This window comes from Molothrus ater, chromosome 6 (assembly GCF_012460135.2).
Source record: "Molothrus ater isolate BHLD 08-10-18 breed brown headed cowbird chromosome 6, BPBGC_Mater_1.1, whole genome shotgun sequence".
Lineage (NCBI taxonomy): Eukaryota > Metazoa > Chordata > Aves > Passeriformes > Icteridae > Molothrus > Molothrus ater.
Genome location: NC_050483.2, coordinates 27,202,251 through 27,329,151, shown reverse-complemented (window position 1 = coordinate 27,329,151; position 126,901 = coordinate 27,202,251). Strand labels below are relative to the sequence as shown.

Here is a 126,901-nt window from a genome sequence, read left to right as displayed (position 1 = left end):
GAACAAGTCTGATAGAATAAAAGCATCTACAAAGAATACTGCAGTTGCTGCTGCAACAGTCCAGCTTGCAGAAAGCAGAAGAGCTTACCAAATTATTATCTTAGGGAGGATTCTCCCTGCATGGCTCCTGCAAGCATCAGCATCTCACTATAAAATGCAAGCAGTGGGAATTCAGCCTTCAGGAACCCTGTGCAACCAACGGCCACAAAATAAAGCCTTATGATTGATTACCTAGGTTATGACACTTCAGAAATGGTATAGCAAGCATAACTGACCTGCAATCTTTTTCACTCCCCTTTGGTGCTGCAACAGCTTCTTATTCTTTCCAAGCCATTGGCTAGTTCTTCTCCAAGTTCTTTTTATTAAAACCTTTTATCTCCCCACACAGTAACAATTTCTCCTAGCAATCATGACCATCCACTCTCATCACTCTTCTAGACAGAGGCATTGGCCAAATCCACTTTGGGAGAAGGGGAAGGATATCACAAGCAGTCTGAGTTGTACTTGCATTTGTTATGGGAGAGGTGCTTATTGCTTAAGATCACTCTCATAATCAGACAAGCAATAGTTTCTCTTACTGTATTTATACAATTGGAATAGCTCACTAGCAAACACTTTTCCCAGCTAAATGCATGCCAACCTCCTGAAATGAATTCAAACTTCTGGAGCATGGAGGTTACACAACAAGGGTCAGTATGCAAAGCCTAGTTCCAGAGATATGCAGCTGTTTCCCTCATTCACGCTCCCTCCTTCTGATTATTGAACATGAGAATCCCAGTTGTATTCTAGATACAAATGCAAGCATGTTATATTCCAAAGCTGGGAGCTTTTCCAAACTGAAGTGCTGGGCACATCCAAGTTTAGCCTACTTGTTAGCATAGCACCCAGCATGCTGGAATCATAGGCATTCATTTCAAAGTCAGTGTATATTTAATTTTTTCTCCCCCATCCCAAGACATACTCTAACCCACCAGCAAAGCTCTGTTTCCCATCGAATTCTTACAAAAATACCCTAAAACATGTGCTTAAAGGCTTGTGGAAGCTCTATAACATTTTCAAAAATCATATCAAGAAAAGTAGACCCTGGTTCAGCAAAACACCAAGACATTTGTGTACACATAATCATTGATACTATTCATTTGCTAGAGGTGAGCAATTCTACTAAATACCTTGTGGAAACAAGCTTGGGAAGAGAAGTCACATAGGTATCAGACAGGACTGGAAAATAATTAGAAAGCAATGGCTGCTGAGATTCAGATATTACAAATAAATGATCTAGATTCAGAGGATTGCATGACTAATGCCAAGTCACTAAGTCTAAGAGCCCATAACAATTGGACACCTTGAAAAAGCAGAGTGGAGTATTTTAGAGTGCTGCAATATAGCTGTGTAAGCCTCAACTGACATAGCCTAAATTCCATATATGGGTCCCTGTGTCTAGTGTTTCCTATTAGGTAACTCTGGGAGTTATTGGATTCAGGGGCCTAGGCTTAGTCTGCTTAAGGCTGAACTTTTGGGCTACATATGTTAAAAGCAAACAGAAAAATCCCTGCCAGCCAGGTTCTGTTTCCATTTTTAATATACAATTCTAACCTAAAGGCTTGGTTCTGCCAAAGTCATCTTCAACAGGAGGAAGGGTTGTCCAACATTGTCATTATCAAATCCAGTTTATTCTGCCAGTAAGATTTATTCTGCATTTTTAGTCGTGTAAACTAAAGCAGAACCTCATCTATGCCTATATAGAGCATTTAAAACATGTATGTTTCCATTCAGATCTTCTGTGCAAATGTTCATATACTGTTCGCAAAGGCAGCCCAGAGGAGAAAGGGGTACTATCTAACGTCAGCGCCAAGAGTTGTGACTTGAAAAGAATCAGCATTTCTTTAAACCTGTAAGTGCAGGATTGGGCCTAGATACCATATTTCATTATGAAAGAATGGTCTTAAGAGAAACAAAAAGATAGTTTAAAGAAAACCTGCTAAGAGCAATGTGCATGCAACTCTGTCCTGCTACACAGCCATTGCCTAATTTATCCGTTAACTCCCCAAACACACAATACGATACTGCGGGCGTGTCCGAATTAAGACTCGATGTGTGTTACGTGCGGTGAGTACCTCTGGGCGTGAGGCGTTTGAGGTCACGGAAAACCCTGCACGGCATATTCCTGCCTCTTTGCCCTTCTCCTGCTCGTCCCGCTCCGCCCGCGCAGCGCTCCCCGCCCCGCGCACCTGAGCCCGGCAGGCCGGCCCCGGGGCGCCCCCGCGTGGCGCTGCCCGGGGCGCCGGCAGAGAAGTTCCAGCATTCGAACCATTTCAGCGTTTCCAGCACGGAGAGTGCAGGAAGTGCCTTACATTTAGCAGTCATAAGGTCCAGTGACTCTATGCCTCCATGGCCTCGAAGTTCTGATAACTCAATTAATTTGGTGCCAGGTGTTTAGCTTTACAAATTTTTTGTAGAAAACACCGGCAAAGTGCCTGAGTCATGAAAACCTAGCATCAGAAAGCTGCTGGGATGCAGCAACCAAACACTCCCACGGATTGCACCGGTATTTCTGCAGTATTTGTTCCTCATCCGGAAGTCACTTGCAGCAGGCAGTGGAGGGAAAGACCAGCGCACTTCTGCTCTGTGCATTTTCGCTGCTGAAGTACAAGGGCAGCAGGACAGTGGGAGAAAGGATTCAGTTTCCAGTTGCTGGGATGAATTATAATGTAATCCAGACAAAGGAGTGGAATTAAGGCTGCTAAGAAAAGCTTTGTTCTGGCACCTATTTTTTTTTTTTTTTGGGGGGGGGGCATGGTATGGGGGCCTAGACTTTGACACCATAATACATAATACTACTTATATTTTCTAATATGTGGTATATATAGTATCATATCTGTATATAGCTGTGATGGAGTATTGTGTACCATTCTGCTTTTCCACAGAACCCTAAATACATGTCCTAGCACTAGAACAAAGAGGTTACACCTCAAGACTTACATTTGGATCATTCTTTTTACACGCACACACATACACACACACACAGAATCCCTCTCCAGCATTTGGGCATGCACATACAAGCACAGACTATCAATTGACCTTTGAAATCATGCTGGAAGCCTTGGGACAATCTCAAAACTACATCTGAGAACAACTTTTAAAAAATCACTGCTACATCCACAGCGTTATTAGTTATTTTCACTTTGCTTTACTGGTACAGAGATGCTCCTTGAAAGCCACTTTTTTGAAGTGTTTTATCTGCTTTTTCTCTGTTCACTTGAAATCATAGTTCTGTTTGTTACACTTATATTATTCATACAGCAGCCAAGTTTGATTTTACAGGGATGATGATGATGCTTCAGGTGAAAAACTAAACAAAAGGATCAGAGGAACACCACCACATAAGGTAGTTTTCTCATGCCAAAATTTTTAGTCAGGAACAATCAGGTAAGAGAAGGATGAAAAACATACAAGACATAAATAAAGTCTGCTACTTTTTCACCGTATGATGATCTTCAAATAAAGACTAACAACCTGTATTTGGGGTCACCTAGAATTTATAGCGCATGTCCCAAATAACATAGAGCCTATAGAGCCAAAGAAGCCTACAGAACATGTATTTAAGTCTTAAATCACAAGGAAGCCAGTTACAGTATTTAAACTGACTTTTCACAAATATGAGTGTGTAATTCGGTTTCTAATACTCTAAAAAAGCCAATAATATCATCCAGTGGAAACCCTTTACAAAACCAAACTTATGATTTCAAGATCAGATATTTCTTATTTTAAGAAATTTTAAGTTCATACATTATAGCACTGTTTTCAGTCGTCAAAGTAGTTTCAAGCTTATTATGGAAAGATTATTTCCTTAAACTAGAAAAAATAACACATAAACACTTAATGCTTTTTTTTCCTTTTTTCCTCCAGACTACAAAAAAAAACCCCACACAAACTTTCTCCAAGAATAAAGATAAACAAAACATTTACCTCAACCAATTGTCTGCAGGGGAAAAAAACTTTAGCTCTCCCACTTAGCCCAACTTCAGCTGAAGTGGACACAGCTTGAAGGACAGCCCTATGGAAAGGATACTGCAGTGAAACAATTTGTCACCGGCCCTGGCATTAAGTCACCTGGTACTACTCTCTAGCATTTTGGAAGCTGGTCAGTATACCTCTGCTGTCACACTAATACAGAACAAATCCTTTTTTTCCACTCAACCCTCCCAACCCTTCTCACCTCAGCCAGCCAGTGGTTGGTGACAGGGTAGGATGACATCTACCTGCCATCCAGGCTGACAAATCCCAGTGACAGTAACCAAACCACTGGGCACAGTAGGCCACTATCTCTGTGCCCAGGAAAAGGGATGTGCACCCTTTCCTTTTTTTTCCAAAAGGAAAGCAGGTGATATAACAGGTTGAAACAAAATGCAGTGATAAAGTCAAACAAAAGAAGACTTGTAATTTGTCCAGTAACATTAGGAGTATTAAAGGACATTGTCAAGTTACTACACCCAAAAATAAGATAGTGCCTGATTCACCCCTCAGATTAGTTTAGGTAGTCACAAGTCTGAGCCAGAATACTTATAAATGACCAAAAATTGTAACATGCATATTATTTTGATACTTTAAGCCAGTAGGTTTGCTTTGGCTCAGCAAAATGAACTGCAGTGGTGTGTTTTGTGCCTCTCAGGAGATCTGGTGTTCTTAGATAAGAAAACTCTAAATGCTACTCCAGGATTTAGCACCTAATCCACATTTCATAAAAATAATTCTAGAGAATGGAATAGGCTTTGCATCAGATCTGTCAGGGTCTGTCTTCCTCCTCCATGGCCAGTCTTGCCTACTTGCTACCTACACATGACACACAGCAAAACTGGGGCTGTCTGCAGCTGAGGAGAGGAGCGAGCTGGGCCAACAAACTCCACAAGCCAAGTGTCCCATTTCCTGTAACCTTCAGAGATGCAAAGCTGCACGGAACTCGGCACAAGAGAAGAACAGCTGGGATTTACTGTCATTTACTGTCTCAGACACTTGCATTTACTGTCTCAAACACTGTTCTGTGCAGGTGTAGAAGTGCCACCTATGCAGCCAGAGGTTTACTCTGACCTACCCTTCCACTGGTGCCATCAGCCTGAAGTTGTCACACAAACACAACATAAATACCAGGCACATCTCTGAACTCGGAAAATAGAAGCAAAACCAGCTGGTTCCAGAAAGCCAGCACAGCTTGTTAGTAATGTTTTAAGAAATACTAAAGAGTGACTTTAAACTGGAACTTTTATGAGTTCATTCTTCCTTATGGGTAGGATGAATTTAAGACATTAAGACTAGCACAGTTTAGATAAAAGAGTATCTGTATTCCAATTGCTTATATCCTTAGATTGTACCTACTATAGCACCACTAACAGAATGTATTCATGGCACACACTCAGGGAGCAATCAGAAAGCTGTGCATTTCTTCTATGCCACACCTTGCATACTGCAGCTTACTACAGGCCAGCAGCACAACAGACCACCAGACTCTGCAGCATTAGCTAAGCCTGAATAAATTAGTTTTAACTGCAACTACCAAGCTCTTATCCTCTTCAGGGACAGCCACATTCTTCGTCTATGTGCTGCATACAAAAATTCTAATACCATCTTTTCCGTCCCTGCAGCATTGCTTGCCACTACCAGCAACAGGCAGAAAGAAATCAGGGCCACTTAGGAACCCCTTTCCAGTGATATTTTTCTTTTAATCAAACTATTTTGCAATAATTCAGAAAGCCTGTAACCATTTCCTTTCAGTCACATTACATTTCTAGTGTATTCCAAGTTATTTCATCACTAGAATTGGGAACCTAGGAGTAATGGATTTTTCACTAAGCTCCCCCATAAATCAAGCTCCCCTCAGTCCACCTACTGAAAGGGCATTGTAAGGTGGCAGAGGGTTTCAGTTACTATTTTCAATTAACCTGCAGAGAAGCTTTGGAACTGAACTTTATTCTTCCCACATAACTGAACTCAGAAGGAGTAATCTTTCCCATTTTTTTTTGTTTTCAAGATTTTCAGAAGATGAGGGGAAGAGGCAGAGGAAAATGAAAATCTGACTCATAAGACATTAAATGGCAGATAAAATGGTGACAAATTGACATACTTTAAAAAGTCCTAACACTGCATGTACACCTTCAGCCTCTGAATTGCTTATTGCCAGTCAAGAACAAGATCTTGGGATATAAGCAGGAATTATTTGAGAGCAGCTCACTATTGAACCACAAGTCAAAGATGACACACTCTGGGCATCGTGCCACAACACAGGAATCTATAATGTGCTTAATTTCTCAATACTTTGTACAGTTTGTTAGAGATAGAAATGGCACAAAGAAGGATAACCAGAATGCTCAAAAGACAGAATAATTTCTGTACCGTTTGTACAACCAAAAGTAAGAACAACTGTCCAGCTATTTCCCAGTATAAGCTTTTTTATCCACCTGTTACGGTCTATTCCCACATCAAGTATATCCAACCATTACAACAAGAATCATTGCTTTAGTGATTGAATAGAATTCAATCCAACAAAATTATGCTATGTAGATCAAAAAGAATTCCAAAACAAAATACAGGTGACCATCCAACTATTTTCACTTATTTCTTTAATCTCTCTTTTTTTTTTTTTTTTTGAGAGAGAGACAAACATGTCAAAATAGTGTTTAAAATTTCTTCTGAAATGAACCTCCCTCATTTCACAGGGCTGATGACTGCATGAATGTATGCAACTGTCTGTAAGAAAGGTTACTAAAGATCTGCATTCCTCCAAAAGAAATTTTTAGTGGATACTCTCCTCAAGTTAGAAGTACTTCTCTACTGGACACACAGTATACATGCAGAACTAGCAACACTGTACAGAGGCATTAATCTGCTCTTCTAGTTTTATCCAGAACACATGGGAGCAATTTTATTTCACTGATTTATCAATGTACAAGGTTCACCCTTTATGTTACTTCTTAGAAATTCCCTTAGACTTTGAACTTACACACAACTCCGTGATAGTATGTATTTTCCTCTTCTTCCACACTTCTGAAACAATTTGTTTCAGAAGTGCTCTTTGCAGCTGTTCTGAAACATCATTCTGAACAAAGATAAAATATGTTTATAATTGTTGAGTACTCAAAGTGAGGATGCTCTAGCAGCTGATGTAATCACATCTGGCCTTAGAAAGCAGCCGTTTTCTATAAAGAAAATAAGTAAACACTATTAGTCAACTTACAGAGTTTTTACCCAGGTAGAGAAAAAGAAAAATAAAAAAGTCACAACAAACCAAAAACTACATACCACACACAATTAAATCTTGTGGGCAATTAACACAGATCAAACCCTGTGGCCTGGTAGTCTTTAAAGCCCATGGAAGCTCTTAACCATTACATATAGAGTTCTGTCATCCTTCCTGATTTCCCACAAGGTTATAGTACAGAATTTATATGATCCTACAGCCAGTTATTTACCTATTCTTTTTCTTGGGACCTTCAGAGTTTTCCTGCTCCCAGTTAGAAAGTACTTTGCTCAGGGAAACAATAGCTCTCTACCAAGTCCATAAACTATCCTCTATAACCTACCTCCTCTTTCAATTTCCATCCAATCAAGCTCAGAACTAAAGTTTTGTTAGTTGGTCTTGGTTTTACCAAGACATAGACTTTGAGAAATTGGGTGTTTTGGAACTGCAAACTGATATACTACATCTTGTAAGTGAAATAATTATTGCTTCAGTTCTACAAAGCACATAAGCAGTTTCAGTTGTCTTCAGACTTTCAAAGATCATCTTACAAAACAGTGCTATGACTACCCTATCTGCAGTGTTGTTTTAATTTAGTCATTTATCTTTCTTCCCAGAAATGGTCTATTGTTTTCATTTAGTGCTGTGTGTCTTGTCTAAAATGTTTTCATTTCATTACTTTCCACAAGTACACAAAAATGACAGAGTATAAACTGTGCAGAAAGGTAATTGTATTAGTTTGTACTAATGGGAGTTCCTGCAGTGCTACTCCCATGGGCAGACTTCTGCACTAGGCACATGCTTTGAAATCTACAGGCTGCTATCTATACTGGTAGTCACATGCAACAACAGCTCACTATTCCTGGCTTCTATTCAGTGCCCAGAAGAGCAGCAGTTTGAAAACCAGGGCCTAGGAGGGCTCCATGAAGCAGAGCATCTATGGAGCCAACAATGAAACATTCCAGTGGAATGAGGCATTCCAGCAGACTGGAAGGCAATGTCACCATCCATCATAAATATCAGGATACACATACAACTAGAATGACCAAAGGCACAGCAGTCTAAGAATAAAATTTAAGACTGAGCCACAATGATACATCTGGAAGCATCCAGAACATATAAATAGTAATATAAATTACTGTATTGCATTACATTATATATTACCATATAATGTATATTACTCTATGTTATTATAGTAATATAGGCATATAAATAGTAAGCAAGACATGAGTAGACAATATACATTATTATTATGAGACCAGGTATCTGCAGATTATCTTCAACTTTCCTTCAAGCCCTTCCCCAATCACCAAAGAAATCAAAGAACCCATACATACCCTCTACAGAATGCAGATACATGGAGACTGCTTTCCCATGGTAACCTTCCCTCCTCCCACCCTTATTCCTTTCAGGAAATGCTCCTGAAAGTCCTCAAAAGAAACCTGCTCACCTTACTTTACATATCAGTAACAGGAAGCCTCCCACACCAGTCTGCATCCACTGAGATGAGCTTCTTCCTCCTCCTGCCATGTTCTCCCTGAGAGAGAATTCAGAAGAGAATGAGAGACAAATTCTTACCTCATAAAACTTTCATTCCCTTTAAAGAAAACCAAAAAACCAAAAAAAGAAAACCAACCACAAAAATAAACCCACCCCAAAAAACACTTGAAACAAGAAATTCCAGCACACATCTTCAAAGATGAGGTGTGTGGGGAGGGAGACTAAGGAAGTCACTCCTGCATCATTCAAACAGTACTTTCACAAAGGGAATATCTACAGCACAATATATACAAGACAGTTCAGGAAGCCCATGCTCCAAAAAGTGTTCATTACTGCCCATTTCTGAGAACCACCCTCATGAGATTATAATGCCTCCTTGCACACAGGTCTCTCCAATTACTTGCTTTCCTCTGTACATGAGCAGAACACAAACTTTGAGAAATGAGGTGTTAGTAGCCCTGTAACACTGGGTCTTTAGTTGGCAGGAAGTTCAATGATACAGTTGTTTTCTGAAAGCAAAACACTGACTTCCAGATTGAAGTTTCTAGAGAATGGTTATTTCCTGCAATATCATCAGCCTGTACATTTGTTCAAAGCCTCATGTATTTAATAGAGAAGTCTGCTAAAGATGATTCCTATGGTCTGTGTCACTAATTTTTCTTCCAGTGGGAAATCAGCTGTCAGAGCCCTGACATCTGCTATTGATGTGTAAAAGCAAAACAGTTCACCTCTCTCTGTATAAAAGTACAACCTTAATAGCCAAAGCAGGCAAGGGAGAATACGAAGCAGCACACAAGATTTTGACCCCAAAAGAGAATACTTCCTTGGAGATGCTGACTAGTTCTTTTCCTGGCAAGTTTTAAATACAAGACTAGAAATCAATCTTGTAACTGCAAGCACTTTGTGTATTAGAGGCCCATAAGCTGAACAAATGAGTTTGGAGGAAAAATGAAAAAGCTGCCAGCTGCCACTGCTCTAAAGACAGCATTATTTGCACCAGGAACATGACCTTCTAATGGAGATCTCAAGTTTTCCCCCAAAAAGGGGCAGGACAGAATTATTCAACAAAGGTTTCCTCACCATCAGGATATTCTACTCTACAATGGCTCTGCAAGTTCCAATTCAGCATTCTGGCAATGTAAGCCTTGTTAGCATTCCTACCTGCTTGACCACTTTTCCATCTGCAGGCATGATTTTTTACCAAAAAAAAAAAATTAACAAAGGAGCCAGTTTTTGTTTTGAACTGACATGTAAGACTTGTAGCATCATAGGAAACATGGCAGAGCACTGACATCTCTGTGTTCAACATCACTTTAAAATCTCATGCCTTCAACTTAGCATTCTCCCCACCCATACACTGTGGTATGTGGCACCACCATATGTGATAATGAAGTTCTAGTTTTGTAGACAGAGCTATGTTGATCTATGTGTATACACACACAACTTTCATAAGCCTACACCACCATCAGGACAGGTGAATATCATTACACATTTAATAGTCCTTTAGACTGGGCCCACAAATAATAATGACAGAAGTAAAAAAAAAAAAAAAAAACAAAAAAAAAAAAAAAAAAACAAAAAAAAAAAAAAAAAACCAAAACCACAAGAGACATTTCAGAGTGTTAATTAATGGCTCATGCTGCACATAAAATAATTTTTAAGAGATTTAGTTAAAATATCAAAAATGTTCAAAAGGATTACCCATGCATCCAGCACTGCCATTCAAAAGACAGGATGCTATTTTGAAAGAAAAGAGGGCAGACCATGGCAAACAGAAGGTCTCAGAGGGGTTTTACCAGAGACCATGTCTTGGTATGTGCCAGCCCACCTGAAGAGACCCATAACACCACAGCTCCATTTCTACCAATACACAGAACCATGTACATTGTTGGCACCCACTCATGCCTGCATGTTCTGTAGTCCATCTTCTGATTATAATCAGAAGTCAAAGTCCACCCACCAGTGCCATAAATAATTTTTAAATGCAGCTTACTTCTGATAAGTTCTACATACAAATTATTATTTTGGATCCACAGGAAAAAGATTAATTAATTTCTCATCAGACTATCCAGTAAATTATGTCTAAGCATTTCTATTAAGGAAAGCATTTAAAAGAAGGCAAGGTCTGACCAGCATATGTCTTATTCTCAAAGATACTTGACTGGAAGAGACTTCAGATGTAGTGTCAGAGCAAAATTTGAATGTGTATCACTTATAAAATAGATATAATTTGTATAATATATAAAATATATAACTAAAAGACATACATATATATAAATACTGATGCATATCTCATGGGCATGTCTTTTATGACCTCTGACCTGCAGGGTAGACAAAGCTGATACCAGGAGAAAGAAGCTTCCCCTTCTTACTTGGAGGGAAAGTCTGGCTAAAACATGGAACAGCAGTGTCCCTGGACTTTAGGGTTATGAATACACTTTTGCAAAGGGATTCATTGGTGCATTTCTGCTTCTAAAATCGATTCAATACTTGGTACAGAAGACTTTACAGAGCCAAGACACAGTGGTTTTGTACAAGTGCACTGCTGCCCTCTTCTGGGTCAGATCCGATTCGCTCCCGTCCTTAAAACACCCAGCAGATCCTCAAGGGGATCCGCACCTCCAAGACCATCAGGACCGCTTTGGGAACTCGAGATTTAAACTAGACAGAGTAAAAAACTGAAACACAAACACATACAGAATAAATGCAGGAAGTTACTGATCTTTATACCAACTGAATTGTGATCATTCATCACCTTAATTCCGTAAATACTACAGGAGTTTGTTCCTTTGTTTAGATGGAAGAATTTTTTCCTAATATCCACCAAAAGGGTTGTCAAGCATTAGGATAAGCTGCAAAAGCAGTGGAGTCATCATTCCTGGAGATATTTAAAATATATGTAGATATGGCACTTGGGGATGTGGTGTAGTGGCAGACCTGGCAGTGTTCAGTTAGTGGTGGGACTTGATCATCCAAAAGGTCTTTTCCAATCTAACTGATTTTATGACCTAATGCCAGAGAATCCAAAAGATATTTACTGCATTAACAGCAGAGCCTGTGGGACAACAGGGTATTCTGAAAATTAAGATAAAACAGCAAACAGCAACTTTCACAGAAGCTTTGACACTATTATTGCAGAACTGCTGCAGCTCATAATGTAGAGTAAGCACAAAGTTACACAGACTCTTAAATTGCTTTGATTTCAGTAATATTAGAGCAAACACAAATTTTACTATTAGGCAAAATCCTATTTTTGATTATCCTGCATAAACCCCGGGTAATCCATGGGCCCAGGTACCCTTCCCACTTAGCAAAGTTTAATGAGCTGTCTTACAGAAGCTGAGCTTTAACAGGCAGAACACAAGTTTAGCCCCTAGAAAGCATGAGACAAAATACACAGCTTAAGCCTCAGCAAAAGAGCTTAGACAAGCTAATTTTAATTTTGAGATGCAACTGCTAAGAATGAACACAGGCTCAGACCCTGCAGTTCATCTGAAAGGCAACTCATTAAACTGTAATAATCCTAAACCTACATTCAAACCTCAAAGTCTAATGTTATTGATAAAATTCAGTCTTTACCAAATGTTTGAACATAATTTACAAATACATTTCAATCAACTCAATAAGCATAATCTGAACATATGTATTTAATCAACTACAGGGGTATAAACCCAGTCCCTCAGATCAAGGAAGTAGAAAATCAGCCAAGGTGGACACAGTGGCAGAGTGCATTCCTCAGGACAGGATGGCCTGGGCCAGTTGATGAGCCAGCCTGAGACGAGCAGCATTAAATTGTTACCAGAAAGAGCACAGCAATTCCACAAACCCAGAGTGGAAACAACAGATCACAAAGCAGCTCTCAAACTGCTCACACTTCTGGCCATAAGCTTCATGGAAGTTGGCATTGCTGCACAGCTGTAGGACATCCTCGAGCTCCAGCCTGAGTGTAGCCTGCAAAACAGACTCTGCACTAGGAAGCCCTCAGCTGAGTAGTGGTATATCCAGCTCTTAGGAACACACTTCAAGGAAAGATCTGTTCTCCATCTTTTGAACAGTTCTTTTCGACAGAAAGGGGTCCAAAAAAGGAAGCAAGGATCATCAAAGCTAAAGGTTGCCACCTATCATATCCTAGTGGAATGGTATTCCTGAGGCAGTCTTCAATCTATAGAAAATTTTTCAAAAGGGACATATTTTTCACATTTCAAATACGGAATACAGCGGCAGAGAGCAAGGTAACAAACTATTTTCTGTATCTACAGAAGGAAGAAGGAATAGCAGTGATGTTTTTAATCATCAGGAAACCTTTCAGTGAGATATAATAGATATATTATATAGATATATATAGATATATAGAGATATAATAATATAAATATAATATAATATAAATATAATATAAAATAAATATAATATAAAATAAATATAATATAAAATAAACATAATATAAAATAAATATAATATAAAATAAATATAATATAAAATAAATATAATATAAAATAAATATAATATAAAATAAACCAAACTAAAAGCCTTTAGGAAGAGGTTAGACAAACTATTGCTAAGGAACAATGTGTGGGTGAATGTGTGCATTTTACTTGTATATTTTATTTCAATGCATATATGGAAAACCAGTGATCTCTGAAATATCTTTCAGTCTATTAACTTTCATAGTAAGTACTGCAATACAAATGAGAAAACAAATCATTTAATACACTTCTTCCTCAATGGTAACTATTTCAGTCATAGGAATCCCTCAGCTTATAAATAGCATTTATTGGTCACAGAACCTTGAATATTGCTCACTGGGCACCAGAAATTAAACAGATGAAACAAAGCTAATGAACAAAGCAGAGTAAAACAGTACTTGCAAAACATTAGACATTCTGGACTATTACCCACAAGCCAGGAAATACCATGAAGAAACCACTCCTAGAAACCTGTGGATGGATGTACCAGCATCAAATTTGGATTTGATCAAGTACCAACACCATATAAACCATCACTTTGTATCCAGTCAACAGCAGTGATAATTTTAGCAACAGTTCACTTTTTGTACACACTTTTCTCCCATTACTGTATTAAAATTCAAAATTATCTTGTGAAAGCTAAAGATCACTATCACGAAACCACTATTAGAAACAGACCTAACCAACAAAACATGCCTTAGAATTAGACCGTGTTGGTGCTCTGACTTATAAAGACAAAGAAATAAAGCTCACAAACTGTCTATGCAAGCCACAGGTGATTTCTTCAGCTGTTTCTATCCTTAAGTAAATACTTTCCAAGACTAACTCAATGCATTTTGAACTTAAAACACAGATCATGTGAGTGAGAAACAAAAAATACTATCTCCCAAATATTACTCTCCTGCCAAGTAAGATAGCAAATTTGTGCAAAGTCTAAAAACTAAAAGTAGCAAAACCCCATTGCCTATTTTCCCAGTACTGGCATTTTTATTTCAGTTATTAAAGCAACCAAAAAACCCTCACATCTTTTTGAAAGCAAAAAGGCTAAACTATTATTTTTCCACAATTATTTTAAGTATAGGTTTTGTTTGTTTGTTTTAACCTTAAACATTCGTTAAGTAACAAACTCTTTTACAACTCTGGTTACGACTTTCTTTAAAGTCCTATATGCTAAAGAAGCAGGAAGGGGAATGCTATACAAAAACGGCTTAAGGACACCTTTAACAAACGATTAGGAAGAGATGGGGTTTATTGCTCCGACTGCCAGGGGACGGTGGTCACACCACACCCTGCTGTGCTCGGAGCAGCCGAGGAGCTGTTACCGATCGCTGCAGCCCGAGCTCTTCCGCCTCAACACTGCCCACCGGCAGAAGGCTCAAAATAAGAAAAAAACATTAAGCACCAAGGGGCCTCAGCCCAGAAAGTCACTTTCAAGACATTATCACTTCTGAATTCTTGATAAATTCAGCCTCTACCTGCCCACAGCCAAACGATGGCTTTGAGGGAGCCAGCAACATAAGAGGAGATACCCTTTCGGTGTCCCCTCAAAGCACGCCACCTCCCAGCAAACCCCAGGCTTCCTCTGCCCTACGTTGCTTCCCTACCGTGCTAAGCGACCCCATCCGCCCCGCGTTCGTCCCTACCGAGCTAAGAGCCCCTTCCAGCCCACACCCTCCATCCCTGAGCGCCGCACCCCGCGCCATCCGCCCGCCCTCAGCCCGGCCCCGCCCCCGCGCGGCGCACGCGCCGGCCAGCCCTCCTGCGGTTGGATGGGGGAGCTGTCCGTCAAGCGGCGGGTGCGGTTGAGCGCCAATGAGGGGCATCTCTGGGGCGTGGGCGGGGCGCTGGCGGCAGCGCGGACGCGGCGGGGCTGGCGTGGGCCCGGTGCGGTGAGGGACGGGCGGGCCGGCCGGCCCAGGGGGGCGGTGGGGGACACTCGGTCATCATTGACCTTCTGCCTCTGGGGTTTCGGCTTCAGCGCTGCGGGGTGAGCCGCGGAGCTGGTCCGGGACTAGTGGGGAAGTCGACAGGCGTAGGAGACCGTCTGTGCTGCGGGCTATCAGCCGGCCTGGTCGTTACAGGTTGAAACTGTTCGAAAAGAGGCCGCATTAAGAGACTTGTCTTGAGTGCTGAGCCGTTCCAGGCAAGTAGGGGTGAGATATGTGTGCATGTTTGCTTTAAGAGGAGAAATGCGGAGGAACTACCGTCGAGGCAAGGAGAGGCGTGGGTGGAACAGTCACAAGCGCAGCCACCAGCCCCACCGGCACAGAAGACCCGGTCACAACAACCGCGCCCAAAGGCAAGTACAGGCAGCTTGTGCTTAGATGGGCTAAACCGATAGGTCTTATGCCTAATTGAATGTGCAGAATGGTGACTGTCTAGACCCGAGAGGGTTGCCACCTGAAGATCTAGTAGCCAGTACTTCTGGTATATCTGTCATCCCTACTGGGAGTGGAATTGTGCTGATTTCTGGAAGTTTATTGTGTGTTCACAACTGTACACTGATTTTTTAAACTGAGATGCAGTTCCATGAGCCAGTCCTTTCAGCTATGCATTATCCATAAACCTTTCATCAATATGCAAAGATAGTTCAGGGAAGAAAAATATAATTACTTAATTCTACCTGCCTGTTTATTCTAAGCTTGAGTGTGGTGTAAAATCTGTCATTAAAGGATCTTTCTGAATGTTTGAAAGCATGGTAAGTAATGTGGTAATATCATATCTAACAGATGAGGGAAAGGAAACAAGGTCTCAGGAATTATCCCTGCCTTGAAAACTGATCCTTTCAGAAAACATGCTTTATATTTTATAACTTACAGTTGCCTATGTTTGAGCTGCTTTATGGTTGCTTTTCCATTCCCCTGTTCTTTCCGTTAGTGCCTCTTGCAGGACTAAAAGAGGCTAATGCTTTGCTTTAATATACTAAGCTTTTTTTTAAAGAAAAACCTGTTTTTAGGAAAAGAGACACACTTATGAGTTGCCACACTAGTTGTACTCGTGTAAGAAAATTTAGAAATGCAAATGGACACTGCTTCAGTGAGCAGAATTAAAAGAGTTTTCTTACAGAGCTTTAAAGTTAAGTGCTTGGGTGCGATCTGGGGTGGTTTTCCCCTGGTATACCTGTTGTGTCCTTTAACTGTTTTCGGAGTTGTATAATCAAACTGCAGTAGAGCTGGTATTAGAAATAGGTTCTTTGTCGTTTTCTTTTCAATAAATTATGGCTCTTGCAAAACAGCTTCACCTACTGCTTTTAAGATGACATGTAATAAGACCTGTCTTAAAAAGTGAGAATTTTGCAGGTGATTCAGAAAACATCCTAGTGGAAAATTGCTCATGAGTACTGAATATGCTCATGTATATTAGTTCAAAAAGAGGAAAGCTGCAGTTACCCCATGTAATGTTTATTAGAAAAGCAGAGGCTTTTCTTGGAATTTTCATTTAACTTTTGTTTATTTTGCATGTTTCTAAACCTCATCAGTGAAACTCTTGTTATGGAGAGAATGGCAAAACATTTCCGACCTGACATCAGTGTTTTACCTACACTGTCTCTCGTTTTGTGCTGTGAAGACTTGCATGCTTTCAGGAGTGGGCTGTTTGTTTAATGTACAATCGCCCAGTTAATCTTTTGCTAAAAATAGTTAGAGGCACTTGCAGAACCAACAGCAACCTCTAATGTATTAGCAAGTAATTCAAGGCTGTTGTCACTAATGTTCTTGAAAAATTTTTAAGCTGAATATTTTTCACTGTTTTATTTTCATAGTTTAATATATGGTGATATGCAGAATATGCTATCAGAGCACTGCATAGTGGTACTCCATTGATGTCAGTAACAATCTGTTTTCTAGTCTCTTTATGGGAAAGATGTGTGGGGCAATTGTGAGCCTATCTTGAAAGCAATGCTATTTTTTTAGTCTGGAACAAGAAGAGCCACAGACCCCTGTGAATGCAGGTCCCAGCAGCAATGAGGCTCCTTCTTCATCCAGGTCAACGCAGAACTCTGTAGCACCAGGTAAGAGATGGTGTTTGTAGGTCAGAAGTCAGTTCCTATATGCTGATTGTATGAAAAAAGTAGTAGTAGCTGCATTAATAATCTGGTGTGACAGAAACCATACAAACAGTAAAGTTTGTGGAGAAAAGTAACATCAAGTGATACAAAAAGATGTAGTAAGTAAGGATCTGGAGAACAGAGCCAAATCACTTTCAGGCCCACAAGTACTTCTCATTTTTGAAAACTTGCATGCTTAGTCAAGCTGATATAAACTGAAAAAATGCAATTCTTTTTCCTTCCAGAAGTGCTGCTTTAGGAAGAAAATGAACCACTAAGCAAGCAAATGAAATAAGAGAGTATATAAAAAATTACAGCTTGTGTTCAATTACTCAGTCTTTTGAAAGGCACAACAATCCACCACTTTGTGGGATGTCTCTTGTGTGGTGTGTCTCTTTATGCCTTCAGTGTAGTTTGTAGTCTGTAATAAATAGACTCTGGCTAAATACTTGTTCATTTACAGCAAATGATGAAGTAGCAGTGCTGTTGAGAAAGATGTCCTGTTTACATTCTGGTTTCCTGACTCATTAAACAATGCTAGCAAAAACTAAGCCAGTGTGAACTTACATTTCTGTACATCAGGAGAGTCCTGGAACAACACTTGAGTTTAAAAAGATGGTTTTTGTATATCACTGTTTTGTGTTGTGAACATGCTAGGAGATGTATCCTGCAAGACATTTATTCCTGTGTAGTTACTGTGTAACTACTAAATGTAGTGTGCTTTTATAAACTTTACTGATTCATTGACTAACTTCTTATTTTCACTGACCTGAAAAAGTCTTGGTCAGTTGTGGCTAAGCTGAAACCTAAAAGATGCAGATAAGGAGCTGAATGGTAAGCAGCTGCGAAAAGAGGATACTTAAAATGAAATTTCTGGTAGTAAATAAAGTTTTAAATAAAAACTCTTGAAATGAAATGTTAACAGTTGCCTCTGAATAAATTTCTTTGTCTCGAGACAATCTGTCAAAGTATTTTAAATGTCATAGTATTTTACTTGTCTGCCTCTGCATTCACACAGAGAGTGAAGCACTAAAATTGAGTGTTTCTCGTCCCAATTTATCTTTGGAAGGAGGCAAATGTACTCTTGATTTTATCTAAATCTCTCCTGTGTGCTGAAGAAAAAGTGTCTTGTTCTGGGAAGTGAATCACTTTATTTGAGTTTATTTGATACCTCATTGTCTTTTTTTTTTTTGCTGTCTTTCCAAGTCTTTTAACTAAGAATGTCCCCTCATGATTTATTTATGAAGAAAGACCATTTTTGTTCTGCAACAAAACCTTTCTTTTGTGCTGAATTTCCTCTTGGTCAGTGGTGACGTTCCTTCTGTAGCTGTGTAAGAGCAGTGCATTTGAACACTACAAATAACCTCGTTTTTTCTCCTGTAATTTGCTCGTCTATTCCCACTCTGTGTATCATGCTTGGGACGTGCTGGGAGCTAGAGCTTTGGGTCTCACAACTCTCACATTCACATGAAGACATGGAATATCAAAGAGCAATAAACAAACTTAGTTATCCATCTGATTTTGCCACTTTTTCTCCCCCATGTCTCCCTCACTGAAGAACTGCCAGGATTTTATTATGACCCAGAAAAGAACCGCTATTTTCGCCTACTGCCTGGACATAATAATCACAATCCACTCACCAAGGACAGCATTCAGCACAAGGCAATGGAGTGCAAAAGACTGAGACTCTTAGAAGAGGAAGAAAAACAGCATCAGGTATGTTTTGAAAAAGATTGCAATTAGGCTTTATTGTACTCTGGCTCAGGACAGATTATAAATGAAGTCTTTAAGTTCAGACAATTCAAATTCTTTTTCTGTCAAGAATGAAGTCCTTGAAGCCTTTTGTATGGCTCTTCCACATAGGAATGAAGTCAAGTCATTACAAACAAAAAAATCTATAAAGACAAAGGAACTGTGCTTGGAATTGCAGTTGTCCAACAGTTACACTTGAGTCAGGATATTGGATGCCAGGTTTCAAGTTCCTGCCTTGAATTGGCAAAGCAGGGTCTTGATTTAAAGTTTTTTGCATTTTTAATAAATTTATTTATCATATTCCTGGACCTTGAAGAAACAATACTAATCATAGTTGGTGGAAAGCTTTTTCTTGAAGAACTTTTTTGGACAGTTAAAATCAAGGCAGATCTTCTGTTTATGTCTGGAAAGCCTGTGTGCTTTTCTATATAAAGTGTTACAGTGAAATTAATGCTGATGCTGCATGTTTGTAATGTGGGTAAAATATCTAACAAGGATGCTTTTTCATTACCTGAAAAACATGTCTTATAACTTTACAAATAACAGCTCAGCTTATATGCTATCTTTTGGAAGAAGTGAACAGTGTTCTTTTTCTTAAGCAATGAAGTTCTCCAACTAGGTCTTCAGTGTAAAGAACATTTTGACTCTCAAACACTTGCTTTGTCTGACCATTAGCAAAAAGATTTCTTACTCTGCAATTCTGCTAAATACTCTATCCCTTGGTCTCCTCAGAAGGTGTTTGCATTAAATTCTAAAAGGTTTGTAAATCATGGAATGGAATCACAGAATGACTTGGGTTGGAAGGACCTTAAAGATCATCTAGTGCCAGTGGGGGGAATGGAAATGGAATGGAAAAGCAGTTTAGTACAACAGTAAGACTGCATTTTTAATATCAGTCTCATTGTGATAAAAGATTTTGCCGTATAAGAAGAATTTGAGGTGTTGTCATGAAACCAGAAGGTGATTTTACACCTCCAGGTGGTACTGCTGATTATGTAGAGTGAAGACAGTGGCTGTTGGGGTTTCACATTTTTTCTCCAGGTTCTGTATTTACAGAAGCACTCCACATCTCACAGGAGTATATTCTTGTCTACTTAGCGTAGTAGATCAGGGAGATGGTGCTGGAATGTGTTTTATATGTTCTGAAATTAATGTGTGTAGGCTAGAAGAAAAAGTTCCTTAAACATCCCAAACATCAAAGACCCACAACCGTATTTGAATCTTAAACAAATAAATAACTGAGTACAGTTCCATGTTACTCTCTTCCAGAAAACAACGAGGGCTGGACTGAACTCATCTGTGCTGTTACAGAAAAGGCAGCTGGGTTCGCTCAGCCCCACAAGTTATTGCAGGTACAGTGATTTGATTTGTCTTCTGTTTGCAGTGCCAAGTTCTGCTGTTAGTGCAACTGTTTCCGTCAGGTTTTCTTGCATTTCTTACTGTTTCATTGGGATGAGGAGGAATTTAGTACTTAAAGTCAGGAAAAAGGTTATATTCTGTAATAATCAGATTACTAAAATGATGAGAATTCAAATGAGGAATTTGACTTCAAAAGAAGTTCATTTTATGTATGTACATTGGATATGCTGTTTTGTCACATTGTACTTTATGAGTATAGCACAGCTTTTTTAGGATAAGTCCTTTCAACAGCCATGACCATTCCCTTGCCCCCCATCAGAACAGCAGAAGGCAAGTTAAGTTAGTGACTTGCTGTTCTAAACTAAAGATGTGCTGGGGTTCAAAATAGTGGGATGAAATTCCATGCATGTGGAAGATGCACGTGTTCATAGGTTATACACGTTAAATTTCAGCATGCTAGTTATTCAGGCATTTTCTCTTCAGTGATTGAGAAGCATTCTATATCCTGGCCAGAATTCTTTTCATATGCATTAAATTTAGGCTTACCTGAATTCTTCTCTCTTCAACCCCCTCACCCTCCTACCTGCTTTTGCAGGCTAGTCCATGAACTAAAAGTGAACTGCATGCAGAGGAGGAAGATAGAAATTCACAGTCCAGATTCCTCAGTTGCTGGAACCAACAATTTTAAAATCATTGTGGTATGTATGAGAAATGATGGGTCTTTAAGATAAATAGAGCCTGTCTTCAGTGAAAATTCAGGCTCTTGTGATCAAATCACACAGGTTTTAAAGATATGTTATTCCATAAAGATATGTAGCTTTTAAAGATATGTTATTCCTTCTCTGTCAGTTCTTAAAATCTATGCTCAGTAACTTTAACAGGTAGGGAGAGGCTGTTCCTTTCCTACAAAGGAAAATTATAAAAAAGGTTGGATATGAAAGCATTTTTTGTTGGTTGTTTTTTGTTTTTTTTAATCTGATCAACATGTTATTTTGGAAGTAAGTAGGAGTTGAGTGGATCATTATTGTGGGGCTGGGAGGAGGAGTGGAGAGGATCAAGAGGAAGAAGAAAAAAATGAAAGAGGAGAATTTTGGGAGTGGCAAGGCCTGTGATTCTCTGAACCACAAACATCAGTAGGTAAACATCAGTAATCACTTTACATTTCATGATCTTTCATAGACTATATAGGAAGCTCTCCAGGACCAGCTCCTGGCCTTGTAAACAAAGCACTGCATAGATAGCTGAAGCCAGAAGGGACTCAGAAACAGTGTAAGTGTATAGAATTATTAACATTGGAAAGATCATTTATTGTAAGCCAAGGACTGAATCCTTTTCTTATCCCCATTTTTTCTCTGCATGCATTTAAAAGGAGTTGGCCATTGATTTTAGAGGTGGATGGAAAGCAGATGGTGTTAAAGGGATCAGAATTAATGTGTTGTTTCATTTTAGACTTAATGCAACTCCTCAGGCTGTTTTTCCTGTAAGTTTCCAGTGAGTGTGACTGGTAAGCTTTTATTTTACAGGCAGATGTTGCTTGTGAACGAATATTCACTGTGAACGATGTAGAGCATGGAGGATGTAAATATGGTATCATCAATCTCAGCGGTTTGGGGAAGGAGTCTCTCACTGTGGAGATGTATGACAACCTCTACTTCACAAACCGCAAAGTACTGCTTTCTGTTCCTCCTTCCTCTGGTGGTTGCTTTCTCAGAACACTGTTCTTGGGAGGCTCAGGTGGAAGTGCCATGAGGGTTGGGGAAGGGCCTAGGAGAAGAGAAGGGAAGAATCTAGAGATGTGAAACTTGGGTAAATACAGAACCACAGTAAACCTGAAAGCGCTCAGTACCAGTAATAGTTGTCAGCAATGTTACACTACAACTGGAATGGAGGACTACATAGAAGTACCAGCTTCCAAGGATAGTGATTACTTTAGACTTCAACTGTAGCTAGCAAAACTGAAGTTTGGCTATCAAAACTACCAAGATTTGCATGCTTCTTTCCTAAAAATAATTTTGGGAAACTGTGTTTATCCTTAAAGTTTTCCCTTAAACTGTGTTTATCCTCCTTTAAATATGAGGCATATTTAAAACAGGTTTTCATGATCTCTTCATGTTCGGGTTCTTTCAGGGATGGTCTCTTGAATAAGATGTACTTGGTGCCTTAGTCTGCGTTTGGTCAGACTTCTTAATGCTGTTCTGTTGTGATGAGTATGAAGCTGAAATGCTTGTGCCCCATTACTGAGTTATTTAGTGGGCTGAGGAGTTGTACCCAGTGCCTAATTTTATGTCATTTTTGCATGGAAATAATCTTTCCTTAATTGAATTACAGATCACAAAAATAGTATGTCTTCTTCTCTCTGAAGGTGAACTCTGTGTGCTGGGCATCACTGACTCATCCAGATTCTCATGTTTTATATCCTTTAAAAAAAAATCAGAATTGTCATTCAGGTTTTACAAGTCTGCATCATGCTTCACAGGAAAATTAATTTAAGGAATACCTCTTCTGTAGTTCCCCCAGAAGATAAGTTTTCTGGAAAACAGCAGAAGTAAAGAAAATCGAACTCCAACACTGGAATTCGATTGGAATTTCTGAGGAATGTATGGTTCTGTTACAGATAAATGTAGAATTGTTCCCATGTTAATGGTAAATGAAAGACCATGTTTTCTGCCATGGAGAATTCCCACTTCATTAACAGTGTATATAAATGCCATATCCAAAATGATCTGATGTTTGGAAATTGGCTGAGGCAAAAGAACAGGAGCAGAGGGTAAAGGCAACAACCTTTTTCTGAAGTGAACCTTTTTGAAAGTGGGATGGTTCATTTGTGTTTTAAACCATCCCTGTATTGGTAGGGGTGAGAGGAGAATGGGAGCAATTCAGTAGCATCACCTGCAACTTTCAGAGCATGTTCTGCAGGTCTGACTTGAAAAGTCAGATAGATACAGTAGAGGAAGCAGTAATGAACAGTGCAGAGCCCAGAAGAGTAGGGGAAAAAAACTGAATTCTGACATAGGAGATGGCAGACAACAGGTTATAAAGTGCCAAAAGAAATTACACTGAAAAGTATGGAATGGGCTGTGTGAAAAGCCAGGCAACTCCAGACCAGCTCATCAGGGGCAGGAGCTCACCAGGGGTGCACACAGCTGGGGATGTGTTCAGGATCACTTGGTTTGGTGGGTTTGTGTTTTCCTCTAGTTGAGTTACAGATTAACCCAACTGAACTTGAAATGCAGCTTTCAAATTCTATTTGTACCTGGTCTAGTCTTCATAAAATATTTAAGTGTAATCTGAAGTGAATTTTCCTTGCCTTCCATTTTTCCAATTTACCTCCATAAAAAATAGATCTATATTAATGCAGTGCCATCAACATGAAAAAGTGAGAATGATCTATATAGGCCATGCTTATTTTTTATTTTTCCTATCACTAGTAAGACACAACAGTATTGTCTTATCTTTCTGGTAGTGAAAATACACAAGCAAGAATTTGAGTTCTTTCTAGCTCATTCCTATGAAAGAAGTGCAGTGTCACAGCTTAGTTGTAAACTGTAAAGCACATCAAAGGTCTCGAGGAAAAGTGTTGTGAGCTGTAGCTGTATCAGGGCATCTTGCTTTTACCATTTATAAATATTAGGCAGCCTGTTCTATTCTACAGAGAAATCAGTTTTCCTTAACTCACTTCAGCAAGCTGTGTCTCATGGGAATTGCAGAAACACCAGGCTGTGCCAGTCTGCTTCCAGCATCATTGTTCAGCAGCACTAACCCAGGTAGGGTGTTTCTGTTGGATTTTTGTCTCCAAGTTTTGGTAGCGATTATATGAAAAGAGCACAAATGAAAGGTTATTTTAGCATTCTTTTTCAGTAGTTGGTGAGACTGTTGTATTCCTGTAAGACTAAAACAGCTTAAAAAGTGAAATGATGATGAAAGAATTTGAGACTTAATTAACAAGCAGTATTCAGAGTCCTAGTTTATTTTTAGCTGCTGCAGTACTTGACTTTGGCAGGAGAACAACTCACTTGTAAAGTGAACACTTGAGATTTTTCATGAGAAGCTTGGCCTGTAATTAATATGCAGAGACTGCACACAGCAAATACTCACATTTCCTTATAGAATGTCCAGAGTCACTGCAGAATCCCTTCTCATAGCAGCTGCTCAGGAATGCTCAGTGCATAAATCAGAGGTGTAAAAGCTGGTAAATATCTCGACCCAGAGCTCCTTGTACAAGCTCCAGCTCCAGTTGTATGGAAACTTGACTGACTGGGAGAGTACCACGTCCTAAGTCTGGCTGTAGCTGATCTATTCTGTTGAATGCTCTTGGGGTCAGGACTTAATTAATTGGACCTTCTTGATAGATGTTAAAACCATGCTTCTTCAAGTCACAGAGTGCAGTGCTCTAATCTGCCTTCCATTCAAACATGATCAGTTAAATTTATACAGAGGAAATCTGTGATAGATAAGAGTAATGGACTAATTTTAAAAATTTAATGTCTTACTATATATGCAGCCATTAAAAAAATTGCATAGAGTCAGCATGAACTTGAATGAAGAGTCATGGAGGGTGGATGGCTACTAGGCCAGCACACCCAGTTGCTCTGTGAAAGATTTTAAGCCCTTCACCATAATTAGCTGCTGTAAGTTCCACCAAAGTCTTCTTGTCTAGTATATCCTATTGACTGTTCAGGTATTTCCAGATTTGATTTCCTTCTCTCTCCTAAAGAGGTGGTTTGTGGGAGCCTTGCTGAGTAGATGCCAGGAGAAAAGTAGAACTTAGCCTGTCTAAAACTATGTTATCCATCCATTCTTGTCCATGTCACCTGTGCTACATGACAGATGTATGTATGATGTGCCATGAAGTGAAAACTAAGGATGTAGTCTGCTAATTGGCATAAATTCTGTGCAGGGGCTGTATGAGTAAGAGTCAAATCTAGGGGTTTATTACTTAATCATTTATTTTAAAATAAGCAGGCATAGTACAGGTTAGGCTTTGGCTAATCTATAGTTTATAAAGTAAATGTTTTGTATTTCTAGCCCACTCATCTTTTAAAAATGGCTTACTCAGTGCTATAAGGCGAGTGTTACTTTTCTCTTTCCTGCCATGGTGAGCCCTCTGACTACTGAATAAATTTCACAGTCTCTCAATATCATCTATTAACACAGACTGTAGGAGTCCCACTTACATAGACTGTAGGAGTCCCAAAGTCATGAACTTTGATTTCTGTTTCCTGTCTCTTGAGTACCAAAAGGACGCTAATTGGGTAACACTTCCTCTGCTTCAGAGTGAAATGTGGCAATCTAAGAACCTTTCTGAGTTACCATCCTGTCCTAACATTTCATGAACACTTCATGTGTTGCTCCTGTGTTCTAGGAGATCGACCTGGAATGCTGTGCAGTTTCAAGATATCCACTGCCTGGTCCTGCGCTTGGTGCCTGAATCCCCAAGCAGACAACTGCTTTAGCACAGGTGATCTATCTGCAAGGCTAGCAACCCCCTCTGTCTCAGTGGGAAAGACTTCTTCCATTCATCTCCCAGCTGCTACACAAATTACAGCTAAACTAATATCATCTGTCTTCCTTAGGCCTGACACGACGAGTTCTTGTGACCAATGTAGTGACAGGGCATCGTCAGACATTTGGAACCAGTAGTGATGTTCTGGCACAGCAGTTTGCCACACAGGTAGGGAGAACCAGACACCATTTTTTCAAAGCACTTCCTCACTGGTGGGCTCTTTATTCTGTTTGGGGCAGGATTCCTCATGCTGTACATAAGGTTGTGATGAAAGCTGCTGTTAGGTGGCTGTTCCACAGCAGAGCTGATGGGGTCTGATGCTCACACACAATTGAATAGCAACAAAAATATTATCTGATTTCAAACTGGCAACAGGGGCAATTTTTGTTAAGATTACAGAGGTTAAAAGACAAGGAAGTACAAAGAGCACAGTAATAACATGTAAAATTGTTTTGATTTTGGTCAATAACCTCATTCTAGTAACACTCGCTGTATTGCCTTCATCAAGAAGGAGAAAGTCGCTATAAAATATTAATGGACTTGTTCACAAAAAATTAGGATCATAAAAGATGAGGAATATGAGAATTCCAGTTTCTGTTTTGCTGTTATGTTAGATTGAGTTCCTGCTTACCTAGGGAAACTTTTACAGCTAAAGTAAATAGCTGAGGTTTGAATGGAGCTTAATGAATTTGCTGAAAAATGCTGCAGTGTGTAATTAAAATTCTGCTTCTTAATTCATCTGTTAAAATAATTTGACAACTAGACTGTAGAGCTCAAAAGCATGACAGAGGCTCTGTCTGTGTAACTTGTAAGACCCTTGCAGATGTTACACAGTATGCTCCTTTCTCTGGGATTCTCCCAGACCCCAGTGCTGTACAATGGCTGCCGTTCGGGTGAGATTTTCAGCATTGACGTGCGCCAACGTAATCGCAAGGGGCAGAGCTGGAAAGCAATTCGTCTCTTCCATGGCTCAGCAGTTACATCTGTTCACCTTATGGAGGCTGAACATTATCTGATGGCAGCAGATATGTCTGGAAAGGTATGCTTTTGTTGTGTTTAGGATATTCTGTTCCTTTCAGTATCTGGGAATTTACAGGTACTTATCCCACTCCCAAGGACAGATGTCTGCTCTTAGTATGTAGTATGGAACTGGGTGGTAGTTCCATTTATGGGTCTTCTTCCAGAGCCCGTTATTTGTCACAGAATGGTTTGGGTTGGATGGAAGCTTAAAGATCATCTGGTTCCAGCCCCCTGTCATAGGCAGTGACACCTTCCGTTAGACCTTCATCCAACCTGGCCTTGAACACTTCCAGGGATGGGGCATCCACAACTTCTCTGGGCAACTTGTTTTAGTCACTCACCACCTTCACATTAAAGAGCTTCCTAATATTTAATCTGAACAGACCCTTCTCAGTTAAAGCCATTCCCCCTTGTCCTATCACTACATACCCTTATAAGTTGACCCTCTCTGGCTCTCTTGTAGCCTCCTTCAGGAGGAGGCTGCTTTTGTAGGCTGAATTCTCTCAGCCTGTCTCCACAGGAGAGGTCCTCTAGCCCTCCAGTCATCTTCATGGCCCTCCTCTGGGCATGCTCCAACACATCCAACCTTTGGGTGCTCTCTGCTTTAATATATCCTCTCTCAAACAATTTCTTCAACTTGCAGATAAAACTGTGGGACCTGAGAACAGCAAAGTGTGTGAAACAGTACAAAGGTCACCACAATGAATATGCTCTTCTCCCTTTGCATGTAAATGAGGAAGAAGGACTTCTTACAGCAGGTAGGTTGACTTTTTCCCCCCTCTATTTGTATAGTGTATGGTAGTGATTTTCTTAAGCCTGAGGGGTGTTTCTTAGGTACAGCTGTTAGAAGCTGTAAAGCTGTTAATTCTTTAAAATCAGAAAAAAAATAGCCTTAAACATACTGTAATAGACTATAAAAATTATGTTATGGATGCATACCTACTGTAATCAATCCTGTGAGGTGCTCAACAGCTTAATCTGCTGTGTATTGCAAAAGTCCTATTATCCTTTCCACAATATGTCTCAAAAGTAGAGCAGAAAACACTTGATTTCAAAATTCAAGGAAACAATATGTAAACAGGAGACTTGGTGATAACTTTATATAGAGACTGCATATCTTTAGTTGGTGCTTAAGTGGAGAATGTGGTGATGAACTGAAGCATTGGCATGTGAGCCTGACTCCTTGTAAACTGTTTATACCACTCAGATTCATTTTGAATACTCCCAGTTACACTCAGATTTTTGTCTCATTATATTTTGGGTGGGGGCAGAAAAAGTAGCAATAGATGAAAAAAAACCTTTATAGTGTAGCCAAGCTTCATAAAGTCACTGTAAAGACAGTGACCTCCTTTCCTTGGATATACCAGTCAGTGGTGGAATAATAAGAATTTTTAATGTGACTGAATTTTTCTCCCTTTTTTTGGCTTAGGAGCTTGATAAAGGGAAAAACTGATTTACTGTACCTTTAATTACCTAATAGGAAATGTACATTTTTCCCACTCCTGTAGTATTCAGTGTAAATTTTTTGTTTTGTAAAGTATGGATAAGCACTTTGCCTCATGTGGGCATAAAAATATTCAGAGTGTTTTCTCCATAGACCTTCTGCTTCTGTGGTGATAATCTTGCAGAACTGTGTAAAGTCTTTTGTGTAATGTTGGATTTTGCTTTCGTCCCAGTTGGTCAGGATTGCTACACCCGAATCTGGAGTCTCCAAGATACTCATCTGCTTAGAACCATCCCTTCTCCCCACCCATCATCCAAAGATGCCATTCCTAGTGTGGTGTTTTCTTCAAGACTTGGGGGTAGCCGAGGAGTTCCTGGCTTACTCATGGCTGTCAAACAGGATCTCTACCACTTCTCCTATAACTGACATGTTCTCCTCAGACCTGGTCTACAAAGCTGCCAATCTATATGTGACTTCAGAATCTTTACACCAGTCACCAAGCTGTTGAGTCATTATATGCTGCTGTTGCATCTGCTTTGCTCATCTAATTGTGAACATCCTTCAGGAGTTCAGCAAATCTTGCTGTATACATACATCTCAGACCTCTTGTAAATAAAAGCTAAACACTGATTAACTGTAGGCAAGATTCAGTCTCTCTGAAATCTAGCTGTAAGCCTGCCAAGCAGGTAACTTTAAGAGCCTCTGTTGTGCTAGCTAAATGTGCTGTTTGGTCACCTAACCTTTAGCTGTGGTCACATCTGCCTCAAGAAGCAGGCTGGCCCAGCAGAGTGAAGCAGCTGGTGTTGAGAAGCTGAACACTGTAAGTGTTCTGGGGCAGTTTGGAGTAGCTTTGGTTGGGGTTCCTGCAACTGCCACTGCTCTACTTTGGAAGCAGTTGGTTGGAAGTAACCATGCTCCATGGCTGGAAACAGTTCAAGGAACAGCTGTTTTCCTGACCCCTGCTGTCAATCCTTTTTGCTGGGTCATACTAAACTTTGTGCCTTTCAGACGATGGTAGCATCACTGCCCTGCCATGATTCCTGTAGAAAGCAGCAGGCATGGAGTAAAGCCCCTTTTCTGGTCCAGTAGCAAAGCTGAATGCCCTTGTTAATTTATCAGGGTTTCCTAACCAAGTCCACACCCCTGATGTGCAGTTTGGTCAGCGGTCTGGAAGGGCGGGCTTGCTCATGCAGCTGTAGCAGGACAGAAGCCCAGTTGTACAGACCACATCTTTGTGATTTGGAATCACCTGTACAAAGTCAGTATACAGAGGTACAACTGGGCCCTCAGCTGCAAAGTTGTAGTACCAGGTCACAGTAACTGCATACCATATCTGTATTTGAGAACTAATTTCTCTTGTTCTCTCACAACCTTCAGGCCTAAGCAATGTGCTTGCTGTTCCAAGAGACTGTGTTCTCAGGAATTCTTCTTGCTCACCAACACATCAGTGTTGTGTGGTGACCTCCTAACCTTTCTTTGTATTTCATTTACCCATAAATCTATACAGAAGACAATAGAGCAGGAAAACTCCTCTTGGGAGCAGTGTCAAAACTTTACAGTGTGAATATATTCTGTCAGAAATAGCTGCTGCAAGGGTAATCAAGATGAATCCCAGCAAATACTCAAAACAGTGTCTTCCCTCTTTGAGTATACATTCAAAACCCCCAAATTTTTCTTCTATCCTGTTAACAGCCAACTTGTGTTTTCCCATGGGCAGACTGAGCTGTTAATTCCTTATAACCCTGGTTCCCCTCATACCTCTGGCTTTAGTGTTCCTCTGCAGAACCTTCTTTCTCACACAAAACAGAGTGGATGCTGCTCACAGCATAAGTTCTATGCCGCCCCTTCTTTCCACAGACAGCGTTTATGAGACCAGGGGGTCTCCTGCTCTCCTAAATGGTAAGCCTTGCAGGCTGTTTCCATTCCCTCTACTACACTTCAAAAACCAAGGGACCTAGTTCCTGGTTGCTTTGCTTATCAATTTGAGAAAATACTCCACAATTTGTCTTGATTGGTTATGTTAATTTTTGACATTTTCTGTTGCATACACAATGATAAATGCACACAGCAAAACTTTGAAAAACATTTGCATTGCCTTAGTTAATTATGCATGCTACAACTAAGCATCTGTTCAGAAAACAGAAGTGTAGTTAACCCCATCCCACTGCAAAGTCCTAATATTACATCTGATAATCAATTCAGTTGCAACATACTATATATTGATCTTCTTGCTAGTAAATGTGTGGTTCAAACATTTTCCTACAAGTAGTAGGTTTCAAACAGTAACCTACAAAGATCATGAACTCCCTTAAAGCAGAATTAATTCCAAAATTTAAATTAGAATTTAGACTCTTTCAGTGCTCTTAACTCCAGTAATTCTGGTTCTGCAAGAACAGGACCATGCAACAATTATGTCCAGTTACCGTGGCAAGCACAACTAAGAATGGTGGTTGAAAGGCATCTTACATAACTGCAGATAGTTTCATCTCTATGTTCCTTTGAGGGAAAATTCACACAACAAAAAAAAAAAAATTCCTTTCTGTGTTTCCAGGAACCAAGTGCACACACATCCCTTGCAAACCCATTCACCCAACTAGTGCTTTTGCAGCCAACACTTCTAATTAAGCCTGCAAAAGCACTAAAAAAGGAGAGGGCAAGCAGGGCAAGAAGAGAGGCAATTTGGCTTCAGTGACAAACAGCAAGCAGTTTACAGGCAGCAGCTAAAGTATATTAAATCATCTCTTTCATCACACAGCAACAGTGGGGCCCTAAGGCAGTTTAAAAGGAACAGCAACACTCTTCCTGTCTGCTACAGTATCAAAACATTGTATTTCTCTGCCTCTGTGTCTCAGCAAGGACTGAAGTAGTGGGAAACTTCAGAAAGGCCAGCGCTGTGCTCCAAGCCCAGTTGCAGCATCCCTCACCCAGCAGACACCATTTCCTTGGTGCCACTGGTTCCCTGAAGCATGGCACAGCCTACCCAGCTCTCTCACTGGCGAAACTGCCAGTGCCTCCCATCAACACCACTCTGTCAGAAGCCACAGTCTCACCCTCGCTCTATTCCATGTCCCCTGCTGCTATCAGTCATCTCTCAACCCTGATTAATAAAGCTCTTTACACATAAACCCCTTTAGGACCTGAAGACAGGTAGAAAAACTTCAATTTTAACTTGAAATTTCTAAAGCAAGGAGGAGATTTGCTTCTGGGTCTTCTGTGGTGATGTTGGTCACATCTTTCTGTTGGTCCCAACTTACTGCAGTACGTGCATGCATGGTCATTTGTCCTCTATTATCCTGATGAATATCTAAACTAAGAGGTTAAAAAAATTCTATTTACTAGTCACCAATTCACACTAGCATTTTTGCATTTTTAAGTTCAAGGGGGACCTATTCTAACAGGACTAGAAAACAATGCATTTGTTATGAGAAAGGGAGCATTCAAACCCAACTATGTGCATAGTCTCAAAGTATCCCCTTACTGAAGCTGCTTTCAGAAAAGTTACAATCTAGCAGTGGAGAATTCAGCTTTGGTCCCCAAACCTTCAGTCACTAGTGGCTGCTTGCACACACTGTATGTCCTACATATACTGTGAGCTGAATCCAGCAGTCAACACCAACCCAAAGTACTTTCTAGACAGGGGTTTTGGGGTGAGGGCCTGGGGGCTGAGAGATGCTTGACCCAACTGTTAAAAGCACTTTACAAATCAGTGTAATACTTCAAAAATGGAAGCCAAGGCACAAAATTGATAAACCTATTGAAAATATAATGAAGATCACCTGCCTTTTCTTGTCGAAACAACTTCTTTCCTATCTGTTGGTATCATGGTATCTGTGAAGCACTTTGATGCCTTCCTGACAAGTCATCATCTGCATATCACCATCAGACATATGCACCTGCTTCTCTCCAGTGCTGCTGAAAAATTGCCTTTTAAGCAGAAACAGAAATATTTACCCAGCTTTTCAGAACATTAGAAATCAGTATGTTTCAAAATCTCTGGCATTCTTGAAATTAGAACTATTAGAACTTCTGTAATGCCACAATTAAAACATCTCCTACATAAGGACTTCCACATATATATATATCACTGGTATCTTTTTTTCACTTGAGTTATATCCAACAAAAAGAAAGTTAAAAACCTGAATGCATTTTAATTTTGGCTTGAGATAACTAACTAGCTGCCATTCTACTTTAGCTTTGTATTTGTCACATCATACTGTTGATTTTGAAAGTCCTCATAGCAAATTTTCATTTATTTTGGCATTGGCATGATTTCATTTTTGATGTACCTGCACTACAAACAAATACATTTTATGACATAATATATGTACTGTTACTGACAGAATATATATGTCAACATTGCTTTGCCATGAAAGAGTGCCCAACTAAAGTATGGGAGGGGGATGAAACCTGGATGACAGAAAGCAGACAGTTCTATCACTAGTCCAAATCACTCTGTGTTCTCAAATTACTGGCAGGCAGACATATTTGTTGGTGCCAAATTATATTACAGCCATCAGCAATAATTAAATGCAAGGACAATGCTACAATACATGGCATTACAGTGACTGACAATGGCAGTGACAAATGAAACATGAAAATGATGAGAGGCTGCCAAAATTGAATTATATTAGTATTTAAATGTAATTGGGCTGGTTATGCTGAAAGCAAAAATATGGACCACAAAGTCTGTAGAACCAGGTGGGGAAGCCAGAGTCCTGCAATGTTAAAGCCCAGGCTCCCAAAGCAACAGGGGCATTTGTGAATGTCTCAGCACAGTCATAACAGACACCTGGCATAAATGCAAGGCAGATCTAACTTAAGGATGGTGTTTATTTCCACAAATGAACTCTTGTTAACATCAAAAGCTAGCAAGGGTTGTCTTGTCTTCCAGAACACAACCAGAGGTCTTATTCCCAAGGGAAACAGACAGGAATGTACAGGATACCTTGGCCAATTTTAGCCTGTGCAACTTCACCTGCAAGGCACTGGGCAGAACGAATGAACAGGAAAACCAGTGCAGGTGGTGGAAGTGGGGGAGGGCAGGGAATGAAGGACAAAGCAGTTTTCTTGTGCAAGTAATTCCAGCTTAGAGCCTGTTTCTGCCCTGACAACAGCTACATGTTGTAGCCATGCTGTTCCACCATCTGCCCCGTGGCTGCAAGTCTCAGGTGCAACATGCACCTGGGTCACATTTAAGCCAAGAGTGGCCTACAGGGAGTCTAAGTAAAAGTGTTGACATCTATATGAAGCTTGCATATAACTGTTTCACAGAATGACAGGGAAACCCACACCAGCTACCTGAAGATGAATCTTCATGCTGAATTGCCATTTGTACCCATAATGGAAATAAATCCATCAGAATAGAGCAATCAACAAGTCTAGACTTGTTTTGTGGTGCTTTGGATAAGGAATTCAGTTTTTCACTGGCACACATCTTTGCATATTGGCTAGTTCATATGATTGTTATTTTACTCAATGTTTTCCATAGCATTTCCTAATTGGAAGAGGTGCAGATGCTGCTCGATCTGACATAATAATCAATAATCAATCTGACATAATTTTTCTGACAACAGATTTACATCAGTCAACATCAATCTAACTCAGAACAGGCTTTTATCATGTCACATCTCGGACCAATTGAGACCAATTAATTATCCTACCAAGTAAGCATGGCAATTTTAACTGCTAAAATATTAACATTACAGTGAACTTCAGTTGACCTAAGGGACACATTATCATCTTGACTGACTACAACTTCATGGTAATTTCTTTTCAGTGTAACACACAAAGTGATGATCTTCTAGAAATTTCCTGAAAAACAGTCTCTTTCTATCTTTGCCCTTGTCAATACAGAAGACTTTTTCACATGGGAGTTGCATTACTGTCTCATGGTGCTATTATGGAACTCAGAATTTGTGCTCTTGCATAGCTCCAGCTATATTGCTGTGAACTTTTGATGGGTTTTCCAAAAACTCACTCTTGGTTGGTGCTACCCATAACACAAAGCATCTCTCCCAATAGTTCAGGAATAGAACTCACAGGTTTCTATTGGGTCCAACCCCAAACACAACATCTTCTCATGATGCTTTAGGGATATTTTTTTTTCCCCCAGGATTTCTATTTCCTTCATATTTCCTGTAGAGCCTTCTGTCCACAGACATCTCTTAGGGCTCTTCTGTTTATTGAATCCTAACATGTTAAAACTGAATAGCATTGGCTCTGCTAACATCTATTCCCTTTCAATAGCTAAGCTATTTAATAACCATATTCTATACTGTGTACTCACAGCACCAAACAGTACCAGAAAAAATAAGTGCTATTCTGTACAGGAAACAGCAGGGACCTTAACCTTAGATTTTTTTTTTTCATTTTGAAAAACAAAGATCCCAAATACACCTCTCAGCATTCTCCAGAAAGAGTTACACCAAACCTGCTGCAGTTCAAGCACCACATAAGACTTTGTTTTGTAGAAAAACATCATAGAAGATTCAAGTCCTTAATCTATCAAGAAGAATGGGCTCTGATACTGACAGGTTGCTAAGTTACTAAGACCACATATATATTAAAAATGTTTATACAACATTTTCCTTTTGATTGAGTAGTAGTTCTTGCTTTGACAAGGAAAAAAAAATCAGACAAGTTGTTGAAACAGATGCCAAAGATTTTATACAAGGAATGTCATGGCTGCTTTCTCTTTGTGCATAAACATGGTAGTAAAGCTACATGCATAAACAGCACACAGGGCACAGCCTACAAACCAAGAACACATTGTTCACCCATTAAAAAAATAAAGAATACTTTGAAGCACAGAATTATGCTAGATGTACAGAATGTCTTTTAAGAGAGGATTTCTACCTACTCATGCCCTTACTTGGACAACAGGAAGTTTATGGCAGACTTTTGCTTACAAAAACATAAGACAGTCCGCAGTAAACTTGGCCAGTACCGAAGGTGTCCTGGAACATCTTCTAAGTCTACTTCCTTGTGTAGGCTGGATGTAGTTGTGAAGGGACAAACACTTTGTGAGCATGGTCTTTCAGAGACAAAGTGAGAACCGTTGTTGCAAGGAAAGTCAGTACACTTGTTCAGAAGATAAAGTTCTTTATAGCAGTTAATTTAATAATACAGTCTTAAAACAGGGTGTTGGGCATCTCATCACACAAGAGCACATTTAATAAGCTGGGGAAAAAATACCACAGTTGCAGGACACTGCATTAAACTCCAGCCATTCCAAGGAGGCAACTCTCATGTGGTAAAAGAATTTTTTTCTGTGTAAGCCAAGAAGGGAGAATTTTAGGCAGTTTAATCCACAATGGTCTCATACTTCTTATAAGTGGAACCACAAATCCACAGTACATGACAGTATAAGTTAGGTTAAGTGGTGCTTTTCATAATAAAATCAGTGAATTCATTGCAGTCCTTTCATAAAAAGATGAAGTCCAGTGAGTGCCAGTTGGTAGGAGCAAAGAAGAAAGGTTCCCATTTTCCAGGCTGATTTGTATGTTCATATTATTAGAAGAAAGTAAGTCAAATCTGTGCAGTTTGTATGCAACCATATCTGAGAACATAGAGGCTTCAGAAACTATAGGATCACTTAAAAAGTGGGGAAAAAGGAAAGTCATCACAATCCAAACAACTCAAACTTTGTATCTCAGAATTGCCTACAAAACTTGCTCTTTTCTTCTGCTCCAGACAAAACTTTTAACTGCAATGAACTTGCAGAGAAATTTGAAGAAAACCTGAGTACATGAAAACATTGTCAGGGAGAGAAAAACCCTGCTACCTTTTGATCTGGTATTGAAGTTGAAATGGCAAGATCAGAATGCTTTGCCTCCTGCCATAAGATTTGCTTTACCTTTCAGAACTCTACCGGTCTCTGCCAGGGAGTCTGCGTTAACTTGATACCTCTTGCACTGCAAGACCATTGCTTGTATCACAGTTCAAACAAACTTGTTAATAAATCTGGGTTTAATCTTCCATGGCCAGAAGGGCAACACCTCTAGATGCAGAGCTGGTTGAACTACCAGGTGTATTTCATATAGCAACACTGGAGATTCCTGGCAGCACAGAGTCCAAACCTTCCTCACAGGACATTACAATCAGCAAGACATTCCAAAAGAAGAATTAGAAGGCCATAATTCTGATCCATTACAGTAAGGAACACCACCATCCTTAATTTGAACTAGGAATACTCAAAGCTTCATTTTCAACCATATTCTTAATATACTAAATTTTACATCATTGATATATATATATATAGTTGGTTTTTTTTTAATTGGAATAAAATACACTGGATTTTGGGTTGCTCATTTACAAGGGAGCTCCCTCCCTTTCTCAGTTAATTTGAAATTAAAACCTAGAGGCTGAATGTAAGCTCATTCCCAGTGTTCCAAGATGGATATAACACAAGAGGAAGCCAGAAACTGGAAACATGCACTCTGGCTGCAACAGGTTAGAAGGTGAAAGGGAGACCAGATATTTTCATTTGTAACCCTGAGAACATAAGGAATTGCAAAGATCTGGAGAGCAGCCTGGGGTTAAAGGTCACCAGGCTTTTTATTGCAGTTAAAGCAAACTCGGACAGGGTGATCCCATCCGCGAGAGGGAACCGCTCTGCGGTCATGTGAGCACTCATCACAGAATCCCTGGCCACAGGCCCGACAGTGGTGCTTGGAGAGTTTGATACTGAATTCCTTCCGGCAATTGTGGCAGTGCAGGATTTCATGATCTGGTACCCAGTATGCAGGTCGGGCAGCATCTTTTACCAGACCTAGGGAGGAAGTGAGGTGAGGGATGAGAAAGAGGGAGAACAAAATAATCCATGAACATGAGCATATCAAGAATGTACTCCAGTGGAGGCACTCACACACTGCAAGTCATATCACTGCCATTAATGGCGATGTGACCTACTGACAGAATCCTTCAATGCAATGAGCAGCCATTTAGAGTATTCTACCATTCTCCCACATTCTGTCTCTCTTCCAAGAGTAAACTGTGTCTCTTTTAATACTACCATCTTGCCTTACTCAGACTCTTCCAGAGGTTAAGACACTTGCTTTTCCCTACCTTCAGTTTTAGCTGTGGCCAAAAAAACCACCAAGTCACCAAACCAAATATTCAGAAATGCATGTAGTGTCTGAACTGAGAAAGGGATTTATTCTGCCTGTCAGAGAGCAAACACCCACAAAGGTGAAGGCTGGACATGCTGTAGGCAAAGCAGCTGAACAATGATCCGTGCAATGAGTAGGAAGTCAGGTGCAATAACAGAAGATTAAAATGTGAAATGTTTGCTGACATACCTATACTGCCACCCAGCACAAGAAAGAGCAGTAGAGGTTCCCTGCACTAAGCTCACCATGAAAGATCAGACTACTAATTACTTCCTCATCCTTACCAACCTGGACGGCTTCAAATTCTCAGCCCTCCCCTCAGAAGTAAGTACCAAGAAGTACCAGCAGTATCCATGATCACACTTAAAAGGCACTCAGCATCTCTGAAAGAAAACCAAACCTGATAAAATGCTTCCTAATTGGCCAATCTTTAGGGAACTTCAAATGGCAGGTCACTGCAGTGAATCCATCAGGGGAGCATGAATTACTCACAGCTTGGTGCACAGTTTTGCATAATAGGGTGAAAAGAGAAAGTGTGATCTGCAGAAACAACATGCTGAAAACCAAGAGGAAACATCAAGCAGAAGAGGTCCAGAGGGCTGTGAACTCTCAACCAACAGTGGTATCATAGCAGAGGTGGCAGCCTGTCACACAAACTCTTGAAGTTTAATAACAAATTTTGCCCTTTGAAAACAAAAACACCTTTAGACAAAAAAAACCCATCAGAACAGAAGAGAACTCACCTAAGGGAATGTCCATGGCTGTCACCACCGCTCCAAGCGTGTTTTGCACAGCTTCCCCCACCTTCCTGGCAATAAGTGTACCCCCTTCCTCATCTGAAGGCAGTTCAGCCACATCTGCATGACACAAGAGTGAAGGGCTCAACACCTAAGTCCACGACTCTTTTGGCCAAGTTTCAGTTAATTTACATTAACAAAACCAGCAGCAAACCCAAAAGGCAGGTTGTAATCTCTCCTCAGCCTTTATGTTCCCCATCCACAATCTTGGATTGCAGAGTGTTCATTTTCGCAATAATGGACAAAATATACAGTCTGCTGTAACATAAGCACCCCTGCTCTAATGTTAGCACCAGACCATTAGCAGTTGCTAGGAAAACAAAGTAAAGATACTAAAAGTAAAGATAAAGTACTATCTTACTAAAAGTAGAGATACTAAAATTTCTAAAGAATTACAAAATAACTTTGTCAGCAGTTCAGGTGTCTGGTAGGGTCATCTTTCTTCCAAAAGGCATTGACCTCTTCAGCTTCCTTACCAAAAACTGTTTGGGAACCCAGTGTGAACAACACTGTCTACACCCACTGAAAATGGTTGTGATCCAGAAATTAGGGACAAAGACTTCAGGCCAGTGCTCAGGGATAGTTCTGTCACAATCAACTCAAGATTACCTAACTGGAGGCCCCTGTTGTCATAGCAGTTGTCACACACACGCACTGGTGCTGGTCCCCAGCCTCGCTCAGGCACTGGACGGGTCTTGGAAGAACAGCCATCACAGAAGCCCTCTCCACAGGCCCGGCAGTGATGCTTTGTGTCGTTATCTTTGAAAGGTGTGTTGCACTTCTTACAACTCTAATGAGAACAACACAGAAGGAAGAACTGTTAGTTTGATCTTTCTGAGTAAAAAAAAAAAGAGAGCAGAGGCCCAGAATGGCACGTTTCAGACTGAAATTGTGAAAAATACAGTTAGACACAAGACTTGGGTGCTATCAGCCCCATAACTTTACCCCAGAAAAGTGATTTAGAATAGTAGGTGTATATTGTTCAAACCAATATATTGCTATGATCCCTTTGTTCACAATCACAAATAAACACAGCCATATCCTGCAGGGCTCAATGATGGATATTTGACCTTTGTGTGGGGTAAGAATTCAGAAGGCAGTCTTCATTGAAGAAGAATCTGCTTCCAGCAAGACACGGGGAATCCTTTCCCAGTTGAACTGTTTGGGTCAACTTTTTGCATCTGGTATGAAACCAGAGTTTAATCTATAAAAATAGTACTATCAACTGCAGTGGCCAGATTTAAGATGTTGATTATTTGCTTTGAAGAACAAGTTCATGCAAGCCACGATTTTCTGTAATATTGCTGGGATAGTAGCTCACAAAGAGCAGGGAGAAACCATCTCTTTTTCAGGGTTGGGCCAAGTCTCTGTTCATAATTTCTCTGGCTAAGTCAAGAATGGGAAGAGGAGAGAACACTTCAGTTTTATCAAAGTTGTAGGAGTAGGGATTGCTGCAGTAAAACAAAGAAGCATTTAGAATCTGCAACATACTTTATTACTTAAAGAGTAAGGAAAAGGGGTTTTAGCTAGGCAAAGCCTTTCTCTCCAGCAGCTGCTATTTACCAGAATCTGGGAGTTGGGTCTCCAGTAAGCTGGGGCAATCTGGTCTGTCAACCAGGAGGTCACAGCTTTTGTGGGTCCCAGGCTAAGTTCAGATACTGATTGAGCCATGAAATTCATGCCATCCAACAAACGCTGGGCTGCATTGTTGTTGTCTTTCAGAAATCCATCAGTCTGGAATGAAACAGATATTGATTTGAGAATAAAAACAGGGAAACCTTTTTTATTAGATTCAGATGGCTCCTCAACCCATTAGTCCTGATAAACTGGAGGGCAAGCAGGAGTAAAAGATTCAGCAGCCCTGCTTTGAAAGACAGAAGTAGGTTGGCAACTTAGCCATTTCAAGATAGCCAAAAGATGTTTGAAAGCCCTTGCAAAGTCTCTTTTGAACAGCAGGGACCAGCTTAATGAAAGGCAATCTATTTTCTCCATCAACATCCAGAAGAACCAAGTTAGCATGTGCATGGCTGCACACATACACAAAGACTATCCAGCAAACAGACTTACCCCTGGCCAGACATGCTCAATTTCTGTCCTCACTACAGTGTTCACAGGGTCTTGGTTGCCAAACCAGTACTGCCGGCTGCGATACACCACCCCGCAGTTGGGGCACTCGATCACGTACCTGCACAGGAGGAGGACAGGTCACCTCTCTGGCAAGTCCCATGTACCAGGCAGCACAGAGAGCACAGAGAGCTCCCAGCTGCAGTACTCACCCTGACCAGGCATACTTGGCAAGGCCCAGCCATGGGGAATCCGTGGAAGCAGAGGTTTTTGGCACCACGCTGACCTCCATCCCTCGTTCGTAACAGGCCTACAACATAAAGGCTCAATTAAAACTACATCATTGGGAATCCAAATCTATGTCTGGCGCTGTTTAGCCACATAAAGCATATAATTAGCATACAGAGGTCCACAGAAAAGGAACACTAATCAGAACTCATTTAAAAAAAAAGGAAAAACCCACTATCAATAATAACATAAGGGAAGTATTTCTACATCAACAATGACCCTGATAGTAGCCAAAAATTTTCCTGTATCCTGCACAGATCCTTCAGCAAAATTGGCTAATACCAAGCACTGGGCATAAGCAAATAAGACTAACTGTCAAATATATAAAAGGTCAACATCACCCAGGTTAAGAGCAGCCAACTTCAAAATTTAGCTAGAAAATTACACATAGCACACCGAGCTGATGAACTCTCCAAGCAAACATACAAGTCAGATAAGGATAAATTTTTCTTGTCAAGGCTATGACCACCTCTGACATTAAAAATAAAAAAAGGAAGAAAACAGGCACATGCCTGTGAAATTTCTCATTTACTTGGTCATCCTTTCTTTTTTCATTCTTCAGACCTTGTCCTTGTATCTCACCTTGCAAGTGTAGACTCTGTTATCATACTGGTGAGAATATCTGCATCGACTTTTGGATTCATGAGGGACTCCTTCCTTTGCATGGTTCATGCTCTTCTTACAGCCACACCTGAGATGTAAGAGCAACCCATAGTTGTTGTTCTTAGACAGGATAGATGTCACCAAGATTTCATTTTTACTGCTATCTTGCATTTTTATAGATGTTGTGCCCTCAAAGCATCTTCAGAACTGTACATATAGCAATTACATAATTTATTATTGAAAGGCAGGCTCTTCAGAAGGAGGTGTAGCAACTGTTTCCCATACAAAGCAGCACCACACAACAATTCACTGCAGAAAATGCTCGGCATCAGAAAAGAAGCATAACCACCCACAATATCATGCTGCTATACAGCTCCCAGACTCAGAGCACTGACTGCCATCTACTGCCCTTCCGGGCTCAATCTTGGGGCTCTTTCCAGAGAGCTATAATCCAAGATCTAATCAAATACAGAGCTCCACTTAGACCTAGTCACTGAATACAGCCCTACTCCAGGACGTATGCTTTAGGATTGTTCATACTGTTTGGGCAATAAAAATGTCAGGAAAAAAAAACATCATAAGAAATTTCAGGGGATTTATTTAGACACTCCTTTCTTCCTGCCCAGCTTGCATTTGGGAAAAGATATGGGCAGCACAGGTTTGTAGTCATACACAAAAATAGGTGGGCAAAACCCATGCATCCAGCTGGGATGTGGCAATAGTGGCTGTCCAGTTCACATAAGAGTGAATTTCAAGCTAACTTTGCCTGTAAGTACTAGCTGAGAGCAGATGATGTTAGGTGTCAAGATGTCACAGAAACTTTACATTCTGTGGCTGCAGGTTGGGGGCAGCACTATCCTTTAAGAGGATGAAGAAGCATTTCTCATCTACTTACCCACAGCTGAGGCACACAGAGGAGCATGTGAAATATTCATCTGGAAAGAAAGAGCTGTGAGCCATCTGGTCATCAGGGATCTCCCCACTGAACCGGTCACTTAGAGCCTGTCAAACAAAAAAAGAATGAACTAGAAAGAGATTAAGGGCAATGAAGACCTTTTGCAAGAAAAAGCATGCATTTCTCTACTGGAAGGGGAGGGAGAGAGAGTACACAGCTAACAAATGTGTCTTACTAGCCTGGAAAACAAAACAAGGATTGGAAACAAATCAAGAATGCAATCTTGCACTTGTATGGAAGTGACTTGAATACTTGTAAGATATCTTTTTCTCTCCTCTCCTCTCCTCCTGTTCCTAGTTTGAATTTTATAGTAGAAATAGGTGGTAGAAGATTGCATCCACCTTTGTGCATCCAATCCATGCTCAAAATAGCAGGGTTCTTGCTAAATGGGCTTTGCATTCTGGAAACCTCTGAGAAGAAACTCATAGGATCATTTCTCATAGCTCAGGAGAACACATTTCTTGCCTCTTGGCTCAGAAAGCGCTGCCCTGAGCTTTCCTCCAGCCACTTGAACAACTGCTCTTCTCTGGTGAAATGGCAAAACTGAGACAAAGGGATTTGTACCCTTTCCTAGGAACATCCATCCTCAAATTAAATCAGTCCTTAGTCTTGGCACACTAACTTTTTCAGTTCTTTCAGGTGTTATGTTTAGGGGGGAAAAAAAAAAGCACTGTAACAAAGCAAATGGTTACAGTTCATCTTGATGGAGATCTCTGAAGGCATGAGATCTAGCTGAAACTCTTCCTACAGCTGAGGTTTATATAGTGGCTGCCTGCCTCTCTCTTCCACCCCCTCCCCTCACAGGGTTGAGGTAGGTGGCGTGGGTGTATCTTTGCTGTCTAACAAGGGTTGACTGCACATGCACACAGACTTGTGTGTGTACCTCTCTCACCACAGCTTCCCTCAGATAAGTATGCTATTTAAACATTTTATTTCACATAATTTCAAGGAAATTTGCTTTACATTCTCTTTTAAGCTTGACTGATATTGATACTTTTGAATGAACTCAAAAGTTAGAGGAAGTGGACAGAAATCTCTAGAAAGTCTTGTGTCCTCAGCAAGAGAAGCAAAAGAAGTTAATTTGTAGTCAGTAGTGACTTGAACACAGCAAACACTTTACTGGTCATTAATTTAAGTATATCTGAAACCAGGCTACTTGATTAATGCAATAATGTCCTAGAAGTTAAACTAAAATTAATGATTCCAACTGTTTTTCCCCTTGCTGCCTGTCTGCTCCCAAATGCAAAGAACTGAGTACATGCCACCCTGACACTTCCCTCTGTGCTTCAGCTACCACTAACACAGAGAAGCCAGAATTATCTGTTCCAACAGCTGTGACTAACATCAGCAAAGACGGCTAACACTACCTCCTTCTGCAGATATGACCTGGCTCTGCCTGCCCCTCCCCAATTACAACTATGCTCTTCAGGCCAAAGAAAATATGATGTTAATCAGGCAGTGGTATTTGGAAACTTGTAGGAAAGACTACAAATTTAAAGACCCAAAAATCCCTCTGACATCCTAGCAAAATAAACTGTCTAAGAAAATCACTTGCTCTAAAGTAATACATCATTTGGCTTGATCCCATCCTGTTCCCTAGCTACCAGCACAACTCCTTTTTGCCTCCTAGACCTTGGGTTATACTACTCAGCACTAGGTTTTGCCAGCTATTAACTCTCCCCAAGTCTCTTGCATTTCCTCCTCTTGTGCTGAGGCCAACTTTAGGAATTTTATAAAAAAAACCCTTTGAAGGTCTCTCTTTGTCAATCACTGTCATTAAGCGCTTGTCACTCACATCATCAGTTACTTTTTTCTTCCCAGCTCCGATTTATGATCTTGCTCAGTTTGGCTCTTTAATTTTTCTTCCATGGTCTTTACTGAAGTGCTTGTTTTGAGGTAAAAAAAAAAAAAAAACTACTTAGCCTCCCTGGCTGAGGGAGAATTATCATTCTCATGGAAGACTTGCATGCAAGTCTGCATCACTGTTTCAGGTGCTCTGCCTTTCTGAGCCACAGCTGAGTTAACAGCAACAGTGGTACAAATAAACACTGTGACAAATTCTTCTTCACTTACTTTTAGTGCTTTGTAGATAACCCCAGGCTGTCTAGGTGACCGAGTAGTATTGTTCTCCAGCTGCTGCTCCACAGCTCGCCTAAGGCCAGAGAAATCTGTTGGAGGATTGTATGTCCTTGTTCCCTTGTAGTGAATTGAGCTGAAAGCCTCAGGAAAACAGCTTAGCTTCCGAAACCGATCCTGAATGAGCTTCTCAGGAACCTCAGAAGGATGATCTATATATAAGAGTATCAGCAAGTTCATATACAACTGATTGCTTAAAACAATACTTCAATTGCATAGTACTTTCATATGCAATATAGACCCAGTTTTCTTAATTAAATCTTCTAATACATCTGGAATGCAGTTATCATTATATCTTAAAACAAGGAAAAGAAACTTTCCAAAAGAAGTCTCTGTTTTGTGATATACAGCTTTAAATTCTCAGACCGCGTTTCTCAGGTAAAACCAGACACATCTAGATTTTGAAACAGATATCCAGATTAAGGAGCAAGTTAGGACATAATACAAGGAAACACAATGTCAGCACACTTGTTAGTTCTTCTCACCAGACCATAACTTGGTATAGCTATTCCTAGCACCTGATAAGTGGAGGACATGAACCTTACATGGGCTGCCTGTTCTCCATGCCAACCCTGCAGCAAGGAAGACTAAGCCTTTATCAACAACTTGTACATGGCAAAGCACTTCAGAATGGGCCACATCAGGTCAGACTCCACAGAGCCAACCACATTCTCCTGCTTGCTTCCAAGTACCTGCTGTACATTTCAGAATAAGGCAGGCCCCCATCTTCCCTGTCCTAAAACTACACAAACACACTTGTGTCCTCATGGGTCACTAAAGGCTGAACTGATTAAACAGAAAATGTCAACAACTTCATAAATGGCTGAATTGCTAATCAGCAAATTGGTACATAAGGAAAGGATCTGCCTAATAGGTAAGTTAAAAGTTATTAAGAAGTTACTCCAATAATAATCAGAAAGAATGTCAAGTTCTTCTACTAGTTTAAAACCTCACTGTTTAGAAAAGCCAAAATGAGAATGTGAGTCAGCCAGGACTGCTGAGGTATTTATTACACAAGAGATGGCTCCTAGATATTCACAAACAGCAGGACTGAGCCTCAGCCACTGCTGCCCATGGGAAGACTCATGTCAGAGAAGTTCATGGAGAACTGTCTCCCATGGGAGGGAGCCCACATGGAGCAGGGGAAGGACTCCTCTCCCTGAGCAGCAGCAGGAGCAATGTGTGATGAACTGGCCATAATTCCATTCCGTCTTCTTGCATGACTGGCAGGGGAGGAGGTAGAGCTGGGAAGGAGGGAGGGATGAGGGAAAGCTGGTTTTAAGATTTATTTTACTTCTCATTACCCTACTCTGATTTTGTCAGTAATAAATTGAATTAATATCCCCAAGTCAAGTCAGTTTTCCTCCCATGATGGTATTTGATGAGTGATCTCTCCCAGACCTTATCTCAACTGATTAACTTTTCATTATATTTTCTCTCTCCTGTCCAGTTGTGGAGGGGAGTGACAGAGAAGCTTCGGTGGGTGCCCGGCATCCTGCTTGGGTCAACTCACCACATTAGTTTTCACCTTCATCTGTCGTATCACCCACACTTATGAACTTGTATGATGACCCCTCCTGTGGCTGGCAGAACTCATTACTATTCAGTGCTGATGTTCAGCTGGCTAAGAGGATTATTCTAGCTGATTTGGAAGAGGGAATGCTCTTCTAGTTCCACAGCCTGGTTCCCAGACCAAAACCAGTGAAAGCAAAACCCAAATCACATTTCTACATGGTAGTAAAGAGTGCTGAATATTCAGTGCAACCTGATAGTTTACAGACAGTATTTAGCACATTGTAATTGGAATTGCCTACTCACCAGAGCCCAGTAGCTTGGTGTACACGGTCTCATGAAAGATGATGACACCTGGACCCAAAGTTGACAGAGGAACATCTAGGCCACAGCGGGCTGTGGTGGCTTTTAGCTCCTTGGTGAAGTGTTTTAAATAAGCCTCCGAGGCATCACCAAGGAATTTGAAGAGGTCGTTGTGGAGCCTGTCAGCACGAGTACGGTAGATGACAAGGTCAGAGATGGCCAGGACCTTCAGCAGCAGCCGTGTTCTCTGGCTCAGGTTGACAGTGGCCCCCAGCAGGCCCTCTGTATCAATGACCACCACTCTGCGGACAGGGTCATAGGCTGCCCAGACTCCAACTGTGCAAGACTCCTGTGCAGGAGATGTCTTGAAGACTTCCCGGCCATAGAAGAAAGTGTGGTTAAGGGTGTGAGATTTGCCATCCCCTGTGTTCCCAAAGATGGACACCACCTTTAGGTGCTGGTCAGGACTGCAGTCCAGTTTCTTAATAAAGTCTTCCTCATTCCTTACCTTCCAAAACAAAAAGAGAAAAATATTATAACTATGTAATTGGAATAGACAATACTGAAAACACAGCTGGTGTCAGAATTCATAAGATTAAAAAGAGTGATTACCTCCTCTTCAGATTTCATCATAAGTTTCTGAAGCACCAAGAAGTACAAAGCAAAATACTAAAATGCAGTTTTGTAAACTGTACACATTGATGGGATTTATGTTGTTTCATCATGTAGCTGTTTTGGAAGTGATGCCTCACTGTGATTATGTACATAGTCAACTCTCTAGTACATCACCCCATTCTCAGAGACAGCCCTTTCAGACAAGGGAGCACAACACTACTTCCAAGTCTGTCAGAACAGCTACCTGGAGCATGGCAGACTTTCTCAGTAGCACTGATCTCCTGGCAAGCATGCAAATTCAGGAGTGAAAGAGGGGATTGCTTTTACCACTTTAACTTGTGTCATCCACAGAGGTTTTGTACCTGTTTAGGTACAAAAATCTCTGCCATGCACTTGTGCTGCACCTATCCACAGCCAGGGGTTCTCAGACACAGACTGTCTTATTCCCACTGCTCTGCAGCTGATCAATCCTTCAGCTGGAAAGTGGGAGCAGAGAAGAAGCAGCAAAACTGTACACTGCAGTCAGGTGCTTGAAACAGGTCACACTGGCTCTCACAGAAGTGCCACAACTACCTCAATGATCCCTTTCATAATTTACTGTATTGTACTTTAATTAAAAAATAAAACAAAAGAAAACACACATACAAAACCAAAAAGAAGTGCAGGTAACTTCCCTTTGGCTTTACATAGTTTAAGTGTCAAGGATCATGCTGTCTAGGCTAAAGAACAGGGCATTTTCTGTTCAGGTACTGGAACAACAGGAGCAGATGGTGAAATGGGCTAGGGCTCTGTACAAGAGCCTGTCCTTATCTTGTTGTAGAATAGGTCCTTGGCTTTCAGAGATTTCATGCTTCATTCATTTGTTTAGCTCTTATTTTTTTGTCTTCCAACAGGTTTTGTCCATATATTATATGACAGGGAAGAATATGACAAACGCACTTTTTGAGAAAGATTAAATTCACTTTCTTCATCTCAATTCCCTCTTCAAGGAATCCCCATCAACTGGAAAGAGCAAGGCTTCCATCCCCTCCCACCTGCCACTTAACTTCTGGAAGCTCTTAGCTATTTTCATCCTGCGAGTACAGTTGGAAGATCTCACAGTCTATGAACCAGAGAGGCAATGAGGTAATAAATGGTTTCTTTGAACAAGCTTATTTGTACATCAGCAAATTAGTTTAAGGCTCAATCAGCCCCATTTGCTTTCATCACACCTATCAACAGCACCTAGACTTTGAAGGAAAATAAAAATCAGCCAGTGTGCCAAAACCATAAAAAATAGCCAGTGTGCCAGATTGTGGTTGGGAACAGCATTCACAAAGAAAACCTGTGGGCTGTGGGCTTGCAGTAGCTTCTCACAGACTCAAACTATTCAAGGCAGCCTCACAGTGTAGAAGAAAACAGGAAACCAGAGACATCAAAATGCTCTCAAGAGAATCTTTCCTGGTGTATGTGGGGGAACATAAAGATACACTGAAATTACAGGTGCACAAGAAAGAGTCTGCTTTCTTGGTAGCTGTGATTATTAGCTTATCATCAGGAAGGTAGCTTAGACGATGGATGCAGTTTTGCTTAGTGTCTCTTAAGATGTCTCTGTGGAAGAAAGGAAGTTCTTGGTTCATGGAATAGCTCCTTAAAACATTCACATATTTGACAATATAAAAATGTTACGTGTACATAAGCAAAAAGGAATATGATAATGTTTTCTTCAAAAATGTTTTGGTTTTAAACCAAACTTCTCACCAAAAAGGTGACAGGTCCTTTTTGCCAGAGTCAATAGTTATGTACTCCCTGGACAACACAAAAAAATATCAGTTTTCAAACAACTGCTCAAGTATTGGCAGGATAGCTAATGGCTAAGATCTTTCAGCCAGCACTAGTTATTACTTTGGTAGCAAGCAGTTTGGGAGAGTTTGTTGAATGGGCTGAGTCAGTAATGTCAGGAGACACAAAGGACAGGAGGGACAACAGGAATAAGGGTAACTCTGAGATATATTCCCACTGTTAAGAGACAGGAGTGAACTCAAAGTTACACTGAATATCAAATCACATACCCAAAGTTATGGCCTTCTAAGTTATCCCCTTCTAGGCTCTTTGCAGACCTCCTTTCAAGACAGAACTCAGGAGTGATTCGCACAAACAAGTTACCCAAGAGCACAAGAATGCACCAAAGTCTAGCTAGTCCAATGTTTATGTCTCACAGGACTTGGTAATGAATGAGGAAGAACTTAAGACATTAAATGAGTAAATGTTTCCTAGCACACTTTACCAGTGCTCAGAAGTCAGATGACCAAGAACTTCTTGAACAGTGGTTGCATTTAGATGCTCATGGTTGGTAGAAAACCAGTAGACTATCCTCCCTTTTAGAATCTAGTCATAATTTTGGATCCTGCAACATCCTTACAATAAATTCCATGTGGGAGGAGAAGTAACAAAACCAAAACCAAGCCAAAATGACCAAAAGAAGCCCTTCCCTTTGAAGTTGAATACGCTTGCACATCACTGGCTGCTCCTTGCTCTTGTGCACTAGTTGACTTTAACCAACGCTGAGTACAGGAATGATACTCCCAAAGAACCATCCAACACAACGCCCATATCAGTAGTCCAATTTACTTCCCTTGAGCAAGTTCCTTTAAGACATTTGAAGTCAGAGGGGGTGTAGTGTCAAAGCAGTAATCCCCACTTCTTTGTTTTGCTTCTCATCTCCAAAACAAATTGGTATGGTACCGCCTTGTGTTGCACATTCAAAAGGTTCACGTTTCCATAACTGTGCCCACTTCTGTGTTGCCCAAGAGCTCCACATCTCTGAGGTTGACAGCAGAGGGTAAATACAAAACCTTCCTTATGTTGCACACCTAAGTAAATTAAGGATGAAAACTGTATGTCTAAACCAAGACATGAGTCATATCTCTTCAGCCCCTTCTTGATTTTGCCATTTCTAGTACCTGAAACTCATTTATACTTTTGTTATAGCTCTTAAGAGATTCACTTCTAAAAAAGAACATTAAATCACAATTTCAATGTACATTGAAAATAAGAGAGAAATCTATAAAGCGGATTTCTTCCTTTAACTACAGCCAGTAAGACTAACCTGAGAAGAATAAGCTCCATCACAGTAAAGTGCCGCCACCAAAATTCACATCTCTGAAGGGCACCTCACAATCACTCCTGAAAAGGCAGTGCACAAACGCAAAGAAGCATAACTGGCTTAACCCAGCAACTCAAGTGCAACAGGCTATTAAAAATGCAACTGGAAATTTCCTACTTTTGCCCCAGAAGAAATTTTTGTTGATATCCACAAGTGTCTCTTGCTATCAAGTGACAAAAAAGATGGTTCCCTCTGAGGAAGAGAAGCTTTCTGCTATGAAACCCACAAGAGCAACAGAGCTGTGAGACAGTCCCTAAACCACAGTAATTCAAATCCCGTTTCTTCAAAGATCTTAGGCTAATTCAGGTTGAAAGTGACCTCAGGAGCTCATTACTTCCTCTAATTTTCAGAGTCCTCCAAACAAGAGATTGTGACCAAAAGCAGGTGCTCAAGAAGAATCAAAGCTGACTTTTAAGTCCAAGCACCTCTAGTTTTCTACCTTAGGTTGCCTCCTATACCTTTTCTTCTGTATGACTTTCCATGGAAAATATAATTTATGCCATTACTTAAGTCTTCCACATAGAACTTAAAATTCATAATTTAATAATTCCAATTTGATACCAAAATAAGTGCCTCTAAAAGACAAATTTCCTAAAAGTTTGATGAAAAGGGACAACAGAGCAGAAAAGAAAGACTCCAATAACCTTACTGAGGAAAGAGCATGTCTCATGTCTACCCCCTGCCACCTCCAAGACACAGCAGAAAGAGGAGCAGTCATGCCCACACATGCTAGCCAGTAAGCATGCTGGCTGGGCCATGACAGCACATATACTGCTTCTTACTCACTAGGCAGAAAATGTGGACAAGCACTGGATAATGAGAAGACCTTCCAGAAATTAGACTTCATTAATTCTACTGGTCAAAGAGTTACTTTTTACTAAGTAAATGTTTTACAGTAACCTGAGAAAGTTTCTGCAAAGGGCTGTGTCAACAGATTAGTTTAGAGAATTGTGTATGTCATACCAGTAGTTCCAATCTGGTATTTGAGTAAGTTATTAATCACTTATCACTTATTAATCATTGATCCAGTGAACACTTAAACACATTAATCACAACTGTCCTCAGTGATCTCCTAGCCTCCAGCCAAGCTGACAGTGGACATCAGTATTTTCAAGCCTGGAGTCCTACAGAGCCTCAAGCCCAAACTGAAGGACTCGATACCAGATGGAGAGAGGACAAAATAAAACAGGGGACAGACATGCTACAGGGATGTAAGGTTAGATTCTCACACTTTGATCTTATTCCCCATATGGGTGCAGGTCTTGCTCAAGCAGGTGAAAGCATTTGTATTAGAGGTGTTTCCTAACCTGAAAGGTTTTTTCCTGTTTATTTGTCTTCGCTGCAGTACCACCTATGGGTTCTGTTGAGAATTGTTATCAGCCACAGTACTTATCCAAGGACAACGCTGTCCCTGAACTGAATATATTTTTCAGACCAAAATTATCCTGTTTCTTCCCACAGTGCTGGCATAGGAATTCAGGTTCAATATCTTCATGGGTTTGTATGGAGCTTGACAGCATGAGTTTCAACAGGACTTACAGGTCCCTGCAATGAAGGGCAGAGGCTGCCCATGTGTGAGGCCCACGTCCATTATAATAGAACTGTGAGAGAGGCAAAGACAGAAGAGTTAAGTCCTGCTTAACAACCTTACCCAAAGAGATCCTATTTTAAATGTTTTAAAGACAGTGGTGGAAAAAAATCAAGAAGATTGGAAGTAACCCAATTTGAATGGACCCCTCCCTAACCCAAGAGGCAATATTGACTGAAATATTGCTATTACTAGTAGACGGCAGCTAAGTTATATCATACTTCTGAAATCAGAAAAAAGACTACAAAATCCACTAAACTGTTTGCTTGCTGAAAAAGTACTTTTTCAAGGACTGAAGACTAATAAAGACTTTGAGGTGAATGCAACAGCTGCAAAAATAACACTAACATAATAGTATCATCTAACTCTAAAAGAGAACATGAAACAATGTTGCAGAAATCATGGTTTTGTATACTAAATGTCTTTCAAGTTCCTGTAGATGTTAATTTGGCCACAGAGCTACCAATTACCACCCCAAAGTCACAGTTCTAGCAGCAGAGACCACGTCCACGTGAAGAGACTTGCCCAGGCGACATCAAGTCAACAAGCGAGTTCATGCTGTCTTCCTAAACGCTCCTAAGAGGAACTCGATTACCTGTGTGAACACTACTTACACCACTGTCCTTGTTAAGAGGGGCATTTACAAACTTACTTGTATAACAGTTGCATTCTTCCTAGAAAACAGTTAGTCTGGTTATTTTCCCAATTTCAGGGTGTTTGAACCAGGCAGGCCAAAGGACTCAATCTTCTGCCTTTTTGTGATCCTACAGCAAAGCATTAACAAGCCAGGTAAAAAAGCCAGAAGTGTGTACTGCAGTGACAGCTGCCTCCAGTGATCACTGCAGAAAAGAGAAAGTGAAAGCAATGGAATGAACAGAAAGGCTACAAGACAGCAAGCTGATTTTACTTTCCTGAAGTACCCCAAAGCACTCACATCCCATTCCTACTGGCAGCATCCAAGAGCACAAAAGGATTAACTGGAAAAGTGCAAAGAGGGGTACAGCAGGGGAAACACTAAAACACCCCATTTTCCCCCTCAAGACTATTTAGTTCAGAAACTGAACTAAGTTCAGGAACTTGTTGAATGAAAAGTATGGGTAATTCCAGAGTGGCTTGCAGGCTCTCTCACCTAAGTCAGTGACAATTGACTCTTCCTTCCACCTCAGCACTCATATAGCAGACAGAAGAGACAGGAAAGAAGCAAAGTATTTGACTTTAATTAATGCCCAAGAGTACTGCATCATGAAGAAGGTACAAGACTGCTTCCAGGGAAAAGCACTATTTTTAAGTGGCTATGTTAAAAATTAGCTAAGAGTTAGCTAAGAGTTAGCCTAAGACTGTCAAAGGAGCTGTGTTTGTTAAATGAATGGCTCTCTCTCCTACCTTCTAAAAGTAGTCTTCCAAATACTGGTATATGTCCAGTGGAAAAAGGAATACTCTTAACCAGCAATTGCTGACTACTACTTTATTCCAAAGACAGAAAAACAGTGCACTTAAATTTAGGTGAACTGATAACAGACTGAGATAGGAGTAATACTGATAAATTACAAAGTAATAAGAGAAAAATTCCTAGAGTGTAGGACAGTAAACTCCCCAAAATACTTTGGCAAGAAAACTTCTCTAAAGCACAAAGAGGAGGAAAACTCAAAGTATCAAGGGACAGAAATTACATATCCTGATCCAACAGATCACACCAGTCTAAATAATTCAGATCCTTCAATATCTTTTCTTCCTCCTTTATATCCATGGCAAATATACTAGCTGTGACTCCTTATTTTATAGGATATGGACTAAATTTCCCAGAAATTTACAGCTGACTGTAAAAAGCACAAAAAAATACCCCATCAAAAACACATTCCCCAACAGCAAATGAAGGAAGAGTGTCACAGGAACTAGCACTATTTGCTAGACAAATGCAAGTCAGACTTAAGAGATCATGACCTTATTTCATAAAAAAACACATACATTAGCTCCCATTAATGCACAAAGAATACTTGACAAGAAAAAGGATTCCTAGAGACTCCACTCTCTCTGAAGTCCCTAGACTTTATCCAGGCTCAAATCAGTAGACAATACGGAAAAATCACAGTACTTCCATCAGGTTTACAGCAGGAGTGAGAAAAGCAATGCAGCTAGCAACCCTGCAGAGTCATCACTATGTATGTGTAACTTTTTAACAGGAGGGAACAGAGGACACGTGGACTATTATGCTGTTAGTGACAGGTTATTTGACGATTGTACAAAATGGTCTGCATTTAAATAAGGGCTATGGGTCCTTTTGCCTTAACTGACTGCAAAGCATTACATAGCTGCTGCTTATATCTGCTGAGGGGAAGCCCTTACTCCTTTAGGTGTCTAGACCTGCTAGAATGAATAGAAAAACCGTCAAGGAATGGGGCTATATTTAGGAAGTTGAGATATCTATTGGCACAACAAAAAGACCCTGCAAACTGAAGAAAGGGAACTCATATGAGTATCTCAGGGGAGACATAGCAATAAAAGTATGCTCTTTTTCCCTCATAAAATTACACAGCTGGGGAAATTATTTTTGTGACTAGATAGAGGAAAATTTTTCTTTTCTTCTAGACTCCTTAGTAAGTCAGACTACAAAGTCAGTATCTTTTATTTTTGTTTGCAATTCACAGATTGGGTAATTTCTTGTGACAGAGCTAGTTTCTGGTCAAAGATGAGCAAACTCTAAGGCAGATTATTAATAACCAAGCATATCCTCTATCTTCTGGTGTCAATTAAAGACTTTTTCTACTTCTATTAAACATATGTGCTGAGTCCTCAATTAGGGCTTTGGACAAAGTGCTATTATAGAAGCCATTAGTGACACTACAACCAAGTTCTGATCTTGTGGTAAGAGCTCCCAACATCTGTTCCCCAAGATAAAAATGTTGTTATGCATTGTTAAGCATTCAGCCCTGCCTCAAAAGCAGTAGAAAATAAAAGTTTATTATACAACAGATGTATAACTCTGCTTTATGGTAAAGAGCTCTTTTGCAAGCATGTTGCATAAAGACAAAGCAAAAATGGAAACTGGTCCAGAAATTGCATAAATATAAGTACAAGCGACAAAGAGAGATCCAGGTGAGTGGAAGAGTTCATGGGACAGTAAGAGAGCCCCAGGATTTGAAACAAGTATCACAACCTGAGTCATGTTTTTATTGCTGTATTTCACTCTGTTTTTCTTAATAGATACACAAATAGCAGTTTAAAAAACCCAATTAATTGACTCTGACTTCTTATGGGAAGTGCCTCCTGTGTGCAAGGGGCAGCAAGTGCCTCCAGTGTGCTAGTGACAACACAATGATGTTTGTTTGAGAATCCAGGAAGTTAGAGATAAGAAAGGAAAGCTGACATCTTGGAAGAGCAGATCAGGAGATTCAGTTGAGGGACATACACATATAATAAAAGAGGGCACATAGTTTGAGTCTAACAAGGCAAAGAGGAGATGTGGAAGATGTAAAGAGAGCAGCGTAAGTGGGAGATGTAAAGACTGACATGACCAAAGCAATTGACTGAGGAAGTAATCCCCACAATATCATTCTCAGATGAGCAAGGAAGATAGACTATGTCAGGACCAATTAACAAACAGATGAAGCAGTTATCAAGAACAATTTGATTGAAGCCTCAGCTTTAGATATGCAATAAGTAAGGCCAAAAGTTTAACACTGTGTAAAGAGAAACTGCGTAACTGAGCTTGAGAAAGACAGCCTAGAACGGGGTCTAAACTGCAGGTGATGCCAGTTTAAAAAACATCAATAAGTTTTGTTTTCTAATAGAAGTCAGTGAGGTCTTATGAGGAACAACAAGTCCTGGAAGAAGGAAGAAAATATTCATCATGTAGGTCAGGATGCCTAGGGACTAACTCAAAAGAGTTGCAAAGCATTGTGCTGTGTGGTGTGAGACAGCTGGGGCTGGGCTCCATGAAGAACAACCTCCCTCCCTGTTCTTCCACAGACTTGCAGTACAAACTTGGATTTAACCATTTTTTTTAACATGAGATAGCCAACCTCTTTTTGTGGTGCTCAGATACAGTGCTCTTATGATGAACATCACAGAGAAGCTTGTATTTCACAGATACAAACTTTAGCTACCATTAGTTTTCTAAAAACAAGCAGTGGTTTAAAATGAAACCTTTTCTCTCTATATGTGTCCGGTCAGCTGTTTGTTTCTGCCTAGACACGTGTAGGATGGTTCTGGGGCAGCCCGCGCTTCAAAGGATGAGTCTGGACCCTTCAGTTTTTCAGTCTTCAGATTGTTTATTATTTCTTATCTACAGAATTTTCTTTCTGCCCAGCAGAGATCTGACCTGCAAGGCAGCCAAAGGCACTCTAACCACCCACGGAGCGGTCGTGTCTTTTTATACTAAAAACTACGTACATCATATTTACCTTTATTTCCCAATACCTTTCACCCACATTAGCAAGTGCACCTTCACCATGGACCAATCCCCAAGTGCCAACATCACCAGAGAAAATGGAAGAAAAGAAGAAGAAAGAAGAAGGACAAGACACGCCCTGATCCCTCCATCTTGTCTCCATAACCCCCTTGTACCAAAACCCTAAAATCTGTATTTCACCCTGTAAATACATCATTCCTGCACCATTCATTCCCAAGTGACTCTCATGTCCTCAAACAGGTGGCACATCCCTAGAGGGATCGAAGTCAAGCTCCTGGTAACATTCCAGGATTTCCGAGCCCCCCCAAGGGTTCTCTTGGTAACTCTGGACATCCGGAGTGATGTGCTGAGTTCCCACATATATGGATTTGAATAAGCACAAGAAGTCCTCAGCTTTCTGAGCTTATGCTATACCTGCAAAGCACAAAAAGCTTTGAGCAGGCCAGCACATCTGTGCAACATGGCACAAAGACAATTATGCAGACATCAGAATTATCATAGCTCTATCTGCATAGTGCTGAGCCCAAACTGAGAATTTCCACTTCTCCTCTGAACCAATTTGCTCAGGCACAGCACCTTATGGATTAATCTACATTGCTTCTGGATCTAGAACTAGATCAGTCATTTGCTTACACACTATAAATATTCTTCAGTTTTAGAGCTACCACCTCCAAGAAGCCAACAGGAACAGCTAGATGAAACATAACCACTTGAGCTTAATAACTCCAGGTTCCAAAGGAAACTAAAAAACAAATCTTTTAGCCCTGTGTTCAAGTTAGATGTTTGTAAACAAATATACATGAGTGATTATCTCAATCCATCATCTGCTGCTCCAGCAGTGTTAACTAGTTCCATCTAATTTGGGAGGGGGGTGGTGGTGTAAGGGTGATGTAGCTTTTACCATCTGTAATCTTGTAGCTTTTAACATTGCCAAGGCAGAATCTACCACTGATAGCAAATCAGCAGTGTCCTCTCTTATTTCCCAACCAATGCAACAACTTTCAAGTTCCAAAGGTCACTAACAGTTAAAGACAGCTGAACTACATAATTCTGTTAAATTCTTATCCTGTCTGCTCAAGCTTAAAAAGCCACACCCTCTCAAACTCTGAACCTCCATATTTCAAGTTACTAATATTTTGGCATTTTTGGACAAAAAATTGGTTTAAATAAAGAACATTTTAATTATTTCTCCCCAAGTAATGACAAGCACAAAATAAGAGACTGATGATCACTTTCCTATAGCTAAATTAGTTTCTCCTCCTCTTATTCCCAAGAGCAAAAGACAACTACTTAGCTTTGAAGACATTTTCTGTGGCATCTGACAGGCCTTTCTAAACAAAGGTCCTTATGCTCACTAGCAGAATTATCACTATAATAGCAAGTACTCTTTAAATTCCAGCTGTCAGAAAATAATTTAATTGAAATCTCTCAAATTGCTTTGATACTGGCTGTGAGATGTCACACACATATTCAGCTGTGAGGAAGAGAGGATCACTCCAGATGGAAGAGCTCTGATTCAACATCATGATAGTGAACTAAGATCATTTTTGGAGAGCTTTTTCAACCTCACCCTGTTCTCACCAAATTGCTATGATCTGATAAAGGACCACTGCTATCCCAATAAGGAAGTTGGCTTTATTGCCCATGACATTTAAATAGCAAATGCACTTGCTTGCGGGAGGCAGCCAAAGGTCTACAACAATAAGGCTTACAGATTCATGAGTATAAATATAACTTAAACCAGTACAACCACACACAGACACAGTCTGTGAGCAGCTTTGCAGGACAGCCCTGTTCCAAGGCATTTCAGAGCTTGTTCTAGTGGCCAGAGGAGGATTATTGAAAAGTCTGTATCTTAAAGTAATAGTTGCATCTGTCACACATTACAAGGAAATAAGTGTGTGCTTAGGGCTTGGAGGCATACAAACTTGAGATTGCTACAGACCTGAAACTCAAGCACTCAGTTTACAGTCACTGCTGTCCTGCATACTGTGTGTTCTATGTCAGTGCACCATAAGGACTGTCATCCTTTCCTCCCTTTCCCTTTCAAAAGCCATGACAGTTTAGCAATTGGTACACCTGAATTGACAAAAATATGGCCCAAGTATCTAGCAACTATTCTATATTATTGTATAATTACTGTGTACATACATATGTATGTATGTACACACAGTTCTATAGTATAGAAAAGATATGAGATACTTGTCAGGTTTCCTTGTGATACCTGACAGGCGCATCAACTGTTACTATGATGGATACAAATAACTATCAAGAGTAAGAATATAATCACAATTCTTTTTAACAATGGTAGCATGAGTATGTTAAATTAGAGCAACCTGATACTGAATCTCCAGGCGACTATACATTTTCTTTCAATGGCTCCTAAATGAGGTTTAACATAGGGAATGCAAACTGAAAGTCAGAAAACAAAGTTCAATTTTTAGTTGTGTAATTAATCTGCTCTGTGGCTTTCATACATTTTGCCTTCTAAAATGCTTCCCAATATAAGGGCTAACAGGAGAGTTCTATAACTGCATATATTGAATGCTAGACTTTCTGAAATAGTGCCTCCTGGGAGGCTGCTCCCAGACAACTAGTTCCTATCATTTTTATCAGCAGACCTACCCCAATGGCAACTTCCCCCTCTTTCAACAAAAGGCTAACATGTGATAACATTTGTGACAAGCAATATAGCTTAACCATGGTGTCTGTAGGACTTGTATGGAACGCTTATCTCTATTTTCTTCTATGCCTAAAAATCTGATGGATTTATTGGTGATAAATGGTAGCAATGGGCTGTAGTCTTGCATTATCACTACTTGGTACAGTACCCTCTCCTAGTTATACAGCAGGAAATTGTCTGTCAACACTCCCATTTGCAGGACACCTACTGCAATACAATGTATTCAATTTTGTTTAGGAACGATCAGCATCCTGCAGAGACAGCTCTTATCTTAGCTGTGTGCCTCAGTACAGAGTCAATTTTTTCACCAGCTTTGCTTACCAAGCCTCTTAGAGGAGGCTCTTGCCACACATAAGGTTTTAATGAACTTGACCTTTTGAGGAACTCATGAGCAAGGCCGTTCACAGGCACTGTGTCTTTTTGGCCCAAGATGCTCAGTGGCACTTGTACTTTACCTGGCCATCATTTTATTACTATTGCCGCCAATTACACTTCAAGTATTAACCATACACCAAGAAAGAAACTAAATCATCTTGCCTGTTCACAACAAACAAACTACAACAGTTCTTACCTGAATTTCCTCAGTTTCATCCACCAAGAGGAAACTCACAACTTTCTCTGTCATCTTCCTTCTCTTGGTCTCCTCATCCATCCCCTCCTCCTCTTCCTGTTCTTGGGCTTTGCCAGCATGGTACACGGTGACAGGGTGCTTCCTTCTGTTCCCCCCTGCATGTGTTCTCTTCTGACACTCCACGCAGAGGTTGATTTTGCACACCTGGCACCTGACTGCTGCTATCTGCCTTGAGCCCGTCATACTGGCATGCATTATGTTCCCATTGGCACCTTTGCAGGAGTCACAGTACGGGACATGGCCAGGTCTTATACGGGTCCGTTCATGGTTCCGCAACCTTTCTGGCTGATGCAGCTCTTCTTCACAACGCTGGCACTGCAGGCTCCTGCACTCATCACACTCAAAGATTGCTTCATCTGTCCCACTGCAAACATAGCTTTCCTGGCACAGCAGTGTCGTGTTCTGTCCTTTCTCCACAGTTTGCGTGTGGGCACTCATCTTCAGGTTTCTTTAAAGCAATGTTTTTCCCTCCTGTTTCTGTTCCAAACAATGATATGTGTAAAAGTCAGTTCCAAATTTACTATTTCCACAAAAGAAAGAAACACAAGAGGAATGCTGTTGGTACTTAATTTTATATGAGTATATGTTTCTGTAAGATTCATACACTGACCTGCCTTGCAGGAAGAGTGGTGCTAAGTGCTAATGAAGTTTTCTTTCTCCAAAATAAACTTAGACAACGTGGCTGGTTTCATGTATTATTATAATACCCAAATGCTGGTATACATTCTTTCTCTACTTAGCTGCTTAACATACTGTCAGTGACAAGAAAAAAACCCCCAGCCCGGTGTACTTCAACAGATGCAGCAAGTATTTCCCTGAAGCTGAGAACGGAGAAGCTGGTGACACAGAGACAAAAAGGGCATAGAAATGCACAAATGCATATATATGTACACACACAAAAGGACCTTGTCAAGACTAGAAAATTCTCTGCTTTCACTCCACAGCTAAGCTCCTCCTTCAGAGAGTTCACCGTATTTATTTGCTGGGAATTTCCGGATGTGCTTCGCCAGATAAACAAAAATCCGCTCTCTTTGTGCGCTCCTTCTAGTAACACTAGAAGACGATCGCTACCGCGGTCAGGCTGACAGACGACGGATTTTTTCTCTCTCCCTCTGCGCCCCAAGTTGCCAGAGCACAGCCCTGAGACTAGCGCCCGCCGAGGGCAGCCTGCGCACCCCGCCGCCGCCGCCGCCTTTGTCTCGACCGTTGCCTCCGGGCCGCCTCCCCTGCTCCCAGCCAGCGCGGAGCCCCTCTCGCTCCGGGATGACCCTCGGCGCCCCCTCTCCCGGCCAGTCCCGCGGCCCCGGGCGGGCGCTGGCCCGCGGGCAGCCGCACTTGTGGCTCGTCCGTCCGCGCGGGCTGCAGGCGGACCCCGCGACTCGCCTGCGGTTACGTAACGGCGGTGCCGGCCGGCGCCTCCCCCCGCGCCCGGACCTACCTGGGGCTGCGCCCGGCGCCGCGCCGGCCGCCCGGAAAGGGAGAAGCCCCCGGGTTCCTCCTGCCGAGCAGCGGCAGCGGGCGGGAGCCGCGGTGGGACCGGGAACAAAGGCGGCGCGGCACGGGGCGCCGAGAGCCGGGCTATTGTTTACAAGCCGGCGGCCACCTTTCTTCCCCTTCCTCCCGCCGGCACCCGGTGACTAAGGACTCGGGTCCCGGCCGCGGCTTCCTCCTCCACCCCGTCCCCTCTGCGCCCGAGGGGGATCTCCCGGTTCTCCTCCCCCAGGGGTCGACCATGCAGTCGGGGCGCCCGGGGGAACTGAGCAGGGCAGGGCCGGCCAGGACCCGCGCCCCCTCCGCCCGCTCCCCTCGTTGTCAGCCGGGATCAGCTGATCGCGGGGAACTTCGGGGTTATTTTCTCACCGCGGAGACGGGAAGGCGGCGAGCAGAAGGCGGGGCGGCGCGGGCACGCCGGGAGCTGTAGTCCGGGGGCTGCACCGCCCCGGACTCGCCGGGCCAGCCGGGACGCGCGATGGCCGTGGGGGGCAGGTGCAGCGCCGCGGCTCTTTTTGTTTTCGCCCCACTGTCTGGGGAACCTGCCTGAGTTCCCCAAGGAGCTGCGCCGGAGAAGTGTAAACAGCCCCCAGTAGGGTTTAAAGGGATGAAATTCGTAGCGAAGATCTTTCCTCCCACCGCCTGGAGAACGACGAAGCGGCTTCTCCCAGGCCTCCGGATCTGGCAAAAGAATGGATCACGGTGTCCACCTGAGAAGGGAGCACTTGGCGCCCAAATCTCATCTGCCACTCATGGGTTTAAACGAAGTCTTAATAAGGAGAGCCACCGGTCACTGTCATTGCAGCTTTTGGGGTTTCTTTCACTACTGTAGCTTCAACCTATGGGTAAACAGCCATCATTTACATAGCTGAAAGAGACTGCAGATCCAAAACAGAGGCACACACCTGCCAGGAAATGGCAGATTCACTGTCACAAACCGGAGCCATGGGAATCAGAGCTGAACGCCAAACAGAGATGGTCAAAGAAACCACTCGGTGAGGAAGGACCTTGGCCAGTAGTGGCTCCAACCCCATGTTGGCTCATGGGGTGCTACAGGAAAATAGCAAGTTACTTTTTATTGGCTGATTTAGATCATATACAAAAACATTTTTGTTGTAGCATAGCCAGTGCACAGGCAATTTCTCTTCTAAAGTAACAAGAGTTTTCAGCTGGATGTTTGGATCAAATGCTAGTGGTTACTTCACCAGAGGAGGGACATGCACTGTTTTCCTTCAGTGGACACTGCATGTTGATAAGCACTAACAGCTATAAGATGCCCCTGCTTCAGTTTTAGACAGTTTCAAAAGGGAGCTAAACTACAAAATTGGATATCCATGTAGAAGGCACTGATTGCAAGTTTACCTTTGAAGTATCATCATTTCACAAAACTGAGTCAACAGGTCCAATTACTACAAAAATGAGGCATCAATGAATTTTCTAACACAAGGAGTGAATGAGGCCCTCTCAGAATTAAAGTGTATTGCTGAAGTACTTCTGTTATACTACATTGTACTATATATATATATTTGTGTAGGCATATACATGACTTATTTCTTTTATGCAGCTTAGTGATGATGAATGACTGAAGACTGGCACAGTAACTCTCTTCCCTGTTCTGTCTCATGCTGTTACAATAATGTATTTTCACTCGGTATTTTGCATAAAAGATAATTTAAGAGATTGACAAAATAGACTGACATCTAGGTAAGAATAAAGTTTTGGTGAACCAAATGTCTTCAGACCAAAAAAATCCTGAATAATAAATATAACTAATATATATGAGGTAGAAACTTTTAAATCTCACAATGCTATTCAGAGGAGCCAAGGAATGAGAACAATGAGGCTGACATCTAAGGGATCTTCTTCTAAGTGCCTCTATTTAGACTGGTAATGTGATGGAGGGAGCATTAAAGGACATGAGGAAGGGAAGAAAATATGCATGCAAAAATTTTAGAATGCATAGTCTAGAAACAATGTGACCTCTGTACCCTGAGGTGCTGCCTAACATTTTTAGAATGATTTCTCATGCTTGAAATACAAGACAATTAGCAGACAAAAAGAGCACCTCTTAATTTTAACCTTAATATTAAAGCCATGTACTGCAATCTTCATGACTGGCTTGAGCACAAAATCCTGGAGTTTGCAGTGAGAACTGAAGAATGTGAACTGTGATCAGTATCTGGAAAAGGGATCTCAGTTGCATAACTGAAAGGCAGGAAGATAATACAGGCACTAGGGGTGGGTAATTCTAAAATCCCATAGCAGAAAGAGTAAAGATAGGAAAGTAGCTACATTTACTGGATGCTTCTGCTGCTATTCTTCCTTGATTAAGAAAGATACAGAAGGCTACAGTTGATTTGTGTAAGAAGAATAAATGCAAAATAGCCTATTTCTTTGGCTAAAAAAAAGATGAACCTCTACATAAGCAAAGCCTTTACAATGTTTCCTGTAAATAAAAACTTATTACAGCAGTACGAATCAGTTTAGGATTCACATTTCTTTTTTAAGCTGAGCTGTTGTTGTGTGAGAAAACAACACAGAGAAGAGTCTGAAAATTTTCTGAAAACTTTCTCTTTTCCTTGATTTTCTTAGGTATGCTTATAAATTATTTTAAATATTAACAGTAGTCAGTAATGTAGTTACTAAATATGTGTTAGTTTGAGGGAGATACGCCACCTCTTTAGAATAAGCTGTAATTAACAGAAAGTAAAAATTTTGTTTCTGGTGGGAGAAAAAAATTACATTCAAACTTGAAGTATTTCTTAAACCTCTTATTGCTAAAATATTTACCTTACACATCAGGTAAAGCAAGGTGATGAACAGGACCTTAGTTCCAACGCAGTTGTTGGCTGTTCAGTAGCACGTATGACATCAGCCAGATAGTTTTAATCTGCTTTGTACTGAAGAAGTTGTTCTACAGGTGGAGATTTTGCCATTGGACTCTTGTCTTTTGAACACTTTTCTTTAAACAATGGAAAATACAACACATTTTTTTCCTTAGCTAATCCAACATTTTTTAAACAGAATTATGCATGTGTTTTGTGGTCTACCTCGTAATAATCTGTAAGATCACGTTCCTCTCATTCATAGTCACTTCCTCTTTCCACTTGCAACTCCTTGCCACCAGTGGCGTAACTACAGCAATTACTGTCTTGCATATCATGTTGAAAATTCTCTCTTAATGTAGTTTAAATGCTGAAAGTAGGTCAGAGAAACTACCAGTTGTCGACCACGGCTAGGCCCAACAGCACAGTGACATCTTTCTGATGAGCACACAGCTGCCTAAGACACACTCTATTTGCTGTGTAAATCCTTGGGTTTTTACAGCACACGGAACCTTCCATGAAAGTCAGTCGTATGCTGGGCTGCATCCCAAACAATGCGAGAGAGGATCCTCTGCCTGCGGTACAGCCCGTCCCGACCACCGTCACGGGCGGGTCGCAGCTCAGCCTGGCCTGAGTGCCTGGCTGAGAGGGCCATGAAGGCTCACAGACAGGCAAGGCTCCGTGCCACCCGCAGCCGGACACTTGCCAGGGGCTTTCCAGGGCCTCCAGCCCGCCCTAGCCCCGACCGGCGGCACTTGACCTCGACACGGCGGAGCTCCGAGCCAGGTCACGACCCCGCGCCGCCCCTGCACCAAAGATGGCGGCAGCGCGCATGCCCCTTGGCTGCCCCGGCCCTTCTGCCGCCGCCGCCGCTCTATGGTCGGCCGCGGTACTGCCTGGGCGCGGGCGGGGGCGCTCTGGCACAGCCGCCTCTGTGGTGGCACGGCGCGGTGCACGCCGGGCCGCTGGCGGAAGAGGCGGGTCACATGACCCCGCGCGGCGCGGCGGCAGCGGCTCGGCGCGGTGTGTTCGCGGCCTAGCGGGGCCTCAGCCGGCCCAGCGCCTTTCCCGCGCCATCCCCGCCCCGCTCCGCAGCCGAGGGGTGAGAACTGAGGGGCTGCGGGGAAAACAGGGAGGCAGGGAGGGAGGACGCGCGGCAGTGGCGCCTCGGCCGCCCGCTGGGCGGAGGCGCGGCCGGGACCGGGCCGAGGCCGCTGGCCCGCGGCGGGCGCTCGCTGGGGAGGCGGCTCGGGCCTGGACGGGGCGTGGAACGGGCGAGCGGCCTCGGGGCGGTGCTCGCGAGGCCCGTTCGCTTCCTCTCTCGCTGGGACGCCTGGGACTCCATTCCGCCGGCCCCGGCGGAGGTTCGGGAGCGGCCCCGCGGGAGGCGAGGGGAGCCCGTCGCACGCCCGGCACCAAGATCTGCGCGGAGCTTTGCTGGCGCCCGACGCTGCTCCCCGGGCCCGGCCGCCTTGGACTGTGGCTGGGATTTTTACTTTTGCACGTCGGGGAAACCGATCACGCTAGGAAACGCGGTATAGTGCGACAAGGAAGTTATTGTCCTTAGTGTGGATTGGCGTGGTCATTTTAAAACACGTGTTAGCAGGTCGTAGGTAAAATAATCAAGAGTGATTCATCCGTGTCAGGAGCCGTTGTGATGTGCACACGGCATGTTTTTCTCATGATGTCTTCTTTTTCCGTTGAAGAAAAAGACCTTTGTCTGCTTGAAGGAGAGTTTTTTGTTTCAACACAGGGAATATCCTGAACACAACTAATGGTTTTGTTGTTTCTTTTTTAGGTCGTTAACGGCCTTAGAGAAAGCTAGCTCTCAAAAGTTTTATATTTCTTAGCCCATTCAGACTAAAATGCACACAAACTGAATTTTAGTCCTTTTTTTGTGTGCGGCAGGAAAGCATTACTTCAGGTATTGCATCAGCATTTATGGAGTGAGTTCTGAACGAATTAAAAGGAAGAATAGGAGAGTTTCTTACTTCCCCCGTGAAGGAGTGGCATTGATCAGAGTGCTTTGTTTTGCTTGTTTCTCTGCCTCTGAGTGCTCATTCATGTAAGTATTGTAATGCCACAGCCATGTTTCTGTTTTGGGAAGAGTCAATAGCCAAGTTGGAATGGAAAGTTACTTACTTCACTAACCAGGGTTTTATATGGGTGCAGAGGCACAGAATTCGGAATTAAATCAAGTATCTTAAAGTTCTGATGACATACTTAATAGACCCCTACTTAAAGGGCTTTTGGACTGAGGCTTTGGTTGGGGTAAACGTGTTGTTTTTTGTGCTACTTCATAATAACAGTGTGGGATGCAGTTATTCCACAGCAATTACTAAACTCTTTCTAGATCACCTCTGAAAAACAAGTTAGAGCAAATACTAGTATTTTTGTTCTTAGCCTAGGAAATCTATAATATATTTTATCTCTCCCCATGTCTGTTGTGTTTAACATTTAAATCTTGCTTCGCTTGCAGACCATTTTGGAGAAAACTGTAGGGGTCTGAGAAAGTGGTCATTTTCACTGAGGAAACCAGTTGGCTTGGAATAGAAGATTTTTCTTTTAGGGAGATTTTTTGATGACAAGTAATAATATAAACAGCACCTTTGTTGGGTAACAAACTACGAGGTTGATTTTATAATGGAATGGCTTAAATATCCACCCATTGTGTGGAGATCAACACACAAACCTGTGTGATAGAACAGACTTTAACACACGGGTTTGTTTATGTTTTCTTCAGCCCGCACAGCTGTTTTGTGCAACTTATTCTAGACTAAGGGTACAGACTTTTTGTGGTGCAGAAGAAGTGTTTTGGGAAAATATTGAAAGGAAGTTAAAATCAGATAAAATTAAATCAAACTATATCAGTCATACTGTCACTGTTGCTATGACACCTCATGTATGTATTCCTAAGACACATGAAGTTTGTTTGTGTAGTAAGACTTGAGGGATTTTGCAGTCAGTTTTCACTTTGTTTGGTGTAGCAGTAGTAAGTATTGCAACTGGTTGGTTCATGGGGAACTTCAGTGCTTTGAAATTGGTTAAGATGTTTTTGCAAGTTTCTAAATAAATAAAACTTTTACACATAAAGTTTCTGATGTGTAAACAGAGATACTAATATAAATCCTGTAACACTGGTAGAATTACGACACTGCCCTGACTAGATGATGGACTTGTTAATTTAAAATATGTTCATTACCAGAAATTTTTATTGAGTTTACGTTCTGCTTATGGCATATCTCTTCACCCCTATTTTATAAAAACAGAGTCACTAAAACAGAAGGTTAAAAGAATACTATGATTAAAAAGAAATTACTGTGCTAACAGTGCAGCCAGACCAGTACAATCTCAGTCCCCTCTTACTGGGACTTCTAGGAGTCAGAGATGATAAGGAAGAACAGGGCAGCAGTGTCTGGGTGGTGGTGACCCTTGTTTTATAGTAGTTTTGAGTTCTGTGTGGACTCAGACACTTGATTCCAGCCCTAAGGTGAGGTGTCTGCATTTGCTCAGTTGTAAATCAGAGCCAGCATGTTCCTAGTGGACAGAGCTCCATCCCAGCAGGGATCTCACCATGACAGGATTAACCAGTCTCAATGGATTTTACCAAACCTTAGAACCTATGGATATATCCCTGTACTCTCTCCAAGTTTCAGGAAATTGATGCAGATTGCTCTGCATGTTGCTTGGTTCTACCAGGACTTAAGTCAGAAGTGCAGTGTAGAAAGCAGCTGAATTCCTTCTGGGCCAAAGTTGAACCTGGAATATTATAGCTGTGTTTATGTAGTACTTGCCTTAGTAGCTCAGGCTGTTTTTGAGCTGGGTCTGCATAGAGTAAACTTAGGTGTTTTGCCATCCATTTTATAATTATTCTGCAGCTTAGAGAAATGGCCCAAGGCTAATAAAGTGTTCAGCTATGTTACTGTGTTCACTTGGATCGAGGGTGTGCTCTTGAAGGAAGTCTCACAGTCATCATCACTTAGGAAGTTTATTTCATATTGGTTTGTGCTATTCTCGTGCATAAGCTAGATTCCTTTTGGATGAAAATATATTCAAAATGCACTCATACCTACAAACTGGCATTTGTTTTAGTGGGGTGGGCCTCCCCAAAACATGCAGTGTAGACATGAGGGTCTAAACTTCCATTAGTTTTGTTTAACAGATTTGTTCCTATTGTATTGCTTGCTGGCACAGACACAGCCTAAACTGACTGCACTTTGAGTCTGAGACTTGACATGAATCCATCATTTTGGGAGGTAAAGATGTTATTTCAGTCTTTTGAGTGGTATCAGGCCAATTGACCACTGCTTTTCTTTCTCCTATATTTTTGTGACCACTGTAACATTCATACAAGTTAAACTCTTGCTTAGAGAGCTGCTAGTTAAACTGCAGCTGTCAAGAATGCTGCTTACATTCAGTTTCACTAGAGGCAATACTTCCTAAAGTTAGCTGAGGTTTTAAAAATACGTCAGGACTGTTTAGTTTCTTACTTAGACATTTGAATAAATTGGGGAAGTTGGAAGATCACCATGTACATTCCTGAGATCACAGTAAATGTATCAGAAATTGATCACTGAACTGTACTGGCAGGGTAGGAGGACAGTCTGCAGAGAGGTTCAAGATGCTGTCCCTGAGATGTGTGCAAGTGTATTCTACATAGATCCAGCTTAGCATCTCCTAAATTTTCATACCTTTGATTTGTAGTTGCTTAGAAATTTGATGCAGAGCCACTCTGACTGTTGAAAGACGATCTACGTTTTTGGTGTGTTCTCTAGCTCCTGACAGATAAGGATGTGTTGTGCAGTTCCTTTGATTGTGGTATCTTGGATGCATCTTCCTCCCTCGTCCAGATCTCTCACTTCTGCAGTGAGCAGTTTCACTCCTGGTATCTCGGTCCTCAGCTTTCATAACGGAAACAGAATTAAGCTGTCCTCTCTGCTGCTTTCACATTAGCAGTTACACAGAGTAGTGAGAAGGAGACCCAGGCTTTCCTTAATTCTAGTTTTGATCTTAAATGCCACAGGCAGCAGAGTTGCTAGGATTGGTCCATGTAAGAATTAAGTCAGTAAGAGAGCAGCTTTCTAGCTGCTGTGAAAATAATTGTACAGCTATGGGGGGTGGGGGGAGAAAGAAGGGAATGCTTTGAAATGGACTTTTGAAGCCCTGTGTGTAACAGTGTGTTCCACATCATCTGCCCAAAAAGATTGAAAGACGAAGTTTGCTCGCTTCTTACTGCCCTTCTCCTTTTATGCAGCAGCAGTAACTTAGTTGACTGCTAAATCTTTGGGTTTTTAATTTAAATTATAAAAAAACCCCAACCAAACAGTTCCTTCTCTGTGCATATTTAACATCCACTGGCTATGGTATGTTTCAGCAACTTTTAATTCAAAGAACTGATGCACTTCTTAGTCCCCAGGCTTTTTTTGTTGGCATCTCCAAAGTGATGGCTCAGATAAAGTGCTTATCAGAGCGAGAGGAGGGGTTGCACCTACAGGCAGCCTGGAAAATTACTTCCCCAGTTATTCTTACATGTTTTACAGACCACGCATTAACATTGTGTGGACCTCCAATGGTGCAACTCTGTTGTAGCCTGTTTAGAACCATTTCAGACCCAGTAGCTTATTGTTTGTACCATCTGCCCCAAAATATCTTTGAATTTCATCCAGTTGTTTATCAGTTTGAAATGTAGGTAAGAATTGGGAGCCTTAAAGATCTTAATTTTGTGGGTTTTCTGTTGGTTATGTTTTTTGTGCGTGTGAAAGTTTCAAGTAGTAGATACCCAGGCAGGGTAGGGAGTTCTGTTCCCTTCCATACCATACAAGTTCCAGATTCTAGATGAATGTTAGCTGATGTACATGTAGTCTGAGGAGACAATAAGCAACTTTTTAAAAAATAAAATGGCATGCATATTTGCTGCTTTTCTTTACTTATACAGTTTTAAAAACTCAGGAATTGCAGAAAGGAAATGTGTTCTTAGGCCTATGGATTCTAAAAGGGAGGGGAGGTTTTATCTTTATTAGATTTCATAAAAGCTTTATTGAACTGTTGGAAAAATGTTACATTTTCTCTCTTATTTCTTCTGCCATCTTAGACCTTGTGTCACAGGAGTGTTCATTGTTTTGCCTGGTGATACATCGATAAATGCCCTTAGGGGTCAATGAATGCCCTCATCACATATCTTGTGTAATTTATGTAGTTGTAAATGTTTCTTTGGATGAATTATGTGATAGGGTTACATATGTGTTCTTAGACCAGAATAAGTAAGTTCTGGTGTTAGAAGGTATTACCAAATACATCTGGGTTTCTCTTTCATCCTTTCCAGTCTGCTATAGACATTTATCTCTCATAGTTGTTTCCAGAATCTGAGGGAATAAAGTTTTTCTATGTGGTTATGTTATTAGAATTTTTTGCATCTTTCAGATGTACCTGCTATTATGGTAGAGTACTGATACTGTCTTTTACTTCTAGTATTTAATACTAATGGCTTTGCTCTTGAACAAGTCTGGAAGGTACATCTGTCTCCAGCGAAGAACAAAAAAATGTTCAGTGCCATTGTGTTCCTGGCTTGAGGAAAGCATGTTACAATCTGCAGTTCTGTTGCATGTATCAGGATTTTGCTTACCATAACTCTGTTTCTCCAGACAGCCTTGCGTCAGTTTTGACTCATGGTTGACTGTTTGGAAAGCAGTTGCAGTGCAGATCTGTCACTGTAGGTTGTAAGGCAGTCTGTAGAGTCCAATGAGAAACGCAGACGTTTCTGCCAGCAGCTTACTGGGTTCTTGTCACTTGTGATACTGTGTCTTCATGATTCATAGCCACATGATCCACTGTGTGTGAACTTCTCCAATGCTTCCTCACTACAGTGTGAATGTAGGTATATGCTCAGCAGTAATATTGTGACCGGTTTTGGTTTTTTTAGACCTGAGGGCCAGCCTTCCATGAAGACTTGACTGTGTAAGGTTACTCAAACAGTACTGGAAGCAAGAATGCATGCCTTAATTGTATTAAGGGTGATCTTGAGTGTTTTATGACTGGGTGGTCTCTGCTTCTGGGTCAGTAATATGCATGTAAAATAATAATCTGAATAGAAAAGGGTGGTTGAAATGATCTTTACTCTCTGTGGGAGCATGTTGACCCTCAGCTTATGGGCTAATGTCCAAGTTGTGCTCTAGGAGATTTGTGGACTGGGAAGTTAAATATAGATCACAGAACCCTCTTTCAAGCTTTTAACTCTCTCTTTGCTGGGATTTGAGAATCTCCCCAATGTCATCTTAAGTACAACTCCCATTGGTGCTGAGCATTGCAAATGTCCCACTTCTTTCTGGTGTCTTGTTCTACAGTTGTATTGTGTGTGATCATTTCTTGTACAACAGAACTACTTGCTTTATTGAAAATGTGTTACAAGATCAGTTTTGCTTTCTAATACTGCAAAGATAGCTTTATTTTAAAAAATCTGTTCAAACTGTTAAACGCTCTTATCGGTATGAGGAGTCAGATATAGCTTTGATTTTCAGTTCATTCTGAAACACTTCCTTAGAAATGCTCTTTTTAATTGAGAGAGAAGACTTCTACTACATCTCTAACATAATGAATAGCTGGGGAAAAAAAAGTTGAAAAAATAAGTTTTAGTTTGTAGTTGAATGTCCATATAAAATTTTTAAATAATTACAGACATTTACCACTTCACTGCTTTTGCAATTCACATTTGGGAGCTGACTAGTATAAGTTTCCTTTCTGTTTTTTTTTAGATTGTGACTGCAAGAATGTCTTTTCCACCTCATTTGAATCGCCCTCCTATGGGAATCCCAACGCTTCCCCCTGGGATCCCACCTCCACAGTTTCCTGGTTTTCCTCCACCTGTACCTCCTGGTAAGTTATATTAATATATGGAAGTATTGTAGAATTTAATTTCTTTATATTGTTCTGAATTCCTTTAAAAGCCAGGAACTTTTGTAAATAATATATCTTGGTAACTCTGATTTGTGTACATTGCAGTTGAGGTTCTAGCTTTCCCACAGAGAATGTCATATGAGCAAGCTCCTTTTGGTCTACCAAGAACTGTTTACATTTAACCAGAAATGAAATACTGGACTTTTCTTGAGCCTTTACTCAAGACTGAAGCTGAGTGGCCATTTCTGTTTATAATAGGTGTTCTGAAGCCAGTGTTTTGACAGTAATCCGTTGTAATAGCCTTTGGAAACTCTTGGGTACACTGAGTATGTGTAATGTGAAAATAGAGGAGTAAGATTCAACTCAACTTTGAGTTGTTTTTCTCCATTTTAATGTCCCACTGTCGCTGTCGAGGCGGTCACGGTTGCCAGTTGCTAGGACCCCGTATGGGCCCCCACCGACTTCTTATCACGTCGGGGATCACCAAATGTCGCTGTCGAGGCGGTCACGACATAAAGCAGAGACCACAAGCAGTCTCAGTTGGCAACACTTTATTATTGAATATGGCTGCTTTTTATACACTTTCCAATTGTTTATCCTTCTTCTATCTTTACTATTGGCCACAATAAATCAACATAATACTATTGGTGAGAAGTTATGGTGACTTAATTAACTTTCTAAAAATGTTTCATCCAGCTGCAAAGTTCTTCTATCTTTCTTCCCTCGGTCTCCTTGGCTACAGCCTTGGAGAGAGCTCCTTATCAGTTTCTTCTTACTTCTCAGCTTCTTCTCGCTCCTTTAGCTAACAGGCCCGCTGTTAGCCCCTTCCACATCCCACTTTCTTTTATTTTGCTTCTTGTATTCTTTCCTTTAAACATCTTGCAAATTTACAGTTAGCTTTACAATTTCTTCTCATCTTCCCAAAATTATTCCTACCATTTTTCTTTGTTCATCTCTAAGATCAGCCTCTGGTTTTTGAGTTGAGATTTTATCTTGTTGGTCTGGAACAGCTTTCTTTCTGTACATTGTGAGTATACGTAATGATGACTTGAGGTGGGAGAGGGGACGACGTCAGAGAATTACCTCTTCAGAATTCATCGCAAGAACTGCAGAAAATAACTCCTGTGTTGTCTATATTGTCTTAAACTGTGTTGTACAGGAGTGTTTTATAGACAATAGAGGCATTCAAAAAACAGGTGGTTGAACTACAAAAAGATTTCTGCACATCATTTATCAGGCTAATTTTACTTGCATTAATTTTTCTAAACATCTTTCTTGAGAACCATGAGATGTTACCTATTTTCTGATAAAGGAAGAGTTCTTGCTTAGGGAGCATCCTGCCATCAAAAATTTCAGGTTGAATTTTAAAATCATACCTATTTTTTCTAGCTCCAGTTTGTGTATACTAGTGTGTAAAACACTAGATACTTTAAAAAAAATCTTTCAGAAATATATTTTAAAATGCCTGTTATAATTTTTGGCTATGAACATTTTACTTCTTAGAATGTGTGACAAAGATCTTTTTGTTCTCTTGTTGTGTTTAAATAGTCTCATTTTAGTATTAGGAATCTGAATAGTATGTAGAGTAGAGAAGACTGGAATTAGGTGAGAATAAAGCTTTTGTCTGCATAACAGAAACATGATTTGCTTGCCTGTGCAGACAACATATTTTGACTTTGTAGAGGATGTGGATCTCAATTCTTAGTATAAGCACATCAGTAGAGCTGAAAATGTCACAGATTTTATGAAATCTGCTCTGAATTTAGTCCATATGTAAGATCACAATTTTAGTGACTTACAATATTATCTTTAGCTAGCTGTTTGGTGAAAAATTAATGTCTTAGTTACCTCAGCCTGTAATTTTTTGAAGAGTTTCACCTGGAGTAGTTTGCTTGCATAATAATGAAGTTAGGAAAGGTGGTTTGTTTTGCTTAAAATACAGTTGCTAAAACCAGGAAGTTCTAGCATTTCCCAATGTAAGTGTGGAAGATTTGATAAGGAGGTGATTCTGATAAATCTCTGAAGATTACTCGATACCACTAAGGTATAAAAAACCCAATTTTGCACGCCAGAAATGCTGTAGTAGGTCAGACCTGCAGTCCATATAGGCTCATGCAGTGTGTGGGCAGTGGGACTAGAAGGCAATATTTAGGGTGGGCGTGTATGCCTGTCTGCTTTCTGAGTCTGTTGCTTCATACACCAGTAGTGTTGGGGATCTTAGAGTATGATCTTCTGGTTGTTCTTTGTCTTCTTCTGGACCTGTCATTTGTGAACATTTTGGAATTTTTTACTCTGTTCATCTCTGTCACCTCTTAAACCAAATTTGACAAGTTCATTAATTGCTGTGAAAAGTGCTACTCTCTTAAGTCTGTCTTTAAACTCGCTGCCTACTCAGTGTCTCCCTCCTGCCCCAGTTCTGATGTGGGAGTCGGGCGGGTTGAGTTTAGTGGTTCTGTACACCTCAGCCACGTTCCATGCCTTGCAAACCTCCACACTTGAAGAGTCTCAGAGTGTGCAGCCCTTCCTAATAAAGCAGCTGCTTCACAGGTGAAGTCATGTAGGTGCTGTTCTGTCAGGCTGGGCAGCCTTGGGTTGCAGAGACCAGGTCTGTAGGCCTTAGTCAAAACTGTAGGTGCACCAAGCTTTTGTGTAGCAGCTAAATGATGCCTTTATGATCATTATATTTCCTGACAATGCCCAATATTTCAGTGGATTTTTGTGACTTCTGCTAAACATTGGGCAGATAGTTTCATAGAATTATCAGTGATAACACAAGTGTGTTTGCTGAGCTGTAACTTTAAAAGCCATTGTGATAATTATATTAACTATAGGGCTGCACGACCAGTCTTGCTTGTGAGTAGTTGCTACAGCTTGTCAGATGCTGTGGTGTATTAAAACAGAGAACATGGGAGAGCAATACAGTTTTGATTGTCTAAATGATTTGGAGGAAGAAGAGGTAGTATGACCTTAATAGGAAGGGACCAAGGAAGAGAATTGAGAGCTGGAGAAAATAAAAACATAAATAAAGCAAAACCAGAGTGGATGAGGAAAAAACTGGAAAGGATGTCTGAGGAGAAGTGTTTTAAGACTAAACACTAGAGAAAGTGGGGGAACAAGTCCAGGGGCAGTAGGTTGCAGAAATTTATTTAGAATTTTTTTAGTACAACAGTAAGGGAAGGATTGAGAGGGAAAAAACAATGGAAATCTGTAGAATAAAAAAAAAAAAAAGGAGATACAGGATTCCAGTGAAGAACATGAGATTGACCTCACTATTCTCAAGTCTCAATGTGTCTGCTGATCAATAAGTAGTTTTGATGAAATCCATTCACTTAATATATTTAACCTCTAGCAGCTGGCAAGTAAAGAGCCTTTCTTATGATTAGATATTGGCTCATGAAAGTGCTTAAAGCTGCTAGTGAATTTGGTAGTGTAAAATAGGTTTCATCTCATTAAATATTAATTTAAAACATTATTTAATATGAATTAATGAACATTATTAAAATTCTGTATTGTTCTAAATTAGGTGTTGGAGACTGCGAAGTGAAGTATTCAGCAGCTTCTCAATAGAGGTTTTTTATGCTGCCTTTATTAAGCTATTCCATAAATAGTGGCATGAAGCCTGGTGCCGTTCTCTACAGGACCTCATCCCTAAAGCCATGTACAAAAACCATTGTATTGCGGGAATTGTGTAAGCTGGGAACGAGATCATCTGTAGGGCATCAGCTGCCTTTGCTCTCAGGAATTCCCTGCCTCATTTATCACCCCACTGTCTTCTAGAACAATACTGTGGCTTGAATATGCTCTGAAAATATATTTGTGTGTGACAAAGTTGAAATGGTAATACCAGAAAGTGACCAGGATGCCTATGATATGTTATATATACTTCCTTGGAATGCTTGAGGAATTACTGGTAATCAGTACTGTGGAACTCTCAGTTGACCAAAATTGCTGTCTAGTTTGAAAATCGTGTCTGCAATGATTCCATTTGTATTCATCAATTCTCAACAGGGCAGACTAATATTAATGTATTGTCTTTCTCAGGGACCCCTATGATTCCTGTACCAATGGGCATCATGGCTCCTGCTCCAACTGTAAGTATTACAGTAGGGATGAGATTATAGCCAAATAAAATTGAGAATTAAACTTAGTATATGTCACCAGTGTTTTTGTTTTGCTCTATTCTGTCAGAATTATATTATGAAAGAAGATGCTTAATTTTAAATGCAGCTATAATGCAAATGTAATGCTAATTTCTCACCTAGACAAAGTTTGAAGTAATGTCTGGAGACACCAGCTGCAGAGGTGAAGCAATTATTGTTCTTGCAAGAAGACATACTTCTCTCAAATACAGTGAAAGGCTTTGTCTTTGGATCATATGTGCTCTTCCTCTGCAGTACAGTTAGATCAGGGAGATTCCAGGTCTCTTACTCTGGAGTTTGTAGCCCTGACATAGTACCCTGGAGGCATTACCTCATCCAGGTTTATGAGGCCATCGCACAGCACTGCTAGGTTGTCCAAAAACGTGTGATTTGACAAGCTTGCAGATAAGGTTGCTGTCTCCATATTGCAGGAAAAGGAATAGTTGCATGTAATATCCATCTGTGGAAAAGCAAATGAAAGGTTTCTTTGTCTATCTTACAAATTTCAAGTTGGAAGGGAGGTTTATGATTTTTGGGTGGAAAAAAGTGCGCTTTAAAATATAAACGTTACTTCTTGACTTCAATGTGAGTTACCATTTGTGTGATTTTGCAGAAGTGAAATCTCCCCAAAATACAGAATTTTTGGATAGCTTGTATTATCTCCTACTAGAGGGTATGTTCATAGTAACCAGTGTGTTTAAGACAGAGATACTGAAACAAATTTATTATTCAGTTTTGTGATTAGAATAACTTTTAGTAAGTGACACTTCTAGAAAGGTGTTCTGAGAAGAGAGACTATGCATAAGAACTGTTAACTCTTAGGTGAAAGAAGTGTAGCAAAATGGAGCAGATGATCCTGCCTATCTTTGTACAGTTAATTTCCAGATGTTTGCTCCTTAACCTAAAGAGGCTTTGTGTTGTGTGTTTATTAAATAAAGCGGTAGTGTTTATTCACTGTGTGGAACCTTTAAGATCATGTGTCATGTGTCCATTGAAGCCTTTGAGCCAGAGTTACTTTTCTATTCACAGCTTGGTTTTTACACTATTAGGTAAGGTAATTCAACTTCCAGTGATTCAAATGTTGCAAACTTGTTATTTGTAGGAGAAATAATACCTAATGTTACTGTATGCTCACCTTGAGACCTCCAGTGGCTGTGTTCAGTTATCTTTTGTTATCTTCCTTTGCCAGAAAATGGCCATCTTTTTTGTGTTGTAGAAAGTATTAAAGCCTGAACTGATTATTGGTGTCTTACTCCATAAGCCTAACTGAGGTTTCTATGAAAATTCAAATTTGGAATAAGTGCGCATCCCTAAGTATCATGTCTTACCAATTAAAACAAAAACAACCAAACCAGTCCAATGCTTTATTTTACAATTTCTCCTCCTCTTTATAGGTGTTAGTTCCTACCACAGTGTCTATGGTTGGAAAACATTTGGGAGTCAGAAAAGATCATCCTGGCTTAAAGAACAAAGAAAATGATGAAAACTGCGGTCCCACTACTACTGTTTTTGTAGGCAACATTTCAGAGAAGGCCTCAGACATGCTCATACGGCAGCTTCTAGCAGTAAGTACAGCAGACTGCTTGTTAAATTTCATCCCTGGCTGATGAATAAAGGACCCACAAGTAATGTATTGAAACTTAAAGTAGAGCTATTCCCACTCACTGGAATAGCGGCCCACTATGCCTGAATCCGATAATGGAGAATACAGCTTTCTGACACTATAGATGTCTATGAATATAGACATATTATATTTTTAGTAGAGTTTACCCTGTTTTAATTTTATAATATTTTGCAAAAAGTGGTCATGTTTTTGTAATGCTTTGAATATAATAATTAATGATACTTTTCTTAATTGCAGAAATGTGGTTTGGTTTTGAGTTGGAAGAGAGTGCAAGGAGCATCTGGAAAACTTCAAGGTAACTGTTCATGTTTTTCAAAATCTCAAGATATACTTTTTTTTATTAACTGGCCGCATTTTACTGTTATGACACATTGCTGTTCTTAATAATTTTACATTTTAAGATGCTGTAATATGATAGCTGTGAAATGCTTTCTAGTAAAGGGCTAGTATTTTTTGGAAATAATTTTTAAAATAAAATAATATAATTGAGAATGGTTAAATGGAAAGATGTTTTGGGAGCCTAGTTTGCTTACCTTTCTTTTCTGAAGCTGAATAATTTTATAGACTATTCCTGAGAAAGCTTTGCCACTTTGGACTTAGCCCCGAAGAAAGGTACTATTCTAACACTTTTACAAGTCACTTCCAATAATATGTATTGTTCTTCTCCATGAAGGAGGTTTTTCTGATGTAAAATTTACCTTTCCTATTGTCAAGTTGAGCTGTTTTAATTTTTGTGACCTTTCCAAAGTGACTGCAGGAAACAATTTTGGTTACTATTTTTTGCTGTGTTTTTGTGTCTTGCTAGGTTTATGGGTTTGTTTGGGTTTTTTTAAGGATGTAGTTCAGTTCCTTCAGCTTTTTTATCTCTCACACTTTTTTTATTTTGCTGTCAAAAATGTTTTTCTCATTTAACACTTCTGTGGTAACTGTTGTGAAGAACCTAGTTTGAATATTTGCAAGTTTGAAACCCTTCCCTCAAGTTTAACAATGAGCTGTTGATTGATGCCCTTGGTCATCAGACAATTGCAAATCCACCTGAGATGTCATCATATAGACTGAATTTCTTAGTTAAGACAGATATGTCAAAAGCTTTACAAACACAATCATTTGAGTTGGAAGGGACCTTTTAAAGTTCATCTAGTCCAACCCCCTTTGAAGGGCAGGAACATCTTCAACTAGATCAGGTTGCTCAGAGCCCCATCCAACCTGACAATGGAAGTTTCCAGGCATGGGACATCTACAATGTGTGTACTGGTTCCATCTTATTTATTGGACTGCTAATTATATCAAAGATGAATTCGGTGGGTGAACATTGAGTTTTTATGATGTGTACTCCTGGCTTTTTTTAAAAAAAGTGCCCGTGTTCCAAGTTTATTGATTTAAAACACATTTTTAAACAAAGTAAATTACCTGAAGAGCTTTAATGTGTTTACTTCTCATTTCAATCATCCATTTCAGCCTTTGGATTTTGTGAGTACAAAGAGCCAGATTCTACCCTACGAGCACTGAGACTACTCCATGACCTCCAGATTGGAGAGAAGAAGCTGCTGGTCAAAGTTGATGCAAAGACAAAGGCTCAGCTAGATGAATGGAAAGCAAAGAAAAAGGCATCTAATGGGGTATGTATATAATGTGTGATTTGCATTCTTTTAGTAGAATGTCAGTGTAACATTACTTTCTAGATCAGATTGTGAGCATGTCTCAGTTTCTACTTCTTTGTGTCTTTTATTAATTTTAGGATTCTGCCAGATTCACATTAGTGAGTCTGAAGATATGTTGAAAGGCAGAGAAATGTCAGCTCTTAATTCCATAGTGTTTGAACTTACCTGCAAGCTACAGCTACATTTCTAGAATCAATTCTGTAATTCATTATGAAGTGCAGTAATATTTGCTGTATGTTTTGATTCTGTTGCCTCATTTTTGTTTAGAAACTCTTGAAAGTGCTGAAACCCTAGAAGAAGTTACTCTGTCAATCTGTAAATTGGCTGTCTGAGGGGAACTGATGATCTTTTGGAACAAATACATGAAAAGGAAAGAAGTAGATCCTTCACTAGAAGAGACAGAGATCAGGCAGTGGGCTGCTTTCAGACATTTAGTAGAGGGGAAAATTGCTTTTGTACTATCCCTTTCTAAAGCTAAGGATCTGCTCTGGAATAATTGCAGATATTTGCTATGTTGAATTCTTATTGAGATGCAAAGATACTTAATTGACAAGCTTGCATTGAAGTTAATGGTGTCTGTTTCTTTGCTGAAAGAAACTTGCTGTATTTCAACCCAAATCAAGTTGGACTTTGTCTCTAACTCCTAAAGTTTTGTATGTGCTTTAAGATACCACTTAAAACCATTTTTTTTCAGTAAAATCAAAGTGAGAAGAGGCTCTAGTTTAGAAAACTAAAAATTCTAATCATGCTGTAGCAAGTAAATTTCAAAAATTTCAGTTTGGAATTTTTCTTAAATATATGTAGATTATAGTGGAAACACTGATACTTTTATTTCATTTTACCTAACCAGAAGTAGAGGCATAATGATGACTTGAAGTTCTTGACATATTTTTGACTGGACACCCTGTGTTTGGGATGAAATCTAATAGCTTAGGAAAGCAGAGTGCTAACTTTGTGAGATTTGAATGGAATACTGTATGAGCTCTTAGCCTAGGTAAGGGCGTGATTGGACTACCCTTTCATTCTGTACTTCCTTGTTTCATGTTGGCATCACCTGTGATACTGTGTTTCACAGCTGATGTTACAAACAAGCTTTTAAGTATTTCTGGAGTTCTTGTACATCTCTCCAGAATTTTGTTTTCTGCGAGTTAGAGTCAGTCTGGGGGGATTGATGGTAATACAGCAGCGGGTACTGTTTGTGACTTTGGTGAAGGCAACCATATGAGAACTGTATGGTAGAATGAGATTAACTCCATGGTTTTTGTTGGGTCTTATTGGATTTGGCTGGTTTTTTGCTTCTTTTTGTGGTGGTGCAAAGAAAGGCTGTGAATTGCTGAGGAGTATTGATGAAGTGCATTGTGATCAAACTGCTTGCAATTCCTTTCCATACCATCATTGGTGTGCTGGTGCCACTTGGATCCAAAAGTTTTAAATTTTCTCAAATATTTTGAACTAAGAAATCAAACATATAAACTACAACACGATTTCATACAGAGACACACCAAGCAAACCTTTATCTTATTACCTGCTCTCCCTGATCACTTCTTGTCCCTGGATCTCTTCAATTCCACCCCCTGTCACCACCTTCTAGCTCTTTTCAGCCTGCTCCTCCTTGGCGTGGCAGCTTCTTCAGCTCCAACTGAATCCTCCCTTCCCCCTCATTCTTAGCTGCTGCTCCATCAGACCCTTCCCTCCCCCTCACTCCACCCACCACCTATCGTTTGACGGGATACCCAGCTGGATTCTCAGGTGAGATTCCATTTATTCTAAAAGATTCAGGGGATCGAGAGGTGGGCTACCTTGCCTGGTGTGCACATCATCTTTCTATGCTTTCATGTAATATTTAGGGAAAGGCACTTCTTTGTGTTCCTTTTCCTCCCTATAAGGTTGAAAGGGGCAAAAAGATGAGGAACTGCAAAGTACTTGATCAACAATAATTTTAAAAATAGTTTGTTGTTCAAGGAATGTTTTCCCTAATGATGTTTCTTTAATATAGTTCTCCAATTTGAAGTTGCAGCTTGGAAGTTTTGGGTAGGCATTCGTATTGCATGGCATTTAAGTAGAAGGCTTGGAGGAACTGCTGTTGAAGTGACTTGGAGTTCTGGAACATAAAAGGCAAAACTTTTGACCAAGAGCTGCACTATAGTGATTGCCTTTCTGGCAGCGTGTGGGTGTTCTCTCTTTTCCTGTCTACTGCCTTAATCACCATTTTTCTGTTCTATTTTAGTATGTTATTTTATTATACAATCCTACACTTGGTCTCTGCATCCATTCCATAAAACTGTGCAATAAACTGTGATATTGCCAGTGTGAAAAGATCTGACTAATATAATGCAATTGATAATTACTTGTATTTGTACGTGATTTGGTTTTCATGTGGTGAGTTGTTTGGGGTTTTTTTTCTTTGTTTGGTTTTTTTCTTTGTTTGTTTGTGGTTTTGCTTTTTTATAGTAAATACTGTAGGGGCATGAATGTGATGATGAAAGGTGAACTTCTGATAAAACAGCTATTACTCTCAATTTGTTAAGTCCTGTTACTTTGCCATTTTTCCTTAGAACTCCAGACCAGAGACAACAAATGATGATGATGAAGCACTGGATGAGGAAACGAAGAGAAGAGATCAGATAATTAAAGGGGCCATTGAAGTCTTAATACGAGAATATTCCAGCGAGCTCAATGCCCCCTCCCAGGAATCTGACTCTCACCCCAGGAAGAAGAAAAAGGAAAAGAAGGAGGACGTATGTGTTTTGATTTTGGACAAAACAGATTTTTTTTTCTTCAACTCACCTTTATATAATGGCCAAACCTTGTGCAAATACTTTAAACCTAAACTTCTGATGAGAAAACAAATCAACAAGCGTTGATGTCAGCAGAAATTCCTTTTTTTTTTTTTTTTTTTTGAGCTGAAAGCTAGTCAGTTATAGACACCATCCCTTCAGGATGGTTTAGGGATTTAAGCACATAAACTTCTTGGAACAACAGGTTTGAATCTGGGCAGGACTGAACCGACCTTTCATCCCTCTGAAGGTGGAAATACTGAATTTAGTACAGTTTAATCTATATGTGCATATAGGGTTTTTCAATAAGAACTTAAAAAACAACCGTAAAGAGTTCCTGCATACCATCCACTTCCAGTGAAAGATGCCAGGGCGCTATTGTAATGCCACGAATTTGGTAGTTTTTGACAAAATACTTCTCTCTGCTTTTTGAATGCATTCTTGTAGTGTGCCTTGATCCAACTGGTTGCAGCTGTCTGCTCATATGTGGAAGCACTTCATTAGTTGTGTATGTCCTTGAAGGGATCCTTCGGGGATGAAAGGCACATTGTAATCTTCCTGCCTTACAAAATCACTTCTAAACACATCTCAGTTTGGCTGGATTTGGTCAGCCAGCTTTCCTATCTTGTGCAATGGGAAAAAAAAATGTTAAGCAGGAATGAATGTTCTGGTTTAGACCTGCTTCTGTGAATGACCTTTTTATGGATTAAAATAAAATGGAGAAGGGGGAACAAGGATAAGCAAACTCAGACTTAGCTTTTCCAGCCAGGTTTCTAACCTTGGGAAAATGGGCTTTCCCACCTACCATTCTGCACCTTATATGAAAGAGAATTGGAAAGAGATAAAAGAGATTGGAAAATTGTTTGACCAAGATTTATACCCAAATAAGTCTTCTGCAAAGTATCTATTCCAAGGCAATGATGCAGTTTCAAATGCTTGTCAAGTTTAAATGTTTAAATGTGATGCAAGAAACATCTCCCTCAGGGAGCAAGTCTATCTTCCCACAATATTGTTAGTCATGGCCAACCTGAGGTATAAAAGTGCTGAGCTGAGAATTTGTTTTTCTTTCTTCTCCCTCCCTTTGGGAGAAGATGTTTTCTTTGATGACAATTTGCAAATGAGTCACTGTTTAATGCTATCAGCTGTATTTTTTTGTTGCAAGCACTGTTACAATGTGTATTATCCTGTGGGTAAATATACATATATATGGCCATGAATAATGCCAGGTAGTTAAACATTGTAAGAGACCTTTGCAGTCATGAAGAGCTGGGTGCTGGGTGTGTCCCTGTGACAGAGCAATATTCTCTTAGCTCTCTGTTGTGTAGAACTTTGCTAATCTGAGCCAGTCGAGTAGCCAAATGAGCTCTTTTAAAATACGCAGCACTTGTGGGTTAAAATTGCACCCCATCATCCTTTCCATAGTGGGAAGGAAGACAAGAAACTTGGAAGTTGCCATCTTTGGCCTGTATGGATAGTGGTGGGAGTGAAGAGATGGTACTAGCTTCTTGTTCTCTTGTCCATAAAGGAGAGGGGAGAGAAAGACTGTGAGGGTGGGGGGGGAAGGGAAGGTGGATGCAGATATATTGCGGGGGTGGTGAGGGGGGGTGTGGAAACTCACCAGCTTTGGGGCTGTTGTCCCCTGAAGGGCTTGGTGTGGAGATGACTCCCGCTGGTGTTAGCAGCAGAGGCTATTAGTTCTTCTGGGTGAAGGCATGACTGCTGTGGGGGAGTTGAAAATGTGTGCGGGGAGCTGAGAGTGAGTGAAATCTGGTTTTCAATTTCAAGCACGGGGGAACCTCGCTAATTCGCACTAACTATAAGAGCAGGTGCAATCTACCAAATTCTGCGAATTAGCGAGTAAATGAGATCAAGACATACCCACTGCAAATATACATATTTATTTTGGCAAGTGTAGCTTAGCTTTGTTTCTGATGCTACCATAGCGTACTAATATCCTGTAGTACACTTGTAATTCAGTGAAGTCTTACTAACATGAGACATCACTATGTGTTTGTAAGTAGTTCAGCAAAGGGAGAATTAGCGAGGTTCTTCTGTAACTTTGTTGAATCAAAGAAATGAGATCACAGCAATACAATATTGCTTTGTAGTACAAACATACAAAACATTGTTTTTCAGAGTAGTGTGCAATCAATTTTTAAAAAAAAAAATCTCCGTGGATTTTTCCGCAGATTTTCCGCAGATTTCCAGTGGCCCCACTGATACCTTATCCACTCATCACCAAGGTTCGTTTACATTGTAGGCTTTGACAATGACTATGTTTACTGCTAGTTGCCAGATTTGTGACTCTTGTCCATCTGATTTTTTTTTTTCCACTCATTAACATCAGACTGTCAGGTTTGGTACTGCAGAAGGACTTTATTTATCTCTTGCAAGACTGGTTGAAAACTTCTAACATTCAGCTTTTCTCTTGTTCTCCTGTGTCTGTACAGATGGCTGTTAATGCTTTTACTCCTGTCCCCCTTGTTTTTTAGGAGGATATAAATGCTATAGAAATGGAGGAAGACAAAAGAGACCTGATATCAAGAGAGATCAGTAAATTCAGAGACACACACAAGGTAGTATTCTTGTTTTTGCACTTGATAAAAATTAGGCTTTTTCAAAATCCAAAAAACCACTATTATAAAATTTAGCAGTACATTGCAATATCACTTAAAATTATGTTTGTATTAGGTTTAATATACATGTAGCTCTTTACAAGTCAGAAAAAGACAGTTGCCACGTTAAAGTGGCCCGTGACATCTTTATGCTAAGACTTTGATTGCTACTGAGTATTTTTCATTCTTCTCACTTCAGCATGAATAAAGGCAGCTTAAGTTGCTACACATACAATAAGTCAATATATTTATAAGTGAAGGCTAAACGGGGCTGCAGTATAAGGCATACACTTGAGTGTGTTTCTCTAGGTAGATTTGTAACATTATCCAAGATTTTTGAAGAGATGAAACGTGAATTAAATTAAAGTCTTTTATTTTAATAGTTCTAAGTTAAGAGTGGGGGAAGATTAAAACTAGGTCAGTGGTTACCAGACTTACCAAACTTTAGATGCATGGAAGAACTGTAAATTCCCATAAAGCTAATCTATTCATTGACCCCCACCATTATGATAGAGATCATATGGTGACTAATGCAAGATGAAACTCACAGCTTGGAAAGTAACATGGAATAGGATGTAAGTATGAGTTTCTGTTTTTTATTATACTTATGGATGCCCCCTCAGAAAAATATGCAAAGGGGTAACTGGCTTGGAAATGTTTGTGCACATCAAGTCCCACCCCAGGGTCCCCACTTACAGAAGTTTCCACTAATGCTAGTGCAAATGTGAATGTTTCTGCTTTGGAAAGTGATTCTTGCGGATCGGAGAGCACAGCTATGCATGTGATGTTCTTATTTTAATGTTTAGCTTAAAGTTGGTATTAATTTTTTCCCAACAAGATTGGAGTGGTCCTTGGCCTAGGGAAGTATCCACAAGCTGCTCTTTTGAGCACACACTTTTCTTTCAAAATACCCCCACATCAACATTAAAGAAAATGTTGAAGATACAGCAAGGTGAAGTGTGCCCATGTTGTTCAGCTTTACCACATGCAGTCACTGGGGATGGTACCATGTTTTCATGCAACCGTATCAGTATGAACACAGGTGACTACATGTTAGTATATGTACATGTTTTCAGTTTTTCTCTTGACTAAAGCTTTGCAAGATAGAAACCTGGGGGAAAAAAAAATCTGGAAAAAGTCAACCAAAGAAGCTCAGCAATTGAATGTGAAACTGGTTAGTGGTGAAACTTCAGTAGAATTATGTTCCATTCCAAGCCCCATGTTGTCACTGATACTAAAATGCAAATGAGTAATACTTTTTTGTAAATTGCAAACAAAACAAACAAAAAACCAAGCTTCACTGTTTCAGAAGCTGTTGGGCATTTCACTGCCCTCGATTTGTATTTTTGGGGGGCTATTTTGGATTTCTTAACATCAAAAATCAACTGGAAGTAGTCATTGTGTATATTGGATATGTTTAAAAGGGGCTGTTGAATCTTTAGCAGCGGGCTAGTGAGCACAGTGAACCTTTGCATGTTTTTGGTATGAGTTTATGAACAATAACGACAGACTGTCAGGGTATCAGCATTGCAGGGGGCGTCCATTTACAGCACGGACGAGTCTGAAGAGAGCTCAAGGTAAGATTTATAATTCTTCTACCTGTTCATTTCTGTTCATTGCTTCAGTTTATCTGATACTGTTCCCATCCCATTACCCTGTCAGGTCCTTTTATTTAGGTTTACAGAAGTTGACTGAGGTCAGATTTTAATAACAAAATACACCCGTTTATTTTTTCAATTGGATTTTAAGGAAGTGGACTTGAGAAAAGGATTTTAATATACTAAAACTTGTGCATGTGTATTTACACTTCTGTGAATATATTTTTAATAAAAGAAAGAAACCCACTCTTGAGAAATCTCACCATAAACAAATTTTTGAGAGTGGTGAAAAAGCAGGAGTTCAACTAAAGAAATTTCTATTGGAACATCTAAGATAAGCTGTAAGTATCAACCACTTCAGTATGTAAACTTTCTTTAAAAGTATATGAAATTTGAGGTAAGTTGTTTTTAAAAGTTGACAACCTAGTTTAAAATTTTATCCTGCTGAGGTTTAACACTGTAAAGCTCCTGGATAATACAGTCCTTAGAAATTAGTTTTTCAGCCCAGTGTGTATTATAGGATCTAAGTTTTATTTTTTCACATCAGTTTTCTACCAATTCCTACCATTTTTAGTCCCTTTTTCCTTTGTGATTTCAATGTATCCAACATGGGTTTGCCTGTATTGTGTTATCAATGCAGCATAGTTTCACTGGATACATTAATCACTAGTGAATTAGCTTTATTTCTGTAATCCTTTGTCGGTTCTCTGGTCCCTGTGCCTATGGCAGAAGAACACTAATCAGGTAAGATTGCTTTTTAAAGTTGTCTTAAATACTTTGTTTAAAAGAAAAGAACAAAAAAACACAAACCAGAGAAAATGCTGTTTCATTGTTCCAGTTTTTAATTTCATTTCAGTGATGGTAAACGTGGAGCCAAAGGGGATAAACCTGTTTATTCTGCTCAATATTTGTTCAAAAAGTGGTATTCTTGCATCCATCAGGTTGAAATTTGGTATATTTGGTTGTTATTTGGTATATTTGTGAACCGTGTACTTGCTCTTCCTCCCAGAAACATAGCTAATAGGCAAGGTTAATCCAGTGTTGGCGGTCCATGTCCTAGCACAGCATCTGTAAGTGAACACATAACAATTGCTTCCAAGGATGGATTTATCTATCGTTCTGTTGATGTATTTTCTATTGTCTTATAGGAATTCTGGTCATAAGAACTGTTTCTATATTTAAAAAAAGGGGCAAGTTTGTACAATTTTTAGTAAAACTGTAGCAGGTAACCTTTAGTTTCTGTGTTTCAAAAGAGCTATTTCCAACCTTTTTTTAACTGTCTCCATCTTGCAGTGGTGGAAGTTAAGATTCCATTCTGCAGAGTCCAGTTCTTACCAATGAACACTTAGAACTTTTTTAGGGAGGGAAAAGGGGAAAATTGACAGTTTTCTTCACTGTTTAACCACATGCACCGTGTGTAAGTGGATATATTTCTTTACCCAAGTTTTCATCTAGGATGGTTTTGGTGTGCCAAGACTTTTTGGGAAACAACTCACTGTCCCAGTAAGCATTCCACTGAAATATATTTTCCTAATTAAATGGAGTTAATTTTATCAGCTGGAAGTTCACTTTACTTGTACCCAACTGGCTTATAGGGCCAGTAGAATTTAGTCCCACCTGAGTCATGACTGGTAGTGCACACTGAATGTGCAGTTTAGTCAGCTCACAATACAATACCAGCCATACTCTGCTAAGGTTGGAGATTGCTGGTCTGTGTAGATCTGTGCTTTTGCACAAAACTTAGTCTTGTGATTGCTGCATTTTGATTTCATACTTATGAGTTCCAAAAAATACCCACCAAGCCCTATTTAATGTTTTAAAATTAGTGGCGGTTTTGGTATTTCCATTACCAGCCTTGTGTGTTGCGTCGGGAATATCCAGTTTGTGTAACTACAAAATTAACTATGAAAGTTCTCTTGTTGGTTTTTAGAAACTGGAGGAGGAAAAAGGCAAAAAGGAGAAAGAAAGACAGGAAATTGAAAAAGAACGCAGAGAAAGAGAAAGGGAACGGGAGCGTGAACGAGAAAGGAGGGAGCGTGAAAGAGAGAGGGAACGTGAACGAGAGAAGGAGAAGGAACGGGAGCGTGAACGGGAGCGAGATAGGGACCGTGACCGAACTAAGGACCGAGACAGAGACCGCGAACGAGACAGAGACCGGGACAGAGATCGTGAAAGGAGTTCAGATCGCAAGGATCGGAGCAGATCAAGGTAGATGTACTTCAGCTAGTATTTATTTCACTTTTTCTTCGTGCTGTTTACTAAATGCATGTAGTTCAGTAGATCAGCTGCCATTCAAAAGAGAATGACAATGATCCTTGTGGAAGATCAGAGTAAGAGCAGGAAGTCCAAACTGGGAGAATACTTGACTTCCCCCCACAGCACAAGAATATAACAACTGCAATATGCAGTAAGCAACTCTCCAAAGATGATATAAGCATACTGGTTTTATCTCAAATGTTGCCTATTTTTCATTATTAGCTTTATTCCTGCTTAAGGTTATCTTATGTTTGTGGCATTTCTTAGCTTAAGCAGGTTTTATCATTTCCTTTGTTGGATTTCAGGGGGTTTTGTTTCAGTTGGTTTGGTTTGGGTTTTTTGTTTGGATTGTGGGTTTTTTTAGTAAAAGCAAGGGAATTACTCATTCAAGGTGTAATTAATCAAAACATATCAAATGCTGCTTTCACATTAAATCATCTTGTCAGAAGTGTTGAAATTGTCTGTAAGCCACACGAAAGATTTGTTAAGGATACCCTTTGTTTCTGGTAATTTTGGCTGTGCAGAACTGCTAACTCAGTCTCATAAGAAATTGCCATATGCTCATGCTTAGTTTCTGTAAATACTGCTATTTAATGGTTAGTGTTCAAACAATTACCTTTAGTGGATTTTTGAATACCCATCAGTAAGGATTGATTTCATGCCCATTTTTGTACCAGCTAATCATCTTCTACAACTGCAGAAGAAAAATAACTTCTATTAATCATGTGATTGAATGGAGAGGCTCTCTACTGAACTTTGGGGTTTTTTCTTCCTTCAGAGAAAAAAGCAGAGACAGGGAAAGAGAACGAGAACGAGAGAGGGAAAGAGAACGAGAACGCGAGAGGGAACGGGAAAGAGAACGGGAGCGGGAAAGAGAGCGGGAAAGAGAGAGGGAAAAGGATAAGAAGAGAGACCGAGAAGAAGATGAAGAAGATGCCTACGAAAGACGAAAACTGGAGAGGAAACTGCGTGAAAAGGAAGCTGCATATCAAGAGGTAGGTTAGAATTTTTAAGATGCTTTAAATTAAAAAAAAGTCTTTTGAGAGTTGATAACAAGTCCTCTAGTATAAAATGCATCATTCTTCTTTTCCTAAATGAGCTGGGGCAGAATATGTTTGTCACTGTCAAAACAGACTTTTTATTCAGGCGTTTTGAATAAAAATTATGCAAATTATTTATAGTAGAGTTATTTTAAACAACAATTCAAACTAACTTTGAAGTCGTACTTCTGTTCTTAATGTTCTTGAGGATTTAAGTGTATTTTTTTCTGTTGCAGCGTCTTAAAAACTGGGAAATCAGAGAACGAAAAAAAAGTCGAGAATATGAAAAAGAGGCTGAGAGGGAAGAAGAAAGAAGACGGGAAATGGTAAGGCTTATAGTTTGACTTGTAATTTTCCCTGCCTTGTTCTCTTGGTCCCTTTTAGAATGGAATATTCTGCTGTTACATTTATGGATAGTAATGGAGCTCTCATTTTGTATAAAGGCTCTGTGTGTTTTTATACAAAAAACCCAATTAATAGACTTGAAACAGAAGATGTTTAGTAAGTGGGAGTACTACTTTAAAGTCTGAAAAACAAAGCCTAGTGGTTTGGTCTAATGAAGGCATAAGCATGAGAAGTAGGCAGCTGCAAAATACTGTGGTCCAATCATCACATAGTATTACAACTGTAACTTCTGTCAGATTTGTGACAAAGCTACTGTGTGTTCTATGTCATTTAGGTAGAACTAGAACCAGTTTTTTTTTAACTTCCAACCTGCTCATGTGCGCAAACCATTTATGAGCTATAATACAATATTCTTTAATGTATCTCCGCACTTAATAAATGCCTGTCCTTAGTTCATTAGTTGTGAAATTATCAGTTACCAATGTAACACTTGGAAGCTTTGTTGGAAAAGACACCTTTGGAAGATAGATAATTCTGTAATCTCATCATTTTGTGCTAAAGCATAAAGAAGTTATTTTACGTTTTAGGAGTGTTATTTCACTTCATAGATTCCCAGAGGAGAGATGTTGAGATAGTAGAGAGTGGGTTAGAAATCACTTCAAAGCCTTAAATGTAAAGAAACACACAGGGGAAAGAGGATTATAAAATACATTGTTTCATGTGGAATTCAGGTTTTCCTCTAAATCCATGAGCGGAGGACAAAATGTTTGAAATTGACTCAATGATATTTTCCATTCCAAATCCTCCTGCATGCTGGCTGTGGATTGCAGTTGTAGAAAACAGTGTTTCATTTTGTGCTGAAATTACAGCCATAATCATAATTTGTTTCTCAAAGTCATTAGCACAGAAATATGTTGTTGGTTTAAGGATATTGCTTAAATACAGGTTAGAAGATCTTAATTTAATTTCCCTTAACAAACTGAGGATTTTGCCCCTTTTATCAGAGGGGGAGAAAGAGAGGAGACACTTTCTCCCTTGTCCCCTACAATGGGGCGAGTCTCCTCTCTTTCTCCCTCGCCTGCACGTTAATACCACATAAGCCTGTACCTTGGTGCCGCATGGTTTGTTTCAGTACCACAATAGGAGGGTGCTTATCCTAGGAGCACCCATCAAATTTGTTTCTGTGCATGACTGTCTTGAAAGCTCTTGAAACCAAGCAGTACTGATAAAATACAGTTAGGCTGCCATGTTAAAATACTCAGTAGCAGACTTGAAGGATTTGGAGAAAAGGAACTTTTGACCTTCTTAATCTGTAATGCAAAACAAAATAAACCAAATAAGTATATATATATATATATGGGTGGGGATGTATATGTGTGTGTGTACCAAAATTTTCCATTTTCTGTTTGGAAAACTCTGTATTTTAGTTTAAAGCAGAGTAGATTTACAATTAACTCACTAATAACATTAATAAATTTTAAACTCCTGGAAAGGAAACCAGAAATCCTTATTTATGTTTCAATTCCTTGCAGGCAAAAGAAGCCAAACGGTTGAAAGAATTCTTAGAAGATTATGATGATGACAGAGATGATCCAAAATACTACAGGTATGTCTTTGTACTCCTAACAAAAAAATGTCCATTTTTACTTTAAAACACAATTGTAGGGTTTGTTGGCAGGGGCTTAAGGAGTTTATATTTGCCTGGTAATATGGCACTGTAAGGTTAATGTGGCAATAATTACCTAATTATTTTTGTGTCACTTCATAAGTGGCAGAGTGGAAAGGGAAGCTCCTTACTTCTGCTGGTTAATGCTTGGGAGTAACTGCTCATTCCCATGACTTTATTTTTGTGAGGCAGGGCAGAAGTCAGTATAATGTCAAAACAAGTTGCGGGGAGCAGGGAGAAGGGAACAAGCATGCCTCTAAATAATTCATGGCAAAGACACTGGAAATAATATGAAGAACCAGCTGGTTAATGTAAATGATTGGGAACATCCTTCAGCATGGGACTAACTAACATTTGCATAAAACTAAATTAGCAGAAGTGGTTCTGGCCAAATACCTATAAAACTTGATTCTTTCCTCAAAGAGATCAGCAGCCACATGCTCCACTTCTGTTTAATGTGGTGGGGTAGATTCTGTACAGTAAGGTTGAGACCTCGTATCTTAAGATTCTAATGTTACAAAAACAGAGGATGCCAGGTGCCCTTACGAATCTTATTTTCATTTAGCGGCGGATATATCTGCATGAAGTTTTTCTTATATTATGGTACAAGACTCTCATTGAAATGTTGTCTCAATAAAAAATATGTATCTTTTATAGGGGTAGTGCTCTTCAGAAGAGGCTAAGAGACAGGGAGAAGGAGATGGAAGCAGATGAACGAGATAGGAAAAGGGAAAAGGAAGAATTAGAAGAAATTAGGCAGCGTCTTCTGGCTGAAGGACATCCAGATCCAGATGCGGAACTCCAGAGGGTGAGTTGCTGTTGGTCTGACAGGAAAACGAGTCCTTTGTATTCTGGTTGTATTGAGCAAAATTGGTGTAAGAGACCTGATATTTACTATTATCTCTATATGCTTTTTCCTTATAAAGAAGTCCAGATAGGCAGTAGGAACAATGAAAACAAAAAACTTTCCAGATCAACATCCAGATTTGATGGAGTTGAAAACAAATTTGAATTAATCAGGATTCCTTACAAGAATGCCAGTAGTTACGGTTCTTTTTCTTGACTAACAGCCTTCTAAAGAGAAGGATCTTTAGATTCTTTTCAAACAGTACTGGATTTGAGAGAGCTTCTATTTTTGCTAATTGTCTGTTTCATTGTAGATGGAGCAGGAGGCTGAGCGGCGTAGGCAGCCACAAATAAAACAAGAGCCAGAATCAGAGGAGGAAGAGGAAGACAAGGCAGAAAAAGAAGAAAAAAGAGAAGAGCCAGAGGAAGAGGAGGAAGAGCCTGAACAAAAGCCCTGCCTTAAACCAACTTTACGACCCATCAGTTCTGCTCCATCTGTCTCTTCAGCTAGTGGAAATGCAACTCCTAACACACCTGGTGATGAATCTCCCTGTGGCATTATTATCCCTCATGAAAATTCACCTGAACAACAGCAACTGGAGGAGCATCGGCCCAAAATTGGACTCAGCCTCAAATTGGGCAAGTTTAAGTTTTATTTCAGTCTTCCTTATGGGATCAAAATAAAAATTGTCAAACTGAGTAGCCACATGGTTTTCCAAATATGTCGAATGGTTTGGTGTATTTATATTAAGTAGTTGTTATCCAGATGCTGTGTTTGAGTTGACCTATCCAGAAGATACATTTTATAGAGCTCTCTTCATCCAAAACCTCGAGGCCAAAAAAGGAGGGAAGTTTAGGCATGTTCAAGGGCTACTTTTTGCAGGAATATTCTGAGCTGGGATTGGTTATTTTCACATGCCTTTCCACCTTAATATATCTGTAAATATCTCTTTGAAACTCATAGCGACTTTTCATTGGTGTAAGTATAAGTTAAATTTAAGACCCTTCTAAAGAAAAATAAAATTAGATTTTTTTTTCTTCCTGTTAGAATATAACAATAAACTGATGACAGTTGTGAGTGAAATTTGAGCCTAGAATTCCTTAGTACTGGAGAAGTTTCCTGCATTTTAAAAAAATTATTTGTGAGCAGCAGAACTAAAAACATTTGTATTCCAGAAGGTTTGTGTGTTTATTATTTACTATTTTGATTAAGTTATGCTGGGCTGCACTTTGAGCTCACACTGTGTTATAGCTTGAATGATGAGAGACTGTATGGTCTTGTTGAACGCTTTTCTTACGCATTGCAGCCTTTCACTCTGTGCTCTGCTGAGGCTGGGGCTCGACTATGGTCTTCCCTCAGAGAGAGTGCTAATTGGTTTCAAGGCAGAGAAAAAGACGCTGTTTTGCACATGGGTCAGTCATGAACACACTCCATTAAATATCTTTACCTCTTTGCCACTTTTGTAACAGAGTTTGAGAGATGAAAAGCCAGTGCCAGGCATTCATAGATGTTTATGTAGCATATGAAGCAATATTCCTCAAGTAATGAGGGAAGAGCAAACTAGTTGCAGTTGATTAATATGTTACTCTGCCTTTTGGGTTGTAGGCGCCTGCAATAGTCCTAATCAGCCCAATGCTGTAAAAAGGAAGAAACTTGCTGTGGATAGTGTTTTCAATAAATTTGATGATGAAGACAGTGACGATGTGCCCCGGAAAAGGAAACTTGTTCCCCTGGATTATGGAGAAGAAGATAAAAGCAATATCAAAGGCAGTGTCAATACAGAAGAAAAGCGCAAGCACATTAAGAGTCTCATTGAGAAGATACCCACAGCAAAACCAGAGCTCTTTGCTTATCCTCTTGACTGGTCAATTGTGGATTCAGTAAGTTGATTCATTTAACCATTTTTAAAAAGGCTTAATTTTTCCAAGTAAACATTATAATTGAATAGAAAAGCAAGGTTACTGGGACCCCAGTGGATTGGAGTATCATCATCAAGTGGAGTCAAACTCGAGTCCTCTAGTTATTGTTCATACGTAGTCCTTATTCTGAATTATGGCTGCTTTTTTTTGGGTTTTCCTCAAACTGCCACTACAAATTATCAAGCAGTTTTATGGAAGGAGGAAAAAAGACTCTAAAATGTTTGAGTGGCTCTCAGAAATACTTGCAGATGCCAAATCTCCAAGGGTTGTATCATTGATAGCAAAATGTATCTTCTGCTAAATAGCTGTTTGAGTCTTTTAGATACCTATTGGGCAGTTCTCACAACAGAGTGAAGCTTAAGGTAATCATTATTTTGGTTTTGTGTTTTTTTTCCAGACGCTAATGGAACGTCGAATTAGACCATGGATTAATAAGAAAATAATAGAATATATTGGTGAAGAAGAAGCCACACTAGTTGACTTTGTTTGCTCTAAGGTTCGTGTTTTCTGCATTCTCTGTGAAGTTAGGGCTTTGCTCCCTATTTAAAATGTAACAGTGACTCCTGTACTCCTGTTTATAATGGCTTGTCTTGGTTTATCTTGGGGCTACCTTATGAGAGGCAAAGCAAGTCCTGAGAGTTTTGTGACACAGTTGATTAGCAGAAAGTCAAAAGGAGAAGTTGAATGTTTTCCATGCTTACATTATATACGGGTGTGCATATATATGTAAATAAATGGAACTCTATGGTCTTGAAAGACAACTTACTTGGTTCTGGAAAGAAAATTAAATCTCTCTACTTAACAGGTAGATGAGAAATGCAGTTAGGAGGAGTGATACAGGGAGAATTTTGCCTTTGTCTTCAATTAGCAGCTTATTGTTGAAGGAAGGGAGTTTTTTCTTTAAATTAAGAAAACATAATTGGAGATATAAGAATAGCCGGCAAATACAGGACATGTGAATCTCTGGAGCTTCCTGGAACTTGTTCCTCAGTAGTTGGCCATAAACTAGGACTACTATGATGGATTCCTATGCAGTTTAATGCTAATTTTTGCCATGACTGTTACTGGAACCTGATGAACTGCAAATACTTCTTGCACGTGCAAAGCTTTCAGAATTCCTTGGACATAGCTGGATTTTGTCCAAAAATGTGTATAGGGTTTATTCTAAGTTTTCCATCTAAAAACATTTGTTTCTTTCAGGTTATGGCTCACAGCTCACCTCAGAGCATACTGGATGATGTTGCCATGGTAAGCAGAAATTCTGTAACTGATATACCTTCTACATTTTACTGAAGCTAAAAGTCAATTATGCAACATAGCAAGAGTCCATAACAGAAAACGTGTTAGAAATGATTAAGCACATCATGCTAGCTCAGGCATTATTTTGCCGTTACAGCACCTAGGTACAAATTACTGACCCCTCTTCAGAACTTCTCAGAAATGCGAACAAAAATTTTTTGTCCCTAGTAGTAGATGTCAAAATCAACAATAACAGAACTATATCAGAAATAAAAACTTTTATTCTTTCTCGTTCTTATGAATAGATTTTTATTAGTGGTTTAGTGGGTCTTTTCCTAATTAATGAGCTAAAGGTGATTTTCTGTAGAAAAGTAAAAGCTCTTTTTTGCCTGGTGTTGGAAGAAAGAAACAGTATGAAATAATGCTACTGTTCCACCATGTTTTCATACATTGAAAGGTGAATAAAAACTAATCCGCTCTCTTCTGTAAGGAAACTTGGAGGCAAAGTTGATAGGATCCACATGCATAGTGCAAGATAGTAGATTATTTTTGGTGTGACTAGTAGTGACTTGGGGAACTTTGGAGAGATGCTGTGCACGCTAAAAGTTTGTACAGATTCAAGAAAAGCCTATATAAAAAGTTGAGGGAAGAGAAATCCTTTGTGGGTTTATTTAACAAATACCCAAGGAAGTTCCAAATTAAAATGAGCAGAGATTAGGAGTTAATTTAAAAGAAGATACCACATGTGAATGTCTTGTTCTTACAATATTTCCAAGCCTGCCATTTCTCTGCCTCTTCCCAAACCACTTTTGGATACTAGTTTACTGATGCTTCTTCCTGTAAGTGCTCAACAGCTGCACTATACAAGTATGTGGTTAGAGCCTGGTCAACTAATGACACAAACTCACCAGAGTTTCATTCGGTCCCTCTCTCAAGGACTTGTATTACGCTATATCCATTTTTTTCGCATCTATCTACAATTAGTCTTTATAACTGGAATGCATAACCTAAAAAATAATCTATGAAATGTGTATTTCCTACAGGTACTAGATGAAGAAGCTGAAGTTTTCATAGTCAAAATGTGGAGGTTGTTGATATACGAGACAGAAGCAAAGAAGATTGGCCTAGTGAAATAAAGCACTCTCCTTGCTTCTAGGGTTCCATTTCAATTTTGGGCTTTTTTTTCCCCCCATTGTTCAGAGACTTCGAATCTTCTCTGTTCTCAGAGACTTGAGACCTGTATTTTTTTATGTAGAAAATGTGAATTTTTTTGTCCTCTGCTCTGAGGCCCCTTTTACCCTTCTCAATTAGTTATCAAATCCTGCATTGGTTCTCTTTATAATATATGAGGTACAATTACCGGTATGTTTTATAAGCTGCAGCTACTGTACATGCTCTTTGGTAATTTTGTTATGTTACTCTGATTCTTGTAAATATTAAGAAAAAAAAATCCCTGTTTTGCAAAACATTTGCACTTAATGTGGAACTATATCAGTTACAGATGACAAAGGATTTTACTGCAAGTTTATCAGTCTTTTTTTGGGAGCATACTTCCCTTTTTAATTTAAGAAGTGATCAAAATACAATTTAAAAATAAGTGTCTTGAGCTGTTTTCACAGAACAGCTTTGTGTGGTCATTTGATCTCTTCATCTGACTGGAAAAGGAGTTCTTTCAAACCTCTCTTTCTAGTAGTAGAACCAGTAGTAATCTTGGTACTTTGTTGCCCATTAAGAGTTACTAATGAAGCTGGGAACCTATTCTCTTGCAGATGTTCTGTGTCTTTCCCAGAAAGTGCAAATCACAGGAAGTTTTTTATTTGCTCAGTTAAAACAAGAGCAGGACCTAAATTCAGTAAGTGCTACCTAATGGTTTTTGGGGGATTTTTTTCTGCTCGATTTCATTCTAGCCCTACCTACTATCCCTTCGGTCTCCAAAATAATCAGATGGCTTTTTTAAGAAGAAACTATTTTTAGAACTTTTTTTTTTAGTATTTAGAAACAATACAAAAAGCCCTGTTTGGATGTAACTGTCTCTTAAAAAAAAACAAACAAAAACAACCATGTAAACTAAAACATAAGTTGTCAAACAAAGGTGAAGTCTTGTTTTTATCCATACTGTTAAACTAGCCCTGACTTTTGTTTTCTACTGTATGCAGTCTGTTGTCCACAAAAAGGGTAATATTTTCCTGCCTTGTTTGTATGTTTTTTTTATAAATAGACTGATATGGTATAAATGATGACATGTACTGTAAACTGCATTTTTTTTATCTCATACCTGGGTAAGAAGTCAAATCTATAATGTGCTGTGAGCTGTTTTGATTGCAGGAGGACTGTGTTCCAGGGAGCAAACGGTCTCAAAGTTATTTTTAATTTTTGAAACAAAATTCTTAATATCAAACAAATTAAGTAAAGGTGTTCCAGTATCTCTGTATTGTATTTAACTGAAGGATACAGGTTGACCTGTTCAGAAAACATAACTGTGACCTTGAGTTACTAGTTGTTTGTATCTGGAGAGGACACTTGAAAACACTGTTCTTAACAATTGGGATCGTGTATAGGTTCCACCATGTAAATATTTCAGATATTAAAAATGTATATATTTGATTTAAGGGTTGATATTGTTTTGGAGTCTTATGCAGCATGCAATTGTATTTAATTGCTTACCGAATCAAGTGTTCCCAAATTAAGGGGGGGTGGAGTTGGGTGTGTTTAAAACTACCTCCTGCTTATATCAGGTGACTAGAAGCCTGCAAATTTAGACATGATCCCAGTATGTTCTTTCTCATCCCTGTGGTACTACACTACACACCACCAAATGTTCTTTTTCAACTTGAAGTGTCATGCTCAGATGTTACTTTCATGTTGTGCTTGAGTTTGCCTGAGACTGTTTTGGTTATGCATACTTACATGTTGCAATCTTCCTATTTTTTTCTGCCACTTGATGGTTGCAACCCTAAGAAATTACTTCCCCGTTCTCCCTATACAGTTCTGCATCATCATTTATCAAAAAGTTTTCAAATTCTAAATAAATTCAAAGCTTTCTCTGTTTGTAGCAAATACAGAGAAGAGGGAGAGTAAACATCACAAATGCCTTTTGACCTGGTAAATGGCATTCTCTGTCATGAGTAGTAGTTAAACAAGACAAATGTGACAAACACATTGTAATGCCACTGTGTGACAGATTGCCCAACATCCTCATCCGGATTCTTCAGAGAAAGCTCAAGTTGTGAAACTTCAGTTGATTTCTGCCCTAAACTGAAGCTGTGTGTGCAATGGAAATAAGCTTGTACTCTCCTAAGGAGACTAACGGTGCTGGGATGAGAAAGACATGTAAATTCTAAGCTGGAGTGTTAAATATCTAGGTAAATAAGTATATAGAATCATTGTGATATCATCAAAAAGTCAGTTTTGTGGAAGTTCAGGTTTTTTTCAGTAGTGGAAGAAGAAAGGAATGTTCACTAGATGAACTCTGGTTTGGCTTATCAGCTTTTCTTCTTTCCTTATCAGCAAGTATAAAGTCACTTCTACTTTTACTGCAAGTTTTGTTTTTATGTCTCAGTGATACTGTATTTTGTGCCAGTGATGCTGGGGAGTATAACACAAGTTATGTACTGGTGAGGTTCCTAGCATAGAAATTAGCTTCTGTTTGTTAGCTTTCAACATGTGCTAACAGAATTATTTCAAGATAAATATGGAAAATCTGGGGTAGAAAAAGCCTTTTTTGCCAATATCACCACACTTCGCTCTCTGCATGTATGATTTAATACTCTATGGTAGGTTAGACACAGATCAAGAGAGTGCTCAGAATGGGATACATGAGTAAAGTACAGATGTTGCCACCAGGTACTCAGTACATCATGACATAGTACAACCCATACTGTGAGGGAAAGTTCCAGAAGTTCCACACACTGTGTAATGAAAAAATACCAGTATTTACACAACAGAACTGGATGTACTTGTTTATCTGGACCTTACAGTGGAATAAGGCTTTAAAACTTGACATAACACATGCTCTTACTCTCCTGATAATCATTTTGTGTAACTACCTTTCAGTGTTTGGAATATGTCAATACAAAAAGTATCATTTTTCTTCATTAATATGCACTGAAAAGAAATGGGAAACAAGGAGCAATTAAGATCCATTACCAAGAAATATATATTTTTATATTATCTTCTAAGTTGGTGAGAGTCTTATTTTGTTCTTAGAGTATTTAACCTGCTCACCTGCTGATTTGGTCTTTTTAATCTTAGCTGTTTCCTTCTCTTTAGGCAGGAACCAGTACTAAAAATAATTATCATGGCTCTAAATGTGGGCAGGGGAAAGGCCCTAAACAGTGAGTTTAGCTTCTTAATGAATTCCTGTGTCTTATCACTAATGCTTTCCTATTACTGAGAGAGAATTAGACCTTTCATGTTCTTATTAAACAGGGTCGCTAGATAGCTGCTTGCAGGAGTAGTATTTTGGAAAGTGGATATGCTGAAACCTGCAAGCTGTTGGGTTCTATATTACAATTGAGTCATGCTTTTTCATATTCTGTACATTATCTGGTGTAGGAACGTTGAGTACAGAATTAAAAATTAGTACACAGTCATGCAGTGTGAGCAGTATAAGGTATTGTTTAATAGACATTTTATTGTAGATCAAACTGATACTAATAATAGAAAATAGTTTGGTAGAGCTGTATGCCCATGTATGGTTGGTTGAGTTTTTTGTTTGGCTGTTTCACCTTTTTAAATTACGAGTAGTTTTATTTATGGTTAGACATCACTTTCAGTCTAAAAATGGCTTCTTCTAAATGCATTTCATATTTCTGTGAGCTATTGCAAGTCAGTTTGCGTTCCAATACTTACATCAAAACTTTTAGGTGCAATAGTTCTGTCCCACTTAATTTTAGCATAGATTTTCCTGTAGTGTAGTCAAATACTGAAATACAACATTGTTTTAAACATGCAGAATTGTATGGCCCCTCACATTTTACATTTTTTATATTGAGTGGTTCTATGTATCATAGCATTTGCTATATGTTACTAACCCAATTGATATGCACTTGAAAAGGCATTGTGGATGATACTTCAAATATCGATAGCAAGGTGAGTTTCAAATATAGAATTGACTTTTTTGTTTTTTCGACTAACCAGTCATAGGTGAACTTGGAGGCTTCTTGAAAAAATACCACATTGACTTTTAATACTGTTCTTATTTTGAAATATAAATGTCCCGTTAAGTTACTTACTTAATGCCTTTTTTGTGAGACCATTTTAAAACAGGGTTACTGGCATAGGTATGACTTGTATTCAAAAGAGCCTAGCAGTGTATTTTCTCATAAAACCACTCTTTATCTGGTAGCAGGTTAAAAAGGTCAAGCTGCATTTCCTTGGCACGATTCCTCGCGGCTGGAGTCAGCGAGTGTTCACTCTGCTGTACAGCCAGCCTCTCCCAGTCGCTGCCTTTCCTCAGTTCCCACCCGGCTGTCTTGGTTCCCGGCCCTTGCTGACGGAAAGCTCTCACTCAGCGTGTTCTTTCCCAGGCGCTGCCCGTTGCGCCCTGCGCGCCGGGCTTGCCGGGGCCGCTGCGGCGGGGGCGCGCTGCGGCCGGAGAGCGGCGCGGCCGGAGCCGGTGCGGCGGGGGCCCTGGCCGGGGCGGCTCCTCAGCGCCCGTCGGAAGTGAGGTGGCGGCAGGGCGGGGCGCGGACCGGAAGCGAGCGGGCCGGGCTGCGGGCGGCGAGGAGCCGGTGGCGGAGCGCGGGGCAGGGCTGCCGTGCAGGTCCGTCTGTCGGCGGGGGCCGGCGCAGCCCCCGCGGGGCGGGCGAGGGCGCGGTGCTCGGCGGGCCGGGCGGTGCTGGGGGGCCGGGCGCGCTGCGCCACCGGGGACGGGCCGGGCCCGGTGTTTGGGCGAGCCCTGCGCCACACGCCCACGGGGCGGGGAGGGTCCCTAGCGCTCTCCTACTGCCCAGAGCGCCGGGCCTGGGCCGCTGCTGACACCGAGCGGGGTCGGGCCGGGGCCTGACCCGCACCCTCAGCGCGGCGGAGGCCTCCCCGGGGCTGGGACCGCTGTGCCTCGGCTACGGCGGGGCTGCTCCGGCCCGAGGCAGGGCTGAGGACGGGGGTGGGGGGGTGCCCCAGAGCGGTGGCACCTGCTTCTTGCTCACTTGAAGGGGAAAGTACGGGTTAACCGCGCCTCGTTTGTCTGATCGATACTTGCTTTGCTTTCTCTTCTGCGAGCAGCTTACTCTGTTTATTAGGCTAAATGTAAGCGCATGACAGCGACAGTTGTAACTCCTGTTGTTCTGACCTAGGAAAGCCAAAGGAAGCAAGGAACAACTTTTTTAGACAGGCTATTTTAACATTAACAGCTTCATTAGGAAAAAAAAATGTCTTGGTGAGTCCCTTTTCAAGTAAAACAAGCAAAGTTTTAGTTTGTGTCTGTATATACACAGTTAATTTATAAATTTCATTCATTCATAGTTACGTTTCAAATAAAGATTTCATTTCTTTAGGAATATAAAATAAAGTTGGTTGGGAAGATGTCCTGAATCCATTTTCAAAGCAAACTGTTTTAACAAACCATCAGTTTTGAGGTCTGTCATTCAAACTTAGGTGCAACTCTTCCATCAGTTACTCCTCCCTGTCTTCTGATTCTCTCAGCTTATCAGTAGCTGAGGGTTTTTTGTTTGGTGGATTTGTACTGGCTTTCTTTACTAGTCTATAAGCAGGATTTTGTGGTTGGTGTTTCATTTTGGTTTTCTCTCCAGTAATTTAATTAGAATTTTAACATGCTGCTGTGTGAAAAATCTCATTCTGATAGTCCACATCTGGTTGAAAATTTTCAATTTTTTCCATTGTGGTTGCCCTGTCACTGAGAAATACTACCAGTAGCAGCCTTAAAACATTGTTTTTATTCTGTAGCCCAACCAAAGAATTAAATTTTAAAAATAGGAGCGGTGTAATTAATACTTATTTTCATCTGATCTTACATTTAAGTTACATTATAAATTAGATGTGCCCTATTTTTAATGGCAAACGTGGAAGGGAGCTATTCTAGTGAATACTACATTTAATTTCTTTTTCCCAACAGTTTGCATGCTCCCAGCAGACTTGTTAAATTGGTGTGGCTTCCTATTGGCTCTTCACTAAGTTAGCTGCCAAAGTTAGTAAGCACTGTGCCCTGGTCTTGTTAGGTATATATTTATTTGTAAATAGAGAAACAGCTTCTGTTCTGTTTATGAAAATAGGCTTAGCTCTCTCTTTAAGTACGATGCTGTCTTGCAGCACTTGTGTCTTGCTGCTGCCAAAAGTGAGAGGCTCTCCTTTGTGATGTCCTCTGTTGTAAGAATTTTTCAAGATCTCTCAATACATTAGCTGATTATACTAAAGCAGCAGAAAAATATTCTTGTTTTCTTTTCCTGGATTTGTTTTCTTCCATTTTAGTGAATAAAATTACTGTAAAGAGTTCTGGTGAGTGCTGGAATTCACACAAGGGAGGAGCCACTTGGGATGGACTGGCACTCCACCCTTGAGATGTATTCATTATTTATTTTTTATGTGACCAAGCCTGTGATTTATCTAGGCCAGCTCATTTTCTCTTAAAATCATTGGGCTTTTTCCTGAAATTTATTTAGGTTAGTAAAACTTCCTCTTTCCCCTATATTGCTGTAGCCTCTTTTGTTATGGAACATATAGTTCACATAGGACAATTTTCTCATCTGAATTTCTCAAGGAAGAACATATAAAGCTGTAACATACATGTGGCATGTAGATGTAGCTGGTACATAAAGGGAACTGAATGCATGTTAGTTCTTGAGGCTCAGGTGAAATACTGTCTTGTGTAGCACCAGGTGACTTTTGTAGCATCACAGTGTTAAGGATATGTCTGGATTTTAGATAGTCAAGTGTAACTCAGTCATTCTTGAAAATTACTGTTAAATTTATCAGCAATCCAAAACAGAACTTGGAGCAATTGTGCTCTGCTGAGATAAAACATGGAAGTTGTGCCCTGAGCAAGTATGCAATGCTTCTCATTTATTGCACAAGAAGGAATGAAGAACTGTTTAAATTATTAGTTTGTTGCTGACAGATTTCTGTAGCTGATGAACTAATTTGATAACACTTAGAGGCCTTTATTTTTGTGCTGGAAAATCCCTATTATGACCTTAGTAGATGTGATAGTTCGGTATCATGGTTAAATACAGAATGGTTGTCTTTGTAATATGTGAACTCCAGAAACTGGACTAGGAAGGGGAGGGAAAACCTGTTCATGTTAAGAACAAAGATTTTTTACACATCTCTTTCCTTTCAGCATCTCAAGAAGCAAGGTTCATTTTGTGTGGAAGTAAGCAATTCCCAGAGGACTGTCCCAATGACAGAGCTGTCTGCACATTTACCCCAGTTTCAACATGGGCAGCTGACAGAAAACTTCCCTGATACCCACCTCAGCAACACCGTATGTAACAAACAATTTTAGTACCTGCTAGCAGTTAAATGGGGATGAATAAATAGTTTGTCGGGGTACATTTTATCTTTCTGAACTGTTGTGGTGATCAGCAGTGCCAAAAGAAATATGCTGCAAAATATCTGATGTTCTAAACTCATTTTTATGTACAAATAAGACCTTCCCCAGTTTAAAGTGGTGTTGGAGTGACCAAGCCATCGAGGGAAAAAAAAAAAAAAGGGTCAGACACTCTGGTATCAAACATTGACATTTACAGTATTTAGTGAGCTCTCATGATCTGCCTGGCTGTGGTCTGCTTGCTTCACAGGTTTCTCAGTCACAGAGTTAATTTTAGTCTAGGTAGAGCTTGAAGCCTGGGTTTTGTTACTACTATTGCTGGAGGACTGTTCCTATGCAGGAAGAACAGCTCTGTCTTGTCTTACTTGTGAATAATTTTGAAGCTGCTCTCCTGGTTCTTGAGGTTTTGGGAGAGGAGGAACTCAAAACCCGAAGTTTTATATGATTGCTTTGAAAGACCTAAGCTCATACTTGTTGCTAAAACTATACCATTGTACCGTATGTATTTTGGAACAATCAGGTTTAGATAATCTACTTGGGTGTGGTGCTCAGGCTCTTAGACTTGTCACACTGTTCTTTGTTCCTGCTATAGTTCTTGAATATCAGGTTTCCTTGTGGCACAGAAATGCTTTTGTGAAGCTGGGCCACTTGTAATTGTGTCTATAGCAATAATTCAAGAGAATGTTCTGATTCCTGCTTCCAGTCTTCTGTACAATCAGCAGTTTAAATAGAATTTTGAAAAATCCTCAGATAAGCAACATGCTTATAATAAAAATATAAAACATTTGAAAAATTAGAAAAGTGGGAGCTTTCCTACTGCATTCCTTCTCCTTTTACTTCAGAGGAAATGAAAAAGGTTTCTTTTCCTCTTGGACAGGTGAAAGATTAATTGTTATTGAAAACTTCTGCCAGATTAAAAAGGCAGAGCTCAGTAGTAAGCTGTGGGCTCACCATCCTTACAGATAACTTGGTGGTGCTCCTTACCAGCAAAGGGTTCTATGTTCTTCTCACTGACTGTACTGATGAATAACTGCTACTTGTGCCTTTCCTTTCCATGTTTAAGTAACTGTAGTTTTGATACTAAGTTATAATGATGTTTCTCCCCTTTACACATCTACTTTGTTTTTGTACACACCTATAGAAGTCCTTTCCTGCTTAAGTATACTAGCTTCTGTGGCTAACAAGTCAGCGTGTGAAATCCCTAAGTGCTATAATTTGCCATCTCTTCTTCTAGTCACACACTAAGAGTTCAACCCAGTGTTCAATATCTGCCACTGCATAAGGACCTTTTAACATCAGTGGTGTATGTGAGAACTGATGAAGTCCATGCCCACTGTCAGGCATGGTGGTCCGCTCCTGATGGATAAATCTGGATTTAATAGCTAAAAACTTCTTATCAAATATGCTGTGTTTTTATCTCTTGGTTCAGGGGCATTGGTCTGGGTTTGCTATTAACTATTTTCCTGATAGGGAAAGAAACCACTATCATTTGATTTTAATATTGTTTATTCGCCTGAAAGCGTAGTTCATAACTTACATTTGCTTACGGTGTTACAACAGGTGTTACTGACTTTTTAGCTTCAGAGTTTTCACTTTTAACTATGTCTGAGGAAAGTGAAGAGTCTGTTCCTTTGCTTCCACTTCAGCAAGAGTCCATGGCCTCTGCTCTGTTTAATACTGATCAGGTAGGATATAAGTGCACTTTGTTCTTTTAAGCAGTGGGGCACACGCATGTCACATTTAGCTACACTTTAGTAGCCTGAAAGGACAGCTTATTTTCTAGCTTTAAGTGCAAATGAGAGAATACCTTGTGTAACTCTTGATGCTGATCTGGTTTTCATGCACTGTGTTTTAGTATGTAAAGGCCTTTTTTGATTGCATCTTTGTTCCTAACTAGTGAAGGGAGTAAAATGATACATATTGGTCTAATTTCTTCCATTTTTCTATTTGTTTGATAGAATAGGTTTTTGTAGTGGTGTGCTTAGTTGATCAGGCTTTTCCTTTGGGTGTTTTTGTGTTTACTCTGTGAAGCTGTAGATTTTTAACTTATTTCAATATATTTCTGTTCCAGAGATGGGGTAAGTGCTCCCTCATGCAAGACTGTTATTACAGCAGAGAAAAAGCTACACATTCGGCAAGTGTGCAGAAACCTAAGAACTCGGTCTGCTCTGCTTGTGCAGAGTTCCAAGGCTCTGTTCATCTCCAGTGTATTGTTACTTATGATCATCTTAGGCAATTTAGATGGTTACATTTATTGTTGTCTTGCTGTAAACAGAGAGAAATGGAGTATTTTACTATCAAAGTGAAAAATGTTACATTTCTGCTATAATCTGTACAGAAATAGGTTTAGTTGTAGCCAGCATTTCAGATTAATTAAGCATGACCTCTTTATTTGCATTCTCCCTTATTCCCATTTCTATCTGATTTTCAATAATTGTATGTGAGGACTTTATGCAAAATGCCAAGTGATTTATAATAAATTTTTCATTTAGTAAGAAATAATTTTGATCCCAGCATCTTTTTCAGTGCATATTTCAAATTAATTCAAATTTACTAAATTTGATACTAAATTCAAACTAAGGTTAAAACTGTGACTCTAAAAACCTGGTTGTGCCCTAGTTTTAATTGTTTAATTCAAACAATTTTAGTTCGGGTTTTTTTCTCCTCTTACATTCCATTTCTGTATTGAAAAGTGAAACAGAGTTTCTTAGATGACAGATCTTGAAACCCTGCTGAGCTTGATCCTGAGGATACCACAAAAAAAAGGAAGGAATAGGCAGAGCATTTGGTGCATATTATTACTTTGTACTGCTTTGTAAAAGCAAATTTTTCATGAGTTGGGCAAGTTGTAAAGCTTCAACCAGGGTTTTAGCAGTGTCAGTATTTACAGTTCGAAGTCCAGGGACTTGTGCTCCTTAATCACTTAAGTGCTTTTAAAAACCCCACTAGGAGTTTCTGAGTGTGTACTTACCGTCTTCTCTTTTCTGAGGGTGGGGCTGGGAAAGTTCTGTAGAGAGAATCTCTAAAATTATTATTGATTTATCAAAAAACTGCAGTGAATTAATGAGATACAAGTCAGTAGTTATGTTTGGAAATGCTACTGAGGTCAGGTAATTAGACTTCAACATTGCACATTTAAGGAAAAAACTATCTGAGTAGGAATACTTAAGGAAAAAATCATTAGGTTATTTTCAGTGTCCTGTCTTATGTCCAGATCAATTTTAAGAAAACTGAATGATACTTTAAAGGTATTGCAAAAAGTATCATCCTTCAGTTTATTGTACATTTTAATCTAATGCTGTTTTAGTGCACTTAGTCAAACAGAACTGTTCTGCAGGAAGTAATTTAAAAGCAATGAGATTAATTTTGTAAGGAATCAAAAATATTTTTATCTCCTATATTAAACCTCTTGAATGTGAACAGTACAGCACTGATTTTGGACATGGTAATGCACTAAAAAAATGAGTGGTCTATATCAACTGTCATATTTTAGTGCTTGTTTAGAGTGTCTGGTAATGATTTTATTTCTTTGTAGTCCAGAAAATGTAAAGCATAGATCACTCTCCTGTTGTGCTCTCTGTATGTGCATACAACATATAAAAGGTGACTGCCCCCTGCTCATGGTGCTTCTTGAAGAGGGTGCAAAAGATTTGTGATACCAGGAGCTTGGAGTGCAGGCCTGATCACTTGCTAATAGGTGGTGTTCCCAGTTTGTGCTTTTGCTTCCTTTGGAAGTTCACCACTGTCTTGGTGTTTGAATTATATGCTTGATGTTTCATGTGTTACACTCTTCATGTTTCAGTAGTAGGAAGGACAGGAAGCTCTTTCATACTTGTGATAAGAGTGATGGAATTTCTTCAATATCAGTGAAAGGATGTGGCAGTAGTTTCCTTGGGAAAGAAGAAAATCTGCATGCTTAACTTTCCATGCTGAAACTTTGGGATCAAATAGCAGTCTAAAGACTGAGAATAACCTTAGTTTGATCATAATTTCTGTGTTATTTTTACTAAAAACATGAGAACATCATACCTCATGAAAATCCATTTTAATATATATTTTACTTGAGTATACTCTAGTGGAAGTAACACAGTAAAGGAAGGAGGCATTTTCTTGGGATTTTCATGGAGAGGGAATCCTAAATGTTTGGCATTATTTTTAAGGGTCAATACAGCTTATTCTTGTCAAGTTACAGGCATTCTACTGTCATGCATCCTTTTACCAACTGTAGTTTGAATCGAGGGAAAGAGATTCCTTTATTAATCTTTTGAAATTCTATTTAAAGGAAAGTCCCTTAGATGCCACCCGCCTACTTTTGACTGTTGTTGTTTTTAATATAAATGTTTCTACATGACCCTGTGCTCCCATTCTTTTAATAACTCTAATGCAGTTAATTACTACTGTTTAAATCCCTGCTGTAGCAAGTGTTCTTGGCAGTAAATATTATCTTACATGTTTCCTCCTCAAGGTCATCTTTAGCTTAACGTACAAGCTCATGATAGTAGAGAGTTGCTGAGGACAGTGGTTTTTGTGTTGCAGAATGACAACAGTGAAAGACGTCGCCATGATAATAGTGAGCGCAGAAGAAATGACAATGCCGAGTCTGAGACCAATGGGCAACCACAAAACAACATTCAGCGGGTGGTGGAGCAAGATGAAGAAGAAGATGAAGAGCTAACACTGAAATATGGGGCAAAACACGTGATTATGCTGTTTGTGCCTGTCACGCTTTGCATGGTGGTTGTTGTTGCAACTATCAAGTCTGTCAGCTTTTATACACGCAAGGATGGACAGCTGTATGTATCAGTATTTTCCCTTATCTTTTTAGTGCACTTAGATAATTTTCTTCAAACTTCCATTTCTTTTGGGGTCTGATTCAAGCAGTGAACTTCCTCTTGCCACCATTTTCCCTTCTCCAAAGATAGTTTTGTTTTATTCTTTCCAGGAACCAGACTCTTCTCTTTGTGGTACTGTTGACACTTGTTATTTGTCTGGTGACCAGTGGGGATAATATCTTGGTTGTTACTGCTTGATTCAAATCCTTGTCCTCATTTTAATACTTTATCATGCTGTGTGGTATTTGTAAAATAAACACCATCTTGAGCCAAAGCCATTTCCCTTGTACTATGCTAGAATACAAGAGTTTTGGAAAAAGAACAAAACTAGTATTGTAAATGAAGTAGCCTACATGCCATGTTCTGGTTCGCCCATGGTGTTTGATAAAGAAATTCAAATGCAAGGGGAGTATAACTTCAGGAGGTTCACTTCTGGTGAAGTTACAGAAACTTTCCTGGCACATGTTTCTGTAGAAGTTTTTGGGATTTTGGTAAAGTATTAATGTTGGCAAAAAAAAAAAACCAATTCCAGTGAAAGCTAATTTGAGAGAAAGGGGACAAAGGAAGACTACTGAGCCTGTCAGAAACTGCAGCAAGTCATAGAATCACAGAGTGTTAAAGAATTAGGATAGACCTAAAAGATCAGTTCCACTGTGAAAACATTTAGACAAAATGATTCAGAGTGTGTTTGGCTTTGAAATGTTTGTATAATATAAGCATGTCATAATTTTTTTATGATTTAAAAAAAAATTGTTTTCCCTCTGTCTCTCCTTCCCACCCCACAATGAAGTAGATTGTATTTCTTTACAGGAGATTGTATTTCTTTACGAAAGAGTGAGTTGAGCCCATACATTGTGTTGTTGAAATCACAGGGGGAGCCTTTCATGGTGAATCCATAGGTGAAATTCCAACTGCACTGGTCAGCACACGAGTGGTATCATGGGAGAGTGGCAAGAAACACACAGCATGGGAGTAGCCATATTAAACTGTGGGCTGCTGTGGGCTTTATCCACTTTACAAAGCAGAAAGCAGTAGTAATCTAAGAATGTAGGAGAGGCAGGTCTTCTAAGGAATTCAAGTTTGCCTAATATGATACTATGCCACCTTTCAAGTTTTGCCTTAGTAGAAAATAGACGTGCTTTAACATCTCTGAATTGAAAGATTACTGCAGTTTTGTTTGATGTTGGCCTCACATACCCAAAACATTGGTGCATTCAGTGTCATTTCAGTTGACTTTTTGTTTCTGTAGCATCTACACTCCTTTCACAGAAGAGACAGAGACAGTAGGACAGAGAGCCCTGAATTCTATTCTTAACGCAGCCATCATGATCAGCGTTATCATTGTCATGACCATCCTCCTGGTTGTGCTTTACAAATACAGGTGCTACAAGGTAAGTAGTTGTGCTAGTTTTATTTATTAGTACAGATTATTTAGAGAATGGAACAAAATGAAGGCTTATGAAGGATGAATGAGTGAAAGTAGCAGAACTGGTGATTTAATTCACCATTTCAATTTTGTGGCTTCTGTTCATTTGGCACAAAGCAGGGCAAAGGCCCAGTGCTATCACTGCCATCTGTTCTGTCAGTTAGAAATGCATTGCTTCTATTCTTTTGAAATTTTCATGCACTGAAATCTTGCTGTGGCCAAGAAATACAAAGGACAGAGTTGGCCCTATTTTGTGGGCCCCCTCTCCCTCCACGTCCCCAATACAGACATGTCCCATTAGTGTGTGTGGCTGCACACACCAAGCAGTATTTGTGCGGCAAACACAGAGACTCTAAGGCTCTTTGTGAAATGCTTCAATCTTGTAATGACATCATCTAGGCAAGCCCAGGCTTAGCATAATTAATTGCAGTGCCACCTGCATGGGAGGAGTTGTCCATGAAAATTCCTGGTTTGTTTTGGTCTTAATGATTCATTTGACAAGGCTTAGCCTAATAAAGCTTCTCAGTATGCAGCCAGGATCTTGAATCAGTTGTAAAACACATAGTGGGATTCAAAGGTTTGCTTCATTTCATTTTGTTTTCAAGAGGAAACAGTGGTTTTGGTCTTCATGTCTGTGAGTGAAACTCCTTTACAAATTATCTGTGGAGTGGCAGGGGAAATTATTTTTGCCTGATTCTGTATACATTGTGGAATACTGTTTTTTGACATGTGGACCTTCACTTTTATCATAGTGTGGTGTTACATCTGAACTGACCAAGTGTTCTTGTTAAACTGGCAATTCTTCTCATTCTAATGAAGTCAACTACTGTGCTTTACCTAGGTTCCTTAGTAGCCACTTGGTTCTCCTCAGGTGCTGAAGGCAACAACTAGTTTTTACTAAGCTTTTCACATTTCTGGTTTCCTTCTTAACCTTTTAAAGCACAGCACATTTTCCTTACAAAAATAATTGTTCTACTAAAAATTAGAATTATTACATACCATAAATTTCCTGTGGTTATATTTTATGCTAATTACACTAAATAATTAACTTATTTTTAAATTTCCTGTCAGAGTATTTCTATGCTGCTATATCAGAATGCTGTGAAATGTAATTACCTGCAATAAAGTTCTATTTTAACATGCAGTTCTATATGTGGATTGTAGTCCATATTATGAGGAATGGAATTTATAATGAAAGAACCTTAGGTCTTCGTCTGGTAGTGATAATTTGCTTATCCTCACAAGATTTTTTCTGAAAACTCTTTTGAAGAAAGGAAATACTTCTTCAGCTTCACTGTTGTTAGTTTACTGTGGTTGTCTTGTACATGATATGTTAAGCATGATCCTGATTCTAGCTCCTCAATCTAACTGGAAGCCACATCTTTGAAGAGGATTGTATTTGATTAGCCTTTTCTTTTTAATTTATTTTCTGCTTTCTTCATTGTTTCACTCTGCCTAACCAAAGTCTGACTGCTGTAGCTCATTTTAATTCTCTGCATCCTGCAGCTCATCCTTAATTTTTATTCAAGTTTGAGCAGGTAAAGCCAAATTTATACCAGCAATCAATTAGCATCAAAGTTGTTGTTAAATAAAGAATGAAAATTCTTAAATGAGAAGGCAAAAAACCTGTTGTGGTACCCTGCTAGGAAAACAGCAAGCAAAACTTACAAGAAGTACTCTGGAAAAGTCACTTGTAAAAAAAGAGACCCGTGATTTGGAAAATGCTGTAGTAAATGAGATACATAGTGAGAATAAAGCAAACATCTGTGTGTAAAATGCCAACTTAGATCAGCTCTTGAATCTACCTCCTCTAGTTCTGTTGACAGTAGTCATGCAAGGTGTGTGTAGAAGTTTGCTGGACTATGGCCTTGGTGTGTGACACTGTCAGCATTCACTATTTTTTTATAAAGATGAAATTTTATTTTTTTATAGATGAAACACTACTGTTCACTTTATTTTCTCACATGATAGAAGTTTAAGAGCTTATATTACAAATACAAAAACTTCAGGGAGAGGTCATGAGAGAGGTTTCTTTGCTGTTTTCTTAAAGTAGTTTCAACTAATTTTACGGACAAATAAAATTACTCTTGTTAGGTCCTTGCTTAGTAGCTTTACAAGTTGTGGAAAAACTTGGTTCTGCTTGAATCAATATATACTGATACTCGCCTTTGAAAGGTTCTTTCTCGCACTCGCTGTGAGTGGTGAGAGTTTGAAATACTGAGACAGATACTTTGGCAGTTTTCCTGCAGCATCTTTACAGGCACTGTGCTTATTGCATGTGGGAATTTCATAAGTCTTTTTGAGAACATACTAACAAAAGCCAGTCTGTTAGATTAGGAAGTTAAATGACAGGTTTTGTTAGGTTGAAAGTTAAATCTGAGCCTCTTTTGAGAAGCAGTGTAAAGGAGGAAAGTGAATGTTTCAAAAATGGCCAAAAATTTTAAAAATGCATATGAAAAATGTATCATTAGACTCAATGTACTAAATTTCTAGCTGTAAGGGCTGGATTCTTGATTTGTCAGAAAGTCCTGGTTGCAACACGTAAGTGTGATTCCTTTAGTTTTTGTGAGTATGCACTTCACTTTTAAGGTAATTTTTGCTAAATATTTTAAGAACATCAGATGCATTCTACTACACATCTTTAAGAAGAGGACAAAGAGATAACACATTTTTTTTAACAGCTTCTGAATACTTTAATCTGGTGTACATATATAGCAAATTTAGCCAGGTAATTTTCCACTGATTGTGTCTGTTGTAAGCAGGATTCCTTATGTAGCTTTGATTTCTAGATTATTGCTTCTGATGGGTTGTCTACTTGTAATACTGGGTCAGGTTTTATAAAAGAGATTCTGTGCTGGGACTTTGACAAATATTTCTTCATTCTCAGTTAAGAGATATTAAGACATTACTGGAGTTAAAGGGGTCTTCAGTCGTGTTTTTTTCACTTTGCACAATAAATACCAGAAGAATTCACTGCTGTTAGTGCAAAGTTTAAGTGCCTGTCATTTCCAGGTTTAAATCTTTGAGTCGCCTTGCTGAGTACATCACTGAACTGTTCTTTATTGAATTGTTGGGCATGTAAGTTTGCGCTCATCAAAATTAGGGATTGTGTCTGTAGATGACTGATAGAGAATATCAAAATTCTTATATAGTCATTCATCAGTGACATTTCAGCAGATAAGTACTGAAGGTTTTTCTGGGTTCCACCATTTAATTCTATAACTGCATTCTGAAAATGATTTGAAATCAGAGCAACACAAAAGTGAATCATGTTTTCCATCTGTGTTCATGCTGGATGATTCTGCTATGTTATAATGCCACGGGTATCAAAATGGTCTAAAAATACACAAACAGTAGTTTTCAATAGAGCTGAAGAGCATCTACTGAAAGTTCACAAAGCACTTAAAATTTGTAAGTGTGAAGTGAAATACACCAATGTGCATAGACTAAACATGAATGTAGCACCAACCAAAGAGGGAGATACCTTAAATAATTTTCTTGCTTTAAATAATAAACATGAACCAAAGAGGGAGATATCTTAAATCATTTTCTTGCTTTAAACAAAAGGAAAAATAACCTTAGAAGTCTTTTAGTATATGCTAAATTTAAAATAACAAGTCTAAAAACATCTGTATTGATGTCTTCTTCTCCAGGTGATCCATGGTTGGCTTATCATTTCTTCTCTTTTGCTGCTTTTCTTTTTCTCATTCATCTACCTGGGGTAAGTGAACTAAACCATTAATATGCTATTTTTCATGTATCACTTTATGTATGTATTTATTTTACAACTAGGCCTTGAATCTTAAGAGGAATGATAGTGAGTAAGCTATTGCAATAAAATTTTTAGTTTTGTATAGTCTGATAGAGTACACATAGAAGAAAGAGTGATTCATAGGTTTATAATGCATCTGATTAGGTACAGATGGTGTGTGTGTCCTTAGCATGCATCACCAGAATAAGCACATCTTGCTTATCAGAATAAGCATATCTTGGGAGGAGCTTGTTCTGCTGACATGTCTTCTGATAACCTAATTTTTCATTGACATGTGACTCAAGGGCAGTTGTTTACATCATGGCTTAGTTAGCTGTATATCCAAAGGCTGTTTGCATGGAAGTGGTGGAGTCATCTGAAAAGAATGTAATGAAATTATTATACTCTATATATTTTTATGCCACTTGATGACAAACGCTTCTCTTTGAAGAAGCCTATTTAATTTGGTCTCTGGAAGGAGAATGTGGTCTTCCCTTCAGTCACTGATTTTTGCTAAAAGTGATCTGTGATGCCTTTTGTGGTCAGTAGTTTCTCTAACCCTAACAACGGCTTTTGAAATGCAAGGCAGTTCCTTCATCTGCCCCTGCTGCCTTACAGCAGTGCTGGCTCCCTTTTCTCAGAGGTTCAGAGAGTGAGGGACCAATTGTGTAGACCAATTCTGCATGATGACAGTAAGGGACATCCTGTTAACCCTGTACATCTCAAAGGTCAGCTGACAGCTGCAGACAGCAAGTTTGCTGGAGGAAAGTATTATGCAAATTATAGGGATCTTAGTGGCTTGATGAGTTGGTAACAGCAGATTCTGCAAAAAGCCTTCACAGCCATTTCTTCCCTGAGTCAGCAGAAATCACCTGTCACTTGGTGATGGCATTGTCTGTTTTGGTTTTACTTATTGAGGTTCCTAATTAGTTTATAGTATTTGGTGTGACAGGGACATGGTTCATCCAAAAACAAAGCTTTTTACTTCAGTGTTTATGGGGAATAATAGAATAAACATATATCTTTAAAGTTATCAAAGCATTCTACAGGCAGCCTATTAGTAGAGAGAGATCTTTGCCTGCCTTTAAAGATCCATTATAACCTCACAAGTTCTGATTATTCTGATTTTTAAAAGTTATGAGCATAATCAAAATGACTGATTTTGCAGTAATGTCCTTTCCTGTCAGCTTCTGCTTTGATTGAGAAGAAAATAGAACCTTAACAAAATTTTTCAAAAAAGCAAAAGAGTTGGTGTGAAGCAAATACTGGCAAAATGTATCCTATTGTGAAGAATAGTTAAGTATTAATTGGAGAAAGAATTTTACATTTATGCCACTATATTGAATATGAAAAATTTTTAAAAGGTATTCTGAAGTTTGCATCTGTAATTTGTTTCCATTGTTTCAAGCAAATGCCATCTATATTATTTTCTCTTTTTTTAGAGAGGTTTTTAAGACATATAATGTTGCCATGGACTACATTACAGTGGCACTCATGATCTGGAACTTTGGTGTTGTGGGAATGATTTGTATCCATTGGAAGGGTCCTCTTCGGCTCCAGCAGGCGTATCTCATTATGATCAGTGCTCTCATGGCCTTGGTGTTCATTAAGTACCTTCCTGAATGGACTGCGTGGCTTATCCTGGCTGTCATTTCAGTGTATGGTAAGTTTGGGAGCAAGGCACAGTAATAGATCCTGTGGTGGGAATTTCTTTTATTCCCTGACTTTTCCACTTATCTGACTAGACCTTAAAAAAAAGTATGTGTGTGTGCGTGTGTGGGTGTGTGTGTATCATCCAAAGTAGCAGATATGGTGATTACAGACTTCATAAATAAGATCATGGTCCTAAACTGAGATCAGTTCTCTGCAGCTGAGGGCTCTATATTACTGTATGATCCCATCTTCTTTCATGTTTCCTGGACTCTCTAGATTCTTTGGGGAGGAGAGCTGAAGTAATTCAAGAGAGAAGGAGTTGAGAGAGACCCATTTTGATCTTTTTTATGAAGGTGGAGAACTTTCAGCTTCTCATTTTCCCCGAGAATCTTTGGAATCCCTTGTACATTCAGAATTTAGGAGCTTGTTGTTTCTGTACAGTCCCGTGCAAATATAGATTTGCCCAACCTATGAATTGCTCAAATTTGTGAACATAGAAGCAACAACCTGATCCATACCTGATAATATAGTGAGAAAGAAGGAAGGAAGGATTAAGAGCAGTTTGCATTGCTCAAAGTCATTTTATATTTAGAAGGATATGGTTGTGAGATCTGTTTCATTGGCTTTTTTTTATTATTATTATTCATTGTAGTTGCATACTGCTCTTTTTCAGAATGATGGCTGAGAGACATAGCTGTAGTTTTTCCTTAAAGCTTTAGGGGGCACTGAGCACTTGATAAAAAGATCACTGTATCCTAAATAATGATTTAATTTCCAGGCAAGACTAAAATTCAGTTACTTAGACATAATTAAAACGTTACAGTTAAGTGAAGATGTGCTCTTAATTTGAATTTTTTTGGAGGCATGTAAGTGTGCTGAGTGTGTGCTCTCATAGTCACTGATCATGATAAAGACTGAGAATATGTCCAGATGTAAGTGCAGGGGTTGATAAGATTTGATTAGCTCTAATTCATCAGTGTACTCCTTAAGTGTCCTCTTCCTTCAGGGAGAGGAAAATTGTCCCTTGTGTGTATGCTCATGGATCACAAAGCACATTAAGAAAAACTTCCCATCCTCCCACCCCATTTCCACCCTTCCTGCAACTGGAACAAATGTGAGTGCTTCAAGCATTCAACCTTTATTCAGTGATAGCAAAACGAAATTACTCTAGATCGAGTTCCAAGACCATGATGTGGTTGTTCTGAGTACAGGGGATGTAAGTTTTCAAAGCCTGCAACCCCAGGAGTGGGGTTTTTTTCTTTACTGGAGTGGGACCAGCAGTGGTGCCAGAGCAGTTGGCTCAGCTGCAGAAGGCCTGCTCTGAGCAGCACAAAGCTCCTGACTAGTCAGCTGTTCCTTTCAGTGTCAGATTGAGTTTCAAATTAATTTAGAGACATATGGTGAGTGGACAAGTGCAAAAGGCAGTAGCAATGTTAGCTCTCTATCCCAGTATGCCTGTTTCACAAGAAGTAGCCTTCACCTGTTGTCTTAAAATTTCTTTTAGCATTGAACGTAGATTACAAAAATCTTTCCTCATAGAAGGCAAGCTTGGGTATTTCTAAGATGGTAGTTGAAGAGTAGCTTTCTTGAATTATTCACAGGTCAGCATATAGACACAGGTACATTTGCAGTTGCATAATATCTTAAGTATATTATATAGATATATATATTATATTATATATTATATATATTATATATTATATTATATAAGTATATTATATATATATACTATTTATATAGTATATAAAATATAATGTTTTAAAATTTGTATGTATATTACAGTAATATGTAAAATAGGTTGCATAACTGAAAATATTAAAAAGCATTGCTGTAGGATACCGAATTGTGGCCAATGGCTGTCTTCAAAATCCTTAGTGAGGGTGAATTTTGTTACTTCAAGTCTCTCCAAGTGTTATAGAAAAGAAACATAACTATGTCTGCAGGGATGTCAGATCTGTTTGCTTTTCCTTTCAGATTTGATTGCTGTCCTGTGTCCTAAAGGTCCTCTTCGTATGTTAGTTGAAACAGCTCAAGAGAGAAATGAAACTCTCTTTCCAGCACTTATTTACTCCTGTAAGTACATTTTGTTATTCTTTAAGCTTGCAATCACCCACTCACCTGAAACAGTCTTCTCATTTTTCTGGGTTTAATAAGATGTTTTTCAGCTGAATTCTTGATCTGTTCACTTGGGCCTCAGTTTTCATTTCACTGTTGACTGAAAAATGTGAAACATCATCTGACTGAAATATTTCAAGATAAAAACCAGCATGTTTTGTTCCAAAACAGAAACAGGAAGAATGGTAACAGACCTTGTTTTGGATAAAGTACTATGTCCTTAGGCTGTGAATTAAGCCTGTTCAAAGGGAACAATTGTTTCCAGAAAATATTTACCAGCTTTCAGTCCTTAAATAACCTGTTTCTTAGTATAAGAAATGTGAGAAATTACTAGAAAGAGGTTTGTTTGTGTGACTGTTTTCTCAATGGCTTGTCCTTTTTGGTAAATTGTTTCTCCCTGCAGTTGTGAAAAATAACCTATTGAATTGAAGTTGCTGTTGTGACCTGTGTATCAATTAGTGCATGATTCCATTGTTTCTGAAGTTCCATGTTGCTGCTTGTAGAGACGTGGATAACAGTGAAAGAGGCTAATCAGAAGTCATTATGCTGCTCCTGCTCCAAGACAGGCCTGTATTCGGAAGCAGGAAGTGTGCTGCAGACTGGCCACTTCAGGGACAAGCTTACAGTGGAGAAAGGGGAGCACTTTATCTGTCACACTTGCACAGCATCAGTAAAATGTGGCATAGCTGCCTATTACTCTGTTTTGTGAGAGGAGCAGTTAACACTGAGAGCTTGAATTAAAAAACACCTTTTATATCTAACAACATTTGGTTGCCTCCAGATTGGAGGATTGTTTGTGATGGCAAAGGCAGAGAACAGTTGACTTTGATGTAGATACTGCCTCTGAATTGACATAACTCTGTAACAGTGTTTAGAGACCTTTTTACTTGCAGATAAAAGAACTGATTAGGGAAAGAAAGTAAAGAACTTGTTGATTTTCAGAGGGAGCCTTATATGTAGAAGTAATTTGTCTGGCAACAGCTGTTGCCTTTTTTTTCAAAATCTAGTAGAAATAAAATTTTATTCACCAGTTTTTGTAAATATGTTGTTGCTGGTACTGGCTGTGTTCCAGATATTATTGTGCTTTAATGAGAGCAAAATTGCCTGTCGGAAAAGATAGTTGTATCGAAAAAACACATGAAAAATGAGAAATAATGGATTGATGCTATCTCAGAATTTCATACATCTGAAGATAAAATTAGCTATGCTGTTGTGATTTGCATTTCTTTGATAGCAACAATGATATGGCTTGTGAACATGGCTGAGGAAGATCCAGAAGCCCAACGGAAGTCCAAAAACTCCGCTTTTGATAAACAAGGTGAGCTTTGCTTTGACAAACCTTTGTCACTTTTTTGGAATATTTGGAATGTTTATGGATACTTGTCTTTCAGTTTTTTAAGAGTCCTGGGTGCTGTAGAAGAGTGAAAGCATGGAGGCCTAATTAAGAATGATGGATCCGTCAAGACTTGAGATATTGTTTACTTATTGTGCAGTGAATGTTCTTGCATTCATTTTTCTGGGATCTGGGATGTTGGTGTTGAAATGACTCAATATAAAACCATCAACTGAGCTCAACTGCTTGTCAAACTGGGATGATACAGTATAGTACCAACTCGTTTATATTTGTGTTAGACAGAAATACACCCAACCCTTTTGGCTATGCAGATAGTGTTTAAAATGTGGAGTTTGTTTATTTATATGTGTTACTAAAGCAGAGTGCAGTTTCTGAAACTTTCAGTAAAGTTTTCTGTTTTACTGGAAAATTAAGCTGCCAATGTCAAGTAAAGAAGCTAATTAAATATTAGATGGTAGTTTATTCCTTAAATTGTGATCTTTGTTAGGTCACTACAGAACTTCCACTTTCATGTGGAGGTACTCCTGAATACTAGGACTTGAGTGCAGCATGTAGGTGCTGTGACTGCAGAGTGTATATTGACTCCTGAATGTTTAAGTAAATATTAAAATACTAAGAGAGGAAGTCTTGTGATTGTGTGTGCTAGTGTAAGATGTTGCTAAGTATTGTGGAATACTTCATTCTGTCTTGTTCTTCTGTGATCTTATATGTGGAGAGACTTTCATATTTTAGAAGGCACATTTTTGGAGGAGTCTTAAATGCCTTTCTTCCTTTGAGCTCCAGCAAGCCAGGCCCAGAATGAAGATGCTGAAGCAGATGATGGTGGCTTTAGTCAGGAATGGCAGCAACAGAGGGACAACAGAATAGGACCCATTGAATCAACACCTGAGTCACGTGCTGCTGTTCAGGCTCTACCCAGTAACTCTCAAACAAGTGAAGACCCTGAAGAACGTGAGTGTGGACTACTGTGTCTGAAAAGCTTACTAAATCTGAAGCTAGTCAGTCAGGCATTCTGAGTACACACATTCAGGATTCTGTGAGCTATTAGCAAGCTAAAATGATGCACTTGCTCCTGATGAATACTGATGTGCCTCATAGGAATAATGGTGTTGTTTTAAGATAGTATTTCATTTTGTTGCAGGGGTGAGTAATATTGACCAAATTGCTCTTTGGTTTGATACACAGACTCAAAACTTTTGTTGTGCAAGCTGTTTTCAGACCATTACATGGTCAGTTGCATTAGCCTTTGTCTTTTTCATGCAGTGTTCTGCTGTGTATCACCTCTTTTGGATTTTAGGCCCTGCAAATGGAGTCATTAACAGGTTTTTTATGCCTCAAGATTAAACTGCTGTGATCCTCTTGATAGGAAGCAATGTTTAAAACCTGATTGGAGACTGAAATGAATGCAGAATGCAATGGGCTTGCTTAGTTTTGTCCAGCATCTTGCTAAGGTGAAATATCTTTGGAAAGTGTATGACATCAGTACTCAGGCACCTGTTTTAACAGACTCATGATTTCCACTTGGAGTTCAAGCTGCTATTAGATATGCAAAGCTCTAAATAAATTAGGGTGTGCCTGTCATGTGATACTGCCATATTTTAGCAGGTGCAGCTGCTTCCTCTGATGATCAGGTGCTCCTCGGTTTAAAAATACAGAGACTTCTACTTTAAGAACAGTTTTAAAATTTACTTACTAAAAAAGTCCAAATTCAGCATACTGCAAATCCTTTTTCATTTCCAGAGCTTAAAAAAATAACATTGTGATGCAAAAAGTCTAGCAAGCTGCTCTTTCAATTAATTTTTGAACTAAAACTCTCATCGGCCCAGGCTAATAATTTTCTCCTTCCTGTATTCCTGCAGGGAGTAGTAATGATCCAGTCAGACTTGTCAGCCAGCGTTAGTTTACTACAAGTCTGGAGCCTGTTTCAGCAGTTTAAGGGTGTTTTAGTGCTTAAGAGCTTTTAATGAATGCACTGTTCTAGGCATTTTATTGGAGGCCTGTTGAAAGAGAGTAGGGTTACCTTTTTTTTTAATGCATTTTCTCCCTTTTTTCCTTTCCCCTTTCCCCCCGCCTTCATAATTAATCAAACATCCACCCATGTTTTGATGTTCTTAGTTCCTCTTGGAACTCCAGAGTGAGCACTGGGCTGGACTGTAGTGAGGTGGGAAAGTAATCAGTCGGCCAAATTAAAACAGCTGGTCACCTGCTGCTGGCCCTTCTTAATTAACATCTTGGACTAAAAACTCAGAATGTGAACTGGCATTCAGGAAATCTTACAGTGCTTGCAGAAATAATTGAGTATTGTGCTTCCAGAGTTGTTGCTAAAGTGGTAATTACCATATAAAAGAATAAGAGAGAATGAATTTTCCTAAATCTCACATCTTGGACTAAGTATCTTGAGTTTTTGCCTCTGTGATATGCTCTGTACTTACACACAAGTGCTTTTAAGAACTACCTGCATAAGAATTCCCTAGGAAAATTGGGAAGGCAGTGGAATAATTGGCAGTTTATAGGTTTCTAACTGGCAAATAATATATCTTGTGCAAGGGATTTAATTTTCCCCCTCCCTCAGCCAGTTCAAAGTAATTGTTCTTTAATATTCTGTTGAATATGACAAGACAACCAAAAGTGGACACCCCTCCACAAATAAAATTACAGATATCTGAGTTTGTATATACTGCATTTATAGGAAAATAGGAGAATAGGGAAATTCTAATTAAAGGGTGAATTGAGTAATGTAGTGTTTCTTAGCCATCTTGTTTCACAGGAGTTTATCACTTCATTCAGAAATGGTACTAATTCTGAAAATAAAATGTTATTTTTAGCAAGTCTTGTTAATGGTTAATGTAAATATGTATTATTCTTCGATAATTACTTACACGTAATATTAGCAGACTGATACTTAATCCTGCCATCTGTTCACTTTGCAGGAGGAGTAAAGCTTGGTTTGGGAGACTTCATTTTCTACAGTGTCCTCGTTGGCAAAGCTTCTGCAACAGCAAGTGGGGACTGGAATACAACTTTAGCATGTTTTGTAGCCATATTAATTGTGAGTATAATGTAAAATTGTAATAGGGATAGTTTCTTATATTCATGAAGGACAAAGTTGTAACTGCTGCATTTTGTCTTTGATCTTGTTTATTGGGTGGCCAGACTGAAAACTGGTGAGGACTTTAGCTGTGATTTTCATTGGCTGTACATCCGTAACTAAAGCCTTTAATTTAGGAAGGCATAAAACATAACCTGTAGCATTAATATTTATACATTTTTGTATTTTATATAATTTTTTGCTTGTCAGAGTTCCCTAATTTCTTCCTATGTCTTTTGTGTTTTGTTTTTTTTCTTCCCCTCAGGGTTTGTGCCTTACACTTCTGCTTCTTGCCATCTTTAAGAAGGCCTTACCAGCTCTTCCAATCTCCATAACCTTTGGGCTAGTTTTTTACTTTGCGACAGATAACTTGGTGCAACCGTTCATGGACCAGCTAGCATTCCATCAATTTTATATCTAGCAGACATGATTCTGAAATGGATATTTGTAGCAAATCTGGGAGGAGGAGAAATGGTTCCCCTCAGTTCTCAAGTGAGACTGAAGTATTCCAGGGTGGAATCATTACGACTTCCTCCGATGGTGGTTTTTGGTTTGGTTTTTTCCTGAGACAACTGCTGCACTGGGCACCATATGATTTTTCCTGTGTGAAAGTGGCTTCTTCCTGATGGCCAGTCTAAGCCAGGTGCTATTATATCAGAGGTCATCTGATATACATATCTCTGGTAAGGACCACCTGTGTGAAAATTGCTAATGCTTCCACCAGCAATGTGATCTCTTACCACAGGCTGATTGTTTTCACAGCGCTAAGGGTGCTCAGGACTTCCTTGATGTTAACAGAGGAAGCTGACAAATCCCATGGAGCTTGTCCCTGTAACTGCTTGAAGAGAGAGAGCCCAATCTGGACTTCCTCAGCAGTGATGTTCTGACAGTGGAGCCCTGACTGTGCAACAGGAAAGGACTTTGTAGCAATTTGACAAAGGGAGAAAGTACTGTCACTCTAAGAGTGCTCCATGACTTCATAGCCTCCGTGCCTGAGTGTATTTGGTTTAGTAAATCTAAAACTTCTTTTCTTTTCCCACACTGGAACTAGAGCCTCTTCTCAGTTTTAATACTTTGCATTCTCAAGCATGGAGTGCACCTTCTGTACACCTGCTCCTGTTTATTTAGCTGCTTAGACTTGGACTGAATTATTTGGCAGTAGAGGATCATAAGGCCCCAGTTTTGATCCTCCATTCTAAAAGGTTAATAAACTACATTAAAAAGCAGTTTGGGGACTTAACTCTTTGTGCTTTTGCAAATCATTTTGCTAGAACACCATTTCAAGGCCCATATTTGAAAATAGTCACTAACAGCATGGACTGCATCACTGATGGATGTTCCTTCTTGTTGACATTCTTATGAAATAATTAGGTGTTTGCAGCAATCCCAGATGGAGTTTAGCTTGCCAGATCTAGAGATCAAAGTGCTATTAGGAGCTCTTCTATTGCATCACTGAAATCCTTGGTCATCAAAAACATGGTTTAGAGTTCTTTTGACCTGGTCAATATAAATATTGGTCACTAAGCTGTCTAACACCTCAAGCTGGCAAGGACATTTTTGTGCAGTATCTTTATTGGTGAGGATGCTTAAGTTAGGTGAGAGATTGCTTAATGTCACTAAGGAGCAAAATTCATGACCATCTTCACTTTAATTACCTCTCTTGTGAGGAACTGGTGATTGACAAAATGAAAGACAATTCAATATCAGTGAAAAGAAGATAGGAGACTTTGAACTTCTTATAAGAAGAGTCTGTTCAAACCTTAAAACTGCTAAACTCTGATTTCTTCCTCCTCATTTGAAAGAACTCATGTATGAATAATTGCTTGGAAATTAGATGGGTGAGATGAAGTTGGTTTTGCCATAAATTCTTACTGTGTACAAGTAATGTTTTTTCTTGGGAGCCATAGGGAGTAGATGGACATTCTATTTTACTTGCATCTTGATACTGGAGTCCTTGCCAAGTGGAGCAACTGTCAAAATCCTAACGCTAGCTTGTTTTACCTTTTTTTCCTGGGGTTTTGTTTCAGTGCCTATAGATTCATAGGACTGAAACATAAGAGTTGCTCACCAACCATTGCCCAAGTAAAGAAAGAAAGACTGTGATGTATAAATCTGCTTTAAAACCAAGAAAGGCTTTCTTTGGTTGTCCTTGGTGTAATATATGTCTTTTCCAGTATGACTTGTTAACTGTAGTGTTAGCATTTACATTTTCATAAAATACATTGTCTTGTCTCGTCTAAAGTACTTTCATTCATCTCATTTGTGTGCTGATTCATTGTGGATAGCATTAATAAACCAACTATATCAAAATTGCTTACAGTGACTTTTCAAGTCAAACTTGTTTGTGTTTTCCTAGTCTAAATTACTGTTCCATATTTTCTTGCAATGAAGTCTGACTTAAAACAGGTTGGTTGGTGAGGGGTTTAGAGATTTCTGTTGTCATTTTTTGATTGGTTTTTGTGTTTGGGGGGTTTTTTAACAAGACTTTGAGTTGTTTTTATACCATTGTAACTTGTTCTTTTCCTGAGCATTATATCTAAAAAAATAAAATCCCTCATGTGTTTTATTGGGCATCCCAGTTATAGTTCCATTGTATAGAACAGGCTTGCTAGGAGTTGGTATTGCTGGCATTTGTGTATCTGAGCTGGCTCTCAGTTAAGAGTTGTTACTTAAATGCAGAAGTCATCTCTTCTTTCTTTTTTGGGTTTGACATGCACCAGGGGAGCATCAGCTCCATTAAGAGTTGCTTTAGAATATGTAGAAATGTACAAAAGCCTTTTCACATACTTGAATGGATGTTAGATGTGCAACCCAAGGAGGAGCTGAGAACCTTCCAACACTAGACTGCCAGTCTTCCACGTCCCAGAGCTGCTTCTGTTATTCTGAAGTGTTAATTTCTGAGCTAGTGTAGAGTTACAGTGGTGGAGACTATAAAATTTGTATTCACAGAAGCTGTTCAAGTTTGTGTTTGAATCTCAAAATAAGTTTAGAAGGGAAATTGCTTTTCTAAGCAGCCATATGTTAGAGTACATTGTTTATTACCAGGTCTTAGGTATACCTTCAAAAACCAGATGAAATTTTCTAGATTTGCCTTCTCAGGCCAAATCATGGTAGCTTATGTTTCAGATGAGATCTTGCAGCTAAGGATTATCTCAGAATGTAGGTCCAAATACGGTTCAGTTGCCAATAGGTTTTGTTTGCATTTGGGTTGTTACTACACATGAGTGAAGGTTGTGTCACTTCTCTTTGTCTTGAAACACCGATCTAATTTGAGGATTCACCTCGGTTAGATTGTTGTAACCGAAAGATTTCTCATAAGTAGTCTGCATTTTTTTAGAGAGTTTCCATTATTATTAAATTAGTATGTTAATGACAGCACATAGCTCTGAAAGAACTATGCTGTAACCTGAGTAGATTCATCCCTTCTGTGCTCAGGCAGATGGACTTGTAGCTGTTGTGTGGCTGTTCCAGTGTTCATACTTTGAAACTGGCTATCACAGTAGCTTTCTCTCCTCATTCAACTTACATCAACAGGTCTCCTTCTTTGGCTAAGATTCAATTCAATATATAAATGAGAAGGTATAATAGTTTTCTTAAATTCCAGGCACTTCATTTGTCTCTATTTTTTTTTTCCCTTTTGTGGGGGGATTTAATCCAGGGCCAGAAAGAGACCCCTGGAAGTTGGTTTTACAGCAAAAGGCTTAGGGTGCTGTTGTACCTGTGTATGGCTATTATGGTCACGCTCAAATTCAAGTGTCATCTGTGTAAGGTGCATCCTGAAGGTGTAAGAATTTGATACTGCAACACATTCACAATAGTTCTGGATGGGTAGATGATGACTTCTTTGAGCCAAAAAAATCAAGGGCTGTGCTCCACTACAAATGGCTGATCTCCTCAATGTACAAAGCAGACACAGGCTACTTCAGGCATGGGAGGCTGGTGCTTCTCAGATATACACATATATTTCTGTACCTATAGACATACAGATTCATGGACTCTGGACCTGTAGATGACAACTCTTCTGCCATTAGTGCAGTCAAGGATTAAATATGCAGAAGGAAGTTTTGGGTTGATGGTACTGTTCAACAAAACTTATCAAAATGCTTTATTTCAAAAATTACTTCTGACAATGCTGTTGAAACAAGTTTAATAGACTGTGGAACATGTCTGCACTGTGATTGCAGCTCAGTGGTAACTTGGTCATTGGAAATGTTGAAACAAACTAGAATGGAATTCTTCTACACTCAAAGCATTTGCTGTTTTCTTTTTTACAGACACTGGTTTGTACATAACCTGAATTAAATGTGAATGTTTTTTAAACATCTTTCTGGTTCTTGATAAGATACGGTTTTGATAGATTATTGCAAATTTTCCTGTATTTGTCTAATTATTAAAATAAAAGTTGCATGGATCCTGATTCATCTTGCCTTTACTACATTATTTTAAAGCCGTCACTTAAAGCTCTTGGAGGCATAAGCAATGTAGTTATTTTTATTCAGCATTTAATGAGTAAGATTCCTTTCTTAAGGGGTTTTAAGTAGCTGCTGTATTTCCTACCAATAGAGCTTCAACTGATTTTTGTAGAATTACTTTCTTCTAAAAGCTACTTTTTGTGTTCCTTTAAAGAGTCAGTCAAAGCCTGTTGCAAACGCACACATAAGGTATAATTAAGGCATGAAAAATGAGATTATACTGAAACACCAGCTGGTACAATGAAGATTACCAGAAAAATACATAGGATGTTCAGAAAGAAAACACTTCATGAACAGTGTTGTGTATTTTGTATTGTTGTTTTGAAATTGATTTATTATCAATATGATTGAAACAGAGCTTTGGGGTTTTTTCATTGTTTTGGAAAAGTATTCACTGCAAAGTTCAAATTTGTTTGAGTTGAAGATGGTTTGGGGGTTTTTTGGGGTGTACCATTTGTCTCTGCATGAAAGACCTAAAGAGAGGTCCATCCTGGTAAGTAGAAAGAAAAGTACAGGTGGTAGGAGGCCCATGTGGATGAGCAGGGAGCTCCTAACTGAGCCCAAACAGGAAGTGGAGAAGAGGTGGAAGCAGGAGCAAATGACCCAAACAGAGCATAGAG

At 39.6% G+C, this 126,901-nt stretch overlaps 4 protein-coding genes across 13 annotated transcripts; 3 read left to right on the top strand and 1 right to left on the bottom strand.

Moving 5' to 3' along the window:
* Window positions 1-15,047: 15,047 nt before the first annotated feature.
* DCAF4 (DDB1 and CUL4 associated factor 4) lies at window positions 15,048-28,953 on the top strand. 3 transcript variants are annotated; one of them, XM_036385166.2, is made up of 14 exons: window positions 15,048-15,080; window positions 15,374-15,490; window positions 17,103-17,200; window positions 18,795-18,952; window positions 20,258-20,340; window positions 20,943-21,045; window positions 21,871-22,014; window positions 22,710-22,759; window positions 24,032-24,111; window positions 25,710-25,805; window positions 25,921-26,018; window positions 26,713-26,889; window positions 27,514-27,628; window positions 28,547-28,953. In XM_036385166.2, exons 2-14 carry the CDS (start codon window positions 15,381-15,383, stop codon window positions 28,738-28,740), a joined length of 1,506 nt encoding a protein of 501 aa, XP_036241059.1. In that variant the 5' UTR covers window positions 15,048-15,080; window positions 15,374-15,380; the 3' UTR covers window positions 28,741-28,953. The 3 variants fall into 3 exon arrangements, with proteins under 3 accessions (XP_036241059.1, XP_036241060.1, XP_036241058.1); XM_036385167.1 differs by having other exon boundaries at window positions 15,056-15,075; XM_036385165.2 differs by lacking the exon at window positions 15,048-15,080 and having other exon boundaries at window positions 15,126-15,490.
* A 5,523-nt stretch (window positions 28,954-34,476) lies between these two features.
* ZFYVE1 (zinc finger FYVE-type containing 1) lies at window positions 34,477-60,975 on the bottom strand. 2 transcript variants are annotated; one of them, XM_036385164.1, is made up of 12 exons: window positions 60,591-60,975; window positions 59,093-59,672; window positions 46,086-46,590; window positions 44,205-44,419; window positions 42,072-42,178; window positions 41,156-41,264; window positions 40,498-40,595; window positions 40,289-40,406; window positions 39,785-39,955; window positions 38,831-39,011; window positions 38,168-38,281; window positions 34,477-37,084 (listed from the first exon to the last, which is right to left on the bottom strand). In XM_036385164.1, exons 2-12 carry the CDS (start codon window positions 59,588-59,590, stop codon window positions 36,852-36,854), a joined length of 2,349 nt encoding a protein of 782 aa, XP_036241057.1. In that variant the 5' UTR covers window positions 59,591-59,672; window positions 60,591-60,975; the 3' UTR covers window positions 34,477-36,851. The 2 variants fall into 2 exon arrangements, with proteins under 2 accessions (XP_036241057.1, XP_036241056.1); XM_036385163.1 differs by having other exon boundaries at window positions 59,093-59,629.
* A 3,499-nt stretch (window positions 60,976-64,474) lies between these two features.
* RBM25 (RNA binding motif protein 25) lies at window positions 64,475-97,693 on the top strand. 3 transcript variants are annotated; one of them, XM_054515058.1, is made up of 20 exons: window positions 64,498-64,570; window positions 65,377-65,533; window positions 71,217-71,337; window positions 75,400-75,449; window positions 76,892-77,062; window positions 77,359-77,416; window positions 78,580-78,740; window positions 81,338-81,520; window positions 83,749-83,802; window positions 84,052-84,135; window positions 87,703-87,980; window positions 88,807-89,023; window positions 89,305-89,394; window positions 90,946-91,019; window positions 91,737-91,887; window positions 92,240-92,564; window positions 93,532-93,806; window positions 94,243-94,341; window positions 95,046-95,093; window positions 96,128-97,693. In XM_054515058.1, exons 3-20 carry the CDS (start codon window positions 71,232-71,234, stop codon window positions 96,218-96,220), a joined length of 2,517 nt encoding a protein of 838 aa, XP_054371033.1. In that variant the 5' UTR covers window positions 64,498-64,570; window positions 65,377-65,533; window positions 71,217-71,231; the 3' UTR covers window positions 96,221-97,693. The 3 variants fall into 3 exon arrangements, with proteins under 3 accessions (XP_036239343.1, XP_054371033.1, XP_054371034.1); XM_036383450.2 differs by lacking the exon at window positions 65,377-65,533 and having other exon boundaries at window positions 64,475-64,570; XM_054515059.1 differs by lacking the exon at window positions 83,749-83,802.
* A 3,076-nt stretch (window positions 97,694-100,769) lies between these two features.
* On the top strand, window positions 100,770-126,226 carry PSEN1 (presenilin 1). 5 transcript variants are annotated; one of them, XM_036383921.2, is made up of 12 exons: window positions 100,770-100,848; window positions 103,381-103,524; window positions 105,237-105,275; window positions 108,127-108,383; window positions 109,672-109,813; window positions 113,502-113,569; window positions 115,042-115,262; window positions 117,227-117,325; window positions 118,602-118,685; window positions 119,499-119,672; window positions 121,652-121,770; window positions 122,075-126,226. In XM_036383921.2, the coding sequence occupies exons 2-12, from the start codon at window positions 103,441-103,443 to the stop codon at window positions 122,228-122,230; spliced, it is 1,443 nt and encodes a 480-aa protein (XP_036239814.1). In that variant the 5' UTR covers window positions 100,770-100,848; window positions 103,381-103,440; the 3' UTR covers window positions 122,231-126,226. The 5 variants fall into 5 exon arrangements, with proteins under 5 accessions (XP_036239814.1, XP_036239811.1, XP_036239812.1 ...); XM_036383918.2 differs by lacking the exon at window positions 105,237-105,275; XM_036383919.2 differs by lacking the exons at window positions 100,770-100,848; window positions 105,237-105,275 and adding an exon at window positions 101,445-101,463.
* The last annotated feature ends 675 nt before the right edge of the window (window positions 126,227-126,901 follow it).

Coding starts and splice junctions, on each gene's coding strand:
- PSEN1 (XM_036383921.2), top strand. CDS start 103,441: ATGACAGAGCTGTCTGCACATTTACCCCAGTTTCAACATGGGCAGCTG. Junction 108,384..109,671: donor ACACGCAAGGATGGACAGCT/GTATGTATCAGT, acceptor TTGTTTCTGTAG/CATCTACACTCCTTTCACAG. Junction 115,263..117,226: donor GGCTGTCATTTCAGTGTATG/GTAAGTTTGGGA, acceptor TTTTCCTTTCAG/ATTTGATTGCTGTCCTGTGT.
- RBM25 (XM_036383450.2), top strand. CDS start 71,232: ATGTCTTTTCCACCTCATTTGAATCGCCCTCCTATGGGAATCCCAACG. Junction 81,521..83,748: donor AAAAGGAAAAGAAGGAGGAC/GTATGTGTTTTG, acceptor ATTTTTCCGCAG/ATTTTCCGCAGATTTCCAGT. Junction 94,342..95,045: donor TTGACTTTGTTTGCTCTAAG/GTTCGTGTTTTC, acceptor TGTTTCTTTCAG/GTTATGGCTCACAGCTCACC.
- DCAF4 (XM_036385165.2), top strand. CDS start 15,360: ATGTTTGCTTTAAGAGGAGAAATGCGGAGGAACTACCGTCGAGGCAAG. Junction 18,953..20,257: donor AGGAAGAAAAACAGCATCAG/GTATGTTTTGAA, acceptor ACTCTCTTCCAG/AAAACAACGAGGGCTGGACT. Junction 20,341..20,942: donor AGCCCCACAAGTTATTGCAG/GTACAGTGATTT, acceptor CTGCTTTTGCAG/GCTAGTCCATGAACTAAAAG.
- ZFYVE1 (XM_036385164.1), bottom strand. CDS start 59,590: ATGAGTGCCCACACGCAAACTGTGGAGAAAGGACAGAACACGACACTG. Junction 40,596..41,155: donor ACAGAGTCTACACTTGCAAG/GTGAGATACAAG, acceptor TTTATGTTGTAG/GCCTGTTACGAACGAGGGAT. Junction 39,012..39,784: donor GACCCAACTCCCAGATTCTG/GTAAATAGCAGC, acceptor TGTTCTCATTAG/AGTTGTAAGAAGTGCAACAC.